This window comes from Myotis myotis, unplaced genomic scaffold (genome assembly GCF_014108235.1).
Source record: "Myotis myotis isolate mMyoMyo1 unplaced genomic scaffold, mMyoMyo1.p scaffold_m19_p_26, whole genome shotgun sequence".
In the NCBI taxonomy this organism is placed as follows: Eukaryota; Metazoa; Chordata; class Mammalia; order Chiroptera; family Vespertilionidae; genus Myotis; species Myotis myotis.
The window spans coordinates 1447129-1585453 of NW_023416331.1; the positions used below are offsets into that span (position 1 = coordinate 1447129).

At 53.7% G+C, this 138325-nt stretch overlaps 5 protein-coding genes across 23 annotated transcripts; 1 reads left to right on the forward strand and 4 right to left on the reverse strand.

Moving 5' to 3' along the window:
• Positions 1-23180: 23180 nt before the first annotated feature.
• MUCL3 (mucin like 3) lies at positions 23181-28153 on the reverse strand. Its single transcript, XM_036356265.1, has 3 exons — positions 28147-28153; positions 24258-27811; positions 23181-23802 (listed from the first exon to the last, which is right to left on the reverse strand). The coding sequence occupies exons 1-3, from the start codon at positions 28151-28153 to the stop codon at positions 23656-23658; spliced, it is 3708 nt and encodes a 1235-aa protein (XP_036212158.1). The 3' UTR covers positions 23181-23655.
• Positions 28154-40601: 12448 nt separating this feature from the next.
• Positions 40602-41268, forward strand: SFTA2 (surfactant associated 2). Its single transcript, XM_036356602.1, has 3 exons — positions 40602-40714; positions 40922-41010; positions 41123-41268. The coding sequence occupies exons 1-3, from the start codon at positions 40654-40656 to the stop codon at positions 41207-41209; spliced, it is 237 nt and encodes a 78-aa protein (XP_036212495.1). The 5' UTR covers positions 40602-40653; the 3' UTR covers positions 41210-41268.
• A 7677-nt stretch (positions 41269-48945) lies between these two features.
• Positions 48946-59464, reverse strand: VARS2 (valyl-tRNA synthetase 2, mitochondrial). Of its 10 annotated transcripts, none has more exons than XM_036356494.1 (30): positions 59245-59464; positions 58840-59054; positions 58635-58716; positions 58455-58555; positions 58115-58236; positions 57943-58009; positions 57772-57869; positions 56904-56985; positions 56627-56746; positions 56109-56220; positions 55502-55590; positions 54987-55077; positions 54667-54794; positions 54469-54572; positions 54247-54328; positions 53987-54063; positions 53819-53894; positions 53507-53612; positions 52915-52985; positions 52675-52800; positions 52397-52501; positions 52207-52275; positions 52006-52084; positions 51775-51902; positions 51498-51650; positions 50608-50814; positions 49908-50019; positions 49626-49801; positions 49367-49495; positions 48946-49259 (listed from the first exon to the last, which is right to left on the reverse strand). In XM_036356494.1, the coding sequence occupies exons 2-30, from the start codon at positions 59032-59034 to the stop codon at positions 49164-49166; spliced, it is 3183 nt and encodes a 1060-aa protein (XP_036212387.1). In that variant the 5' UTR covers positions 59035-59054; positions 59245-59464; the 3' UTR covers positions 48946-49163. The 10 variants fall into 10 exon arrangements, with proteins under 10 accessions (XP_036212387.1, XP_036212386.1, XP_036212385.1 ...); XM_036356493.1 differs by having other exon boundaries at positions 53816-53894; XM_036356492.1 differs by having other exon boundaries at positions 53816-53894; positions 56649-56746; positions 56904-57100.
• A 126-nt stretch (positions 59465-59590) lies between these two features.
• Positions 59591-64910, reverse strand: GTF2H4 (general transcription factor IIH subunit 4). 3 transcript variants are annotated; one of them, XM_036356499.1, is made up of 14 exons: positions 64697-64910; positions 63978-64120; positions 63639-63743; positions 63181-63312; positions 62871-62967; positions 62700-62788; positions 62382-62493; positions 62219-62287; positions 61968-62051; positions 61605-61737; positions 61279-61409; positions 60399-60446; positions 60182-60260; positions 59591-59844 (listed from the first exon to the last, which is right to left on the reverse strand). In XM_036356499.1, the coding sequence occupies exons 2-14, from the start codon at positions 64115-64117 to the stop codon at positions 59672-59674; spliced, it is 1392 nt and encodes a 463-aa protein (XP_036212392.1). In that variant the 5' UTR covers positions 64118-64120; positions 64697-64910; the 3' UTR covers positions 59591-59671. The 3 variants fall into 3 exon arrangements, with proteins under 3 accessions (XP_036212392.1, XP_036212394.1, XP_036212393.1); XM_036356501.1 differs by lacking the exon at positions 63978-64120; XM_036356500.1 differs by lacking the exon at positions 61968-62051.
• An 8215-nt stretch (positions 64911-73125) lies between these two features.
• On the reverse strand, positions 73126-89511 carry DDR1 (discoidin domain receptor tyrosine kinase 1). 8 transcript variants are annotated; one of them, XM_036356432.1, is made up of 18 exons: positions 89423-89511; positions 83402-83531; positions 83212-83314; positions 82783-83011; positions 80994-81141; positions 80693-80810; positions 80099-80285; positions 79748-79994; positions 79141-79236; positions 78884-79035; positions 77926-78091; positions 77163-77273; positions 75916-76160; positions 75626-75753; positions 75197-75415; positions 74571-74805; positions 74078-74227; positions 73126-73967 (listed from the first exon to the last, which is right to left on the reverse strand). In XM_036356432.1, the coding sequence occupies exons 2-18, from the start codon at positions 83487-83489 to the stop codon at positions 73827-73829; spliced, it is 2763 nt and encodes a 920-aa protein (XP_036212325.1). In that variant the 5' UTR covers positions 83490-83531; positions 89423-89511; the 3' UTR covers positions 73126-73826. The 8 variants fall into 8 exon arrangements, with proteins under 8 accessions (XP_036212325.1, XP_036212329.1, XP_036212324.1 ...); XM_036356436.1 differs by lacking the exon at positions 89423-89511 and adding an exon at positions 87817-87936; XM_036356431.1 differs by lacking the exon at positions 89423-89511 and adding an exon at positions 87733-87865.
• Between the last annotated feature and the right edge of the window lie 48814 nt (positions 89512-138325).

Sequence of the window (138325 nt, forward strand, 5' to 3'; positions counted from 1 at the left end):
TTTCTTTCTGACTGGTCCTTTTTCATGTCTTTGACATTCTCACTAAGATCCTTGAAAGTCTTATGAAGATCCTTGAGTAACCTTATAACCATGGTTTTTAACTCTGTATTCAGTAGTTTGCTTCCTTCCATTTATTTCATTTGTGATATATTTATTTGTCTCCACATTCTGGCTACTTCCCTGTGTTTGTTTCTGTGTTCTAGGTAGAGCTGCTATGTCTCCTGGAATTGATAGAATGGCCATGTGTAGTAGGTGTCCTGTGGGGCCTAGTGGCTCCACTCCCACAGTGACTTAAGCTGGGCCCTCAAGGTGCACCCCTATGTGGGCTGAGTGCACAATCTTGTAGTTGGGCCTTGATTGTTATTGGTGTCACTGGGAGGCGTTGACCTCCAGGCCAATTGGCTGTGAGGACCAGCTATGACTACAGTGGAAGAGCTGCTGTGCAGGAAACACCCTATGGAGCAGGACGTGCTTCAGTGAGGCTTTGCTGCTCACTGAGTCTGCCTCTTAAGTGTGTTGCTTGTGGATGTGTAGAGTTGTAATTTGCTATGGTCTGAAGCTGACCACTGGGTGCACTGGCTCTAGGGCCTGGGGCCACCCTGCAGGAGCTACAGAAGGATCTGCAGATGGCTGCTACTTGCTATTTGTATTGGACTTGGAAGTGCCCAGGTGAGGCCCAGCTGTGAAGCAAGGAAGGCTGGTGCTGGTGCCAGGTCTTGGGCCTTTTATTGATAGGTTCGGGGCATGCTGTCACCAGCTGATTCTTGTTTGAGAGATTTTAGCAAAGTCGGAAGCCTGAGCCAAGGACAGGCCATTCTTATGGAAAAGCTGCTGCAAACAGCTTGGGTAGGGCTGCAAATTGGATGGGGTGGGGTCTCAGGGAATCCCCAGGGTGTAGCAAACAGTGTGCTCCAGGCTGATGGAGACTCATATATAGCTGCCAATCAGCCCTGAGACAGGGGAGATCCCAACACAGCAACAATAACCCCTGCAAACACCCCAGTCTGAGAGAAAGCCATCCCTGCATTTTTGCCCTGATGCCAGACCATCCAGCTCCTCCTGAATGTTCCTGGTTCCTTTCCAGCTGCCACCCTGTTGTAAATGTTTCCCTCCATGTCCCACATGATTCAGGGTTCAGGATCTGGAAGAGGAGCTGCACACAAATGAAAGAGAAAAGACACGAGATAATTTGGGAATATTGGGGGACCAGGCGGGCAAGTCCAACTCAAGAGGAAGGACTTCTGTTGGTGCTCAGGCCGCATCAACCTTTTATAGTCAGAGGTAAACAAGGTAGTGGTTACCATAGTTACACAGTTCTTGTGAGTTTCACTTGTTTTGACCATAGTTACACTTCCTGCACTTCCCTCAGCCCATTAGCTTCCCAGATAAGATCTGGGAGTGTTATAAGGTCAAGCCTAATTATGCTAAGAGGACCGTGCCCTCTAAGCTGGGACTTGTTTGTGACTTTGCCAACAGGTCAGTCCAAGGCTTAACCCTATATCAGTTTCCCACACCACCCCAGTGCTGGAGCTCAGGGGATCAAGTCGAGTAACTTCATGCACCGGCCCTTTAAGAAGAACACCTGGGCCTCCAGTAGCCTCTCTGTCATTCAGCCACAATCCTTGCTGGTTTTTACAGACTGAAGTTATGGGGACTTCTCTTCCCAGTCTGGAAGTCTGGGCTGGGGGCCTGGTGTGGGGTTGGGACTCCTTGCTCCTCATTGGGGGGGGGGGGGGGGTCTACAGCCTAGATACCCCTCCTGATTAAAAAAAAATGGCACACATGGGTGTTGGGCCAAGCTGGTCTGTGCTCCACCCCTCCTACCAGTCTCAATGTGCTTTCTTCTTTACTTCTCTAGTTGTAGGACTTCCATTCAGCCAGCTTTCAGGTGGTTCTGAATGATGGTTGTTCCATATTTTAGTTGTAATTTTGATGTGGTTGTGGGAGGCGGTGAGTACCATGTTTACCTACACAGCCATCTTGGTTCACTGTGTCTCATTCATTCTTCTTATTGCTGCTTCTCTCCTTCTCGTTTGTGCAGTCACTTCTGTGAGCAAACTGCCATCCTCCCTCCTGCACTTGCACTCTCCCCAGGAGGCCCTGCTCAATGCCTGGAGAGTATGTGCCTAGGCTTTCAGGACAAGGATGAATCCAGTATGGGTTTGAGTCTTTTGTCATGTTAACCATCCAACCTGTCTGTGAGGACGGGTAAAATTAATGAGAGTTCACTCACGGACAGAGGTTAGAACAGTAGTTCCCTGGGTGGGGCGGGTATTGACAGGGAGGGGCACAGAAGAAACCACTCAGATGATTGAAATGTTCGAGAGTTTGAACTGGGTGGTGGTGGTACAGGTGTGACCACATTTTTACACTAATGAAGCTCTACACTTGAGATTCATGCACTTCCTATAAGTTAGACTTCAATTTTTAGAAAAGGCAAGGGAACGCCCACAGAGCTAAGGCTTGGTGAGCTGCCCAAGCACTGGGCGGTGAGCACAAACTCCTGTGCAGATGGTCTGAGCCTGGCCCCGCCCGTGTCCTCAGAAAGTCACCCAGTCCCTTCAGAATAATGGGTGTGCGCCCCAGGTGGGTGAGCAGAGGTAAGGGCAGATGTGCTCTCCTGCCCTCTTGGCTCTGGACCTCACACCTAGTAAACAGTTAATAAAATGCTACTTATTATCACACCTTCATCTTAAACAGGCAGGGGCTTGGTCATGGCTGGGGAGCTTCATTTTGTTCCTACCATAGAAAGGGATAAGAGATCTATCTATATATAAAAGCCGAAGCGACCGTTACGACTGAACTACTGGAACGGCCGGTCGGCTAGTAGCTATGATGCACATTGGTAGTCAGTATGCTCCCACGCAGGAGCACCGCTCAGCCAGAAGCCAGGCTCACAGCTGGTGAGCGCAGCTGCAGCAGGCGCAGGGGGGGCCTCCCCGCTCACCTGCTGCTGAGTACACTGCTACATCCCTCGTACCCCATAAGCCTGCAGTTACAATCTTTGAAGAACAGTTGAAGCATGGACCAGCCTGATATCGCTGAGGGCTCCTGGAGCTTTGCCTCGGGCATCGAGATCAAATCTCATCCCTTACCGTTTGCCCCGGAGCTATAGAGGGAGGCAGCAATACAACAGTGGCCACAAGGTGGCGACTGATAATCGGGGTAAAAGTCAGAGAGATGGATCTGAAGGGTGGGGGTGTGGGCAACAGAGCACCCCTGCCCCTCAAGATCCCCAACTTTGTATTGTTCACCTCGGAGTGTCTCTTATCCAGCTCCGAGTGGTGGAAAGTGACCAGCATGTCCTAAGGTGTCCACTGGGGACCTCCCGGCTGGCAAGGCGCGACCCTGGCCACAGAAGGGACATTTGAGGAAGCTGCAGGGAGGAGGACAGACTCCCTACTCGACTTCCTTAGGCTCATGGGAACATGGAAATGCCCTGGGCACATGGGCATGGGCTCCCAATTTCCTTTCAATGTGCACGAATCCATGCACCAGGCCACTAGTTCTGAAATAAGAAACTCAAGTAAATTAATTGTAAATTATGCCAATGATTTGTTGGTTGGTGTGTGGAATTTTCATTCATGTATTGAGTATTTACTCTGACTCATCCTACACATGTGGAAGACCATTACAGGAATATGTACAACCAAAATGAGAAAACAGAAAAGTATTTTTTAAAATAGAACAAGAAAAAATATATTAGAATAGAAGATGGAGAGCGGGGTGGAGAATAGAATGCAGAAATGCAGGCAGTGGCTGGCGGCTGGCACGCCCACCACAGGCCACTGCAGGGCTCCGGCTGGGCGCCTGCCGGCTGGGCGCACTTTGCTGTGGTTTCCGTCCTGTTAGGCTGTTTCCTTGTTACCCACGCTTAGCCTCTAATGAAGTGGTTTGAAATTTTCAAACTACCTGAACTGTACTAAGGGATCCCTAGAAAAGTGGATTTCTTTTCACTTGGGTAAAATCCAAAAAGGCAGGAAAGAGCCTCCCCCCGCCTCCCCCAGGAGTAGCAGGTGGTGGCATCTGTAACCAAACGGAAAGGCCTGGTGGGAGCCCTTCTGGCGCTTTGTCCCAGCTGCTTGGTCACAGACCTCCTGCCCTCGCCACGCCCTCTCCGCCGCTCCTGGCCACTCCACCGCCCTCTCTTTTTTCCTACTCGCCCCATCTACCAGGTTCATCTTCTGTCTCTCTCCTTCTCGTGGGCTTTATACTATCCTCTGAGAGAAAGTGAAAACCAGACTGAGAGCGGAACAGCCTCCCTGCCACTCCTCGGCTGGGAGGGAGCTGGGACCGCCAGGCTCCAGGTTGGCTGCGAAGGCGTCCCAGGCACACGCCCCCAAGCGCGTGGCGGGGGTGGCGGGGCGGCTCTCTGAACCAAGAGCTCACTCTCACGGATTCAGTCGGTGGGAAATGTGGTTCTCTAAGCTCACAGCTCACACAAATTTGCTGTTTGAAATCTCAGTAAGAAGGAAACGGCCCAATCTTGTGTAAGAATCTGTTACTTTGACAGAGGAGCAGCCTCGCTTCCCAGCCCAGGCGCGGAGGAGCGGCTTTGAACACCTATGTCTATTGTGCATTGTCGCTTCCAAAGGGACCAAGTCCGCTACCCAGCCCAGGGGGCACACCTGCCCCCAGCCGCTTCCCCGGAGCTTCCTGAACGCTGCCCCCTCCCCTGCACTCCCCCCCCCCCACCTGCCCTAGCTCTGGGAGCAGCTCCTTGCTGCCCCTGCTGCAGTCTCTGCTGTGGCCTGAGCCACTAAATGGGTTGGGAGACCACCGCTTGCTCAGCTGCGCGTGGGCAGTGCGCGTGGGTAAGGCGACTCTGCCCACTGCCCTCTCCTTCTGACATCCTCCGCCTGTCATTCCACGCCCATTCGTCACCCATCTGCCAGGTGGGTCACCACTCCACGCACAGTGACTCAGCAGGCAAACACTCACTCCTACTGACACTCCGATGGCAACCACCACTCAGAGATGAGGACCACGGCCCAGCGCTGCAAACGCCCCCCGGGGCTCCAGGGCCCTGTGCTTGTGCGCCGGCGGCGGGGGGGGGGGGGGGGGGGGCGGGGGGGCGGGGGGGGCGGGGGGGCGGGGGGGGCGGGGAGACACGACACTGAGTGGGTCCCTGGGAAGGCGGTGCCGGCTCCGAGCGCGCTGGCCGGCTCAGGCTCAGCGGAGGGCCCTGTGCTGCTTGGCCTGGGGCCTGGGGCTGGGGGGGTGGCCGCTCCCGCGGTGGGTGAGCCCAGGCCGGCCTTCCTCGGGCCTGTCCCAGGGACAGCACTGCCCGCAGCCGTGGTCAGGGCCTCCGTGCCCGCGGTGACAGAGATGGGGGTCGTGGGTCTGGCCCCGGCGGTCCCGGTGCCTAGGAAACAGGTGACACAACTCTCTGGGTTGGCGGTGGAGACCATGAAAGGGAGGGGGACGGGGGAGCGGAGTGAGCCCAGCACCCGATGGTGGCCATGGTGGGCGCAGGAGGGCTGTGTGGGGAGATGGCAGAACGTGGCGCGCGGAGGCGGGGCCCAGAGTAGGTGAGTGTGAGAGGAGAGGAGGCAGGATGTGTGCCCTGGTGGCGCTGGCGCTGGAGGCAGAGGATGGAGGAAATGCGACCCGATTGGTGCAGAAGCCGCAGCACCGGCAGAAGCGGCAGCCAGCGAGACAGCGGTGACTCTGTGCCGGGCCCTGGGTGCACGGAGGGTGCTGGAGGGACAGACGGGGAAGGAGGTCTATGCGTGGGTGAGGCGGCGCCGGCTGCGGGCCGAGGTGAGGTGACCTCACACCCGGAGGCCCGCGAGGCCAGGTGAGGCCTGAGCAGGTGGAGCACGCGGTGCGGAGCGGGGAGGCGGCCTCCGCGCAGCGGCTGGGCTCGGTGGGCAGAGGCCACGGGGCGGAGAGGAGTCGCTGCCTGGCGCTGGGCGGCCCAGAGCAAATGGGGGGGCTGGGGGGGAGCCTGTCCCACAGGAGCGCTGGTGGCATGTGCCACATGGGTTTGCTCAGAGCGCGAACAAACACAAGAGTCGCTGAGGTCTAAGACCGGACGAGGGCCGGCACTTTCCCTGTGAAGGGTCAGAGGGCGCATTTTAAAGGTGTTTGGGTGGCAGAGTCTGTCACAAGCAGGCCAGGAGCCTGCGAGCAGCTGAGATGGGAAGAAACAGGCGGCTGGGCCCCCGAAGCCCGCATGTGGAGGAAGGGACAGCAGGTGAGGGCCGGGCGCTGAGCCAGGGCCAGTGGATGGGAGGCGGGGTGGGGTTGTGGGTGCGGAGGTGAAAGGGCGAGTCGTTGTGGGGCCTCAGGCACCGACTCCCCAGCCCACAGCGGGAGCCTGGCGCAGGCTGCCACCCGCCCACCGCCCCCGGGGGCAGCAGCAGCAGCGTGTGTCCTCGCCCGAGGAGATGGAGGAGGAGGCGATCGCCGGGGCCCCCGGGAGGAGATGGAGGACATGGACTTCCTGTCTGGGCTGGAACTGGTTGATCTGCTGGACCCCCAGCAACCGGACTGGCCCCTGGAGCCCGGGCTCAGCTCGCCCTGGGGGGGGGGGGGGGCTAGGACTGCGCCCTCCATCTTGCCCTGGGTCCTCCAGTTTTGGGGCAGTGCCATGTGCTCAGGAGAGTGCCTTCTTCCCGGAAGCCCAAGCCCCTACTGGCCACGCCCAGGATTTCCGACTTGGCCTGGCCGATCAGCGGGGCCCACAGTCCCCTCCCCTGCCCTTACTATAAAACCCACAATCCCATCAGGCCTTGCTCTCTTTTGGCCACTGGGCTTACCGTTGTTGTATCGGTGAGTGTGGTCGGGAGCCGAACTAGTTCGAAATGAAGGACTCTTTGCTTTTGCATCGGACTGACGGGCTCCCTGGGGGTCCTGGGAACCTTGAAATCTGGGCACAACATTTTGGGGGCTCACCCGGGATTCCCAAGACCATCGAGGGACCCCCGATCCGAAGAGTCTGACTGACGTGTTCTGTTCTGTTTGAGCTCGTTTCTGGAATCTGTAATTGCCTGAGGGGTCTAGGCGGACACGCCGTGAAGGACCACAGGCGGGGGAGAGTTGGAAGACGTTCCGCTCCCCAGGAGGGATGGATATGCCCCTCACCCCGGGAGGGATGGATATGCTCCTCACGAGGGATGGATATGCCCCTTGCGGATTTGAGATGAGGCGGGTCGCTCCTGCCGGTTTGGCGTGAGGCCAACCTCTAGCTTTCAGGTTTGGCTTCCATGGAATTGGAAGCCTGTATTTTCGGGCCCTGTTTAGTGTTCTGTGTTTGTACTGGATGGATGTTATGGGACGGACTCAGACTGCACCTTTGGGTATTGTGATTGATCATTTCAAGGAGACTGGGGGAGGCTTTAGAGCTCCCTCAGGGGTTGGGAAGTTGTTAGGAATTGAATGGATTGTTTAAACTCTGAATGAATGTCTGATGAAAGTGTGCGAGTGTGGAGGGAGGGGGACTGCCCTCCCCCCTCCTTTGTGTGGCGGTCGGGCTGCCGCCTGAGTGAGGGTCTGTGGAAACAGGTCACCCCCTCCCCAAGTAAATGCGTCTGGGATTTCTGTGCACGTGTAAGGAGAAAAGCTGGCTTAAAACTAATGTGCGCACCGTCCCATTTTGGATAGGGTTTTAAGCTAGCGTCTCCTTTCAAATGTGCAGGATAAATCTCAAGACTAATCCATAATAAAGAACAGTTTTTCCAAAGGGAAAAAACAAAACAAAAAAACTGGTCCTTTGTTAATTAAGAAAGCTTTTCTTAATGGAGGGAGGAGATAGTCGCCTCCTGCCTACAGCAAAATCTTAAAGAATGTGGTCAATTTACATCTAAAAAGACCAGGGAGGCCAAAAACCTGTCGTGCAAGGCTCGAATGTGGTTCTCCAGAGCCGCTTGAAAGTAAAAAGTAATTTGCCTCATAAAAAATCTAGAAGACAGAATTAAATCTGTTGGTTAAGTATTGAGAAATGAAGTCTAGAAAACCCTGCTTTCCTTAAACTAAGGACAATTAAAGGTTATGTCAAGGTCTTTAAAAGGATTTCAGGTAGAAACTGTGGTTTCATACTGATCTTAAAGGGCTCCAGTTACCTTGCCAACTCAGTGTTTGGGAGACCCAGGATATGCCTAAGTTTAACCTAGGTTCTAGATAATGTGTTTACTTAAATATGTATCTTTGTTGTTTAAAATTGTTTAACTAGTGCTAATTACCTAAAAATTAAGGCTAAAAGTTCTAGCTACCTGGAAAGCATGGTCTTGGTGTGATAGAAGGAAAAAAAAATGTTAAATGGATGGTAGACCAGTGAGCTGGGACTGGTCACTAATGGTGGATTGTGAGAAGGGCTGGACGTGGCCTAACTTCTCCTTCCTTGGTACCCCTGAAACGTCAGAGGGTACTTCTGGCCTTGGTTTTCCAATGTGTTTAATCTGTCAGTTTTGTTGTTTAGCCGAAATCCTCTTGAATGCCTTCCTCTTTAACTTTTGGGGGATTGTGTGAATGGATTAATGGCTTCTAGATGGTATTCACCATCTCTGAGACTTCCAGAGAGAAGTCAAAACTCGGACTGGCTACACAACTGAAACTGATTTGTTGGTATTTTGTGGTATAAATGTGGACCATTTCTATCTGGATGAGACATAGGTCAAAAGTCCTGTCCTAGGATGTGAGAAAGGGAGGCCTCCACATCTGTTTCTGTCTGCTCAAGATCCCAAGACTATAAAGGTACTTGTTCACTAAAAGGGTGTAAGTGTAAATGTTTATTTGCATGTAAATGTGGAAGTATATTCTGTGCTAGGTTGGGATTTTGGAATTCTGGGGTAGATTTAAAAGGTATTTGTGGCTTTTCTAGTCTGATTGGGACATTTAAGGGTGGGGCTCACAGTTCCTCAGGGCAAAGATTCCATGGGCCCTTCCCCCTGCCTGTGCTGAATTAAATAATACAGGCCAGTGTCATTTAGCTTGCTGGTTAAAGGAAAACAATGGGCCTTAGAATCTGTAAAGGTGGTCGGGAATGAAGCTGGTCAAATGTACTGAAAGGGTTTGGTACCTGTTGCTGCTAGCAAAGGAGGGGCTGATACCCACTTCTAGCACACTCCCTTGAAAGAGGCCTGGTTGCTGCTCTGCCACAAAAGGAGCTGCTAGAAAGACAAGAAAGCAGAGCCCTGTAACTGATAAACAGGGTTCCATCAGGACTTTGAAGTTCTCCAAGAGAGGAGGACTCTTCCCTTGAGAGGGCTCCAGAGGGCACACGAGGACATTTGGGACATTTGGCCGTGCCTCCGCGCCATCTACAAGACCAGCCCAACCCCAATTCCTCATCAGCACAGACCAGGAGATTGGGTCTACATCAGAAGACACTACCGGGAGACCCTAGAGCCACGTTGGAAGGGCCCCTACACTGTGGTGCTGACGACACCCACCGCTCTCAACGTAGATGACGTCACAACCTGGGTCCATCACACGTCCAGTCAGCGGATCCATCCATGACCCGGAAAGACTTCATCACCAAATGGAGCATCGATCTATCGAGATCAACTCAACCCGCTCAAGCTCAAGCTACGGCGTCCTCAACCTGCCTGATGCCGGTAACATGACTCGCGATCACTCCTGTCACCAGGAGCCCCCACAATACTGTGTAATACACTTAGATAATGCCTGCATCCTCATGGACATGGCTCCAAAGAGACAAGGACCATTGCCAGGAGCCGGTCCATGCTTGCTGTTTCAAGGGACCTGGCATATATGGCATACTGTTCTTAATATGTTTGCTCACCTTCTTGGCACTATGTGTTTTAACCAAGGTCTCTGAGAAAGGTTGTTTCCCCAGGTAGGGATTTTCCCCTGAAGTTAGGGAGGGAATAAAACCTCTCAACTAAGTGCCAGGCGGGTAATTAATCACTTTAACTACGAACAATCATGCTTAAGCTACTTAATCTTTACTCCCTGGAATGGAGATAAGAAACGCCCTAACCTTTGTAATAGAGATTGATAGGATTGAATCAACTGGTATAAATACAGATGTAATAAGACAGCAAGACACAGAACTTAGAATACGGAACCAAGAGAGACAGAACCTAGGCACAGAACTTACACAGAACTAGAGACAGAAGAACTTCGCTGGAGAGAACATGGCAAAAGATCCTGGACTGAACCTGACTACAGAAATGGGCAAGAGAACCTGACTAGAACCTGGTGACTGAACCTGGCTGGAGAACCTGGACTGAACCTGGCTGGAGAACCTAGCAAGAGAACATGGACACAGAACCTGGCTGGAGATCTGAAGCAGAACCTCTCTGGAGATCCAGACCAGAACTTGGCTGGAGATCCTGGCTGGAGATCCTGGCTAGGCTGCTGATCAACTGAACGCTGTCTCCCTGTCATTCCTTCTTCGCCGACTCCATCCACACCTTTGGGGACTCCTGGACCTGCTGGGGTTGGACCCCGGCAGACCATTTATAGGATCACATGTTTAGTAGATGATGTTATATTAACCTTTGATTCTTTTGCAGGTTTGAATGTATCTTGGCTATTCTGGAAGAGAGCTGTATGGGGTGACCCCCAAAAGTAAAGGGTGCCTAGCTGCCAAGAGGGCAGGTTTCCAACTGGGCAGGGAACCGTGCCCATCAGGTTTTGGTCTCTGTTGAGAGACAGCTAACAGTTGACAGCCTGTAATACTGTCTTGTAGGCCTGAGTCACCATGCCCATGTCAGGGGTAGTAAAGTTGGAAAAAGCCTGTTTAGAATAGAAAGTCTGAGGCATAGTTATGCATAGAAAGAAGGTTTTATACCAACAGTTACTGTTTTGTTTTAAATCCATGAAAAGGAATTAGCAAGGAAAGTCAGAAAATCTTAGAGCAGATCAGTATGTTTTTCTCCTTATGTAATTCCTCCGAAATCTGGCAATGCTAAATAAGTCATGGCAAACATCAGGCTTTGCATAGATACAGTAAGACTGATTCCTAATAGTGGTTTTATTAACGGAAAACTTTGACTGGAGTATCATGTTTTAAAGAGCCCTGTCTGAGCTCTAAAGACTTGAAGCCACTAAGAATGCCACGAAGAAAGCCTGGTATCCTGCTTGGGAGCCCTGAAGATGGCTGGCGCTGGAGCGTCAGGCCCATGCCCTACCATCACTGGCGGTTGGTAAGAGTAGAAGGGGAGCAGTAAAGATGCCTCTGCATCCCTGCGGAATCCCCACACACTCTGGGCCGCAACGAGTAGGAGGGCTACTGAGATGGGCCTTAAAGCCTGGAGCATGGGCTCAGGTGGAGTTGCTACAGGTGAGGGATTCACCTAACTCAGCAGATACTTCAGGCAGGCCTGATGGCATCTGGATGGCTTGGCTTCCTGGCCCTACGGGGCACATTAAGATTCAACCATGAAATTCCAGCAAAGGTAGTCAGTTACCATTCTTGTTGTGTTTATGCAAACATCAGGACAGTAGATAAATTAATCTTGATTTGGCTTTTTGATAGCCATGGAGGAATTTTAAGAAGAAAAATCCTATTTCAATAAAAGTTGTTAAATCTAAAATGGTTTCTCTCCCTTCCACCGGACCATTTGTTAAGCTTATAGGGATAGTTCAGTTGATAGTTCTGTGTGCCCAGTATGGGCCTCTAGCAACGGTGGAATAGAAATGCAGTCTGTCTCATGATTGAGCCGGAAGTTCCAAGACAAGGGGGGGAATGAAAGGGCGAGTCGTCGCGGGGCCTGACCACGCTGCTGGCGGCCTCGGGCACCAACTCCCCAGCCCACGGCGGGAGCCTGGCGCAGGCTGCCACCCGCCCACCGCCCCCGGTGGCAGCAGCAGCGGCAGGGCGGGGCGTGTGCCCTCGCCCGAGGAGATGGAGGAGGAGGCGATCGCCGGCGCCCCCGGGAATGAGATGGAGGACATGGACTTCCTGTCTGGGCTGGAACTGGTTGATCTGCTGGACCCCCAGCAACCGGACTGGCCCCTGGAGCCCGGGCTCAGCTCGCCCTGGGGGGGGCTAGGACTGCGCCCTCCATCTTGCCCTGGGTCCTCCAGTTTTGGGGCGGCCGCCATGTGCTCAGGAGAGTGCCTTCTTCCCGGAAGCCCAGGCCCCTGCTGGCCACGCCCAGGATTTCCGACTCGCGCCTTGCCGATCGGCGGGGCCCACAGTCCCCTCCCCTGCCCTTACTATAAAACCCACAATCCCATCAGGCCTTGCTCTCTTTCGGCCACTGGGCTTACCGTTGTTGTATCGGTGAGTGTGGTCGGGGAGCTGAACTAGTTCGAAATGAAGGACTCTTTGCTTTTGCATCGGACTGACGGGCTCCCTGGGGGTCCTGGGAACCTTGAAATCTGGGCACAACAGAGGAATCAGCTGGTTGTACTGGGCACAGAAGTGAGAGGAGCTGACGGGTGGGGGTGGGGGTCAGTAGAGGTGAGGTGAGGCCACTGTAGGCAGAAGTGCTGGATGTAACCACCTGGTGGGGGACGTTCGCACAGAAGAGCTGCTGACTGGGTGGAAGTGATGGACTCTAACCACAGGAGGGGAGGCCAGAGTAGAAACAAGCAGGAATGGAGAGGAGGGGGTAGCATTGGAGCTCATAGTGGTGAGACTGGACCAGAGTCTAGACCAGAGATCATAGGGGCAGCTGAGAGGTGCTTAGAGCAGAGGAGACCACGGTGCTGGCAATGCCACTCCCCACAGAGCAGCCCTGGGGCCTGGGCTGGGAATGAGCCGGGATGCTTCTAGAGGACTGGATCCAGAAAAGGCTCTACAACTGTCAGCAGCTCCCAGTGGCCAGCCGCTGGAGGGACACTCCCACAGGAGGTGAGTGCTGGTATGAGAATAAACAAGTTGTTGTGCCCAGATTTCAAGATTCTCAAGGGCCCACCAGGGAGCCAGCCAGTCCGATGCAAAAGCAAAGAGTCCTTCATTTCAAACTAGTTCGCCTCCCTGACCACACTCACCGATGCAACGGTAAGCCCAGTGGCCGAGAGAGAGAGAAGCCTGATGGGATTGTGGGTTTTATAGTAAGGACAGGGGAGGGGACTGTGGGCCCCGCCGATTGGCCAGGCGTGAGTCGGGTCTTGTTACACAGGATGTGGTCATCTCTATGGCTCGCACGTCCCTTGATTGTCATTGGTTAGTTTAAAGAAATCCCAGGCATGGCCAGCAGGGGCCTGGGCTTCCGGGAAGAAGGTACTCTCCTGAGCACATGGCGGCTGCCCCAAAAATGGAGGACCCAGGGCAAGATGGAGGGCGCAGTCCTCGCCCCCCCAAGGGCAAGCTGAGCCCGGGCTCCAGGGGCCAGTCCGGTTGCCGGGGGTCCAGCAGATCGACCAGTTCCAGCCCAGACAGGAAGTCCACGTCCTCCGTCTTGTCCCCGGGGGCGCTGGCGAACGCCTCCTCCTCCATCTCCTCAGGCGAGGGCACGCGCCCTGCCCCGCCGCCGCCGCTGCCGCGTGGGTCCGGTCCGGGGGCGGCGGGCGGGTGGCGGCCTGCGCCGGGCTCCCGCTGTGGGCTGGGGAGTCGGTGCCCGAGGCCGCCAGCAGCGTGGTCAGGCTGTGCCTCATGGGGCCCGGCGGCTGGCCCACGTAGGCCCCGCGACGACTCGCCCTTTCAAAGTCACCTTTTCTGTCAAAGAACAGTTTAGACAGCTGCTATGTTGGCTGCATGGCTTCCAGCAGAAGTAAGTTTGTGGAGGTTGCAACCCAGGGAAGTTTAAAACAAAAACCAGCTAATTCCAAGCCTAACAAACCATTATCTTCCCCACCTGAGGCAAAGCAGGCGGGGAAAGGAAAAAACCCCAAGGTTTCCAAGTGGCAGAATGGAAGGCGGTACTTGGGTGCTTGCCGAACTGGGAAGGGCTGAGAAATTTGCAAAACCCCGCCCAGCATCATGTCCATTAAACATCCAGTTGTCAGTGTTGGTATTAACTGGGATGGGACCGGGACAGGAAGCAAGTGCCTCGTGCCTGCTTGTGCCGTCACAAACCCTCGCAGGCCAGCCGAGGCAGAACTAAGGCTGACCTTCGGGCACGCAGCAAGAGAATGGGCGGTTCTTGAATGAGGATGGACCTCGTCCCAAGGGTGGTCCTGGAGGCATGGGACTCCCAGCCAGATTAGCGTGTCCTTTCTTTGAACAGAAAGGACAATCATAGTTAACAGCATAATTCAAATCCCTGTTACAAAATTAGTCAAGAAAATGCTTTAGGTAATAGTTGGCTTTAAAAATCTCAAAGTTGTTAAGATATAAAGCTTTTCAGTAAAAATCTAAAAGAGAACAAGAGCAGACAAGTGGGATCCCTTGAATTGCCTCGCCCCTCCCCAAGCCACCGGGGGAACCTGAGGAAACATCCAAGGTGGCGATTTACAATCCCAGCCTGCCCCTCAGGCGCCAACTGGCCCTTTGGCCGCCAGGCCACCAGAAACCAGCTTTCCTAGGCTGTGAAAGAGTTCAAGCCTCTACTGGAAGACCCACCTAGTGTAGCTGGCCAATTAGATCAATTTCTAGGCCCACAAGTATATACGTGGACCGAATTAATGTCCATTTTAGGAATCCTATTCTCGGAAGAAGAGAGAGCAATGATCCGAAGGTCAGCTATGGCTGTCTGGGAGCGAGAGCACCCGACTGGTCCTGGGGCACTTCCAGCAGAAGTAACATTTCCAAACCAGGAGCCCCAGTGGGACCATAACAATATGGACCATAGAGGGCACATGAGAGACCTCAGGGAGCCGATCATTAAAGGGATTAGGGAAGCAGTTCCCAGTCTCAGAACCTAAATAAACCCTTTAACATTCAACAAGGCAAAGAAGGGTCTTCCGAATTTACCAAGACTAAGAAATCAAATGAGAAAGTGCTATGGGCCAGAACCTGAGGACCTGTTGGGCCAAGAAATATTATAAGTTACATTTTGTCACCAATAGTTGGCCTGACATCTCAAGAAAGTGGCCTAGGGAAGGGCTGGCCCGGAGCACTTGTATCCCTAAGGAAGAATGTAGCAGTTTACACATATTTCCAAAGTCTTAGGTAACTTAAACCTTTGGAGTTTACTGAATTACATAATAAAAATTATTAAATAGCTAGGTATTGAAAAATGAAATATATGTGTGGTAAAATTTCGTCTAGTTTATAATATTTTATTGGCCTGATTTTTTTAAAAAGAGGATTAATTGGTCTGAACCAAATTTTTAATATTAAAACTGGTTTAAATTTAATTAATGTCTTTTATTTATTTTTTAATTAGATCTTTATTGTTCAGATTATTACATTTGTTCCTCTTTTTTCCCCCCATAACTCCCCTCCACCCAGTTCCCACCCACTGTCCTCATCCATAGGTGCATGATTTTTGTCCAGTCTCTTCCCGCATCCCCCTCACCCCTTTCCCCCCCAAGAATAGTCAGTCCACTCCCTTTCTATGCCCCTGATTCTATTATAATCACCAGTTCATTCTGTTCATCAGATTATTCACTTGATTTTTAGATTCACTTATTAATAAATGTGTATTTGTTGTTCATAATTTGTATCTTTACCTTTTTCTTCTTCTTCCTCTTCTTAAAGGATACGTTTCAGCATTTCATATAATACTGGTTTGGTGGTGATGAACTCCTTTAGCTTTTCCTTATCTGTGAAGCTCTTTATCTGACCTTCAGTTCCGAATGATAGCTTTGCTGGATAAAGTAATCTTGGTTGTAGGTTCTTGGCATTCATCACTTTGAATATTTCTTGCCACTCCCTTCTGGCCTGCAAAGTTTCTGTTGAGAAATCAGCTAACAGTCGTATGGATACTCCCTTGTAGGTAACTGAGTTTCTTTCTCTTGCTGCTTTTAAGATTCTCCCTTTGTCTTTTGCTCTTGGCATTTTAATTATGGTGTGTCTTGGTGTGGTCCTCTTTGGATTCCTTTTGCTTGGGGTTCTCTGCACTTCCAGGACTTGTAAGTCTATTTCTTTCACCAGGTAGGGGAAGTTTTCTGTCATTATTTCTTCAAATAGGTTTTCAATGTCTTGCTCTCTCTCTTCTCCTGGCACCCCCATAATTCTGATGTTGGTACACTTGAAGCTGTCCCAGAGGCTCCTTACACTATCTTCGTATTTTTGGATTCTTTCTTCATTTTGCTTTTCCGGTTGGGTGTTTTTTGCTTCCTCATATTTCAAATCTTTGACTTGATTCTTGCGATCCTCTAGTCTGCTCTTGGAACTCTGTATAATATCCTCCATTTCAGTCAGTGTATGCTTAATTTCCAGTTGGTCCTTTATCATAACCTCGAGGGTCTGACTAGATTTCTTGAAGATCTCACTACATTTATTGGCGGTCTCACCGGTCTTTTTGAGGGTCTTACTAAATTTATCGGCGGCTTCTAGAAAGTTCTTGAAAAACCTTAAAAGTGTGGTTTTGAACTCTATATCCAGTCGTTTGCTTTCTTCCATTTCTGTCATTTGTGTCCTATTTCTTTGTCTCCACATTTTTTGTGCTTGCCTGTGTTGATGGAGTGGCTTTCTGTGCTAGGTGTCCTATAGGGCCCAGTGGCTCAGCCTCCCCAATTACCTGAGGTGGACACTCTTGGTGCACCCCCTTGTGGTCTTTGTGCACAGTCTTGTTGTAGTTAAGTCTTGATTGTTGTAGGTATCACTGGGAGGAATTGACCTCCAGGCCAATTGGCAGTGAGAATCAGCTGTGTCTGCAGTGGGAGAACTTCTGTGCTGGAGACACCCCTCCAGGGCAAGACTTGCTTCAGTGGGGCTTTGGTGCTCACTGAGTCTGCCCCCTGAGTGTGTCCCTTATGGGCCCGAGGGGCTGCAATCTGGATGGTCCCACTCTGACCAACGGGTACACTGGCTCCTGGATCTTTCAGGAGGTGCTTATCTAGCCTTCTCCTGAGGCTACTCAGCAGGAGCTCAGCTGTGAAGGAATGCAAGTTGCCCTGGGGCCTTGGGCCAGCTGCAAATTTGTTAGGTAATTTTCAGATTGCAAAAGCCTCCATGCACAGCTTGGGCGGGGCGGGGTCCCAGGGGATCAATAGGGCAGAGCAAACAGCTATGGCTGATCGTCAGTCCTTCCCTAAGAGGCCCCGAGTCTCAGTGTCCGGGTAATCACTGCAAGCACCTCTGAGAGAAAGCCGCCCTCGAGATGCGAATGATGCCAGACAGTCTAGCCCAGGGGTGGGCAAACTTTTTGACTTGAGGGCCACAATGGGTTCTTAAACTGGACCGGAGGGCCGGAACAAAAGCGTGGATGGAGTGTTTGTGTGAATTAATACATGTTAACACTGCTGCTGGTGAAGGAGCGGAGGGGAGAGCAAGAGAACCCTCTGCTCTTTCGGCTCCGCGGGCCAGATAGAACAGCCAAACGGGCCGGATCCGGCCCGGGGGCTGTAGTTTGCCCACGGCTGGTCTAGCCTCTCCCCATATCAGTCAGGGTCCCCAGAGACTCGCCCAGAACTGGAGTTCAGAGCAGTCGGAAGCTTGAGACTCCCTCCTGATTGAAAAAGCCAACCATATCCTCAGCCGCCAGCCCTTTCCACGTCCGCCTCCATACCTGTGCACTTAACTTTTGCACCGCAGCTCCTCTGAGTCTCGGTATGCTTTTCTCTTTCCTTATAGTTGTAGTATTTCCACTCAGCCAGCCTTCCTGTGGTTCTGGAAGATGCCCATTCTGTCTTTTAGTTGTATTCTTGAAGTGGTTGTGTGAGGCAGCAATCTCCGGTGTTTACCTATGCCACCATCTTGGTTTCTCTCTAATTAATGTCTTTTAGAATAATTACAAAAAATGTGTTGATAAATGTTAATCTAAGAAATGCTGGCTGTTTATTTTTTGGTAAATCATTGAAAAATTAAGGTTTCTAAGTGAAGAATTCCAATACATTAAAAAAAAAGAAGAAGAAAGAAAGAAAAGGTCTGTACAAGTTGTAGAAATACTTAATGGAAGGACGGGCATGGTTATGCATTTTGAAGGAAAGATAAGGTGGTTTCTATAAGTGGTTATTTCTGGAAATTGTAAAAATGTTTTTGAAAGTTGTAAGACTGTCCGTGGAAATTATAAGAAGTTTATAAAAAAAGAAATGTTAAAAAGAAATTGATGTAATGATACAGGCCAGTAAGCCAGGACAGAGCAGGGAAACTGAAATATTAAAACAGCAGTTGCAACCACCTAGAAAACTCCATCTTCCCTAAACCAAGGACACTTAAGAGTCAATGATTTGCATTTTGCCTCCCTAAACAGAGGGTAAATAGCTTATGCCAAAGTTCTCAGGAAGACTGACGGGAGAAATCCAATTAGTGTAATTTGCTGCCCACAACCAAGGACAAATGAAGTTAGAAAATGAGCCTTATTTTGATCAGTTCTTTTCTAGTAAAATAATTATGTTATATTAATCAGGTATTTAATAAAAAGACCATCTTTTAATCATAGGAACTGAAGTTTGCTGGCCTATGTTCCTGTCAAATACACTTCAATATATAATCTTTTGGTAAAATCAAGTTTGACAACCTTCCTAGGGTTTGAATTTTAAGAAAAGTTTTTTTTAACCTGGAGTTGGCTGTAGGTGATTCCAATAGGCCCTGGAATGCCTCAAGATCTTCCTACAATGGAAACCAGGGACCAATTTCTTAAGAACTGTGTACTGGGAATCTCTTCTACTTTAATCTCTCTCAGGTTAGAAGGCCTCCTGACCCAAGGCCATCGTGAGTTTCCAGTGCATCGCCATCGACCCGAGGACTACGTTTGTTCTAATCACGACTTGGAAGGGAAGCAAGTTGGATCCCTCCTGGGAAGGACCCTACCTGTCTTGCTTACCACAGAGACTGCTGTTCGGACTGCAGAGCGAGGTTGGACCCATCACACACGGGTTAAGGGTGGACACACCTCAACTTGGACAGCCATACCAGGACATGTCCCCTTGAAACTGACGCTAAAAACTGTGAGCTGTCTTAATAACCATGGTGTACTGGGCTCTATTTGCTTTAGGAATCTGGCAAATTGCAGGGGCTTATAATGCGGGCTGGAGAAATATGTACAATCTGGATCATGCTTACCCAGTTAAGTTACTGGTTATAGATCACTTGAATGACTTGGATATTTCAGCCTTTAGGTCAAAAGATTGGCTAGGACTAGATTTAGGAGTAGATGTCCCAGGACAAGATCCCTTAGTCCCATGGTTGGCAAACTGCAGCTCTCGAGCCACATTCGGCTTTTTGGCCCCTTGAGTGTCTCTCTTCCTAAGCCTTAGGAGTACCCTAATTAAGTTAATAACAATGTACCTACCTATATAGCTTACGTTTAAAAAATTTGGCTCTTAAAAGAAATTTCAATCATTGTACTGTTGATATTTGGCTCTGTTGACTAATGAGTTTGCCGACTACTGGCCTAAGGCATTGGCAGCTTTAGTGAAAAGTGAGCTGGAGCCTGGGATCGAGGTCCTTTCTCCGATGCACTACAGCATGGTGTCCACCCTCACCCCTTTGATTAGGAGCTGCAGTGATGGGTGTCACATCCTCCCATGTGTGTATGGGGGATCTTACCCAAGGGTTAATTGGAACCGCATTGACCAAACAGCAAGTTAGTCTCCTCCTGGACACTGCAGAGCATGAAAGTCAGTGAATGTCAGCCGTGTTTGAAGAAAAGTGTTTAAATAAAGAAAAGGGGGGAAATGTGAGAATAAACAAGTCATCCCTTTTCTGTCAAAGACCAGTTTAGACAGCCGCCATTTGGGGCTGTGTGACTTGGCAGCCGCCATGTTGGCCGCATGGCGTGCCGCTCCCCTGGGGGCCGCCATCTTGAGACAGCAAAGGCTAACCCCTCCCTCTGAATTAGCCAATCACGAAAGCCTGTGCACCTGAGCTCCAATCAAGAGCAAAGGACAGGTCACGTGGGTCAGGGGTTATAAGCCCGCCTGCTCGGTGCCTGCGCTTCCAGACTATGTGCGCACCCTTCTGCGTAGAAGTGAAGATGTCTGCCTGCGGCCTGGCTCCCGGGTGTGTTTATGCTTCGTGTTCCGCCAGGACCCCTGACTTGGGGGCTCACCTTATTTCTGACACTGGGCCACCTCCCAGCACTGCTACAAGGTGCAGGGTTGACCAGCCAGCACTCTATTCAGAAAAAAAAAAGATGTTTGGAATGAAATTAAGAATTATCCAACCTGTGGGAAGAACAGTTGCTCCAGTCCCTCGCTCATCTGCCTGGCTCCTGGCTGCAGAGCCGTCAGGGAGGGCCCTGCGCACCGCCCAGCTGTGCCCTCAGTGCCACCCACTGAGCAGCACACTCCTCATTGAAGCACAGGGACAGGGCCATGCTGAATCAGCCTGAGCGCCTGCTCTGGGAGGCTCAGGAAGAACTCTCCAGACGTGGTGCAGCACCGGACGCCTGGCTGATGCTGCTGGATTATACACTTCAGAGTGGTTAAAAAGCTAAAATGTACGTTACACATTTTGTTATTGATTTTAGAGAGCAGAAGGGAGAGAGAGAGAGAAACAGATGTGTGAGAGAAACATCGGTTGGTTGCCTCCCGCAGGAGCCCCAGCACATAAGGAACCTGCAACCTGGGTCTGTGCCCTGACCTGGAACCAAACCGCCCACCTTCCCATGTATGGGATGACGCTCCAACCAACTGAGCCACCGGCAGGGGCACATGCAAATGTTACACATATTTTACCACAAGAAAATCTTTAAGAAAAAGGAGGAAGAGGAGGAGGAACATTAGGAGAGAGAGGGAGCGGGGGAGGAGGGGAGGAGGACAGGGAGGAGGAGGGGAGGAGGACGGGGAGGAGGAGGGGAGGAAGACGAGGAGGAAGAAGCCAGCAGTTTCACCACAGAGCGGACAGAATGAGTATCAGGCTGTGCTAGTATTTTTCCTTGCAAAACAGAAAAGAAAACATGTGACCTTCACTAAGTGGAACCTGTTTGAGAGTGTGGCCCTGCACGGCAGCCGTGGTGCCGAGTGCTGACTCTCAGTCCCAGGGCCCAGGCGGCCGTCGCCGCGGCACAGGCTCTCCACAGGAGCGCTCCTGCGACGCAGCAGAGCTAGCTGCAACGTGCTGTCAGTTTCAATGCAGTGGGCTTTAAAACCTGGGAGCCAATTTAGATAAATTACATTCTGAACAAATGGGCAACAAGCATGAATATTCTCTCTTGGGTTTGTGCAATTTACTATGAGACTCTCCTTTTCATTTTATTTAATGATTGCTGCTAAAAGTGACAGGTACTGGCAAGAAAGTTAATTAGAATTTTAAAATTTGTTTTGTGCCCTAACCGGTTTGGCTCAGTGGATAGAGCAGTGGTTCTCAACCTGTGGGTCGCGACCCCTTTGGCGGTCGAACGACCCTTTCACAGGGGTCACCTAAAACCATCCTGCATATCAGATATTTACATTACGATTCATAACAGTAGCAACATTACAGTTATGAAGTAGCAACGAAAATAATTTTATGGTTGGGTCACAACATGAGGAACTGTATTTAAAGGGCCAGAAGGTTGATAACCACTGTGATAGAGTGTTGGCCTGGGGACTGAAGGGTCCTGGGTTTGATCAATTATTCTCTCTCATCACTGATGTTTCTTTCTCTTCCTCTCTGAAATCAATAAAAATATATTTTAAAATCCTATATAATAAAGAGGTAACATGCAAATTAACCCTCACGCCATCACAAGATGGCTGCGCCCACAGCGGAGGCGGGGTTCCTGTAACAAACTGTAACGAGCAATCAGCAGGGACCCAAGGCTGCACCCGGGGGCCCTGAGGCTGTGCCCCCACCTGGCGGGGCTTGACGGGGGTGGGACCAGCCGGGTCTGGATCTTGCATGATTTTGAGGCTTGAGCGGGTGGGCGGGGACTTGACGCTGGGCCCCACCATGTGCCCCAGACTCTGATGGGAGGAAGATCTTCATATACATTTTACTAATTTTCTTTCATCTCTGACACTTCTATTACAGAGAAAGGGCAAATAGCAATATGAAAATAGTTCCTCTAATTAACTCACGTTTAATGTGTATGAAATACTGGGCCACTAGTAAATAAATAAAATTAAAATGTGTTTTCTTTTGAAAAAGACATTTAATCCCTCATCATATCAGATACATCTAAATTATTACATCTTTTTAGGTGCGAAATTGAGACAGGAGCCTTACAATATTATGTGGCCCAATAAAAGATGCAGTTAAGGTCGTTTAAAATCTATGAATAGCAATGTAATATGGTGTAATGTTTAAATCTGTAGGTGCAAACGGCAGGAGGAAAAGGTAAAAATGGCCAGCCCTCGCCTCTGGAGAACAGGACGCAGACATGAACAGGAGCGGGCGCATGGGAGGTGTGGAGGGCGGGATGGCTTGCTGCAGGGGGGCTGGGGGGAGGACCCCCTGGAACTGTTTGCTGCCATGCCTGAGGGACCCCCTGCCTCCCCAGCAGGCGGCGCTGGGGCATCATCGCTGCTCTCCCTGCGCGCCCTCAGAGCTGGGTTCCCAGGCGCCCAGCGGACCTGAACTCTGAGCCCTATTCCCAGTGAAGCCAGCCTGGGGGGGAGGGGGGGACGGCCAGGGGCGGCGAGGCGGCTGGGGGCCGGGCTCTGTGCGGGCGCCGGGGGCGAGGGCAGTGATGGAGGGCGGTGACGGGGCCGGGCGCTCAGGCGGCACATGAAGGGCTTCCTTAAGGAGATGCTAGCGGGCTCCCCGGGAGGCAAAGTGACAGCCGGGAGAGGAGGGGGAAGCGGGAAGGAAGAACCTCGGAATGACGCTCCCCGCCACCACCCACGCCCATCGCACACCCTTCGACCCCAGTGCTCCCAGAGCTTTAATAAGTTGGAGAAAAAAATCCAGAAAACATACAGATGAAATACTCGTTGGGGAGGATGTCCAGAATCTGGGGTGAAGTGGGGGGCAGTAGAGAAGATGAGTGAGTGGCTTTCAGTGGAAGAGACAGGAAAATGAACGCTGGGTGGAGAACACCATCAAGGACGGTCTGGGGTGGGTGTCAGTGGATGAGAGTGCAGGCCCAAGTCAATCCCTGTGTCCACCACAGCCCAGCAAGCCAGGCCTGCAGGTGCCCACACAGACACTTAGAAAAACTAAGGGGATTGGGAGGAAGAGGGAAGAACCATCTCAGTGAGAGATGTTTATGATCTTTTTGTAATTTTTATTTCTGCTGGGAATGGAGAGAGTGGAGAAGAAAATAAACCATCCTTTCCTCTTAGATCCTTTTTTATTTCTACATTTAAAAAAGAAAAGAAAAGGGTAAGACCCTGGAAACAAAGACAAGCCTGTTCACACACTCTAAGTGGCAGTAAGTGGAAATGATATAGATGGGTCCTGAAACCCAGGGCTCTGTCTCAGGCTCCCCTCTCATCTGACAAGACAGATCTGGGCATTGCCCTCGGAGGCTCCCAAACTTCCTCACCTGCCCTGCCCCTCCTAGCACCCAATGCCCTGTATTGGCTCCCACCCCAAGCGTCCATCAAACACTTTCATTCTCAGACCATCATCTTCCACAGAGAACACTTGCTGCTATTACTGGTTCTTTCTTTTCTGTCTCCCAAACTCACATCCTTCTTGCTCATCACCCACTCCCTTGACCATTCTCAATAAGAACACAGCAGATGAAGGGTTGATGCTGTTAACTGTCAGGACTTTGCCCTTCTGGTGTCCAGGAAATAGGAACTGTGAGTCCAATTCCTCCTCCAGGAAGGGGTAGGGCATGGAAGAACTGGGGGTGGGCGCTTTCTAGAAGATCATCGCGGGGAAGGGATCTGGCCCACACCAAGCGTCTGCTGCTCCATCAGGTAGACAGGGTAAGAATTGGGGCCCCCATCCTCCTCTGGGTCATTGTCCTCATGGTTGTGGACCAGTGCACCCCGTGTTCGAGTCATGTAGGAGACCTGGGATTGGGGGGAGAGAGGAGTGAGTATCATCTGCCATGCCATTTGCTTCCTCAACACCCTGCTCAGCCCTTTTCTATTCCCTGATCCTGACCTTCTGCTTGTTTCTTTTCCAAGATTCCATCCAAACTTGATCCTTATTGCAGCCTCTGATCCAATAGAGTCCCACATCTCTTCTCTAATTCCTTCTTCTGTCCTATTTCCCTTGTTCTATCAAATTTTGCCTCCTGTACACCCTTTTTGCTTATCCACAGCCTTCCCCCCATTTCTATATTTTATGTCCCATGCATCTATTTTCTTTCCTCATAATTTTCACCACCACTGCCCCTCTATTGCCACCCTCCCCCACCATGATTCTTCTGCTAGACTCGTTGCCCCCTCTAGTTCTGATCCATAACCTCTCCTCAGTTCCCTCGCCCATGGGTCCATCCCACTGGAGCATCCCTGTTCCTTACCAGGAAGATCAGGCCAAGGAACACCAAGAGGAGAATCACAGCCACCAGGACCACAATAACTATGGCCCATGCGGGGAATGAAGTACTGTCCCCCGTCTCTCCTGCATGAAGACCTCCCTGGGCACCGTCTTTGTTCTGGTAGGCTTGGCTCTGGTCGACTGGGGCTTCTGACATGATAGAACTCAGTTTCATGCTGGAAGTGGGCAGGGTAGACGAGCCAGTGGGCACCTGACCAGTTTTATTTGGACCAGAAGTGGAAGAACTGATAGATTTGTCTCCTGTGACCTTGACTGGAGGCCATGTAGTCTCTATGGAAGCTGTGGTTCTTCCTGGGTTTTCTGTACGCTCTGCTGGGATTGGTGTGGCCCTCCCTTTGGCAGATGTGGTCTTCTTTGTGTGTACTACAGCCTGTCCTGAGGCTCCTGTGGTTGGCTCTGTGGCTGCTGTACTGTGTTGCCCATGGTCTGTAGGCATTGCTGGGGCTTTTGTGATCTTCCCATGGGCCAATGTGCTCTGTTGAACAAGGGTCGATATGCTGTGTTGATCATGGGCTGATGTGCTGTGTTGAACACGGGCTGATGTGCTGTGTTGATCATGGTCTGTAGGCATTACTGAGGCTCTTGTGATCTTCTCATGGGCCGATGTGCTGTGTTGAACTTGATGTGATGTGCTGTGTTGATCATGGTCTGTAGGCATTTCTGGAGCTCTTGTGATCTTATGAGCTGATGTGCTGTGTTGAACATGGGCCGATATGCTGTGTTGATCATGGTCTGTAGGCATTGCTGCGGCTCTTGTGATCGTCTCATGAGCTGATGTGCTGTGTTGAACATAGGCTGATGTGCTGTGTTGCTCGTGGTTTGTAGGCATTGCTGGGGCTCTTGTGATCTTCTCATGAACTGATGTGCTGTGTTGATCATAGGCCAAGGTGCTCTGTTGAACATGGGCTGATGTGCTGTGTTGATCATGGTCTGTAGGCATTTCTGGGGCTCTTGTGATCTTCTCATGAGCTGATGTGCTGTGTTGATCATAGGCCAAGGTGCTCTGTTGAACATGGGCTGATGTGCTGTGTTGCCTGTGGTTTGTAGGCATTTCTGGGGCTCTTGTGATCGTCTCATGAGCTGATGTGCTCTGTTGAACATGGGCTGATGTGCTGTGTTGATCATGGTCGGTAGGCATTACTGAGGCTCTTGTGATCTTCTCATGAGCTGATGTGCTGTGTTGATCATAGGCCAAGGTGCTCTGTTGAACATGGGCTGATGTGCTGTGTTGATCATGGTCTGTAAGCATTCCTGAGGCTCTTGTGATCTTCTCATGAGCTGATGTGCTCTGTTGAACATGGGCTGATGTGCTGTGTTGATCATGATCTGTAGGCATTGCTGGGGCTCTTGTGATCATCTCATGAGCTGATGTGCTCTGTTGAACATGGGCTGATGTGCTGTGTTGATCATGGTCTGTAGGCATTGCTGGGGCTCTTGTGATCTTCTCATGAGCTGATGTGCTGTGCTGAACATGGGCTGATGTGCTGTGTTGCCTGTGGTCTGTAGACATTTCTGGGGCTCTTGTGATCTTCTCATGAGCTGATGTGCTGTGTTGATCATAGACTAAAGTGCTCTGTTGAACATGGGCTGATGTGCTGTGTTGCCTGTGGTTTGTAGGCATTTCTGGGGCTCTTGTGATCTTCTCATGAGCTGATGTGCTCTGTTGAACATGGGCTGATGTGCTGTGTTGATCATGGTCGGTAGGCATTACTGAGGCTCTTGTGATCTTCTCATGAGCTGATGTGCTGTGTTGATCATAGGCCAAGGTGCTCTGTTGAACATGGGCTGATGTGCTGTGTTGATCATGGTCTGTAGGCATTGCTGAGGCTCTTGTGATCTTCTCATGAGCTGATGTGCTCTGTTGAACATGGGCTGATGTGCTATGTTGATCATGGTCTGTAGGCATTGCTGGGGCTCTTGTGATCTTCTCATGAGCTGATGTGCTGTGTTGATCATAGACTAAAGTGCTCTGTTGAACATGGGCTGATGTGCTGTGTTGCTTGTGGTTTGTAGGCATTTCTGGGGCTCTTGTGATCGTCTCATGAGCTGATGTGCTCTGTTGAACATGGGCTGATGTGCTGTGTTGATCATGGTCGGTAGGCATTACTGAGGCTCTTGTGATCTTCTCATGAGCTGATGTGCTGTGTTGATCATAGGCAAAGGTGCTCTGTTGAACATGGGCTGATGTGCTGTGTTGATCATGGTCTGTAGGCATTGCTGAGGCTCTTGTGATCTTCTCATGAGCTGATGTGCTCTGTTGAACATGGGCTGATGTGCTATGTTGATCATGGTCTGTAGGCATTGCTGGGGCTCTTGTGATCTTCTCATGAGCTGATGGGCTGTGTTGATCATGGTCTGTAGGCATTGCTGAGGCTCTTGTGATCTTCTCATGAGCTGATGTGCTGTGTTGATCATGGTCTGTAGGCATTGCTGAGGCTCTTGTGATCTTCTCATGAGCTGATGTGCTCTGTTGAACATGGGCTGATGTGCTGTGTTGATCATGGTCTTTAGGCATTTCTGGGGCTCTTGTGATCTTCTCATGAGCTGATGGACTGTGTTGATCATGGTCTGTAGGCATTGCTGAGGCTCTTGTGATCTTCTCATGAGCTGCTGTTCTGTGTTGATCATAGGCCAAGGTGCTCTGTTGAACATGGGCCGATGTGCTGTGTTGATCATGGTCTGTAGGCATTGCTAGGGCTCTTGTGATAGTCTCATGAGCTGATGTGCTGTGTTGAACATGGGCTGATGTGCTGTGTTGTCTGTGGTCTGTAGGCATCTGTAGGGCTCTTGTAGTCTTCACATGGGTTGAAATTGTGTCTTTTGCTTGTTCTGTAGTCTTTATCAGAGTCTTATCTGAGGCAACTATAGTTGTGTAATTAGCTACTGTATGATCCTCAACACTTTCTTTTCCTTCTGTGGTACCTGTTGCCTTAAATGATGCCTTATATGTTGTGCTTTTTTCTGAGGAAGATGTGGGTTTTTTGTCGATCTCTGAATTGACTGAATGGTAGGTAAGAGTTATGGTACTTTTACTGTCTAAGGTACTGATGGTATTTTCCAAAGGTGTAGTTTGGGGGTGATTTCTTGTTCCTGTTGCTGTGCTGGTTTTGGAGGTAGAACATGTTGTTTTGCTCTTGGGTTTTGGGGTTGGATAGTTTGCATTGGACAATTTTTTATGAGTGATATCGGATTTAGCAGAGCGTCCATTCCGGACAATTGGGTCTTTTCCTTGATTGCTAGGGTTTTGTTCAGAAGTGGGAGGAGGTTCGTGATGCTTTGTAGAGTTTTTGGAGTTATCTATTGGTTTGTGAATTGGCCTGAAATTGTGTGTGGCATTGCAATGGTGTTTGGGCTGATGGGTTTCTGTAGATTTAGGGTGGTCTGGACTACTATGTCTTAAATGAAGAGCAGTGTGGTGAGAGGGAATACTGTAAACAAGGTTTGGAGCAGGAGGGGATAAATGGTCAGATGTTGGGGATTCACCAGTGTTCTGAAGTTCTTGAAGTGTGGTAGCACCTGTAAAGGGAGAGAGTCAAGTAAGAAACTTCCTCCACGTTCTTCCCTGTTTCGCTGCCCACCTCCGTCTCTAGGGGTCCATTTATTACCCCAGATATATCTCCCCATCCAGTCACCTCAGAAAACTATGATATCTAATCCCCATCCTCACCTCCAGTCTCTGAACCTGTTTTCAGGTTGTGCCTTCAGCAAGGACGTTACCTCCCCACTTCTCCACCTCTACTCCCCAATTCTGAAGTTTAGATCTTTCTAGCTTTATAGCATTTTTCCTGATCCTTTCAAGCAGATAAGATCTAGCTTCACCTCAGTGCTAACACTTTGTGTGAATTACTCACCTGCCATGCTAGTTGTGTGTGCCTATCCACCTCTCCCATGCCCTGCCTATCAAACCATAAATCTGAGAACAGATACTGATGGGCATTTTGCTGCACACATGCTCCTTGGGGGTTTATATGGTACTTATGGAATGGAGTTCCCTTTCCATGACAGAGCTGAGAAGAAAGGAAATAAATATCAGAATCTTAGTTTTTCCATAACATTCCACGTCCATCCCAAATGTAACAGCATGAGAGGCTGAGGTCAGACTCTGGCAGAAATTCCCACAAGTATTAGTAAGTAAGCACAGGTGATGAGTGAGAGAAGGATTAAAAAAGGAATGGAAGGAACTTTCATCTTGATGACAGAGTTTGGTCTGGGTGAAGGGAAGTAGAAGAGATGGCTCAACCTCTAGTTCCTTCACTGGAGGCTCCTCTTAGAAGCTCACAGTGGAAGCCTCTGGGAAGATGAAGGTAGCACTCTTTAAGGAAAAGATATCTGCTCAGGGTCCTGAGAGGAGTGAGAGAGGCGGCTGGATTCTGGGAGAAGCTGACTATGTTTAAGGACAGGGTGTGAGGGAAAACACCCTATCAATGAACAGATATGGGCCTTAATTCCATGAAAAGCAACCATGGGGACAGAGGAGATGTCTCTGAGTGAGAGCCAGGAGATCGCCAAGGAATGAGAGATAGTGTTGTTACATAACCAAGATTTCCAGCTCTGTTAGCTCAAGGCGGCAACCAGAACCTGGACCCATTCCCAGTCAGGGGAAGCCACAGTCCACCCAGCTCCCCGCTGACAAGGACAGTTGGGGGCTAGGGAACTCAGTCCTTGAAAGAAATGTGGGTGGGAGGAGAAGGGGGAGGTAGAGAAGCCCAAGTCCCTGAAGGGACTGGAGGCTGGGGCGCGAGAGGGCTGGACAGTCAGGCCATCCCCTCACTGTGCCGGCCCTTCTCCCACTCCCTCGGCTGCCATGGCCCTCATTCGCTGGACACCTTCTCGGGGCCAGGCCTCCGCGCTTGCCTCACAGACATTCTCTGTCTGGATTCTCCTCCGATTTCCCAGCTCCCCTCAAGGCACCTTAGGAGCTGTCTACTTCCCTATTCACAGCCAAGAAACTTGAATGTCGTGGAGAAATGGTGACTTTCACACGATCCCCGACAACAGCAACGGACAATCTTTCTTTTTTTAAATCCTCACCCAAGGATATATTTTCATTGATTTGAGAGGGAGTGAAAAGGAGAGAGAGAGAGAGAGAGAGAGAGAGAGAGAGAGAGAGAGAGAGAGAGAGAGATTGATCTGCTGCCTCCCATACGCACCCCAACTTGAGAACAAACCCACCTAGGAATCAGACCCACAACCTTTTGGTGTCCGGGATGACGTGCAAGAAACTGAGCCACCTGGCCGGGCACCAACCTTTACTTGACCATCGACTGTGAAACAGGCAGGCCCTACACATGAGTACATGTACTAACTCATTTACTTTTCACAACAACCCTTTGTTACTCTCCCCTTTTATATATGAGTAAACAAGGAGGTTAAGTAATCCCTCCAAGAACCCTCAGCAAGTAAGAGGCTGAGCCAGAATGGAATCCATTCTGGGCTCCTGGTGCCCAGGCCACGCTCGCACCTGTAGGTCAGCCTAGTCCCGGGACGCAGGACGAGTGCAGCCCTCAGCGGGAACCTGAAGGATGCTGTTCTATTTGCTTATTTCATCTTCACCACAACCCTGTGAGGCAGGCGCGTGACCTTGTGGTCTGGCAGCGAAGGAAGGAGCTTCAAAGAGATTAAGTAATTGGCAAAGTCAGGCTGCTCCCTACACCCCAGGTGCTTCCAAAGGAGATGAGGTGGATAAATGCCCGAGCAGTGGGTGAACAAGTGGGCGCGGCACAGCGCGGCAGCCCCACCGCCACCCCCCACGCCGGAGCCCAGGCTGGGTCCCGCCCCGGCCCGCTTGGTGTCCTTGCTCAGGTTGCCGGATGCTCTGAAGCGCCGAGTCCCCAGCTGCCTGCACCAGATGCCGCTGCCGCAGCTGCAGCTCCGTGTGAGGACGAGGGCGTGTGCAGTGCAGCAGCTCTTTACAGTTTGTTGAATCTGAATTTCAGTCTTTGAAACAGTCTCACACTGTTTCCCGCCTGGCGCGGGCCGAGCTCTCAGCCCTGCACCCTGGGTCTCTCTGGCACCGCTCTGTGCGCCTGAGCCGGTGCGGGGCCGCCCGGGTTTGATCAAGAGGCGTTCACCACTTCCTGACAGACGCCGCGCCGTGTAATTCCCACAGTGGCGGGCGTTTTGTTTGTTTGTTCACCGGCGTCCCCAGCCTAGAGCAATGCTGATCCTCAGAGTCCCTTCATAAATACTTGTTGGATGGATGAACGAGAGGATATTCTGCGACTGATGGGCTCTCCAGAAGCCTTGTCAGAACCCTTTCCTTTGCACAGCGAGGGAAAAACAAACAGCTGTGGGCCCAGCGGCTGTGCTGTGCGGCCCTGAGCCGGAGCGGAGTGGCGGAGGCCGCCGGGGCCACGGAGCCGCGGCGCCGCAGTGCGGGACTGGCCTCGGACAACCACATCATGGACGCGGTCCGTGTCCCACAGCAGTGGAGCCAGCGGCCGACACTCGGGCCCTCAAACGGCGGCTCCATTTACAGCGGTGGAAGCCCCGGGGCTCCTTTGCCCTGGGCCCACCACGGGGCAAATCAGACTGAACCCCGGACAGGCTGACCTCTCTTCCCCCACCACTGGGCAACTGCTTCCCTGGGAAGCGCGCAGGGTGTGGTGCTCGGTTCGCTGGCAGCACAGAGGCCGGAGAGGGCTGCTCCGTTATGTGGCTTTTCTTTTTAACATTTTTATTGATCAGAGAGGAAGGGAGAGAAAGAGAGAGCTAGAAACATCAGTGATGAGAGAGAATCATTGATCGGCTGCCTCCTGCACATCCCACACTGGGAATCGAGCTCACAACCCAGGCATGTGCCCTTGGCTGGAATCGAACTTGGGACCCTTCAGTCTGCAGACCGACGCTCTATCCACTGAGCCAAACCAGCCAGGGCTGTTCACGAGTTTGACAGGAAGGTGGGCGGCGCCCGATAGCGCACACCCAGGCAGCGTTTCCGCTGCTTCTTGCTGTCCTGCCCTCCGTTTGCAGTCATGCGGGGGAGTGCGTGTTCAGGTGTCTACATGGCCCCACTACGTGACCTAAAACATAGACACACTAACACGGCGCTGAAGGGAAGTACACCCGAATGGTTGCCCGGTGCATTTCCTGTGACTAGAAAGTATTAGGAGAGATGTTCTTTCTAACCTTTTCTATTTCTTGGTTGCTAGGCAGCACATATTGTTTTTGTCGTAGAAATGAAATCAGATAGTGTCCTGTTGGAGTCTCCCAGGACGCCAGCCCCGCTAGTCTCCCCTCAGAGGTGGCGCCTCTCCGCTCTCATGGAAGGTCTGTGGCTGCACCCCGCAGGCTCTGGGGCCCTGGGGTCCAGCTACCTGTGTGGGCAGTGACTGGTCCCGTGGATAAATGGCTCCAGCCACCCCCCTCCCCCCTCTGCTGGACCTCATTGCTCACATGCATTTCACCCGGCGGGGCCTCGAGCCCCCGCTGCTCACCACCCTCGCTCTGTCTGCAGGTCCAGCCGCCCTTGCCTTGCCCACCGCCAGCCATCGCCAGGCCCACCACCCACCGGGTGCCCCACTTTGGAATTCGGATAGCGAGTCTGCCCTGTGCCTGTCCTGTGCCCCAGAGTAAATGTCCCTCAGAAGTGACCGGGCTGGAGTTGATTCCCGATTCGTCCCCTTCTGCCCCTCCAGGCACAGCAGGAGGGGGAGCAGAGCAGGTGGCAGCCCCACGGGAAAGGGACAGGGACATGGAGATTGGGGCTGACAGTGGCTCTGTCCCTGACCCTCGGAGCAGGAGGAAGCCATCAAGCCAGGACACAGGCGAAGGCACTGCCGAGACCTGGCAGAGGACCCCGTCCCCGCTCCCGCCCTGGCCTCCCGGCCCCAGCCTCATATCACCTGGGTCACACTGGGAAGAAGTAGTTGCTGCCTGCTCTGCCCAGATCCTGCCCCAGCAGCCGGGCAGCCAGACTCAGTTTCCCCGCCCTGGGGAACAGCAGCGGGACCACCCCTCTGCTAAGGGGAGTCTCAGTTATTATGGCAGATCGGCCTGTGGAGGCCCCAGGGACCGCCCCGTCCAGCCGCCCCGTGTCTGGCATCCCCTCCCTGGGTTCAGTCACAGAGCTGTTTCCCACCTGAGTGAAATGGGGGTGGCCACTCTGTCTCACAGGGTCTGCTAAGCTCGTCCAGGCTCCTGTCCTGATGGGAGCCCTGGGTGCTTCCCAGCGCTAAAGTGGGGACAAAACCCAGCCCCTGCCGATGCCGTGAGGGCTCCATGACGCACGGCCAGGCAGCTGCTCCCCCATGGATGTGGGGCTGAGCACACGCGCCCGGGTCGGGACGGAACCAGGTCAGCACAGAACGGGACTCTCGGGACAAGTGCAGCCTGTGCCCAGGCGGCGGGCAGTGCAGCCTCACTGCGCAACGTGCTGCCATCACCCACCTCCGGGTTTGGGGGGGATGACGGGAGAGGAAGCTCCCGGGCGCCCGTGAGCTCCTTGCACAGCGCGGGGCAGGCCAGGTGCCCGCAGCCCACAGACTGGCAGAAGCCCTCCGGTGGCTGCGGGGAGCAGGGGGCCGGTGGGTTCATGGCCAGTGCGCCCTCGGCCGCCAAGGCGCGCAGCCTGGACGACGGGCCGTGGCCCAGCCCTCCCACTGCACGTTCACCGGCTGCTGGTTTCTCTGATTGCTCATTCGGCCCCAAAACACAAGCAACCCGTCTCCACCTCTGCCCTGTGCGATGGCGGCGCCTGTGCCTCTGAGGGCGTCTTACCTGCCTCCTGAGCAGCGAGGAGGAAGAGGAGGCAGCTGCCGAGGCCGAAGCCAAAGCGGACACCGTGGGCCGGGCGGGCCATGTCGCAGAGGGTGGGCTGCTTGAGGCCGAGGGCTGGGATCCCCTCACCTTATACAGGGCCAGGTTTGACGTCATGGGGGCAGGGGCCCCTCAGGCCTAAACCTTAAACAAACAGAGCCGCCCCACCCCACAGGGCTGCCTGATAAGGAGACCGCAGCTACTGGTGAGGGAGCCAGGAGCCTGGGCCCCTGCCCCAGGCCTGGATCTGGGGAAGGAAAAGGAACTGGGAGGGAGATGGCTGGCCTCACCCCCTGCAGGGATCTGGGGAGGGGGAGCAGGTGACAGGGTCCAGGACTGGGTTCTGGCTGGGACGGGGCAGGGAGATTCAAATTCTGGTTCTTTGCCACCTTTGCCTTCTGTCCCCGGCGGGCGCCAGCCCAGCTCCCCACGCCCCTTGCTCACATAGACCACTCTCGGCCTGGGTGGAGTTGCCCGAGCAGTCAGGGAAAAGAGCAAAGGCGGGGCGCCCCACACAGGCCAGTGTGAGGCAAGGTGCCTGCAGGTGCCCTGAGAGGACAGCATGTGGAGACAGCGGGGCAGCGACAGGGAAGAGCAGACACAGACTGGGACCAGGACAGGGCCAGGCCACCCAGAGGCCCCTCTCCCACCTCATCCACCCCACAGAAACGCAGACCCTCAGGCAAGGGCCCCCCAGTGTCCCCCTTCTCTCCCTCCTGGTCCTGTGCCTGAAGCAAGCGTTAGCTCAGAGACTGGCCAAACTCATCCACTGGCCCCCAAGTGGCAGGGCCCGGGGCTGGGGTGGGGCTGGAAGAGAGGCGCAGCGGCGTCCGGGATCTCAGCCCCCGCTCCCTGTGCTCCCTGTGCTCCCTGTGGGTCTCCTCTCATGGAAGCAGCACCAGCTTGCCCAGTGCCAGGCACGGTGCCTGGCTCACAGCAATCAGTAAGTGTTCAGTGGGCGGAACGGAGCAGAAGCCGGGGCTGGGCACTGCCCTTGTTGGGAAGGAGCACAGGCACACGGAGCTGAGAGGACCAGGCCCGAGAGGGCAAGAGGCAGGGCCTGGCAGCACGGCTCACGGGGCCTGAGGATCGACCATGTGAATTCCTCCCATTACGTGGCGTGACTAGTCCCTAAGCCCTGGGCAGGGCTGGAATGGGTGGGAAGAGGAGAGCAGGCCAATTGCTCATTAATGTGATTAGTGGGAGATTAATGAGGCTCCATGGCATCCGGCCAAGACTGGCTCCTCAGAACCGGCCATGCCCGCAGCAGGAGGGGGCCCTGGGGCAGACACAGGGCCCTGGGCTCCGCTGCCCTGCAGCAGCCCTCCCCAGGGGCCCAGGACGGCAGCTTGGCCCCCCCACCCCACCCCAGGGACATTAGGCAGCCTCGTCATGCCTGCGGGGGCTGCTGCCGGCCGCGAGTGGGCAGTCAGATGCTGCTAAACGTCCCATAATGCGCCCCCATCTCCACACCAAAGAACTCTCCAGTCCCCGCGTCAGCAGTGCCAGGGGGGTCTCGTTGTGTAAATAAACATCCCCCCTTTTTAACCACAATCTCCCCGAGGACCCAGGCACTGGGGCAGAGGAGCCAGGATGGAGGGGCTGTGTCTGAGCTAGGCTGAGGCGCTGGCCCAAGACAGCCCTGCCGGCCTGAGCGCTCCGTGCACTGAGTTAGGCGCTGAGCTCTGAGGTCAGCAGCACCAGCCCATTTTACAGGTGAAACACCCTCCGACCTGCCAAAGGCCACTCAGCTGGTCAGCGGCAGAGGCCGGACGTGGCTGGTACCTGCCAGGCGGCAAAGCCACGTACTCGGGCAAAGGTACAGAGGCTGGGACCGCTGGAGGGACGCCCCTTCCCTCAGCAGAAACGGGTCCAGCACCCACCCCACTCATCCAGGGGTCACCACAGGCGGGATCCTCACTGCCCAGAGAAGAGAATCGGGGGCTTGGGACAGCCAGGAGCCAGGCCCAGGGGCTCCATATGGAAGGAGATATGAAGGGAACCCCCTCGTGTGTCTTGGGGACCCAAGTGAGGTGCCCTCAGCTGCAGCAGCTCTGGTAGTTGGGGGAGAGGGTGGGCTGGGGAGAAAGGTGCGCAATGACTCAGCGAGACTGTCTCGTGCTGGTCCTTCCCTCCTGGGGAGAGCCCTGCGACGGAGGCGGGCGGTGGGTTGGGGACCTGGGAGCCCGCCCACAGGAACAGGCCCACTTGGCGTGCATGGAAGCGAGGTACTGTTTAAAAACATTTTCTCAATTATCCCCCAAATGTCTTTTTTATTGAGAATACATAGGTTTATGACATTATATTAGTTTCAGTTGTACAGCATCACAATTCCACTTCCGTTAATGCTGCATCACGCCCCACCAGAAGTCGTTTCCATCCTCCACCCGAGAGACCCCCTTCCCGGGACCTCCCCTCTGGAAACCGCCAGCCTGTGGTCTGCCCCCAGGAGGCTGTTTCTGTCTTATCTGTTTGTTCACTGGCTTTGGTGTGTTTTCTCTATGAGTCTGTCTCGGAGAGGAAGACGGGAGGCCAGGGGAGGGCTGCTTGCTCTCCCAGCCCCTCCCTTCACTTGACCGAGAAGCGCTGGCCGGCGACCTCGTGGTGGCCGCCGTACGGGGTCACAGAGCCACAGCCACACCCCACACTCATCTCTTTCCGGAACTGGCAGGCCTGCGAGGTGAGGCGATAGGGTGGGTTAGCCGAGGGCCCAGGAGCGTGACTGCTGCCTCCCTCCACAGCCCTGGCCCTCAGGGCTGCCCTTCCAGCAACAATAGGAATGCTAAGAAGCAGGCTCCCATGGAGCCACTTGTGCCCAGCACCTAGCGCTTTCTGTGCGTGAGCCATGTCATCCTGCACAGCCCTTTGTTGTAGCCCTTAAGTATTACCCAGCAGTAATGTGAACCTGGAGCACAGAGAGGTTAAGTAACTTGCACCAGGTCACCCAGCTATAATGTCAGAGCAGGATTCAAACTGTGGTTCACACAGCTGATTCTTCACGGCCAAGAGCTGAGTTCAGCGCCTTTGTGAGCTGGTCAGCCTCTACCACTCCCCCGCCTTCTGTCAGTGGTCCCCAGCCCCTGCCTGCCTGGCCAGTGTTTCCTCCCAGCCACCAGCCGGGCTTTCTTTTCTCCTTGCTCTGCCCTCCTCCTTGCTCCTCCCTCCTCCCTCCTCAATCCTCCCTCCTTACTCCTCCCTGCATGTGGCTGCCGTCACCCTTCTCTCCAAAGCCCTTGCTCCTGTCAGGGTCCTGGGCACCAGGTCCAGTCCCGCTGCATTCGGACCACAGTGTCACTCACCTTCTTGATACCGTACAGTGCGCTGACGATCGCTGCCACCACGGTGATGGTGATCAGCACGATGGCCCAGTCTGGAAGCACGGGGCCTGAGGAGCAGAGCGGGTCAGTGACCGAGGCAGGTGGGCCGCACGCCCCGCCTCCCACTGCGACCCTAAGAGCACATTTCTCAGTGGAGTTCCCTCCTATCCTCTTGGGAACAGAACCTGGGTGGGGGGTGGGGGGAGGGCCTTGATCCAAGCTCTGGTAGAAATAGGTGGACAGTCAGTCACCTGACCTTCGATAGAGGCACCCACACAGCACAGCGGTGGGGCGGCCGAGGGTCCGGGAAATCAATGGTTTTGGGGCAACAGGCTACCAGTGAGGGGAAAACTTGAACTTGACCCCCTCCGTATCCAGGAATTAATCCGAGATGGCTCATAGGCTTAAATTTGAAAACTAATAATAAAGCTTCTGGAAGAACATGGTCGAGAATATTTTCATGACCTTGAAGTAGGCAAGAGGATGTTAGGCGGCTACAAAAGGCACCAACCACAAGGAAAAGGTTAAGAAACTGAAAAGCAAAAAAGGCTCCACTTCATGAGATTCTGGGAACTGCCGTCTATACGGCCGCACATGGAAGCCCACCCAGAGCTCCAGGCCAAGACGGATTGAGCAGCAGAACTGTCACCTGGCGACGCTGAGCCGGGGCCTGAAGTGCTCCCGGACACGGTCGGGGCTGAAGTCGGAGGGCGACTGGGGAGATTCTCAGATGATGGAGACACGGAGACAGTGGAGACAGTCGCAGACACCCCCCCAGGGACAGTGGGGAGACCCCCAGGGACAGTGGGGAGACCCTCAGAGATAGAGGGGAGACCCCCAGGGACAGTGGGGAGACCCCCAGAGATAGAGGGGAGACCCCCAGGGACAGTGGGGAGACCCCCAGAGATAGAGGGGAGACCCCCAGGGACAGTGGGGAGACCCCCAGGGACAGAAGGGAGACCCCCAGGGACAGAGGGGAGACCCCCAGGGACAGTGGGGAGACCCCCAGGGACAGAGGGGAGACCCCCAGGGACAGAGGGGAGACCCCCAGAGACAGTGGGGAGACCCCCAGGGACAGAGGGGAGACCCCCAGGGACAGTGGGGAGACCTCCAGGGACAGAGGGGAGACCCCCAGGGACAGTGGGGAGACCCCCAGAGATAGAGGGGAGACCTCCAGAGATAGAGGGGAGACCCCCAGGGAGAGTGGGGAGACCCCCAGAGATAGAGGGGAGACCTCCAGAGATAGAGGGGAGACCCCCAGGGACAGTGGGGAGACCCCCAGAGATAGAGGGGAGACCCCCAGGGACAGTGGGGAGACCCCCAGAGATAGAGGGGAGACCTCCAGAGATAGAGGGGAGACCCCCAGAGATAGAGGGGAGACCCCCAGGGACAGTGGGGAGACCCCCAGGGACAGAGGGGAGACCCCCAGGGACAGAGGGGAGACCCCCAGGGACAGTGGGGAGACCCCCAGGGACAGAGGGGAGACCCCCAGGGACAGTGGGGAGACCCCCAGGGACAGAGGGGAGACCCCCAGGGACAGTGGGGAGACCTCCAGGGACAGAGGGGAGACCCCCAGGGACAGAGGGGAGACCCCCAGAGATAGAGGGGAGACCACCAGAGAGAGAGGGGAGACCCCCAGGGACAGAGGGGAGACCCCCAGAGATAGAGGGGAGACCTCCAGAGATAGAGGGGAGACCCCCAGGGACAGTGGGGAGACCCCCAGAGATAGAGGGGAGACCCCCAGGGACAGAGGGGAGACCCCCAGAGAAAGAGGGGAGACCCCCAGGGACAGTGGGGAGACCCCCAGAGATAGAGGGGAGACCCCCAGGGACAGAGGGGAGACCCCCAGGGACAGTGGGGAGACCCCCAGAGATAGAAGGGAGACCTCCAGAGATAGAGGGGAGACCCCCAGAGATAGAGGGGAGACCCCCAGGGACAGAGGGGAGGCCCCCAGAGATAGAGGGGAGACTCCCAGAGGCAGAGGGGAGACCCCCAGACACAGAGGGGAGACCCCCAGAGACAGTGGGCAGACCCCCAGGGACAGAGGGGAGACCCCCAGAGGCAGAGGGGAGACCCCCAGAGGCAGAGGGGAGACCCTCTGGGAGAGTAGGGAGACCCCCAGAGGCAGAGGGGAGGCCCCCAGAGATAGAGGGGAGGCCCCCAGAGATAGAGGGGAGACCCGCAGAGGGGAGACCCCCAGAGGCAGAGGGGAGGCCCCCAGGGACAGTGGGGAGGCCCCCTGGGATGTCCCCGGAGAGAGAGAGACTGTCAGAGACAGCGTGGATGCCTCCAGATGTTGTCTTCCATGGGTTCAGCTGAGCTATTGGAAAGAACAGCATCTGTGAGAAGAGGAGACCACGTCCCTGGGTCTTCACCCCAACACCCAGCACCACTTTCCAGCCTGCTCACCAAGTGTGGCGAAGGCCTGCAGGCCCAGGAGCAGCACCCGCATGGTGTCCATGGTGCCAGACAGGTGCCTTTGCAGGCCCACGGCCCTGGCTTTTAAAGGTTCTGGGACCTATTCGTGCTTCTGGAGAGCCAGGTGTGCCAGGACCTCCATCAACACCAGGATCTCCGTCCCCAGGGAGAGGTCACCAAGCTGTCCCCAGAGGATTAGCCCGTCCCAGCCTGATCCCAGGAAGCACTGGGCGAGGGGGAGTGTGAGTAAGAGCCTGAGGACTCCCCTACCTGGCCCTCGGGCTCTTCCCAGACCGGGGACCTAGCCCCCAGCCTGAGTCAGCCTCCCACCCAGACCCTCCTGGAAGGGAGGGGCCGGTGTCCTGCCCCAGGGCCTCCATTTGCCGCTGGAAGTACAACTATTGGGGTGAGGATACACGGATCTCTGGGCGAAGCAGGAATTGGGAGCTGGGTGGGGGTGAAGGACGTCCTGGCCTGGGGATCGCATCTGACCCTCAGGAGACCCAGGGCAGGGCGGGTGGACACCTGAGTCCTCCCGCATCCGACGCTGCAGCCCAGAGCGCCCGTTCCTCTGGTGGAGAGGAGCAGCAGGGAGGACGCCACCATGCTGAGGGCGAGTGCACTGTGGAGGTTCAGGGCCCAGCTCTGGGCTGACTGCCCGGAACCCATGGCCTCCCAGCTGTGCGCTCGGGCAAGTCACAGATGTATCTTCACTCCTCAGAGGAGGTGCTCTAGCCCCAGTTTAAAGGGCCCTGAAGAACGTTACAGGGAACGTGTCGTGCCCGGCACAGCGTCCGCCTCGGACACAGGGGCTCCCGCTCCTCTGAGGAAGCTCGGCCGCCCCAAGCGTCTCTCCAGGCGCCGGCCGCGGCCGCTGCACCTGCTGCCCTTCCTGCATGTCTTCTTCTAGCGCACATCTGGGGTCCCCTCCGCACGTCTGGGGTCCCGCGATGTGTGGCAGCGTCCCCTCCGTCTCTGCTCCAGTCTCCTGTGCTGGGCCCTCTGGTTTTCGGGGGCGGGGGGGGGGGGCGCAGGGAGAGGTTACATACAGAGGCAAACAGGAAGACGAAGAGGCTTCGTGACTGGTGTGTCAATCCTGTCCGTCATAATGAGGGATGAGTTCGAAGCCCTCTGCTGCTGTCTTGCTGTGTGACCTGAGTAAGTTATTCACCCCCTCTGGGCCTGATTTCCTGGTTGTTGTTCTTTTTCCTGGTTTTAAAAGAAAGATGGTGAATTGGATGGGCTCCGAACCTCCCTCTACACATCTGCGCTGGGTCTGCCATGCTGAGCGCCTGTGCTGGGAGGATGAGGGGGCCCTTTTGCCTGAACCGCAGGGGGAGGGGTTTGATGAACCCAGGCCTCCACCTGAGTATCTGGGATGTTTGGAGCCACTGAAATCACTCAACGAGGGAGCGACTTCTCACCTAGAAAGTCGCTGCACCTGGCAGAGTGGGACACCTGGTTTGGGAAGAATCCACCCCTCCCTTTGGGGCCCACATTCCTGAGCCCTTCGTGGCATGAATGACGGAAATTAATTGTAGTTAATAATTAATCCCTAACGAGTGATGAGAGCCCAGGCCTGGGTGAGGCCCAGACAACCTGCAGGACCGGCATCCATGAAGGAGGGTGAGGAGGGACCAGCCACTCTTCCCCAGCAGCCCAGCGAATGGCTCTCTCCTGGGTCCTCAAAACCATGTTGGGAGAACTGGAAAATCCAGTCACCCACCTTCCCCCTCTGGTCTCCCCCCCCCCCCCCCCCCCCCCCCAGCACCTGTGCTGAGGATTGGCTGTAGGAGGCAGGCCAGCAAGGAGAGGCCAGCGGGCTCAGGCGCCTCTGCTATCCATCTGAGGAGTGCCGTGGCCACCATGGGGGCCAGACTGCCCCTCTTCCTCCTCCTGACCCTCCTGGGCAGCTCACAAGGAGCAGGTGAGGCCACAGGGCTGGACACGGGGGCCTTGTGGCAGGAGGTCGAGAAGGGGAGCTGGAGAGACAGAGGCACCGGGTCCTGAGCCCGAGTTCAGGGCAAACCGCTGCCGGAGGGGCTGGAGGGCCTGGTGCGGAGGGAGAGGGAGCAGGGGTGCCCGCACCTCGGCCCTGGTGGCTGGGTCCTAAGCTGTACTCCTGGGTCCCCAGGGCCGGGGATGACCCTGCGGCTGAAGCTGAAGGATTCCTTTGTGGCAAATTCATCCTATGGCTCCAGCTTCCTGGAACTGCTCCAGAAGGTAGCTCTTCGGGAGGGAGAGGGTGGGGCTGTGGGAACTCCAGTGTGTTCTGAGTGGGTTTGGGGCTCTCTGCTGGCTCCTGTGTGAGAGCCATTAACCCTTCTCTCCGCAGCTCTGCCTCCTGCTCCACCTCCCGCCAGGGACCCGCGTGACCCCCCGTCAGGCAGGATCCCCACACCACGTCACCTGCGCAGGCTGAGAGCAGTGGGAGCTGCCCTGGGGGGCAGGGGTGGCCCAGCTTCAGCAGGCCCCCTGCTGCATGGCAGTAAATATGCTGAATCCCTGGCTGAGTGCGGCTGTGGGTTCCGAGTAGAAGGCGGCTGAGTGCGGCTGTGGGTTCCGAGTAGAAGGCGGCGGCTGTGGGGCGGCTGTGGGTTCCGAGTAGAAGGCGGCTGTGGGGCGGCTGTGGGTTCCGAGTAGAAGGCGGCTGTGGGGTGGCTGTGGGTTCCGAGTAGAGGGAGGCAGAGGGTCCGGGAAGGACACCCTCTCCCTCAGTGCCCTGTCCACACTGGCCGGGTTCCTTAGCTCCTCTCCCAGAGGGGTGGACTTCCCAGAGCGGGAAGTTGGGTGAAAGGCCTAACACCCAGACCTGGATCACCATCAGCTCACAGGCTGCCTTCTACCCCGTGGGGAGGGTGGCAAGCGGGGACCCCCAGCCCTCCTTTAAGACAGCCATGGGGGTCCATCTGCCTCGGGACTCCCCATCATACCCACCATGGGGTCATCTCACACGGGAGTGGCCTGCGACCCAGACAGCCCTGCCTGTGGGCTTTGCAATCGGGACAGAGCTGTGTTAAGCCCCTGAAAACCCTCTCCATTCTGGGAGCACTGTCCTGGCCCCTCAGAGTCACTGACTGGTGGCCGGGCCCTGAGAGCCAGCTTTCTGCCTCGTTCCCGGGGATCGCGGACAGGGACCTTCTTGCTGCCACCCAGAGTCTGGACCACAGGGAGGTGGGGCGTTGGCGTCCTTTGTGACCCTCCTCCGCATTCACGCGGCCCCACCAGCCTACCCACTGGACCACTCTCAGCTGCTGACCTGGCGCCAAGCCCTTGATCACCTGACCCATTCCGGGTGTTCACCTGGGCCCAGCCCACACCCTCAGTGCCTGGTTATGTCACCACTTCCGGCTGTCCACCTGGCCACGCCCCTGATGACGTAACCACTTCCAGCTGGTCACGGGGCCCCACCACCCCTCGCTCACCTGGCCTCTTCAGGGTGTTCACCTGGGTCCATCCCACCCCCTCAGTGCCTGGTTATGTCACCACTTCCGGTTTTCCACATGGCCTCGCCCCCTTGATGATGTAACAACTTCCACCTGGTCACCGGGCCCCCCCATCGCTCACCTGACCATTTCCGGCTGTCCATCTGGCCCCGCCCCCTTGATGAAGTAACACTTCTCGCTGGTCACCAGGCCCCACCCCCCCTCGTTCAACTGACCACTCTGGGTGTTCACCTGGGCTCAGCCCACCCCTTCGGTCTCGGGCCATGTCACCACTTCTGGAAGTCTTCCTGATCCCGCCCCCTTGATGACGTAACCACTTCCAGCTGGTCACCGGGCCCCACCCCCCTCGCACACCTGACCACTTCCGACTGTCCACCTGCCCCCCCCCCCCCGTAATGATGTGACCACTTCCAGCTGGTCACCGGGCCCCAACCGCCATCGCTCACCTGACCACTTCCGGGTATTCACCTGGGTCCGGCACAACCACTCGGTACCGGGTCATGTCACCACTTCCGGCTGTCCACCTGGCCCCGCCCCCCTGAAGACGTAACTACTTCCAGGTGGTCACGCCCCCCCTCTCTCACCTGACCACTTCCGGCTGTCCACCTGGCCCGCCCCCTTGATGACATAACCACTTCCAGCTGGTCACCGGGCCACACCCCCCCCATTCCCTCTCCTGACCACTTCCGGGTGTTCCCCTGGGCCCAGCCCACCCCCTCAGTCCCATGTCATGTCACCACTTCCGGCTATCCACCTGGCTCCGCCCCCTTGATGACATAACCACTTCCAGCTGGTCACGGGGCACCACCCCCCCCCACCCCCCTCCCTCACCTGACCACTTACAGGTGTTCCCAGGCCCTGGTTCACCTGACCAGTTCAGGCTGGTCACCTGGGCCCTCCCCCTTGTTTTTGAGACACCGCCCCTTGTTCACCTGACCACTGAGCCACACTGGCCGGGTTCCTTAGTTCCTCACCCAGATGGCTGGATTTCCGGATCACTGGAAGTTGGGTGAAAGGCCTAACACCCACAGCCCCGGATCACCTTCTGCTCACAGGCTGCCTCCTACCCAGCCGGCAGGGCGGCAGGAAGGGGGACACAATCCCCCCTTTAAGACAGCCATGGTGGTGTATGAACCTAGGCCCCTACATCGCCCTCACCATGGGGGCTTCTCATACACCCATCCACTCACCCACTCCATGAACTCAATTGAGAGAAGCGTATGGATTTCAGTTAGATCAAGCAAAATAGTTCAGAATAGAGATGGGAGATGTTGGGAATTTTGCTAATGATTCAGTGGGAGTTTGAGAGGCCCTGTGGCAGGTTTGGAGTCACTAAGTCCAGGGTTCGAATCCTGCCTTCCATGTTATGGACCGTGTAGATTTTTGGATGCTTCTTGACCTCCACGGTGACCCAGTTTCCTCGCCTATGGCTGTTATGGAAGCTTTAGAAAATGAGGCATGCGAAGTGCAGGCAGATGATGACTGCCAGGCCCAATTCTTTTCCATCCTTTTTTTCTGACACCTAAAGTTTCAGCTACCTCATCTGAGGATCAAACACATGTCAATGACCATCTTATCAGCTGTTCTCAAAGCGAGCGCTGTGTCTCCTGACTGCCCTCCCTCTCTCAGGGCCCTCCTCCCCACCCCACATCGGTTAAACAATTCTAGCACGTTCCATTCCTCCCAAGGAAGGAACCCAAGTACATATTATCCCGAGGCCACGAGGCACCTGGCAGTTTCTGATCTTGAGTATTTCCTTCTTTAAGCTTCTATCCTTGTCACAGCCCAACAGAACCTAATGTCCACTCTTAAGACAACTATTGAATATGCTAGGGGTGAGTCCTAGTGATCAAAGTGGGGACAGCAATGCCTGCCTCCGTGGGAGAGCTTACTTGAGCCAGCGTGGCCCAAGTCTCTCTCTGCGCCTGGAAGATGATCCAAATGCTTCCTTTCTCCTTGTCTTCTTGCTCTTGTAGGGAGAGAGAGAGAGAGAGAGAGAGAGAGAGAGAGAGAGAGAGAGAGCGCAGAGATGAAAGGGAAACATGTTAATCTGTCAACAGGCCCTGCCACTTCCATGGGATGCAGAGGGGGCCCCGTGCCTTTGGGGACAGACCTGTGAGGCAAACATACACACAAATGCAAAGGGAAACTCATTCCAGCCACGAGAGCAGCCTGCCTTGTCCTTCACTGGTCAAGCAAGGACTGCCAGGCACCCGGACTCACCAATAACGTAAAGAAAAAAGTAACAGAGCAACCACCTCGGGAGAAAGGGGAGCTGTAGGATAAAGATGAAGAAAATGCTTTTAACATTATAATTAGCATCACCAGAGAGATTTCAAAGTAAGTTTCATTCGAAGACTATTTTCATTGAAAAAATTAATATTGCATTGATCAACATCACAAATGCAGAACCATGATTTCAGCTCAGCTTAAAAATCTCATTATTCTGATTATAAATGTACCAAATTTCAAGAAATCATTCTAGGAGGCTTTTATCACTTCACAAAACTCCCTTTCATATTTGAAATTGTTGCATTAATAAATTTATCATACTTGATTTCCTTCATAAGGATTGAAATATTTTTCTGACTCAAAAAACCTTCCAATTACTTAACTAACTCCTTATTTACCCAAGTGGGTAAATTTAACCAATTCAACTTATAAGTAACATGTATCCTAAATATTCCAATATTGTTTCTAAACAATAAACGTTCAGTTTAAAATCACAAATCTAAATCGATTCTTCAACCATAATTTTAAAAAATGAATCCACTAAAAAAACAACAAAAAAACCAAAGAAAGTCTCCAAGGTAGAGCTGCCTGAACCTGAGCCTTGGCCTCTCACCTTCCTCCGCAAACAACATGAGCTTCAGCACCCACTGCAGCTTCTCCAGCACCCAACTCCCGGGCCTGGGCTCCGGGCAGTCACACAGCCACCGGCCCGGCCCCGATGGCCAGCAGCGTGGCCAACATCTATCCACGCAGGCGCCAGGGACTCGGGCTCCCGGATCTCCGTGTCCCACTCCAGGGAAGCTGGGGGTCCAGGGCCTTGGCTGTGGGGGTGGTCTGGGGTCTAGCAGGCATCAGGGGCATCTGGATCAAGAAGGAGGCGAGGCAAATCCTGAATGACTACCTGGCCTCCTGCCTGGAGAAGATGAGGAGCCTGGAGGCTGGTAATGAGAGATTGGAGAGCAAAACCCGGACACCTGGATGAGACGGGACCCGGACCAGAGGCACTCATAGTTGTGATGGCAAACAGGTTGTGAACTCAAGTGATCGGCAGGGGCTGCGGAGTCCTGAGGTGAGTTGTTTGCGTGAAGGGCTCTGCCTGTTCACTCTCTCGGTGAATTCGCAGCCTGAGGGCGTGACTTATTGAAGTCCCCTATTGAGAGATGGCGTGAGTCTCCCCAGCCCCGAGTCCTGAGTTTGGCCCAGGTTCTGACCTAAGCAGAGTGCTTGCAGGGGGCCCTTTCTGCCCTGGCATCTGTACTGTCACCACGAGAACACGACCAGCCAGCCTGCTGGGAGGAGGACCTAGACACGGGCAGCCGAGCCCCAAGCCGAAGGCCTGCCAAACCCAGGTCATGGGAGGGAGCCTCACTGAGGCCTGAATCGCTGACCCACCGACGCTCTTGAGCTGAAGAGATGTGTGTTTGAAGCCGCTGCGTTCTGGGTGGTTTGTTACACAGCGTGACTATGGCCATAGATGGCTGAGACAAGTGCTGAGAGTTGCATTTGCCATGGTGCAGACTTCCGGTGAGGTCTTCAGAACACCAGGGACGAGGGCGCAACTGAGTCCATTTTGAGTCCGTCTGGTCCCAGGCGCGTGCCCGAGTCAGTGCCTGCAGCCGCATGGACTTCATTAACCGACCTCACAGACAGGACATTGAGGCTTAGCGCTCAGGCTGCACCCCTGTGGCCCATTAGCGGTGGCGAGGTCACGCCAGATACCTGGGCTTCAGAGCATCTCCCTCTGCTTTAGCTTTGAGGCTGGGGGCTCAGAGCCTGACAGGGATGTGGACAGACACCCCCAGGACATGAGCTCCCTGACCCAGGGGTCCACCCAGGTCCATCGGGTGGAGGGTGGAGGGAGGCAGCTCAGGTGAGAGGCGAGGGATTCCACTGACGACAGGGTGGCCACTGGCCCCGGGGCGGGGGGGCAGCCACACAGACCACACTTGAGTCCTGGGTGTTTCTCACCCGCATGGAGCCTGCCTGTCTCCACCTGCAAATGGGACTCCGCCAGCACCTGCCTCGCAGGATTGCTGAGGGCCACACGGACCCGCCACCTGGGCACATGCCGCGTGCCTGCCAGAGAAGGGCCAGCGGCGGGGGTGGTTATTAGGGTGGAAAGCCGGTCCCATCAGGCTGCAGGCGTCCCCCTCGTTTCCTCGAGGAAGGCTCACCTGACTCCCCACTTGAGACCGTCTTGACTTCTATTTTTTTAATCCTCACCCGAGGATATTTTTCCATTAATTTTTAGAGTGGAAGAGAAAGGGAAAGACAGAAATATCTAAGTGAGAGAAACACATCAATTGGTTGCCTTCTGCATGTGCCACAACCAGGGCCCAGGTCGGGAAGGAGCCTGCAACCAAGGTACGTGCCCGGGATTGATCAGAATTGAACCCGGGATCCTTGGGTCCGCAGAAGACCGTCTTGACTTCTTACCAGCTGTCTCAAACTGCAAGCAGGCCGCCAAGCCCTGCCCGCTTGGGGTGTGGACAGGATTGCTTCCTGCTCTCACAGTGCCCGCCTGCCTCCTGTCCACCCACCCAACACCGTCAGCACCTAGGAAATGAGCGCCGGCTGCTCTGGAGTGAGGAGCCCCTGAAGCGAGGGGAGCATAGGAAGTGGGAGAGTGAAGACAAACTCAATCCCCCACGTTCCCGCTGCACCTGTCCTGGGAGTTAGCCCAGAGGAGCGGTGGCTGAGGGCCCGAAGGACCCCTATGTCATGACTCGCCCCCGACCTGCCTGCACGGTGGGCAGTGGCACCTCTGTGTTGGCCCAAACAAGCTGGGGAACTAGCAGTCTGGATCCCCAAGTGCCTGGAGCAGACTGACTGCTTCAGAGCCTGGTTCTTAGATCTCAGGACCTGAGACTACGGGGCTATGACTTCCAGATGCTTTTCTCTAAAAATTCTCTCCCCAAACTCACGACATCAGTGCAAAGAATGCTTTGGGGTTCATTAGCCCTGGGGTGGTAAGCACGCTCCTCCTTTTGGACAGCCAATGTGAACTTCAGCTGGGCACCTGGCTTGGCCGTCTCCGGCCTCCCTCGCAGCTAGGAATGGCTGTGGTTGGGGTCCAACAGGATGCAAGCGGAAAGGAAGTAGGCAACTTCCAAGGCAGCAAAGCCCTTACAACGGCCAACAAGCTCCTGGACCAGCACTTCCAATAGGACTTCCTGATGGAAATGCTTTGGAGCCTGTGCTGAGCGACACGGTAGCCACCAGCCACAGGTGGCTGTCAGGCCTGATGTAAGACCTGAACGCTGAACTTTGTAAATTACTTCAGACAGCCAAATGGCTACCATTTTGAACAGCACCACCCTACAGAACCCTCCTGAGCCTTCCTCCCCTCCGCACCCAGCACTCCGCACTGCACTCAGCCCCGGCACTCAGAGTTCCCCAGACATGCTCTACCCACTCTCCTTCCCCGAGCTCGCAGCTCCCCGACACCCACTCCCAGACGTCCTCGCCTCCTGCAATGACTCCCACCTGACCCATCTTAGTACTACAACCTGCTCTCCAGGCCCCTACCCCCTTCCTTCCCCCAGCTTTCACGACCTTCAGACACACTACATATTACGTACTTATGCCATTTCTGACTTTCCCTGTTAGAACCAAAGTACTACCGGGCAGAGATCTTGGTTTCATTCATTCACTGGTGAATCCAAGGGTGCAGAACAGGGCCCAGCACAGAGCAGGTGCTGAAGCAATACCTGGTGCCGCTGGGGAAGAGACAAGGAAGCTGCCCGCCGCTTCCTCTCGCTCTGGGCGGGCATGTGGAGGTGCTGGTGGGGCCGGGCAGATGTTAGATCTAGTTAGAAAGTGTAGAGCGGAGGAGGAGCGGCCGCCAGCGCAGGGCCGCCACACACGTGAAGCTCGGCTACAGCACCAGAAAGAACTGCATGTAAGTCACTGGGCTAAATCCCAGGTGATACTTTTTACACAAACTACTTTTAATCTCTGAGCACATTCCTTCATCTCAGAAATGGAGAGAACGCCCCCACCTCTGAGGTCTCAGGGTTCAGCAGCACCAGGGCGGGCCCAGCTGCGAGTGGCCACCATGGAATTGGGCCTGGAAGGGCCAGGCCCTGAACTCCACTGCCACGAGGCAGCAGCTGGGGTGGGCGGTGGGCGTCTGCGTATCTGTGCGCCTGTCAGGGCCGGGCAGCGTCCATGCACGCATTTCAGCAGAGTGGGGCGCGCTCCCGGCAGCCCCTCCGGCCTGGAAGAAGTCCCTGCTCCTCTCAGCCCCCACCAGAGGGGCAAGGACGTGGGGAAGGGCAGGCAGGAGCAGCGGCACTGTCAGCAGCCCGGGCAGCAGTGGACTGTGTCACTGTGCCCACACGAGAAAGCTCCGCTTCCCCCCAGCCAGGCGGCCCGAGCCGAGGCAGAGGCACCCTCCTGTCCCGGCAAGAACCTCGGGGACAAGTGAGAGACAAGAGTCACCACTGGGGGAAAGAGGGACAAAAGAACCACAGGCAGACGCGTTTGAGACTAAGTTTATCTGCCTTCCTCGTGCCCAAGCTCCCAGGTGGGGCTGCACGGGGCAGCGGCAGGAGTGCGAGCGTCGAGTGGCCACGCTGGTCTGCTCCCGGGAGCCAGGGGCACCACATGGGTTCCGAGGCCCCCTTGCCGGGGGCTGCAGGATCAGTCTGTCCTCACAGGCAGGTCTGGCGGCGGAGAAGCGCCAGGTGCGAGAGCTCACGGTTCCCTGGGGCTGGGAGACGCCGCCATTAGCTGCCTGAGGTGAGAGGCCGCCTGGTCCAGTTTCGACAATTCCAGGTGGAGGGAAGAAAGCTGGACGGGCGAGAAGCAGTAAGGATCCGCAGGAGGCCCACCCTCCCTCCACCCTCCTTCCACCCTCCCTCGGGAGGCGGGCTCCCTGGGCAGCCTCCCAGCCTCACCCTCTGCTGCCGCCGAGCCTCGGCCTCCCCCTCTGACGGGGTCCGGGCCACGAGGCCGTCCAGCTGCTTCTGCAACTTGTGCCTTCGGGCAGCCAGCAGAGGCAGATGGGCCTGCGGGTCCACCAGGCCCTGCAGAGGACAGAGGCGTTGCGGCCGCCCTGCGCCTCCCACACGAAGACCCTCCTCACTGACAGAACTTGCCCTGCCCTCCGCCCCACAGCCTTTCTGACCCTCCCCTGCTCCCCGCTCCTCTGGGCACCTGCAGCTCCATGTAGACCTGAACGCTGTCACTGAGCGGGGCCTGGGCCCAGCCGGAGGGGGCGGCTGCACCTGCGGGCAAGAGGCCCACAGCCCCGCAGCGGCCCAGGGTGCCCAGTGGCTCCAGGAAGGCCTCGAAGACACCCTGCTCTCCAGGCTCGGAGCTCTGCAGCAGCACTGGGGGAAAGGGGCCGGTCAGGGTCAAGGCCTGCCCCAAGCGCTCCCCCTGCCTCGCCAGCTGCTGCTTCTCCCGCAGGCACTGGGAGCCCACACCACGCCTCACCTCGGGGCCGGGCCTTGGTGAGCTGGTACGTGGCCCGGAGAGCCCTCAGCGCCTGCACGGCCTCCTGGACCCGGGAAAAGCGCTGCTCCAGCTGGGGGCGGTGCCAGCGCTCCTGCAGGCGGGACCAGACTGGGGCTGAGCAGCAGGCTCCTGGGACCCGCCAACTCTCCTGGCTCTGCCCCGCCCACCCGCGCCTCTGCACCACCTCAGGGATGTCACCCGCAAAACCTGGGCACCATCTACGATCTTAGATGATCAGTGGCTATTGTCTGTTCAGTCGCTCCGACTGACGATACCAAACAACCAAAAATAAAACATTTAAAACGTATTATTCAAAACTCACAAAAGCACATAACTCATAAAACACATCATTTAAAAACTCTATTAAGCTTGAAAATGATTTTTGGGTAAGTTTGCGGCATTCATCCTTTGCAGGTTATTAAAGCTTAAAATTGCACAGAGACTTTGGGACATCCTGTTACTAGCATCCACCCTCATCACAGCATGGCACTGCCTGCTACCATCCCGGTTTAACAGGGGAAACTGAGGCACGGTCGCTCTTGCCCACGGTGCTAACAGGGCTCCCCGAGGCGCTGTAGAACTCCAAAGCCTCCGCAGTGAAGTGTCAGCTGTTAGTGACCCACAGCTAACCCTTTCGGAAGACCCCCGCCCCGGGCCACCCCGGGGATGTGTGACTCACCAGGCTTTGGGCACTGGGATAGGGGGCAACAGAGATGCTGGGGGCGCGGGGGCCGCCCGGCCCGGGGGGCAGCCTCTGCCAGAGCTCCTCGGCCAGGAAGGGCATGAACGGGGCCAGCAGGCGGAGACCGACGTCCGCACAGCAGAACAGCACCTGAGGCGGCCCAGGCGGGCGGGGGCCGTGCGACAGCCCCGGCTTCACGGCCTCCTGGGGAGGAAGCCTGCGGGTCACGCCACACCCTGGCCGCCCACAGCCAGGACTGCGGGCACCGCATCGGATGTCCCATGAGAAGGGGAACCCCAGGCAGGATTCTCAGAGGTAGGTGGGTAATCAAAACGTAGGAAGGTTGTTTAACTTAGGAAGAAAACTACTGAGTTTTCTGCTCGTCAAAAAGACAGAGTTTTTAAGACGGAGAAGCAGTGGGCTCGGGCAGCGTCCTGAGCTAGCAGCATCCCCGGGACAAGCAGCGCCCGTTTCCACCGCCCACCGCCTGGGGCCACGCTGGGGCAGGGGACACGCGTGCACCTGCTGGCCCTCCCGCGGCCTTAGCTGAGAACCCGGGTGCAGACCATGGTGCTTCCTCCCCGGCCAGCCCAGTGCCCAGCTGCCCGGCCTGAACCGAGTCAGAGGCTGAGGAAGAAGCTCCCTCCACCTCCGGGCCTACCTGTCCGACTGCTTCAGAAGCCTCCCCACCTCCCGCCTCCTCTCGCCCAGGCGGCAGGCAGGGCAGGCGCTCCCCGGGAAGGGGAGTCAGGGTTCCCTGGCTCGTCATCTTCGTCCTCACCAAAGGGACCATGGGGAACCCAGCTGAGAGCTCTGCCGGGGACCACTCGCGCTCAGGGCACGAGGGGCAGGCCTGCAGGAGAGCGCGCCGGCCCAGCCCCACTCACCACGTAGACGTCACAGAGGCTGTGGAGCCAGAAGTGGTGCAGGGCATGGGTGGCAAGGGGCAGCTCCCGGGTGAGGAAGCCTCGCTCGCACTCCCGGGCGGTGCGGGCCAGGCGGCTCAGGATCCAGGCGTCCATGGGGGACGCGGGGCACAGCTGCAGGCAGAGAGGCTGCAGGTCACGGGAGGGCGACTCCGACTCCACGCCCCTCCCTTTCCTTCCAGAGGCTGCCTTCCGCCTCAGACGGCAGACAAGCCCACGCCAGGCACCTCTCTCCCACCTCCTCTGCAGGCTGCGGTGTGAAGTTCTCCCCTAGGGCGCTGAAGATAAAGCGCAGGGCGTTCCAGACCTTGTTGCAGAAATGTCGGGAGCTCAGGACCTCAGAGACAGACAGGTGCAGGTCCCCCGCTGGGAGGGAGAGAGGAGAGCGCATGCAGGCGGACGCGCTGGCACCGGGCGTCCTCAGCCCTGCCAGCCCCTCTTTGCGACCCCAACACCTTGCCTGGCTTACCCAGGGCCCCATGGGAGCACAGGGCGAAGCGCAGGGCATCTGTCCCACACTCGGGGATCCCATGAGGGAAGTCCTTTCTCTGCAACCAGAGGGAGGAGGGGTGGCAGACGCCCATGAGGCTGCAGGGCCAGGAGCCTGGGTCGCAGAGAAAGCCAGCGGCTGTGAGCTAGAGGCCGGATGGGGCAGACACCAGGGACACACCTGCGCTGCAGCTGCGATCGCCAGCTCTGCGGGGTCCAAGTTCCCATCCCTCAGCTTCTCCTGCAGCACCTGGGACAGGTGAGTATTCGCTTGCCTCAGTCCAAGACCCACCCCTACAAGGGTCCCACCTCTGTACCCCCAGCTGGCTCCTCCCCCCACAAACCCCAGCCCTGCCCAGCTCTCATCCTACCTGCAGCTCCGCCCCTCGGATGATGTCCCGTGGGTCCAGCACGTTCCCCAGGGACTTGCTCATCTTCCGGCCCTGCCTGTCCCGAACCATGGAGTGCAGAAGCACCTGGGGCGGGAAGGTGGCAGAAGGCGGCCTGGAGAGCCTTCCCGAGGCCCCGTGGGCTTTAGGGCTGAGGGTGGGGAGGGAATCGGGAGGTGGAGACCACCAAGGCAGGGGTCAGGGCGAGGACAAGGTTGGGGACACGAGCTACCGAGGGACAGGGCACGACAAGGCGTTACCTTGCTGAAGGGGAGCTGCCCCGTGAGCTGGGTCCCCAGCATGACCATGCGGCCCACCCAGAACAGCAGGAGGTCGCTGCCGGTCTCCAGAAGTGACAGGGGGTAGAAGCGAGTGAGGTCTGGGGTCTGGGAGGAAAAGACAAGCAGGAAGAGGCCCTGGCGCCATCTCCTCAAGACTCGGGCCCACCGTGTCCTTCACCTCCACCCTCCCTCTGCTGACAGGCCCCCCAGGGGCCTCACCTGCTGGGGCCAGCCCAGGGAAGAAAAGGGGAAAAGAGCTGAAGAGAACCACGTGTCCAGGACATCGGGGTCTGCCAAACAGAACCGGAACCTCAGCTTTAGGCCCTTAGCCTGCGCTCAGCCCCGCCCTCCCCGCCAGTTCCCCCCGCCCCACCCCTCCAGGCCCCGCCCCCTCCGCCAGCTCCCCCACCCCTCCAGGCCCCGCCCTCACCGCCAGCCCCCCCACCCCTCCAGGCCCCGCCCCCTCCGCCAGCTCCCCCCACCCCTCCAGGCCCCGCCCCCTCCGCCAGCTCCCCCCACCCCTCCAGGCCCCGCCCTCACCGCCAGCCCCCCCACCCCTCCAGGCCCCGCCCCCTCCGCCAGCTCCCCCCACCCCTCCAGGCCCCACCCTCACCGCCAGCCCCCCCACCCCTCCAGGCCCCGCCCCCTCCGCCAGCTCCCCCCACCCCTCCAGGCCCCGCCCTCACCGCCAGCCCCCCCACCCCTCCAGGCCCCGCCCTCACCGCCAGCCCCCCCACCCCTCCAGGCCCCGCCCCCTCCGCCAGCTCCCTCCACCCCTCCAGGCCCCGCCCCCTCCAGGCCCCGCCCTCACCGCGCTCCAGGGTCAGCTCCGCGCCCGGCCGCCCCGTCAGCGCTGCCGCTGCCTCCCTGGCCTCAGCCTCCGTCCGCCCGACCACCCAGCGGTCCTCCCCGTGGCCCTGCGGAACGAGGCGCGTGAGGAGCCGCCGCAGGCGGGAAGCCTGTCCCTGGGTCTCCCAGGGCCTCCGCAGGGAGATACAGGCCGGGAGCCAGGGCAGGGAGGTCACAGGACTGAGGCTGGACCACCGGAGAGACGGCCTGAGCCCCGGCAGGCCTGGGACTCGGGCTCAGCCCCGCCCCGCCCGCCCGCTCTGCCTCCTACCACCTTCCCGGGCTCCCCCACGAGCAGGTAGGCTGGAATCCGATGGCCCCACCACAGCTGCCGGGAGACGCACCAGTCCCTGCCACAGAGCCAGAGCGGAGTGGCTTCTCAGCCGGAGCAGCGCCACCCCCGCCCCGCCCCGCCCCGCCCCGCCCCCAGAGCCCCTCTTACTCAGGGCGGGAGAACCAGAGCCGCCAGGTCTTCCGGTGGAAGGATGGGCTCAGCTCCAGGGCCCCCGACTCCACAGCCTGCGGGAGACGCTTCACAGTGCTCCCGCCCGGCCCACCCTCTGCTTCTCCAGCTCCAAGGGACCTCCCAAACCTCCTGAGAAGACGCTGGGCTTGAGTGAGGACACGAGCCGGCCCTCTGGGCCACGGCGCCTCCCTGCCCACAGCGTCCTGATTCTGCATCTGCCCAGCGTCCCTCCTCACCTGCGCAGCGCGGGCCGCCATCTCCCGGCAGCGGACGAACCACTGGCTCTTCAGCAGGTACTCCACCACGTCCCCCGAGCGGCTGAAAGGGAGAGGGTTGAGCCCGGCCCAGCCCTGGCCTCGCGCCAGGCCCGCCCTGAGGACACAGCAGCCAGTGACACTGACGCAGGCCTGCGTTCCAGCCCGAGGGGTGCAGCCCCCACGCCCTCCCGGGAGGCTCACCTGCAAATGGGCAGCACCATGGGGTGGCTCTGGAGGCCCCGGAGCAGGCCCCGCTCCCTCAGCGCGGACAGGATCTTCTCCCGGGCCACGAAGCGGTGCAGACCCTGGAAAAGGGGCAGCAAAGCTTCAAGGCCTCCCTGGAAAGGAGAACGGGGCGGGGGGTGCCCCCACAGGGTGGGGAACAGTAGCCGGTCCCACCTGCAGCCAGTCCCCACAGGCGGGGGCCATGGTCCCATCCTCCGCAATGACACTCAGGGGGCGCAGGCCGTGGCGGGCCCCCAGCTCGGCGTCAGCAGGGCTGTGCGCTGGAGTCACCTTCACTGCCCCTGGGGAGCAGAGCCCGTGAGCACGGAGGCCGACCAGGCGTAGGCTGTCCATCGTGGCCCATGCCTCCCAGCCCTCCCTCCTCTGTGCCTCCCCTTTGTGACGCCACCACCCAGACAACTCCATATGGGTTCCCGCCTTTCCTCCTCCTCCCGGTCCCCATCCCCAGCTCCCGGCTTCCCTGTGGCACTCACCCGTGCCCACGTGCGGCTGGACAGCAGAGTCTGTGACGAGCGGGAGAAGCTGCCCTGTCAAGGGGTGACGAAGGTGTCGCCCATGTAGATGCTGAAGGGAAGGAGGGGCAAGGACAGGCACATGTGAGCAGAAAGGCCTGGGCAGGGCGGGAGAGCCCTGAGAATAAGGGGGGAGGACCAAGTCAAGAGCCAGAGGGGTCAGCCACCGTTTCTCAAGGGGTTGGGAGGGGGGTGACTACTGTAGGCTCTGCCGGCCAAGGGGCCAACGCAGCCTCTGGCTCCTCCACCTGCCTCAAGGTAGGCGCACGGACAGGCAGCGCGGATCTGCCCCCGCCAGACCTGGTCAACCCCAGCGAGAGGAAAAGTGCGACATCGAGAAGAGACCGGGCAGCCTCAGAGCCCCTGGAGGGCTGAGCCGGTGGAAGCTGGAGAGAAGGCGCCGCCATGGGGACGGAGGGGAGAGGAAGCTGTGGGCAGGATGGCCAGGGGCAGGGCAGGGCAGGGCAGGGCATTACTGTGTATCGGGCGTCATCGGGATGAACAGCCACTGCCACGTCTCCAGGCAATGTCTCTGGTCTCGTGGTCCCTACCACGACCTCTGCGTCTGAGGGTAAAATTCAAGCACGTCCAGCTAGTGGCCATTCTCACCCTCACCCCAGACATAGCTGAAGGCAGGAGGACTGGAAAAGGGAGGGGCAGGAGCAGTCAAGGTTGAAATAACGAGACATGAGGAGCCTGGGACAGAGGCAGTGCCTGGAATTCCTGGCAGAAATGGGGATGGACATTCGGAAAGGCACGGGGCCCAGGGGACCCGGGGACAGTCGGCCCCAATCACAAACGCTGTGCGCCTCCCACCACAAACACCCTCTGACACTCCAGCTCATCTACCAGCCCCGCAGGAACAGCGCACCTCCTGTCCGCACCCCACTCCAGAACCGACCTGTCTCCCCCGGGCCAGCCTCCTGCAGAATTACTCTGAGCTCCCAGGGCCCAGGAGCCAGGCTAAATGCCCACAGAACACGAACACGACCAGGTTCCTCACGCCCCTCCCACCAGGCCCACATGGGCTCGAAAAAACAGGGAGGCAGAGGTGAGTGGGTGGCCCTTCTCAGACTGCCTCACCAGGCTCTCCATCCACGGGGAAGGCCACAGAGACCAGGATGCCGAAAGACACAGGGGTGGGGCAGCCAGGCAGCCGAAGCTCTGTGGGGCCAGGCAGGGACCGGCTCTCCACCTAGCGGGTGGATGAAGCAGGGTCTGAGAGCAGCCCCGTGCAAGGCTCCCACCCTGGCCTCCCACCCCCACTCCCCACCCGCCCAGCCTCCCTGCAGCGCATCTACGGGAGCCTTCAGAGGGCGGGGTGCCACCTCCGGGCCCTCACCTAGCACTGCGCAGTGCAGCTGCCGTGGACAGTCACTGAGCACAGCCACACAGGTGCTGTGCTGACACCTCCCAGGAGGCCTCACTCCATCCTCACAACACCCCAGCGCTTTCCCATCAGCCCTGATGTTCAGATTGCGAAAACTGAGGCTCAGAGCCGCTGACGGCAGGACTTGGACTGAGTCGGGCAGGCTGGCTCCAGACTCTGGGCTTCCACCCGCCACGCGCTCCCCCGCGGCCCCTTCTCTTCCCCGCCTCACCTCAACATCCGAGATGGCTGACCTCAAAGCGCACGACCAATTGACAAGCTGCCGGCTGCGGTACAACAACCCTGCCTTGTGGAGTCGCACGAAAGCTTCCGTCACAGCCACTGAGGAGCCCTAGGATGGTCGAGTGTCCACACCCAACAGCCCCTTCTCAGCCCGCCGCCCTGTTCGGGGCCCTGCCCTCCCACCCTGCTACCCCGACACACCGCCACCCGCCACCCTCGCAATCTCTAAACCCCTCTCACCCCACAGGGCCTGAGGGCACACTCACTGCGTCCATAGTGAAGCACTCTCGGTCCCAGTCCAGGGAGGCCCCCAGAGCTCGCAGCTGCCCACAGATCTCTCCCCCTTTCCTGTGCCCAGAGAGGTTTGTCAGCAAACATGTCCCGAGCACCAACGACCAGGCCCAGGGACACCCAGCCACGCTGGGGGCTGGGAGGAGTGCAGCATTGGTCCAGCCTCTGGAAGCTAATGTAGACAGTATGGAGACTTCTAGAACATCAAAAAAGCACAGCCTAGCCGGTGTGGCTCAGTGGTTGAGCATCGACCTATGAACCAGGAGGTCACGGTTCGATCCCTAGTCAGGGCATGTGCCCAGGTTGCAGTCTTGATCCCCAGTGTGGGGTGTGCAAGAGGCAGCCGATCCATGGTTCTCTCTCCATTTATGTTTTTACCTCTCTCTTCCTCTCTGAAATTAATAAAAATATACTTTAAAAGCATAAAGCTCTATAAGAGGGCAGCCGAATTGTGGGAAACCCAGAGCAGCTTTGCAGAGGAGACGGCATGTGCTAGCCGACCTGGGGACACAAGGGCAGGTCAAGCAGAGGGAAGGTGGCAGTGGGTGAGTGGGAGATGATAAAGTCTAGGCCAGGAAAATGGGACCAGTGGGAGCGTGTGAGTGTATATACATACACATACATCAATAAGCACATCTTACTGTATCACACAAACACACACACACACACACAGACGCACAGGTGCAGAGCTTGGAGACCCCACCAAACACTAAGAGGCTCCAGAGCTCAAGTCTCTGGAAGTTAGGGGAATGAGGGGGATGGGAAGAGCAACCACAAGCCGGGAGAGAGGCTGGGAAGCAAGGTCCCAAACCCATGATCTCGACCCCTGCGCCTGGCACTCACTCCTCCTTCCACTTCCACACCTCCCGGAGGAAGTCTTCCCGGCCCATCTCGTGTCTCCTCAGCCCCCGCTCCTTCCACAGCTGCTTCTCCACCACAGCCTAGGAGATGAGGGGCAGACAGTGAATCGGGTGTCTTGCACCTGAGCAAAGGAAACAGTGGCAAGAGACATACTTGGGTAGCAATCCCTGCATGATCTGAGCCAGGGACCCACAGCACGCAATCCCCGCGCATCCGGTGCCTGCAACAGAAACACGCACACGCGAAGCCCTGAGCTTACACATTTATCCTCCCTCCTCCCCTTCCCGTCCCCCTCCCGAAACTCAAGCAGCCCCCTTCCCCTCACCAGCGCACAAGCGCGTCCTGGATGGCCACAGTCAGTGCGTGCCCGACGTGCAGGGACCCGGTGACGTTGGGCGGGGGGATGCACATGGAAAAGGTCTCCCCGGTGCTCTGGGGCAGCCTGGTCTAGGAGCCAAGGCAAAGGGCAAGAGAGGGCTGGCCCTTACCTGGGTGAACAGCTCCCTCTGCTGTCCCCAGGGCATAAAGGACTGCAAGTAACAGGGCCAGGGCAGGGGACCTGCCCAGAGGATGTGTGGGGACACTGGAGCAGGAGACAAGCTCTCCCATGAGTTGGCCTTGGGGACTCAGCCTGCCCACCTCGGGGACTCCCCGCCAGTACAGACCTGATACTCGGGTTTGAAGAAGCCCTCTCGCACCCACCAAGGGTACCAGGCCGCCTCCACGTAGCGGGGGCTGTAGGCAGCCGGCAGGGGCCGGGAGACATCTGTGGAGGCGGCAGAGCTCCTAAGTCCCCTGCATTTCAGCAGACCGGATGGGCGACGGGAGAGCAAGCTTCTAGCTACCTTTCTTTTCGCCGGGTTCCGTGGGGAGTTCATACAACACTATTTCTTTAGGAGTCCAGGCCTTACTGGATTCTGCAGGTGCCTGAGGGGAGGGAGGGAGGGAGGGGCTGCAGTTCCCGGTGCAACCAGGCACCTGGGGTCCAGTCTCCCCGCCAGCCCCGCCCACGTCTCTCGGGCACCCAAGGACAAGCAGGGCGACCCCAACCTTGCTCTTCCCGGCTAGCCCGGCCTCCAGCGCCGCCTGCTTCTCTCGCAGGCGTTTCTGTTTGGCTTCGCGGTTCCTCCGGGAGGTGGGGGACCCGTAGGGCTCGGACTGGGTAGAAAGGGCATGGGACCCGGGGAGGCCCCGCGAGGGCCTCAGCCCCCAGGGCCGGAAAGAGGCCCGAGGCAGGTGCGGCATCAGCAGGGCTTGGACAGGCACTGAGGACAGGGCGCGCGGCGGGTCACACCCCTGGTCCGCCTTACTCCCGCCTCCTCCCAGCCTGCGTTACTCCCTCCCACCCCGCACAGCGCCCGCCAGCACCAGGGGGCCCGTCCCGGCAACCGGACGCGGAGCCACGAGGAGCGCTCTCCCGGGGGAGGGTCAGTTTCTGGCCCCCGATCTACGCACGTGCGAAGAGGGGGTGACCGCTGACACGCGGGAAGGTGAAGGGCTCGGGGATTCGGGGAGATGGCCGCCCCGGCGCGCCGAGCCAGCAGGAATCCGGCCAGCCACCGCGACCTCGGCCTGCCCAGCGCCGCCGCGCGCCCCAGCCCCGCGCGCCCACCCGGCCCCAGGGCGCCCCGCAGCGGCGACGCCGAGGACTGGGCTACCGGAACTGGACCCGCGGCCGCGCGGCGCAGGGGGCAGAGCTCGGCGGGCGCATGCGCGGCAGCCGCGGCCCCGCCCCTCCTCTCCCCTCCCGGCCAATGGGCGCGCGCGGGGGCGGGGAGGCGAGAGGGAGGGGCCGGGCCGCTAGGAGCGCTTTCCGACTTTATTGAACAGTAGCGTCCCCACGTGCAGTTCCCCCAAGTCCTCGGGGCGTCGGGCGCCCGCGTCAGGAGCTGTGCTTCTGCCGCTTCCAGAAGCGCTTGACGTCGCCGTGCCCCGCAGGCGTCACCACCATGAGCCGCTTGGCCGCGTTCTCGAACACCAGCACGCCCAGCTCCCGCGCGTGGGCCAGCAGCAGCTCAAAGTCCACTTGCGACAGGAACTGGTTGTACAGGACGCCTGGGGGAGAGGAGGCAGCCCTGAGCCCCCGCCCCAGGCCGCCCACCATATCAATGTAGCCCTCTAAGTCTCTTCCTTGGCTCCCCCAACCGTATTCAGGGAGGTAACACAGTGCAGTAAGAAAACCCATAATGCTCACCAAAACCAGAGAGGTGACCCCTCCCAAGTTCCCTCTTCTAATTAAACCCAAATTGCACAGATTTGAGACTCGCCCGGAAATAAAGTGTCTTGTCAGCAAGACAAAACAAAAAATGCATCAATAGCTTTTTCAGGTCATCAAGACGGAACTGTCCTTCCTCTGGCCAAAGGCTAAGGATCAGCCACCAAAGCCACTCACCCTCGGTGAAGCGGAGTCTGTCCCTTTCCAGCTCCCACAGCCGAATCTGGTCTGTGATGGTGGGCGGCAGCACAGGTGTCTGCAGGGCCAGGGGGTGACTGTGAGATTCTGGAACACTGCCCCAGAGGACCCAGCCCTCCACGCGTCCCCCAGATTTTCCTGCGCTTCGTCACCAGTGCAGGGCTGTCAGCCTCCAGCACGTGGTACCTGTCTGTACCTGTTTAAGCATCACTGGGTGGGCCCTTGTCCTTAGGAAATGGATGATCTAAAACAACAGAGAAGAATGAAATCAAGGGCTTGAATAAGAGGGCAGGAAAACTCCCTCGGCCATCACCTATGTCAACGGAACATCAACTCACTGCTTACAAACTCTCAGCCAGCGGGCTGTCATCAGCCCGTTCCCTGCTCAGCTGTTGTCCCAAGTTGCTGTTCCCACGGGCCATGTCTGCCATTTCATCTGCCCTTTGCACAGTCTTATTTTGTTTTTCTTTAAAATAGCAGCACTTATTGTGTGGCAGGCTCTGAGCTCAATGTTTCACTGCTGCTCTCTCACTGAATCCTCCCCACCATCCAGCGAGCTGAAAACTCAGGATTCCCATTTCCCACATAAGGAAACTGAGGCTCAGAAACGAAGCACCTAGCCTGTTTATGCAGCTAGGACAGCTGTGGGCAAACTACGGCCCGCGGGCCCGATCCAGCCCGTTTGAAATGAATAAAACTAAAAAAAAAAAAAAGACTGTACCCTTTTATGTAATGATGCTTACTTTGAATTTATATTAGTTCACACAAACACTCCATCCATGCTTTTGTTCCGGCCCTTCGGTCCAGTTTAAGAACCCATTGTGGCCCTCGAGTCAAAAAGTTTGCCCATCCCTGAGCTAGGAAGTAGTGGTGCCAAGACACAGATCCAGAGCTATCCCTCGTCCCTCCAGTCTTTCCCACGCCTAGAGCCTCAACTTCTCCTCATGTGCCTGCTCTATGCTCAAGCAGGCAAGCCACACCACCCACTGCACCAGACCTGGTGCTGGCCTTCTCTAAGGGGACCACACAGTCCACGCGCATCCCATCTTCCCGCCACACCCCCCAAGCGGGGCTACCTGCTGGGCTGTAATGCCGCTGGCGATGGCCTGCTGCACGCTCTCCCGGGTGACCTGCGCCACCACCATGTTGGGGAAGCGATAGAGCATCTCAGAGAAGAGGGCAATGAGGGCAATCTGCAGCTCCGACTCTGACCGGGGATGGGAAGAGAGGATGAGGAGGCTGCCCTGCACCCAGGCTCCCTCAGCCCTGCCCTCATGTGTGATCGGAAGTGTCGGAAAACTGTACACTGCTGGGTAAACTGAAAAAAACTGACATTTCCTCCAGCCTCCTTCCCTCCCCACTCCCATCCCAACCTGCTCTCCCAGGGCCTCTGTCGCCTCACCTGTGTAGGCGTACAGCCGGTAATTGGTTTCCACGACAATGAAGCCTGGCTGATGCACAGTGCCCCCCGCCCCAGAAACACCCGATGAGAGATTGATGGCCAGGCGCGTGGGGTAGTACCGCCGAGACTTCCTCTGGGAAGGGTGGAGGGAAAGGCAGAGGGCCCTCAGGTGTCATGCCTTCCTTCTTGAGACACCCGATCCCTCCCAGTGCACAGAGCCCCACCCAACTTCTCTCTCAAGGGACCCAAGTATTCAGTCTGGCAACTGCTTTCTGCTGCCTCGCGAAGGCCCTCTCCTTTCTAAAGGCCCTGGCAACATGGACCCATCTCTTCCCTAGAAGCCCTGTGTCTGGGTGCTCATACCTTCCTCTGGAAAACAAGCCCAAACTCACGCAGATGCTGCAGGAAGTTCAACAGAGAATCACTCATACCTTCCACAGAGTAATCCTGGGGAAGAGGTAGCCAGCTGGGGTCCGAAACACCTCCCCTTCTCTCCCTGCCAAGCCCACCCACTCGCTCTCTTTTCCCATCTCTGGCCGCACAGCCTCACTTCCCCGTCCCATCTCACCCCTTCAGTTCGCCCACCCAGACCCCCGGCCCCAGCCCCTGCATACCTTGCCCAGAGTAGAGAAGCTGAGCTGGAAGAGGAAGGAGAGGATCTCCACTAGGTCCATGCCCCGACTCTGAGGAGGGTGGGCAGAGACAAGGAGCGGAGGGTCAGGGAGCTGTCTGTTGGCAGCAGCCTCGGAGGGGGCCTTGGGAAGAGCCGCCCCTCACCTGGGCCGTCTGCAGGTACTGCAGCATGAAGTACCAGAGCTGGGCGGGGGTGTCCAGCAACAGGAACTGGAAGCCAGCAGAGGTGATGCACGGCGGCTCTCCAGGCTCAGCACTGGGGGCGGGAGAGGGATGGGAGAGGCGTGCAGAGAAAGGCCACAATCCCCACTGGTCCTCTCACGCCTTCTGGTTCATCTCTGGCCGCACTCCATTCAACTCTCCTTTTTCAGTCAAGCCCCTCCACTCCTGACCTCCCAGACACTCCGTTCAGCAGGCAAAGGCAGGCGAAGCAGGGCACTGTCGTGCCTTTGGCTTCCTCACCTCTTCATCAGCCCCGCCTGGCTGAGGAGCTGAGCCAAGTCCTGGCTGACGGCGGCACTGGGGGAGCCCACCATGAAGTGCAGGACCACCTGAGGGAGGGGAGAGAGCAGATGCCTCGAGGGCCCACAGGAAGGAGCACGAGCAGAGACACACAGAGCCCCCAGGCCTCACCTCCCATCGCTCCTCGGCGTACTTATCCAGCGCGGGGACGTCCCGGGCATGCTTGTCTGGTCCCAGCTGACTTGTGTCATCAGACCAGGCCTTGCCCCTACGCCCGGACAGGCCAAGAGTAAGGAGCCCTGCCTGTGTCCCATGCCCACCCTCTGCCCTCCTTCCACCCTCGTCCCCAGGGGCCATGAGTGGGAGGTCTTCCCCATGCTGTGAGCCACACCCGGCCCGACTCATTCCTAAAGGGACTCCCGAAGGAGGCCCTCAGGTCCGGAGGCCCTGGCCCGGCTCAGGAAGATCAGGAAGGACATACCCACCCAGAAGCGCAGTGCGGAGGTTCTGGCGGAAGACGGGGTTGAGGATGAGGCCCTGGAGACCACCAGGAAGCAGCTGCGTGTGCCAGATCCGGAGGCCGCTCAGCAGCCCTGTACTTTCCTCCTGAGCTCTGACACAGAAACAGAGAGTGAGGGGGTGTCTGGAGAACAAAAAAAGGAGGCTCAGAATGGCCTCCATTCCTACCTTTTCTGAACTGGCGTTCCTTGGGTCACTGTTTCTGGGTGAATCAGTGTCTTCTTAAGGCAAATTTCTGTGCTGCAGCACTTACCAGAGCCTCGTTACAGACATCACAACTCTCCCCGAGGGAAATCAGCATGCCAAGCTTCCCAGACTCATTCAGTTACAAGTTTTGTGCTGTACCCATTACTATTCCTGAAAATGTCCCCGGGAACAGCAGTTTGGGAAATCTAGCTGTTGAGAATGCAGCAGACTCACTTGCTGAATTCCTTCTTCACCCACAGGGCCACAGCAGCTTGCGGCAAAGGCTGCTCCAGAAAGAGCATCCGCATCACCCAGTTCTTAGCCAACGACGGGAGCTCCCTGCAGGGGGCAGAGACAAAATGTTAGTGTCAGCAACTGCTCTCCACCCGCACCTCAGCCTCTCACCCCCACAGCCTTACCCGTCTCGCCGTCCCACAAACACCATCTGTTTTGACCTGATACACTTTAATCTCCAAGCCCCTTAGAATTATGCTCCTACCCATGATGACTTGCCCCAGTCTGCAGGCCCATTGCAATGCCCACCATGGTGCCTGTCAGGACGGGCAGCCTCACCTGAACACAGCCAGACAGGTGGCAGGGTGCCCGTAGAGTCGGTCCAGCACCCCAGGGCTCAGGCCCCCAAGGAACTCCTGCAGGTTCCTGCACTGTAGGTGTGCTCGGTTCAGTCCACCCCGCGACGGGGTGCTCTCCATCACCTGAGATGCAAGTGTTGGAAACGCTGCCCACAATGTGTGCCAACGTCACCCCTCGCCTTTCTCATCCAGGTCCCAGACCCACTGGCCCCCGCCATGACCCATCTTTTCTCCGGTTTCCCTTTCCATGTCGTTCATCTCTTGTTCCTCCCAAACCCGACTGACTTCTTCCTCTCCTGCCTCCTCACCCCACTTCTGGCCTCACCTCCAGTCTTCTCTTAATTTCCAAGCAACAGACTGTTAATTGTCCCATATTTTCAAAATCATTTTGTATTTCGGTAATTTGTCTCGTCTTTACTAAGCAGTGACCTCTCCTGGTCAGAGCAGCCCCTACGCTCCACGTCTGTCAGGCCTTCCCACCTACTTGGCCCACGTCTCTTGCTGGCCACGGCAATAAGCTGCCTCTCCCTCCATGTCTCCCCAGTCTAAGTCTACCTCTTGCCTCTTCCTCCCCCCAAGACTACGGCTTCACCCCATTCAACCTGATCCACCACGTCGGATCTAACTTCCACTTTCCTCCCACTCCTCCCTCGCACTCCCCGCTCCTGCCCTCCGCCATCCCCTCTCCCGGCCCCTTACCACTCTGTCGACCCCAACTCGTGTACGTCGCTTAATCGGAATCAATGTCTCGCACTGGCTCCAGGAAATAGGGGAAAGGACGGTTAAAAATTATAGAAAAGGGTAGGAGAGCGACGAAGGCTTTCACAGACAGGGGTCCCGAGCGGAGGATTCAGAAGAGAAGGGAAGGAGTGGAAAAGTAGGGAGGATCAGAGCAGGCGCTGCACCCGACCGCCGCGGGGCGTACTGGGATTTGGAGTTTTGCTCTTGTCCACCCAACAAGCTGGCTGAAGCGCGTCTGACTACAACTCCCAAAAGGCACCGCGGAGAAACAGCAAGGAAAGAGAGCCCGGGACACCCGAGCCCGGGACACTTGGTTCCGCGTCGCTCTCCACTCTCGCCGCCCCTCGGCATGTCTAACCCACCGGTAGGCTAGGCGGCCCGAGGGCTTCCTGGCGGAGGCGCGCAGACAGCTCGGTGGTGAGGCTCTTAGTTTTAAAGACCCAGGAACGTGGTTCCTTGGACTCCGTGCTCCCGGTAAAATTGTGATACTGCGCTCCCCAGAGCGGTTAGGAGTTGTCAATGCCCACATCCGCCATGCCGTCCCCCCTCCCCGTCCTGTAGTTAGAAGATCCTAGTAAATACAGTGTTTAACACAATTGCTCTGATTTGATTGATGAACCTATTCAGGAAAAGGGAACGGGCGTCTTCAGCCAAGATGAAAGCTACACACTTCCCTAAATTCGTAAGAGGCCAGTTTTATTCCCGTTTTACAGACTACAAGGCCGAAGGCCAGTGAGATCTAGTATTTTCCCAGGACCGGACAGCTGGAAAGCACCGAAGCAGGGACCTAAAGGGCATGTGCCCTGGACCAGGGACTAACTGTGTAACCGTCCTGTTTGCTTTGTTGTTTCTTTCTTTAGCAATTAATGTTTAAAGTCCTCAAAGAAGGCCACAAAATTAACAAAGCTTCTCTATGAAAATGTTAAGTAAAGTTAAAAGACAAACTACAATCTGGGAAGAAGTATTTGATAAAATGGACAAAATACAAAGAGCCCTTATAAAGCAATAAGAAAAAGAAACAGCATAGTGGAAAGACTGATAAGAGAAATAACAGGCAGAAACAAGAAATACAAGGGAAAACCTCTCAACTTCACTGGTAATTCAGAAAAAAGTAAACTAAAGAAACAATCACATCCCATTTAAAAAGAATTAAGAACTGTCCCCCTCGATGTTAGTTTAGCCTTGGTACGTGAGCATGTGAGCATACTCACACACTTTACCTGATAAGCATGCTTTTTTAAGGGCAATTTAGCAACTCCCCCTTTAAGAATGTTTCATACTAAAATTCTACCACCTAGGTACAGAGATATACATGCAAAGATGTTTCTGTAAGTGTGTTTGTCGTGTTAGGAAAACAATGGAAACAGCCCAAGCGTCCATCACTAGGAGGTGGTTAGGTAAGATGTGGATCTTTGCAACATAAAGAATACTGGGCAACACTTAGGAGAGGAGGTACAGTGGTGACCTGGAGCTCCGCACTACCTGTCACGAGGGAAGAAAAGCAGATTACAAAATGGCACGCCTACCCTAGGCCATCTTTTTTTCTTTTAATATATTTTATTGATTTTTTACAGAGAGGAAGGGAGAGGGACAGAGAGCTAGGAACACCGATGAGAGAGAAACATCGATCAGCTGCCTCCTGCACACTCCCTACTGGGGATGTGCCCACAACCAAGGTACATGCCCTTGACCAGAATCAAATCTGGGACCCCTCAGTCCGCAGGCCGATGCTCTATCTACTGAGCCAAACCGGTTAGGGCCCTAGGCCATCTTTGTACAAGCTTTCACGTGTGTGTAAAACTCAACTAGGGCATATGCTTCATGTTAATGGAAGAGAGAAGGTGGGGCTGGCAGACCAGGCCACATGTAAGGAAAGCTCTGAGGCTACTGAGCTGCTAGCCACCTGTAGCTATTTCAATTCAAATTAAAACATTTACAATGTAGTTCTCAGTCACACAGCCCGTTTCAAGTACTCAGCAGTGGCTACCTATTGCCCAGTGCAGGTATAGCCGTCTCCTCGTCACAGAGTTCTCTTGGAGTTTCCTGCTCGAAGGGATGCAGTAGGCGAGGGCACATGTTCCTGGCAGGAACTGAGCAGGCTGATTCCTGGAACTGGCCTTCAGGAAGAAATCAGCCTGGGCTCCTAGGAGCTGACTTGTAGAAAGCTCCCTGATTTAGGGCCATCCAATCTGTGCTCCAAACTTGCTGTTGAAATAGGAATTTTGGGAGGTGAAGAATGCAGGTATAGGGAATTTTTAAAATTAAGGGGGTCCATGAAAGAAACACAGGGCTTCAGAGTTGCAAAAGAGTACATTTCCATAAGACAAGGGAGCAGGGAGCCAGCAGAAGTTACGTGTCCATAAGACAAGGGAACTGGGAATAGCCAAAGGTCTATATTTACAAAATAAAGGAGGGCCTCACATGTCCCATGTGAGGTTTAACCTTTGAGCTCAGTAGTTGCTATAGTGACCAAATCAAAGCGGAATAGTGGCCAATCAGAGGGGATATCAAGGCACAAAAACTGCAGCCTTTATAAACGGGGGGTGGGGTGGGGGGGAGGAACTCTGTGGGACTCTTTCCCCCTCCCCACATGGGAGTCTGTGCTGTGAGATTCTTTCCCCTTCCCATGTGAGAGTCTGTACTTGTTCTTCAATAAATTTCCACCTTTGCTATACCACCTTCCATCCGTGGATTCATTCTTCGACTCCTACGGACAAAGAATCTGGGGAAGCCATCCTGCCCAGGGGAATACCGTGTGTTCCAGTCCAAAAATCCCCTATCACTGTGATGTAGAGTGAGCGGCGTCCCCTCAGGCAGCATTCTGGAGAATGAGCAGAGATCCAGGAGCCCACAGGCTGCTTCTCAGCAGCACTGCCCTCTGCAACTATGTCCTCTGCAGCTGTGTCCCCCTCTGCAGCTGTGTCCCCCTCTGCAGCTGTGCTCCCCTCTGCAGCTGTGTCCCCCTCTGCAGCTGTGCCCCCTCTGCAGCTGTGTCCCCCTCTGCAGCTGTGTCCCCCTCTGCAGCTGTGCTCCCCTCTGCAGCTGTGTCCCCCTCTGCAGCTGTGCTCCCCTCTGCAGCTGTTTCCCCCTCTGCAGCTGTGTCCCCCTCTGCAGCTGTGCCCCCTCTGCAGCTGTGTCCCCCTCTGCAGCTGTGTCCCCCTCTGCAGCTGTGCCCCCTCTGCAGCTGTGTCCCCCTCTGCAGCTGTGCCCCCCTCTGCAGCTGTGTCCCCCTCTGCAGCTGTGCCCCCTCTGCAGCTGTGCCCCCCTCTACAGCTGTGCTCCCCTCTGCAGCTGTGTCCCCCTCTGCAGCTTTGTCCTCTGCAGCTGTGCCCCCGCTGCAGCTGTGCCCCCTCTGCAACTATGTCCTCTGCAGCTGTGTCCCCCTCTGCAGCTGTGTCCCCCTCTGCAGCTGTGCTCCCCTCTGCAGCTGTGTCCCCCTCTGCAGCTGTGTCCCCCTCTGCAGCTGTGCCCCCCTCTGCAGCTGTGCTCCCCTCTGCAGCTGTGCCCCCCTCTGCAGCTGTGTCCCCCTCTGCAGCTGTGCTCCCCTCTGCAGCTGTGCCCTCTCTGCAGCTGTGTCCCCCTCTGCAGCTGTGTCCCCCTCTGCAGCTGTGCCCCCTCTACAGCTGTGTCCCCCTCTGCAGCTGTGCTCCCCTCTGCAGCTGTGCCCCCCTCTGCAGCTGTGTCCCCCTCTGCAGCTGTGCTCCCCTCTGCAGCTGTGCCCTCTCTGCAGCTGTGTCCCCCTCTGCAGCTGTGTCCCCCTCTGCAGCTGTGCTCCCCTCTGCAGCTGTGTCCCCCTCTGCAGCTGTGTCCCCCTCTGCAGCTGTGCCCCCCTCTGCAGCTGTGTCCCCCTCTGCAGCTGTGCCCCCCTCTGCAGCTGTGCCCTCTGCAGCTGTGCCCCCCTCTGCAGCTGTGCCTCTGCAGCTGTGTCCCCCTCTGCAGCTGTGCCCTCTACAGCCGTGTCCCCCACTGCAGCTGTGCCCCCCTCTGTACCCGTGTCCTCCTCTGCAGCTGTGCCCTCTACAGCCGTGTCCCCCTCTGCAGCCGTGTCCCCCTCTGCAGCTATGCTCTCTGCAGTTGTGTCCCCCTCTGCTGCTGTGTCTCCCTCTGCAGCTGCACCACCCTCTGCAGCTGTGCCACCTTGGGCAGGTGGCTTCACCTGGCAGCGTTTTCTTCCCTGTGAAGTGGCAGTATTTTTAGCTAGTTCATATGTTGGGAGTATTAAGTCAGATGTAATATGTAAGAAGTGTGGCACATGGCACATAGTAGATGGACATATTCTTTTTAGAAACCACACATTTAAAACCACACCTCTAGTCAGTGCTGCAGAGAAGGGAGCGGTGCTCTGCACGTCAAGAGGGAGCGTGGCCGCGGCAGGTCAGGGCACCCGCTGAGGGACACGCAGACACCCCCAGGCAGGCGGCAGGGAGCTGTGTTCCAGCTGGGGGACAGCGTGCTGCAAAGGCCACGGGGCAGGAGGGCACGAGGCCCAGGGGGGCCGAGAGGCCGGTGCCTAAAGGAGAGGGCGGGGAAGGACCCAGCCTGCAGGTGGGAGCCCAAAATTGGCCAGGAAGGTTTTGTTCTTTTTTTTTATTTCTTAAAGTATTACAAAGAGTATTACACATGTCTCCTTTCCCCCTCCCCTTGACATTCCCCCGCCTTCCCCCACCCCCGGGTGTCTTGTGTCCTTTAGTTATTCTCATATGCATGCATACAAGTCCTTCGGTTGATCTCCTACCCTGCCCCCAACCCTCCCCAGGGTTCCCACTGTAGTTTGACAGTCTGCTCAATGCTGCTCTGCCTCTGTATCCATTTTTGTTCATCAGTCTATAATGGTCCTTATTATCCATAAATGAGTGAGTTCATGTGGTATTTTTCTCAGCTTCCCAGGGGCCGTCTCAGTCTCACAGGGGCCATCTTAGCCTCACAGGGGCCGTCCCAGCTTCACAGGGGCCACCTCAGCCTTACAGGGGCCATTTCAACCTCACCGGGGCCGTTGCAAGCTCACCGGGGCCATCTCAACCTCACCAGGTCCGATTCAACCTCACCGGGCCGTTTCAACCTCATTGGGCCGTTTCAACCTCACTGGGGCCGTCTCAGCCTCACCGGGGCCGTCCCAGCCTCAACGGGGCCGTCTCAGCCTCACATGGGCCAATTCAACCTCACCAGGGTCGTTTTGACCTCACCGGGGTTGTCTTGACCTCACCATGGCCGTCTCGACCTCACTGGTGCTGTCTCGACCTCACTGGGGCCATCTCAGCCTCACCAGGGCTGTCCCAGCCTCACCGGGGCCATCTCAGCCTCACAGAGGCTGTCTCAACCTCACATGGGCCGTTTCAACCTCACCGGGGCCGTCTCAACCCCATCGGGGCCATCCCAGCCCCACCAGTGCCATCGTAGCTTCACCAGGGCCACCTCAGCCTCACTGGGGCCATCCCAGCCTCTCGGGGGCCGTCCCAGCCCCAAGGGGGCCATCCCAGCCCCACAGGGGCCGCCTCAGCCCCACAGGGGCCACCTCGGCCCCACAGGGGCCGCCTCAGCAACACAAGTTTGGCATTTCATCCTTTGTTGGGCGGTTCCTTGGTGGACAAAATCTCCAGGCGTTCTTGGTGGCTGAATATCTGGTATGCTTGCTTGGATTTCGTTTTCTACCAAGTGCATAGACTGTTTGTCTGCCGTCTCCCAGCGTCCCATGTGAGACTGGATCTGGTGGACCTGCCTGTGCGTTTGCTGGTACAGTGGTTCCACGTCACCCGCCCAGCCGGGTCCGGCTCTGGCTTCCTCCGAACCTGATTCTGCTTCTTGAGTGTGTCCCTTATGGATGTGAGGAGTTGAAATCTGCATTCTGCTGGGCTGGGCTGCAAAAGCACCAGTGGTTCTCTTTGTGCCACTAGCACAGCTTGGGTGGGGATGTAAATTGAGTAGGGCAGGGTCCCGGGGAATCACCAGGGCAGAGCAGACAGCAATGGCGTCTCCGCGGCTTCTCGCCTCTCCGGACTCCGCGACTCCACGTCCCCGAGTGCCGGCGCACAGCTCCGCGAGAGAGCCACCCTCGCTTTTGCCCTGCTGCATGGCCGTCCCGCCTCTCCCTGTAGGGGTTTGGGACCTCAGAATCCCACCCCTGACAAGCTCAGTGGATTCGAGAGTTTGTAACCCCTTCCAATTGAAAAAACCGCACATCCAGTTGCAGCCCGCCTGGTGCGCAACTCCGTACCTCTGTTCTTGGCGCCTCTGCACATCCTACTCAGTCTCAATGCGCTTCTTTCTTTCCTTCCAGTTGTAGAGCTTCCACTGGGCCAGCCTTCCCATGGTTCCGAATGACAGCTGTTTGTCTTATAGTTGGTAGTTTCAATGTTGTTGTGGGAGGCAGCACGCACAGGTCTGTACCTTACGCCGCCATCTTGGCTCTCCCGGGAAGGTGTTGTTCTTATTCCAAAGTCCATGGGAAGCCATTAAAGGGTTTGAAACCATGGAGCAGATTTATGTGTTTTCAAGTTCAGTCTGGCTGCAGGGCTGAAAACAACCCTGAGAGGAGCAGGCACGGGCCCTGCGGGACACTGTCTGAGTCCAGGCAAGAGGACTGAGGCGTGCTGGTGCCGGAGAGGAAGGACGGGCTTAAGGGAAGTTTGGGAAGCAATGTCAACAGAGCTTCGTGATAGGCTGGATTTGTGAGGGAGAGCAGGGGAGCCCAGGTTTGTGGCTTGTGCGCTGGGTGGATTCCACTGCCATTCAGTCAGGGAACAAGGGGCGAGGACACACCGAGACTGACATGCACCTGAACTTCTGGTGGTTGTGTCTAGGGTAGCGATTATCAACTGTGTGCCGCAAGAATTGTTAAAACATGAGATACCTGACTATTTAGTCAGGGCACTGGCCTCTTTTTCCTTAGATTAAAAAATGGCAACGTCCTGGCCCTGGCCTGGTAGCTCAGCTGGTTAGAGCATCGTCCGTTATGTTAAGGTTGCAGATTCAGTCCCGGGTCAGGGCACATACAAGAACCAACCAGTGAATGCGCAAATAAGTGGAACCACAAATCAGTCTCTCTTTCTCTCACTCTCAAAAAAATAAATAACATGACATCCAACACAATAGCCGTCCAGTGTGAATGAATCAAAATTATACCTATTTTGGTCAGATTAGCAAAAAATACATATTTTTTTAGTGTGCCACAGAATTTTAGCAATTAGTTTGTGTGCCACGAGATGAAAAGGGTAGGAAATCTGAGCGCAGAGGCTTGGGTCCCCGCTTGCTGCAGGGCCTCCAGCCCTCACCACCGGGGCTCTGGCTCCTGAGCCCTGGCCCTGCTATCACCGTCTCCCCTTACAGTGCGGTTTGCACTCAGACCTGCGGCTCAGCGGGCTCCTCCACCGTCCTGGGCCCCGAGGGCCCATGAATTCAACGGAAGCTGAAAGTGGTCTCTACTGCTATCCTCACCACCCCCCACCCCCCCACCCCCCCGCCCCTGCCCTGCCGCTGGCTCATTGTGTGAACATCGACCATGTCCCCTTGTCTTTATTTCACAAGAACTACCACCAAGGTGGGTCTGCCTTTGCTAGTACTTGCAACTGATTTTTTTCCCTTTCCAACCAATTTTGAACTTTCTATGTTCTCTTGGTGGTTATAGATCATCCTTCCAAGCCTGAAACAATTTAGGCTCTTGTTTTTGGCTCCAGCAAGACTCCCACTGGGTGACCTGCACACTTGACCAGCATAATCCAAGTAAGTATTCTCCAGCTGGGACTTCCAGAACCTTGGGGGGGGGGGGGGGGGGCTGGAATATGGGCTAGAAAAGAAGGACAGGTCTATTTTTATTAACCTCTAGCTGAAATTCAGCATCTCCTCCAAGTGTGAGTATGAGCAAAACCCCCGCATGTGCCTGTCACTAACAGACCACAGCCATTTTCATATCCCGCCACAGAAATGTCAGGTACCAATTTCTGTTTGAACATGTCAGTACTTATTACAACTGCTGCTAGATGTTATTAAATATATTTAAAAGGACATGGGCATAGCATAATTTTTAACATTTTTACAAACACTGTATCATCCTATATATTCACACCCCACTGTAAACCGGTTTCACAGCATAGTTCTGAGGAGGAACCAGAGGCCCCTCCCTGCTGCCAGAGCCACCAGTCAAACGAGGTCCAGACGCAGCCCCCCCCTCCCTGCACCCCCCCCCCCCCCCCCCCCCGGCCCGCAGAGCTCTTGCTGAAGCTGCTGAGGCTCAGACATCCTGGGTCCCAGCAGCAGGGCCTGGCTTATGGACACAAAGCACTGTGCTGGGCCGGGAGCACAGCAGGGAAGGGAACAGGGAGGAGGGAAAAGGAGAAAGAAAGAAAACGGAGCGGCAGTAGATTTTACCAAAACCCAAGAAACCTACCCATAGCTGTGGAAAACTCACCTTTATTGTACCTGCCTAGTGCAGGGAATTAAAATTACACGGAGCTTGATCCATATATTAGTGTAAAAATCTGTGTCTCTTCCGCCAAAAATGTACAAACCCCAAGTGATCATAGAAAAACCAATGTGGCAGCTACGACAGAGATGCCTGGCCCCAGGGCCATGGGCGTGTTCCCCTCTGTCCCCTAATTCCAATATTTATTCCACAGAAACGTCGGTTTAGAGGAGTTCTAGCTCTAACGGGCAGGAGAGTGGGCGTGATGGGCCGGGCAGGGCCACGCAGGTCCAGTGTTTCTGCGGATGGCGGGAGGGAGCCAAGTGGAGGACAAGTCCTTCTGCGCCCTCCTCGCCTCCCAGGCCCTCAGCCAGTGGGGTCCAGTGTGTGACGGAGAGAGAGGCTGTGGGCCACACCTTCCCTCCAAGAACCAGTGTTGTCCAGGGGCCCAGGGGCTCCAGAGGCCAAGTCCAGTGTCTGCCCTGTGTCTGCCCCAGGCTCCCCAAGGGACGGCCAGAAGAGGCCTGAGAGGGTCTGGCCACAGGCCCGCTGGGTGGGCGGGGGCGCTGCTAGGAGGGGAGCAGCGAGGGGTCACACTGCCCCTCAGAGGTAACGGGCAGGGGCGGGGCCATGGGCTCCTCTGGATGGCGCCTGGCTCCTCTGAGCCCGAGGGAGGCGGCTGGGCGTCAGGATTCACACTGTGTTGAGTGCATCTTCTGCCAGGAACCGGTGCAGCTGGGAAAAGGGCGGCCGCTGCTCTGGCTCCCGGCTCCAGCACCGAAGCATCAGCTCATATAGGCCCAGGGGGCAGGCAGGTGGCCGGGACAGGTACACCTACATTTCGGGAGCAGGTGGAGGAAGGCAAGGGACAGAAGTGCCTTAGTTTCCCTGACGGCAGGCCCCGCCCGCCCCGCCCCGCCCGTCCGTCTGGGGCCTGCTCTCACCTGGCGGCCTTGGTCCCGGAAGAACTCCCCTGCGTTCTCGATGACCTGCTCGTCTGTCAGCTGCCCGAAGGGCTGGGCCCGGCAGAGCATCAGCACCTCCCACAGGGTCACGCCGAAGGCCCACACGTCGCTGGCCGTGGTGAACTTCCCCTGTGCACAGATGAGGCCTCAGGCAGCAGACCTCCCTTCCCCCAGCACTTCCCAGGCCTGGGGCCACTCCCCCGGGGCTCTCCCCAGGAGCTGCCCCCCTCGGCCTTGCTTCTCCTGCTCATCCTCTCCCTCCACTCGCATTTTCTGGTCTCTACTAACTCCCAACTCATCCTCCTCTGGCTCTAGCCCCCGCTCCTACCACTTGGTCTCTCTCGCTCTCTGCCCACTCTTGTCTCCTGGGCGCCCCCATCACGCCCTCCCTCCCTCCCCGTGCTTGCTCCAGCCCCTGCGCCACACCTCACTTTATAAATGAGACTGGGTGGCCGCCCTGCAGGCATCTCACCATGAGGATGCACTCCCAGGCCATCCAGCGGATGGGCAGCACTGCCCGGCCCTGCACCCGGTAGTAGTCCCCGGCGTAGAGGTTCCTGCTCATGCCGAAGTCGGCGATTTTGATGGTGAAATTTTCCCCGACCAGGCAGTTCCTGGTGGCCAGGTCGCGGTGCACGAAGTTGAGTGTGGCCAGGTAGCGCATGCCCGAGGCGATCTGGGTTGCCACATGCAACAGCATCGGGTAGCTGGGTGGGGGGCACGGACAGAGGGTCACTGGGTGGCCCCAGCGCTCCCCCCTCACAGATCCCCAGGAGGAAGGGCAGCCACAATGCCAAGATGGAAGTACCAGGGGGAGGCTGTGGTAAGTGCCCGCCCAACCCTTCTTTGGTCGTGCGACCCCAGGGAGCCGCTGCTTTTATTATGCTCCAGGACCTAGCCTCCGGCAGTGAAGGTGAAGAGGGCACAGGGAAACTCCGCCAGGTCCAAGTCCCTTCCGCCCTTGCGGCAGGTAGGCCCAGCCTTCCTGCCCCTCTTGGTCCTCGTCCCAGGCCCTCCTGCAACCTGTGCGCCCCACCCAGTGCTCTCTGCCCGCAGGCTGGTGCTCTCAGGGCGGGGCCTGCCTGGGCAGCTGCTGACCTGATAGTGGGCCCCTGGGCGGGTTCCCCACCCTCAGGGGCCCCTGCGGCCGCCTTGTCCTCCAGCTGGTGCGCACTAAGGAACTGGTTCAGGTCGCCGTTCTCCATGTAGTCTGTGATCATGCAGAGAGGGTCGTCCTGCACACACACGCCCAGCAGCCGGATGATGTTTGGGTCCTTCAGCCTCGCCATGATCTTCACCTCCTTCAGGAAGTCGTTCCTGGGGCGGCAAGGGTGGCGGCGAGGGCATGTGGGCTGACCTGCACATGCATAGCCCCTGCTCCACGGGCCAGCCGCCCCGCGACACACGCTGGCTCACGGGGGCCGTGGGCACCTTCCCCAGACACCCCTCAGCTGTCTCTACCACATTTCTCTCTAGATCACTCTCTGTGGTCTCACCTCCACTCCCAGATGCCATCCTGGTGCTCACCTGGCATTCTTGGTGGCATCCGGCCGCAGGATCTTGACAGCTACCAGCAGGGGGTGCCCCTTGCGCACACTAAGGGGGAAATCGAGACTGACCAGCTCCTGAGGGCGCTCCACCTCACACAGGTGCACCTGCAGAAACAGGATCACGTGTCAGAGGGTCAAAGGGTCACCAAGGTCACAGGGTCCACTGGGGTAACAGTCAGATGACAGGTTCCTGCTCCAGGGTGTTCTGTGGGCACGTGCCAGCCCCCGACAGTCAGGCACCCTGATGGCTGGCAGGGTCCTCCTTACCTCCCCAAACTGGCCCTCGCCAAGCTTCTCTTTGAAGCAGAGCCGTGACCGAGGAAAATCCACTCTGGGGGGCCCGTCCCCAGCTCCCCCGGGGGGCAGCGCGGGCACGGCGTAGGTGTTGCCCCCCGTGACGCCCTGCAGGGTGACAATGTCAGCCTCCGCATAGTGGGGGACGCTGTTCTGAGGAGGTGGGGGCAAAAGCGGGGCACCTGGCTTCTCAGGCTCCATGTAGTCCCCACTGCAGGCTGGAGGGTAAAGGAGAGAAGACCGGGGAGGCATCAGGAGCCGCCCGGGAGCCACACCCCCCGCACCTCAGCCTCCCCGGCTCCTGTTGGATTAGAGACTGGGTCTGCCCTCCCTCCATGTCCTCAAACAGAGAAGCTGCTGGCGTGGATGAGGCTAGTTGGCCAGAGCTTTCAAGGCACCGGCGATGGCGTACGGCGTACCCTCTGGGCATCTCAGCGCAGCCCGGAGCCCGGTGAGTCTCTCTGGAAGAGGGACTCCTCTCCGCACCCTCACAAGGAGGGCGGTGCCAGCCATCCGGTCGCCCTCCGCTTTCCCACCTTTCCGCCACTGCCAGCTCCTCGCTCTCACTTAACTGTTCCCTTCCCCCCCACCCCCCACCACCTTCAGCCTCGGTTTCTCCCTGCCCTCCTCACCCCACCCCCTGACCCACACACCGAGCTCAAAGACAAGCAGAGACAGGGGCACACAGAGGGGAGGGACGTCCCTCGGGCCCGCACAACAGGGTCTACAGACAGGAGGGAGGCAGAGCCGCCCCTCAGCCTGGAGGAGGGCAACAGTGAGAAGGCAACACCAGGAGAGGAGGGCAGACAGAAGGAGGGGCGGGCCTTCACCTCGGGGACCGCGGAGAGAGGACACATGGGGGGACAGGGCCAGCACCCAGGGTGAGAGGCCCTCCTCCTCGAAGCTCTGGAGAGGGGAGAACAAAGGAGTCACAGGAGAGCCGGGCAGCACCGCAGCCTCCTCTCGCTCTGGAGAGCTGGAGAGATGAGGTGGGGAGGAGGAGGGCAGAGCTGGGGCCAGTGGGCTTCCCGCTCCTCGGCTCAAGGGCAGGCCGCGAAAGGAGCGAGCAGCAGCGGAGAGCTAAGGGCACAAGAGAGGCCTCCGTGGGAACTCGGAGCAGAGGCCGCAGTGGGGCGAGGAGGCAGTGCGAGGTGTGAGGACCTTCCCTGTCCCCGTAGAGGCGTGGGGAGCCTGGCGGAGTCCAGGGCAGAGGGGCTTACCCTGGGTGTTGGTGGGTTTGGCCCAGGCGGGTGTGGGGGGGCCCGGGCCTCGAGGGGGACGGGCGTAAGTGGCCAGAAGGAGGCGGTAGGCCGGATTGGAGAGCAGCAACGCTGTCGGGAGAAGGAGGGGTGGGGGACACGGGGAAGGGGTGAGACTCAAGGCTGGACAGACAAGGCGACCCGGAATAGGGCAAGGCCAATGTACTAAGAGAAACAGGATAAAACCAAGATGTGGAGAGTGCTGGTTAGCTGGAAGGATAATGAATGGATGAACAGATGGCTGGCTGCATGGATGGACGAATAGATGGATGGTTGGATGAATGCATGGATGGAGGATGGATGGATGACTGGATGGGTGGATGGGTGATGGATAAATGGTTGGATGGATGGAATGAATGATAGATACATGATGAATGATGTATGCATATAGATAGGTGGGTAGATGATGAATAATGGACGGGTGAGTCTAGGAGAAAGGAGAGGGCCAGGAAGACACAATGAGAGAGCCCAACTGAGAAGAGAGGGAGGCGTGTATGGACATAGGGCCAGGAGGAGACCGCTGGGACCATGGGTGGCAGGCACGCAGCAAGCTCCTGAGATTATAAGGTCGGGACATGGACTGCTAGAGTGGGCAGCGACCAGAGACACAGAATAAGAAAATGAGTTGAAACTGGGGGCGACATAAAAGCAAGGGGACGGGAAAGGAACACAATCAGAAAACAGGCGGAGGACGGAGGCAGACCCAGAGCGAGGCAGGTCTTACCAGAGCCGTTGGGGACACTGGGGGCAGGGTGGGCTGGGTTCCCACGAGGCCGGGGCTCCTGGTAGGGGGGCGGCTCTCGAGGGCCCGGGCGGTTGTTGATGAGGATGGTGTCCCCAGGGACTGAGAGATGAACTGTCAGCTCCTCTTCTAAGACCCGCCGCTCGGCCTTGTCCGGAGAAGGCGAGATGTGAGCTGCGCTGCTGCTCGGCTCTGATATGCTGCACCCACGCTCCCTCCCCGTCCTCACACGGCCCCCCAGTGGCGACAATGAACCCCATCCACAGGTGGCGAAACCCAGCTGGAGAGCCTCTGAGCCCACAGATGGGACCCCCAAGTCTGACCAGCCCACTATTATCAACTTTACCGGAGCCGCCACCGACTCGCTCCGGAAGACATGGGTGTGGGGTTTCCACACTTTCCCGGGGCCCCTCCAGCTCCATCTTTTCCCACCACCCGTGCCCAGGAGTCCGGAGGCCCTGGACAGTGCGGTCAGCGCTTTTCCTCACAGCCTGCCCTCCAGGCCTGCCCTCCTCTCAGCAAGCAGCCAGGAGGCTGTGGCGACGGCCCCGCAGGCCCCACCACCCCTTGATTTCCATGCACCCCACCCACACTTCTCTAAGTGTCGCTTTACCGGCCCCTGGCCCCTCTCTAATTATCCCCTTAGCCAGCCTGCGCCGAGGCCCTGAGGGGCCCTGACTGGCAGACGCGGGGCCCAGGCCCGGAGCCCCGCCCACCTCGCTGAGGAGCCGGAGCCCCGCCCACCTTACTGAAGAGCCGGAGCCCCGCCCACCTTACTGAAGAGCCGGAGCTCCGCCCACCTCGCTGAGGAGCCGGAGCCCCGCCCACCTTACTGAAGAGCCGGAGCCCCGCCCACCTCGCTGAGGAGCCGGAGCCCCGCCCACCTTACTGAAGAGCCGGAGCCCCGCCCACCTCGCTGAGGAGCCGGAGCCCCGCCCACCTTGCTGAGGAGCCGACGCCAGTGCAGCCGCCAGAGCATGAGGGCGATGATGAGCAGCAGTAGCAGGATGATGGCCACCAGGCAGCCGATGAGGATGGCCGTCGGGCTGCCCTCTGCCTTGGCCACGGGCTGCTGGCCCCGGGGCTCCAGCTCTGGGGGGGCATGAGGGTCAGAGCGGCAGGAGGCTCCCCACCCACGCTGGGGTGCCCGGGGGAGCGGAGCACAGGACCCACCCCGAGGAGGCCGAGGCTGCTCACCCAAGCCGCTGAAGTTGGTGGGAGGTGGGCCAGGTGGCCACCAGGGGGCTGGTGGGAAGGTGCCCCCCAGAGCCAGGGAGGACTCATTCACAACATCTGGGGAGAAGGAAGACAAGAAAGGGAGGCAGACGGGGCAGCCCAGGGCAGGGCCGGGACTGCAGAACCAGGGAGGAGGCCAGTGGGAACAGGCTGACACCCAACACATGTCCCAACCAACCAGAACCGGAGGTGGGATGGGGCCAGAGGTGGGATGGGGCCAGAGGTGGGATGGGGCCGGGGTCTGGAGGCCTGGCTGTGGTGGACGTTAACCTTTTAGGTGCTGGGTTGTGGGAAGATGCAGGGCTCCAGGGGAGCACCAGGGGCTCGGAGAAGAGGCTAGTTCCCAACCAGCAGTGTTTCCGTGTTTAGCAGCCAGCATCATACTGGCTCAACATCAGTCCTGGGGGTCTCACCAAAGACAGGCAGACAGGTGGGAGGGGGAGGGTTGCAATCACTTGGGAGACCCCCTGCTTGGGAAGTCTCCTGGGTGGCGGGTGCCAGGGGTGGGCATCTTGGGGCCTGCGGCTTGGCAGCCGGAGCTGGGGATGAGGCCGACAGCAGGGCTTACCAGAGATGAAGGAGACCTCACTGAAGAGCAGCCACGGCCCAGCAAAGAGGAAGCGGCACTGCAAGAAGCGGGCTACGCGGCCGCCCAGGGGCACCGACACAGTCCGGGCTCTGGGGTCCCCCAGGCTGCCCCCCAGGACGTGACGCACAGGCTCCCCCTCCCAGGCCATGGCTGGGCCTCGCTTGAAGCGACACTCCACCCCGCCAGGCAGGCGGGCTCCCAGGGTGTGCATGTTGTTGCAGTGAACCTGGGGGAAGGGAAAGAGATGTAGGGCCAAGGCCAGGGGAGCAGGCGAGCTCCCAGGGGCACCGCCTGGCCTCAGCGCCCTCCCTGGGAGCCGGACACACTCACTTGCATGGCCTGGAAGGCCCTGAGCTGGTCAAACTCAAACTCCATCTCCACGTAGCCGCTGGGGAAGCTATGGTTGCTCCATCCCACGTAGTCATAGCCCGGCCAGACCCGCAGCTCCTGGCTCTTCCGAAAGTCGTCCAGCCCCAGCACACCGTCCGCCAGCTGGCCCAGCCCTCCATACTGCAGCCTGGGGAAGAGGGCCGGGGACCCGGTTGGAAGAAAGTGTCCTATCCAGGTGCGTGGCAACCCCAGCCCCTTATCCCAGCCTCCCCGGCTCTCCCGCCACCAGGACTAGGACAGATACTCTGAGTCACGTGCTGCACAAAGCACCCTACGACGTATGTGTTTATTGTGACAATTCCCGGAAGATGTGTTAGCAAAGGGGTGCCTTTTTCTAATTCACACAAAGTGGCACATGAGCTACCAGTCGCCTTGCTGCCCTTCAATCCTGGTCCTGTCCCTTTTGCCCACCTAACCCATCCCCATCCCCATTCTTCTATCTCACTGCGACTACTTACCACCCCCACCCCCACCCATTTTCCTCCCTCCGCCCCTCCCCCCCCCAGGCCCGTCCAGCAGGGCTTGCTTCTTCACCCGCCAACGGTGTGCGTGGTGTGTCCATCATAGGTGGAATCGTTGAGGTGCACGGCCTCAGCCAAGTTCATCAAGTTCATTGTCTGCCCCACAGGGGCCGTGTACGATAGCAGTCCATCTGGGCAGAGCGGGAGGGGGCATGAGGGCAGGCTTGGAGAAGGCCATGCTGGCCAGTCCTCTCCTCACTCAGAATGAGGCTCCCCAAGGGAGAGGCCCTGGATGCCCCTCCCCCTGCACACCCCCCCCCCCCAGGATAGGGAAACAGTTGGGAGGGGGGAGGAAGAGCCTCTGAACAACTCACCTTTCCAGACGCAGCCGTAGAGCTCCACCCGCAGACAGACGCTCATGACCCGGTCAGCCCGGGGGTAGAAGCGAACCAGTCGGGCCACCATGGGGGGCCCCAGGTCCTTCAGCACCACTCCCCCCGGGTCCTCATTTCCCAAGATCACCTGCAGGCCAGGGAACAGGGTGGATGGGTGGGAAAGGCAGGTCTGCCATCCCATCACCTGCTCCCACCCTAGCCCCCCAGCCCCTCTGCAGGTGCCCAGCGCCCACCATGGGCAGGCAAACCCTCGCTGGTTAGCGCCAGTCCCTCCCCTGCGGACGGAGCCCACAGGGAGACAGCTGTGAAGAATGAGGCAGCAGTGGGGCTGGAGCAGTGGGAGGGAGGTGGCCAGAAAAGGCTGGCTGAGGCGACATCTGGGGGGAGAGGGGGGGAGGGCGAGCCTTGGGCAAGGGGGTGGACATGGGGCGGGAGGAGCTTCCCAGGCAGAGAATAGCCAGTGAAAATGCTGAAGGTGTGGGATGAGCCCTAGCTGGTTCACAAACAGCCAGAAAACCAGGGTGGCCAGCGGGCAAGGACAGGGTAACGGGCGCGGCCAGGGCCAGGCAGGCCAAGTGTTGTTTCTGGCGAGCGGGAGCCGACCGCGGCCTGCAGCCACTGTGCCCCATCGGACGTGCGTCTCCTTTTTAATTTTTTTTTAATTTTGAGTTTATTAAAGTTGGAAACAGTGAAACACAGGAGAGCCTAGGGTAGAAGACACAACAGGGAGGGACTAGGCAGGGAAGGGCGCCAGGGCTGGGCTGCTGGCTCACTAAGAAGTCAGAGAAGCCCTGGCCGGTGCTCAGTGGTTAGAGATTCTGCCTGTGCAGCAGAGAGCCACAGGTTCGATTCCTGGTCGAGGGTGCGTGCCTTGGTTGCGGGTTTGATCCCCACCCCAGGGCCAGGTGGACTCCGTGTGGGAGGCAACCAGTGGATGTGTCTCTCACAGCATATCTCACTCTCTCTCTCCCCTTCCACTCTCATTAAAAATCAAAGGAAAAAATATCCTCATTCCCTGGGCAAGGATTGATTAAATGAATGAATGGATGAATGAATGAATGGATGAAATAAGTCAGAGAAAAGGAGGCCTTGGGGACAGGGTCAGGGTTGCCCAGGATGAGCTACCACTGCCCGGTGGTGCCCTGGTCGCCAATTGTGCGGGTCCCTTCGGGTCCAAGAGAGACATGCCTGTGCGGGCCTGACGGCCTCGTCTGAAAAACACTAATGTCGCCTCAAAGGCAAGATCTGACTCAGGCAGGATGGGCGGGAGCAGGAAGAACAGCTAAGAGATCCCTCAGGCCCGCACCTGAGTGGGATGGGGTGGGGATGGTGGGGCTCGCCCAGGGCAGGTGGAAGAGGGCGGTGGGGAGTGGTGGAGGCAGGAAACAGCAGGAGGTAGCACAGACTGGTCTTGCTGATGCGTCGGAAGCAGGAGGTGAGAGAACAGAGTTGGGGATATCATCTTAGCTCCTGACCTGAGCCCTGGGCACATGGTGGTGCCACTTCCTGAGCTGGAGACATGGGGCAGGCTGGGGAGGGGGAGGGCCCCCCGACGGGCTGGGGCGGGCGTGGGACTCAAGCTCAGCTTGGGAAGCTGATGGTAAGTTCGAGGCCCCCTTGGACGCCCAGTTGAGCACCGCTTGATGGAGCTCAGGTGAGAGGTTTGGGCTGGAGAGGGTGTGGACTGAGGATGGTCAGTGGACAGGAGGATGGTCAGTGGAGGAGAGAAGAGAGCCACCCCTCCTGGCTGTCGCCCTGCCAGCCTCACCTCCTGACCCCAGCGGTCCCTCCAGTCCATCCAGCGGTGGCCGTCCCGGGAGTAGCGCAGCCGGTAGCTGGGTGAGAACTCTTTGCCCAGGCCTCCAGCGTGCCGCCCCTGGGTGCCCACCAGAGCCACCAGGTGCAGCCGCCGAAGATCCACCTGCAGGTACTCCTCCTCCTTGGGAAAGACCGGCCCTGCTGGGCACCAGGCCCCGTCCCCATCGCTGCTCTCCAGCCTGGGAGGGGGCAGGAGGTCACAGGGAACGTCTGGCCCTGGGTCTGCCTCTGGCTCTAGTATTTAAAGCCCCCAGGACTGTGGGGTTGCATTGGCATTGGCCCTCTCAGAAGCCTCTTGGCTTGCGCAGAGGGGTTGGAGGGGCAAGTAGAGACCCCAGGAGCTAAGCTCCAGGGCCGCCCTGCCCGGTGTGCCAGGTACCTGCTGTGGCGAGCAGCCGTGGAGTCTGACCAGGAGCTAGAGGCAGAGATGTCCCCGTCTGGGATGGTCCGGTCCTGCATGCCCAGGGCATAGCGGCACTTGGCTGGGTGAGGACAGGCAGTGAGGGCCTGCCTCTGATTCTCTGTCTCCCAAGTCCCTCCCTCAGGGACCCAAGAGCCAGCCTCCTCACCAGGGTTGAAATGTCCTGTCATGTCAGCACCTCCAGTTGCCACCGAGAACAGCAGCAGCAGTAGAGATGAGAGGGCCCCCGGCCCCATAGCTCCTGATCCCTTGGGCCTAAGGGGGTGGGGGCAGCATCTCTGCAAGGGACACAATGGGGGGAGGGTAAGTTAAAGGGCAACCAAGGAGAAGGGCCGCAGCCAGCAACAGACAGGCAGAACAGGCTGCTTTGGGGAAAATGGCAGGAAGGGACACCCGCGTTGTTGGACAGCATCTGCTGTTTCTAGAATGCTTCCCGGGAACCAGACGCTGGGCTGATCTCTGGTCCCCTCCCCATCTAGGAGCCCAGATTTTTAAGACAAGTGGGGGACCCCAGCAGCTTCCAATCTCACAGCTCCCGGTAGCCTACTGGCCCAGTGTGGTCCTGGGGCCAGGCCTCGGCAACACCGGGAAACGTGGGAGAAGCGCAGGCCTCAGGCCTCACCCTGGCCCTCCCGGGATCTGTGCCAGGAACGCCTGAGAACCCCGCTCTTCACCCCGGGTCCAGGCAGCTCGTCCCAACGGAACCCATTCCAACGGCGCCTCCTAATGAACCCTGGGACTACCCCTCCAGCCCTGCAGGTGGGACTACCCCTCCAGCCCTGCAGGTGGGACTACCTCCCCAGCCCTGCAGGTGGGACTATCTCCCCAGCCCTGCAGGTGGGACTACCCCTCCAGCCCTGCCAGTGGGACTTACCTCCCCAGCCCTGCAGGTGGGACTACCTCCCCAGCCCTGTAGGTGGGACTACCCCTCCAGCCCTGCAGGTGGGACTACCTCCCCAGCCCTGCAGGTGGGACTACCCCTCCAGCCCTGCAGGTGGGACTACCCCTCCAGCCCTGCAGGTGGGACTACCCCTCCAGCCCTGCAGGTGGGACTACCCCTCCAGCCCTGCAGGTGGGACTACCCCTCCAGCCCTGTAGGTGGGACTACTTCCCCAGCCCTGCAGGTGGGACTACTTCCCCAGCCCTGCAGGTGGGACTACTTCCCCAGCCCTGCAGGTGGGACTACTTCCCCAGCCCTGCAGGTGGGACTATCTCCCCAGCCCTGCACGTGGGACTACCCCTCCAGCCTGTGCAAGAAAAGCAGCCTGGCCTGTCCTCTTCCCCGGGCCACTCTGAGCCCCCAGCCCTGGAACCCTGAGGGACCCCAGGACCACCCTTCACGCTGCAGCTCTTCCTGCTGTGCCTTCCCTCCTGAGCCCAGACCACCTGTGCCCCCAGCCCCCGCTTTCTGAAGGGGGAAGGGCCCAGGGCTGAGGTCACCCCAGGGTGTAGGAGGAGTGGGGCACACTCCCCCATCCTTTTGTCCTCCTCCAGCTGCTCCCACAATGATCTAGGCAGGAATGTAAGAGGCAGCTGAGACCCCGCAGTTCTGAAGCAGCAGCTGAGGGCTGAGTTACGGAGGGCACCCTGCATCTAGTCAGAGCTAGAACCAGAGCATCATACCTAGTCCCCAGGAGCCACCCATAGGGGCCTGGAACCCTGGGTGCCGCTCTCCACCACCAACCCGCCCCCCCCCCCCGCCCCCCACTGTCAGAACAGCAGGCCCTTGTTCCCTGAGTAACCTTCCTGCCAATCCCAGATGAGTCATCAGAGCCAGACGGGCAGAGGAGCCTGGCAGAGACACAGACCCGCAGAGGATGGGCGGTGGGAGGCGGGGGGCAAGAGGTAAATAGGGCAGGCGCCCGCCCGGGGCCACCCTTCTCCGCCTCCCATCCCCCATTCTCTCCACTAGGCCAGACCCAGAGAGGCAGGCCCACAATCCTGCCAACACCACCCGCCCTGCCCATCACAGCCAATGACAACCTGGGGGCTGGACACCCTCCCCCACCCCCATGCCAGACAACACCCACACCACTGTGTGTGTACAGACACACTCAGATACACACACACACTCACAACACAGACACTCTCACACACAGATACACTCTCACAGACACAGACACTCTCACACAGACACACACACAGACACTCACACAGACACACTGACACACAGACACACAGACACTCACACAGACACACACTCACGCACAGACACTCACACACACACTCACGCACACACACAGACACACACTCACACACAGACACACACAGACACTCACACAGACACACATAGACACTCACACAGACACACACTCACACAGACACACACTCACACACACTCTCACACAGACACACTCAACGCAGACACACACAGACACACAGACACTGACATTCTCACACACACCCACTGACACACAGACACACTCACAGACACACATAGACACTCACACAGACACACAGACACTCACACAGACACACAGACACTCACACAGACACACACTCACACTCTCACACAGACACACTCACGCAGACACACACAGACACACAGACACACAGACACTGACATTCTCACACACACCCACTGACACACAGACACACTCACAGACACACATAGACACTCACACAGACACTCTCTACACAGACACACACTCAGACACCCACACCTGGAGCCCGCTGTGTGCAAGGCCGGATTAGCTCAGCGCACACCTCTGTGCGCACAGCAACCGTCAGACTCAGTGGCGGACACGTGACATCCACACACTCGTACACAGGTTGACAGACTCCCAGCGGGGCAAACACAGCGGCTCACACACCCCATCCACACCTCGGCCTTTGCCGAGCAAGCCCATCCCTGGGGAGAGCCAGCTTCAGGCACCTGTGGGCCCGAAATGGGCCAGGCCCCTGCCCACACGCGCGCCCGCCCTCAGGGGGCAGCGCCAGACACACACCCAGGCCCTGGGCAGGACCCCAGCGAACTGGGGCGCAGGCCACCACCTAACCCCCCCGGGCCAGGGAGCGGGGAGTCCGGGGCGCGGAACCGGGGCGGCGGGCGGCGGAGGGAGAGCTCGCACCCTGCGCACCGGCTAGCGGTTCCGCCCAGCTCTGCCCTGCGGGGCCCTCGCCCGGGGCCTGAGCGCCGCCCCGGCTGGACCGGCGGGACGGAGGTGCGGGCGGCGCGGGCCGCTTCGGGGGACCTGCGGGCGGGGCGGGCGCTGAGGCGGGGGCTTCCTCTCCGGGCAGAACCAACTCACCGCCCAGCGCGGGTGGCGGCGGCCCGGGCAGGTCCGGGCGCCAGTGCCTGTGCAGGGCTGCGGCCAGGCCGCCCGACTGGGAGCTGGCCGGGCGGAGGCCCGGGGACCGGCGGGCAGGGGGGCGCCCACCTCCCGGGGGCCGAGGAGGAGCGTCCAGCCGGGCGAGGGGCCCACCGCTGCCGGGCACTTGCCCGAGGCCGGGCTCCGCGCCCACCGCCAGCCCGGAGGCGGCAGGCAGACCTCGGGCCGCGCCAGCAAGTGCAGCTCCGCACGGGCGCCGCCCCGCCCCGCCGGGCCCCGCCGCCCCTACCTCTCCTCGCGCGGCCCGCCCGGCGGCCGGGGAGCGGGGCCTCGGGAGCGGCGGCCGGCGCGGGGCGGGGCGGCGCCTGGCCGAGCGGAGGCGCCGGCGGGGCTCGGTGGCGGCGGCTCGGAGCAGCTGTCGGGGGCCTGCGGGGCCGCAGCCAGGGCCTCCGCTCGGCCAGGCGCCGCCTCCCGCGAGCCCCGCGGTCCCCAGCGTCACCGCCCCCTCCGCTCGGCGTCCGCGTCGCCCTTCACCCCCCGCGCCCCGGGTCCCCACGGAGAGAGCCGCCGAGCCCAGGCCGGGCTCCGGGCCTCCGCGCCCGGCCCCTCCCCGCCCCCTTTCTGGGCTCGGTTCCCGGAGAGGGAGGTGGCGAGGGGCAGCCCCAGGCGAGGCGGGAGCAGGTTCCCACAGGCCCGGCCCGAGCAGCGGCGTCCGCGGGGGCAGGAGGCAGCTCACCTGACACCCCGCCCGGACCCACTCCTCGCGCCGCCGCCGGCCTCCCCCCGCCGCGCCGGCCCCCACTGCCCCCTCCCCCCCGGCGCCGGCCCCTCTCCGGCCCCTCGCTCCTCCCTGACCCGGGTCCGTCCTCCAGCGCCGGAGTTCTCCGGGGCCTCGCCACCAGCGGGGCGGCGGGCGGGAGGGGCCGGCCACTGGCAAGGACAGGCCTGGACCAGGGGGCCGAGCCGAGAGGAGCCGGACCCGCGGAGCCGGGCGCGCCCCCGGGGACCGCGAGCGGCGGGCAAGGTGGCAGCGCGCGCTCCCGCCCACCCACTCCGTCGCCGCCGCGAGGTCTCCGCCGCCGGCCGCCCGCCGCCCGCCCGGAGGACACAGATCCCGCCGACAAGTGCCCACGGCGCTGCGGGGAGGGCTGGCCCTGGGGCCCGGCGAGGGCGCTCCGGCCCACACCGCACCGACGCCGGCGCCCACCTGCTAGGGCTCGCCAGCCGCAGCCAGCGCCGAGGCCGGCCCTCCCCTCGTCCGCTCCGGCCCACCCGAGGGCCCCGCACCTACCCCTCGGGAGCCGGTCTCGGGGAGTCTGGGCGGGAGAGGCGGGCCGAGGGCGGAGCCAGGCCGGGCGGGGCCGGGGTGCCCGCGCACCTCACCTGGCGGCTCAGCCTCCGCTTCCAGGCGGCGCCGGGAGACCAGCCCGGCCGGCGAGCCGCGCCCCCGCCTCGGAGAGGAGCAGCCTCGCACGCGGGTGGGACATTCCACAGCCCGGCCCACGCCGGCCCGGCCAGGTGGCGTGGCGGGGCCAGACGGGGGGTGCGCGGCGGAGGGTAGGGCTGGCCATGAAGTCCTGAGACCCTTGCCCCCCCCCCCCCGGGAAATTCCTAACTGGTGATGCCCACCTCGCCCGGCCCAGGCCGGGGAGCGGCAGGACGCAGGGCTGGGGCCCCGCGGAGTCGAGTGACAGCAGAAGCGGCTGGAGCCGGCTGGAATGCGGGGCTCGCAGCCCAGATTCCCAGGGCGCGAGGGAAACCCCAGCCATCCCGGGCCCAGCGCGGGGCCAAGCCTGAGCGTCCACTACCTGCCAGGGCCCACCCCACGTCCCCTGCCGCACCCCCACTCCGGGCGCCCTTTGTCCTCCGGGGCCCCCACAGGTCTCCCCTCCCCCACCGTGCCCTCCCGTCCACGCTTCCCTCCCTTCCAACCCACGGCCTCGGCTGCCCTGCCCAGGAGAGGAGGGAAACAGCGGGGAGAACGTGCGGGGGAGCACCCAGGAGAGGGGCTTCGGGGCCGCGGGCACCGGGCAGGAGGGGGGGGAGGCCGGCAGGACCGGTGCCGGGAGGCCCAGCTGGCCCCGGAGCTGCAGTCCTCTTCCCGGGACCAGCAGGCTGGCTCAGCCCCGGGCGAGGGAGAGTGGCTGGTGGGGGCGGGGTGAGGGCAGGCGAGGCCCTGGGCGCGAGTCGGGCGCTGACACCACTGGGTACAAGTGGGAAACCGAGGCTCCGGAGTGGGAGGAGCGGGGTGCAGGGGGTCGGGCAGCTCCGCGTGGATAGCCCGGAGCACGAGGAGAGGCGGTCCTGGTGGTGGAGACCGACAGGCAGAAGACACACGGAAGCCAGGGGCGAGGGCGCTGGGGCCGCGAGAGGACAGGGCGGGGAGAGGGCACAGCACCGCCGGGAAGCTGGGGAGCCTGAGGTCTGGGGAGGAAGCAGGGACGCAGTGGGTGCCCTGTGTGGGGCGGAGCGGGCAGGGAAGCCAGGCCCGAGCGGGCGGCAGACGGAGGGGACAGGGAACAAAGACAAAGAGAGGAGAGGGCTCCAAACGCTGGGGGAGGAGAAGGGAGACTGAGGCACGGGGCTGAAACACTGGGGCGTGGAGCGACGAGGAGAGTCAGAGGCTCCAAAGGGCGGGCAACCGGGGACAGGCCAGGGGAGACGGCGAAGACGGAATCAAACCTGGTTCTGGGCTCAGGCCACAGAGGCCGCAGACCTCCCCCTGGGGCAGCCCAGCCCTCAGCCCACAGTCTCCATCCTTCCCCTCCTCCCGCCAGGCAGGCGAGCTCCCTCCACCCCCGCCTCCAGCCTCCAGCCTGGACCGCTGGTCCCTCCCTCCAGGGGAGGCCCGCTCAGTCCCGCTCCGGCCTCCCAGTCCAGCTCTGGCTTCCTCTCACCTCCAGTTCAGTCCTGGGTCCCAGTCCCCCCAGTCTCAGGCCTTTGGGGTCCCAGGTCTGAAGCTGCCAATGCTGCCGGGCTTTGTCCGCCCTTCAGGGCGGGAGCAGCTGCCCCAGCCAGCTGCCTCGGCTTCAACGTGACCATGGCAACCCAGCCGGCGGCCCCCGCAGAGGGGGAGGGAACAGCCTGGCCCGGGAGAAAGGGAGGGAGAGGCCAGAACTGAGAAACTGAAGCAAAGGGAGACCACAGACAAAGAGCCCCCAAACAAAGGGGGGTGGGGGGAGGCAGGTTGGAGAAAGCTGCGGCGCGGCGGGGCGCTGGGGCCTGCTGAGGGGGAGGGTCCAGGCGGGGGACTGTCCGCCAGGAGGTGGGAGAAGGGAGAGTGGGATTGACTGGCGGGTCCTTTGGAGGTCTCCTGAGTCCCCTCCAGTCCACATTCTTCTCTGTTTTGCACCCTGGGGAGAACCAAAGTTCCAGTTCCTTTTTTTCTTTTTTAAATATATTTGTATTGATTTCAGAGAGGAAGGGAGACGGGGAGAGAGACAGAAACATCAATGATGAGAATCATGGATCAGCTGCCTCCTGCAGGCCCCACACTGGGGATGCAGAGCGGGCAACCCAGGCATGTGTCTTGACTGGGAATCCCACGGTGACCTCCTGGTTCATAGGTCGGCGCTCAACCACGGGGCCATACTGCTGGGCAAGGGTACCAGTTTCCTAGTTGGTTGCCCCCAGTTGTACCAGTGTCCATAAGTCACCCTTAGTTTCCAAGAATAACCCCAATTTTAAACATAGTCTGGCCTGTCCCTCTGAAGTACAAATGTCCTTGTCAGACAATGTTGTCCAATTCTTGGTTCAGAAACTAGGTCCCCAAAGCCAAAGGTGGCTGGTTGGACTGGAGGGGCAGGGAGGGAGGAGGAAGCACGGATGCCTCTCACAACACCATGGCGGGAGGAGGGGGTTAGGGGGGGCTGAGCGAGCATGGCCCTGTCTGAGAGGCCAGCAGGGAGCTCGCCACTCGCATCTGCATCCCAGACCCCTGCCCTCAGGACGGAGAGGTAATGGGCCCTGCCCCAGGAGCCTGCTGCTATGGTCTTGTGCGATGCGATGCGGCTGCAAGGGGCCGGCCCTCTGATGGAAGCAACAACCCAAACCCCACCAACCTGAGTGCCTCCCTCTGTGGTTTCTCATGTGTCACTTGGGTCTGAGTTCCACCTCCCAATTCATTCCTCAGTTAGTGAGGGTTTGTCAGCACAGGGGTCTGACAGTAAGAGCTATGAAACATGCACTCCCCGTCTTCCCAGCACTTACAGTCAGAGGCGGAGCCAGGCATGTACGTGTGTGTGCACACGTGTATGTGTGCATGCACATCTGTATGTATATACTAATATGTATGTGTGTTGTGTGTGTGTGTGAGTTGATAAAGACTCACTGGAACTTTCAGCAGCCTGGAGGGCCTCTGGGAAGAGCTAGGGCTTATGGAAGTTCTCCCCCCTAAGAAATCGTGAGAACCCTGCAGGAGAGCCCTCAGGAAGAGCTCTATGTTGGCAATAAAGCTCCCTGGTTCTCAGTTCCCTCCCTTAGCTTCCTTTCCCTTTGTAAACAGCCCTCCATCTTGGCACGAAGGCAGAGGCGCCCTGGCTGCCATGCCAGCATCACTGGGTGGCAGCCGGTTCTTTTCCTGAATAAATCCTTTCTGGTGATGGAACACTAATTGACATTGTTTTCAGTCGCCGCGCGTGTGTGTGTGTGTGTGTGTGTGTGTGTGTGTGTGTGTGTGTGTGATCACAGAATGCAGCGTGGCCGTGCGTCCTCGGGGCTGCAACGCCGTCCTCCTGAGGGGAGAGGAAGGCTGGAGAGTGCAGAGATGAGGGTGGACAGGGTGTGTGGCTGGCAGACAGGGTCTGTCCAGGTGAGGAAACCGAGAGGCAAAGTGAGCTTCTCCTGAAGGCGGGAGGAAGAGCCTTGAGGTTTGAGCCGGAAACCGCGTGATTAGGTTTGTGTTATTTTACAAGCGGTTTCTGTCAGCAGAGTGCTGGGTGCACAGTGCAGAGCAAGGCTGCGGGGGAGGGAGGCTTACCCCACTCAGTCCCTCCACACACCTGGCACTGCCCCCAGCCCCACCCCCCACCCCCGACTGGAATGCCAGGAGGAAGTGGGAGCTCCTCTTGACCCTGGAAGTCAAGGTCAGTGCTAAGATAGTGTTTCTCAAACTGAGGTCCCTGGACTCCTTAGGACCTGTGAGTGCCCTGTGGAAATGCTAGGCATTTTCCTGGTGTTTTCTCTTATCATCTAATGGCCTCTTTGGGGCCTCTGAGGTGGGTGGGCAGGGCTCTTCGTAAGAAGGGAACTGCGTCCAGAGAGGCTGCACCTTGCCTGGGTCTGTGGCAAGCTGCTGCTTCCCACGCAGCACTTGGCCTGGATGCTCCACCTTATGCCTCCGGAGCTGGCGGGCCTCTGTGAGGCTGGGTGCTCACCTGAGCCTCTTAGGTCTGCCCCCCCACTCTCCCCAACACCACCACCTTTCCTCCGTCTTTTGCTGGCCTTGAGGTCCCTGCAATGAACAGGAGAGACACTGGGGCGCTCACTGCACAGGTGACCTACACCGCTGCAGGGAAAGAAGTCAGTCTGTGGGCAGAGCCGCTGGGAGCTGGGGGAGGGCACAGCTGAGAGGCTGTGGGGACCTTAGGGCAGCTGCAGGGCTCCTCAGGGTGAAACATCTGACAGTCACCCATCAGAAATGTGGCTTACAGACAGCATTTAGACTCTTCACTTTGTCTTCTATTGTCGTTGGCCAAGCGCCTGTGGCATTCTCAGCAGCCCCTGGCCACTTCCTATGATGATCACTGGCCTTGCTGGTTGCCAGGCTCTGCCCGTGGCACTTTCCCGTTTGGCCTTCACCGTGGCTCTGTGAAGTGGCATTTTAAAATATGCCCACTTTACAGGCACAGAAACTGAAGGTAGAGAAGTCAAGTCACTTGCCCACAGACACACACAGCAACATGCAGATCTAGAATTCAAACCCGAGTTCTTTTGACTCCAAAGCCGAAACTAGACTGGAGAGCCTCCGTCATCATTATTGTTAGGGTCGCCGAAGGAGAAACGTACAAAGCCAAAAGGCGTAAAGAATTATAAATGTACTAGAGGCCCGGTGCACGAAATTTGTGCATGGGGGGGGGGTGTCCCTCAGCCCAGCCTGCACCCTCTCTAATCTGGGACCCCTCGGGGGATGTCTGACTGCTGGTTTAGGCCTAAACCAGCAGTTGGACATCCCTCTCACAATCCAGGACTGCTGGCTTCCAACCGCTTGCCTGCCTGCATACCTGATTGCCCCTAACTGCTTCTGCCTGCCAGCCTGATTGCCCCTTAACCACTCCCCTGCCAGCCTGATCGACACCTAACTGCTCCCCTGCTGGCCCGATTGCCCCCAACTACCCTCCCCTGCAGGCCTGATCCCCCCCAACGGCCCACCCCTGATGGCCCTGTCACCCCCAACTGCCCTCCCCTGCTGGCCATATTGTGGCGGCCATCTTTTGACCACATGGGGGTGGCCATCTTGTGCGAGGATGTGACGGTCAGTTTACATATCACTTCTTTATTATATAGGATTGTTACATCTGCCAGCAGAAGGGCTGAGACCAAGTTGGCATCAGCGGGGCAGAGTAGGGGGAGTGTGATATTTATGTCCCTTGTAAGAGTAACGGGTGGGACCAGGTGCAGGTGGGGGCCACGTGTAGGCCGGTTTACTGGAAGCTGAACAGGACAATCACTGGGAGGGGGTTGAGCCTAACAGTTATTTTCCCAACTCAAGGGTCTGTAACAAACCCTATCCCTTCCTTTACAGTCCTTGAAAGTCTTCTAACTTTCCTCATCTCCCAGAATAGCAGTGGCCGGAATCATTCTTGTGTGTGTACAAGGCATGAACAGAGACCCAACAATGGCAAAAGATCAGTTCAAGGTCACCCTGGAAGTCAAAGTCAGTGCTATGATAGTGTTTCTCAAACTGAGGTCCCTGGACTCCTTAGGACCCATGAGTGCCCTGTGGAAATTATTCGAGTCCATGTTTTCATTTCATTGGTAGTTTTTAAAAAGCATCATAAGCATGCTCCGGCTCACATGTAACCAACCTTGGCTGCACGGGGGGGCCTGCATTCGGTTCTGTCACCTTCTCAAGGTCGAGTTAGCACTTCTTAATGGTCTGGATTGCATTTGTACCAAGTGAAGTCCAGCAAACATGTACTGACAAAGATTTCTTATGACCTCTGGGTACATTGGCTCCTGGATCTCTAGGGAGGTGCTAATCTACCCTCTGCCTTAGGCTATCCAGCAAAAGCCTCCCTGCAGGGCTTGGGCGGGGCAGGTCCCATGGGATCAACAGGGCGGGGCTAGCAGTTATGGCTGCTCTCAGAGGCTCCACTTCTCAATGTCCCGGTAATGACTCCATGCCCCTCAGAGAGAAAGCTGCCCTCAAGTTCCGACCAATGCTAGACAGTTCCGCTTCTCCCGTATGAGTCTGGGTCCCCAGAGACTCGCCCGGAACTGGAACTCAGAGCCTGAGACTCCCTCCTGATTGAAAACGACAACCGCGCTCTCAGCCGCCAGCCCGCTCCGTGTGTGCCTCTGCACCTTAGTATTTTACTTACACACTGTGCCTCCTCTGAGTCTCGATATGCTTTTCTCTTTCCTTCTACTTGTAGAATTTCCACTCAGCCAGCCTTCCTGTGGTTCTGGATGATGTCCATTCCGTCTTTTAGTTGTATTTTTGAAGTGATTGTTTGAGGCAGGAAACTCCGGTGTTTACCTATGCCACCATCTTGGTTTCTCTTGATTCTTTTTTCTTTTTGTTTTTCCAGTTGGGTGATTTTTGCTTCTTCATATTTTAAATCTTTGACTTGATTTTTGCGATCCTCTAGTCTGCTGTTGGAACTCTGTATAATATTCTTCATTTCAGTCAGTGTATGCTTAATTTCTAGTTGATCCTTTTTCATAACCTCGAGGGTCTCACTAGATTTCTTGAGGGTCTCACTAAATTTATCAGCAGTTTCTAGAAAATTCTTGAAAAACCTAAAATGTGTGGTTTTGAACTCGATATCCAGTAGTTTGCTGTCCTCCATTTCTGTCATTTGTGACCTGTTTCTTTGTCTCCGCATTTTTTATGCTTCCCTGTGTTGATAGAGTGGCTTTCTGTGTTAGGTGTCCTATAGGGCCCAGTGGCTCAGCCTCCCCAATTACCTGAGGTGGACACTCTTGGTGTACCCCCTGTGGTCTTTGTGCACAGTCTTGTTGTAGTTAAGTCTTGATTGTTGTAGGTATCACTGTGAGGAATTGACCTCCAGGCCAATTGACTGTGAGAGTCAGCTGTGTCTGCAGTGGGAGAACTTCTGTGCTGGAGACACCCTTCTGGGGCAAGACTTGCTTCAGTGGGGCTTTGGTGCTCACTGAGTCTGCCCCCTGAGTGTGTCCCTTATGGATGTGAGGAGTTGTAATCTGGATGGTCCCACTCTGACCACTGGGTACACTGGCTCTTGGATCTCTAAGGAGGTGCTAAGTTAGCCTCTGCCTGAGGCTACCGAGCAGGAGCTATGGAGAGATTCCTCTCCTTTGTTTGGGGTTTGGAGGTGCCCAGATGAGGCCCAGCTGTGAAGCAATGCAAACTGCTGTGGGGCCTTGGACCTTCTTTTGGAAGCTCTGGGTCTCTCTGATTCAGCTGCAGTTTGTTAGGTAATTTTCAGGTTGCAAAGGGCCAGGCCTTTCATATGCAAAAGCCTCTGTGCATAGCTTGGATGGGGCAGGGCCTCAGGGGATCAACAGGGCAGCGCAAGCAGCTATGGCTGCTCCTCAGTCCTACCTTAAGAGGCCCCGCTTCTCAGTGTCCTGGTAATCGCTGCAAGGACCTCTGAAAGAAAGCTGCTCTTGAGTTCCGACTGATGCCAGACAGTCCAGTTTCTCCCCCTATGACTCTGGGTCCCCAGAGACTCGCCTGGAACTGGAGGTCAGAGCTGTCGGGAGCTTGAGACTCCCTCCCGATTGAAAAATACAACCGTGTCCTCAGTTTCCAGCCCTCTACATGTGCACCGCGTCCTCAGCTGCCAGACCTCTTGGCATGCGCCTCTGCACCTCTGCACTTTACTTCCGCACCTCCTCTGAGTCTCAGTGTGCTCCTCTCTTTCCCTCCAGCTGCAGAATTTCCACTCAGCCAGCCTTCCTGTGGTTCTGGATGATGTCCATTTTGTCTTTTAGTTGTATTTTTGAAGTGGTTGTGCGAGGCAGCAATTTCCGGTGTTTACCTATGCCACCATCTTGGTTTCTCTCTGCTTTCATACTTTTGTTTGATTTATTATTACTCTGTTTTAGCTTTCTAACTGTTTGAGTTCTGAAGCATAGGAGTTCATAGTTAGCCGTGGTTGCACATGGTTTGCACACATTAAGTAATAAAAATAATTTGAGCCCGGCCGGCATGGCTCAGGGGTTGAACATGGACCTATGAACCAGGAGGTCACAGTTGGATTTTGGTCAGGGCACATGCCCTGGTTGTGGGCTTGATCCTCACGGGGGGGGGGGGGGGAAGTGAGGGGGGGGGCCATGTGGGAGGCAGCCGATCAATGAATGATTCTCTCTCATTATTGATGTTTCTATCTCTCTCTCTCCCTCTTTCTTCCTCTCTGAAATCAATTTAAAATAATAATAATTTAAGTCCATAAGAATTAAATTTCTTCCAAAAAGGTCAGGGCTAAATTAAACCTGGCCTTCGGGAGTCTCCACCACAAACCTGTGGGTGATTGAGTCCTCCCAACCTTGAGACCAGTGCTGAGAGTTAGCCTGGGACTCTGGGCTGCTGTGTGTGTGTGGGGGGGGGGGGGCGGCGGGTAGATGTTCACAAAGTCAGGAGGGCACAGGGCAGGCACCTGGGGACATGTTTAAGAATTTACATGACAGACCAGGGATTGAGGTGAGAACGTGTAGAATTTTTCCCAAATAAGTATATACAACTTTTTGAAGAAAATGGCAGTGTCTATGAAAATATTAAATGTGCATAATATTTTACCCAACAGTTCTAACCCCAAGGAATTGATGCTACAGATGGGTATTGTTAGGCACACTCTTGCACTCCATTATGCCCTGCTGGGGGCTCTCGCCCATCCCTGCGATTTTCCTGTTGTTCTCATTGTAGGTTTCATGATTAACGGTCTGTGGCTTGCAGTAAACCGCCTCACCCAGGTTCCAGTGACCCCCACACCTGGCCCCACCTGCACCTGGTCCCACCAGTTACTCTGACTGACCCTGACAAGAGACATATATATCCCGCTCCCCCTACTCTGCCCCACTGATGCCATTTTGGTCTCAGCCCTTCTGCCAGCAGATATAATAATCTATATATATAAAAACCTAATATGCTAAGTGCCTGCCTGACCTTTTGACCATTTGACAGTCACCTATGACACACACTGACCACCAGGGAGCAGACGCTCTGACCGGTAGGTTAGCTTGCTGCTGGGGTCTGGCATGTTAGGACTGGGTGAGACAGGCTGGACACGCCCTGGAGCCAATGTCCCGCGGTCCCTCCCAGGCCTCTAAAATATTTCTTCTAATTAATTTCCTTTCAATGTGCATGAATTCATGCACCAGGCCTCTAATAAATTTATAATTCTTTACCCCTTTTGGCCTCGTGTGTTCCTCCTTCAGCAACACCTTTGTACAGGTGTGCAAAGATGTGTACAAAGTTTTCATTACCTTGTTTAAGAAGGAAGAAAAGAAGGAAGGAAGGAAGGAAGGAAGGAAGGAAGGAAGGAAGGAAGGGAGGAAGGAAGGAAGGAAGGAGAAGAAGAAGAGAAAGGAAAGGAAGTTAAACGTCTATTAAGGGGGGGTGAATAGCCATGAAAATTATTGTTGTGTTAGTTTAGGTTTCTCCAATAATATACCTTGGCACAAGGAATTTATAAAAATAGCTTATTTGGTCAGAGAGCCCAGGAACCACAAGTGAAGAGCTGGTAGGAGTGAGATGGGGAAGGAAAATAAACAGTAAAGTGTGTGTTGATAGTGGATGCCTGTGGGGCCCGTCTAAGACACTATGTAGAATGCTCCTGTGTTCTAAGGGATGAAGAAAGTATTAGCCACCATCTTAGTCATTTAGATTGCTGTAACAAAGTATCACAGACTGGTGGGTTACCCCACAAACACTTATTTCTCTCATTTCTGGAGACTGAAGTTCAAGGCCAAGCAGCAGGCAGGCCTGGTGTCTGATGAGAAGGCTCTTCCTGGTTCCCAGAGGGCTGCCTACTCACAGTCCTCCATTGTGGAGATAGATAGAGAGAGAGCTCTGGCCTCTTCCTCTTCCTCTCTGAGCCCAGTCCACCCTCATGACCTCATCTAAACCTAATCACCTCCCAACAGTCCCACCTCCAAATCCTATCACATTTGGGATTAGAGCTTCAACATATGAATGGGGGGTGGGGTGGGGTGGGGTGGGGAGGGGAGAGTAGATACAAATATTCAGTCCATAGCACTCACCAAGTCTTGTCCCTTGTAGGTGGGGGCTCATGGCACTGGGGAAAGGCACGAAGCATAGATGCTGAGAGACTTGGGCACTTGTGGGGTAGGTAGTTGACAGACATGAGCAGAGCAAGGACGACAGGCCAGGTCCAGAAGGTCACCTGGGCTTTCCGCCTAGCGATGGACAGTCAGTTGTGGGGGGACCTCGCCCCAGGGTGACCTCCTCCCCTAGCATACGCTGGTCCTGTGGTGTGGACCCCTGACCTGTCCTCCCCAGAGATGACATTGAGGCCTCAGTTGTATTTCAGCTTGAGTCCCAGAAAAGCAGCAAAACCAGACAAGTGACACCACAGCTGACATCAGGACCAGCTGCACTGGGTACTGATCTGCCCTGGCGCTGACCAATCAGTGGAGACCTAGACCCTGAAAGGACACCCCTGGAAAGTGCTGAATATTCGATTGAGCTCTTCCCCGGGACCTCCCCCAACACCTCCCCCCTCACAGGCCTTAGGGCAGAGGGCCCAGGGTGCTCTCCCTCCAGGACAAGCCCTGCCTTTCCCTTCTCTTCCCTTCCTCCTCCTCCCCCAGGTGAGTCACCATTAGCTTCCTCCCTCCCAAGCTCCAAGGGCCCTTCCTTTGCCTCTAGAACTTGTTTCCTAAGCCCATTTCTTCTAAAAATTACTTCTTCTGTCCCTGGGATTTACCACATAAATACTCTCTTACAGTTTGGGTCGTGGCTGTGAATTCTTTCCCGGCCGGAAACCCAGCACCGAGGGTGCTGAGCCCAGGTCTGGTCTGACCCCAGGGATCTAACACCTGGTGCCACTTGTGCTGCCTACACCACTTGCGTAGTGCATACGTGTCCACAAATACATGTGTGTGCAGGTGTGTGGACCTGTGTGAATGCTCTAGAGTGATCCCTGTACGGAATCACTGAGGCCTATTAATCAGGAAGGAAAGGAAGTTTAACCCCTTTGGACGCCAAGAATTGGAAGAACACAGGAGTGGCCACCAGAAGGTGGGTCATGCTTTACTGCAAACAAAGCAGCCAACGATGGGCTGGTCAGTGGCACCTTATATACTCACTCAAACAAAGGAGGCCTCCTGCCAATTAGTGACATCTGTGCTACATTAACATAAGCAGCTTACATAGGGTGCGCCTGCGCAGTCACAGTGCGAAGGCCTTCGGGCATCTGGGTGGCGAATGGGCCTTTAACCTCCGGCCTACCCTGGTCAGGACCCCAACATAAGGCCACCCTCAGGGCGTGGGGTAGACATGTCCAGAGGTCAAACACTTTCTCATGGTATTTCTCTGCTGGTGTGTAGTTGAGCTTCTGCCTGAGTCAGGTAAATTCATCCTCAAGGCATCGAATGCCTGATCATTGGTCAGGACACAGGGAAGATACACGTTCAGGCTACTCATACCCCTCTATCCGGAGCAGGTATGTCAGTGCGGTTGATTTTATGTCGCCAGGTTTCTGACCTTTCAGTGAGTCAGAGCAGCCCCACCAGGCTCTCGCCAGAGGCTTCCAGAAACCAATAGGTACCAGATAGTAATTGGAATGGGTTAGAACAGCCAGGATCACAGGTTCTAACAGTTAAACCCATCAGGATCGTGGAGAACATAGGCACAATTGCTGGTTCCTTTTCTCCAAAGGGAGCTGTTAGAATTTCTATTCTCACTCTCCCTCAACTCAGAAGAGAGTGGCAATGAGGAGCTAGAAAGAGAGGAGGGTAAATCCCTACAAGGAAGCTCAGAGAGCAAAGGACAGAGTGAAGGAGGGGGAGGAATGGGCATATATTAGCTTCTGAAGAGTTCAGAGACAGAGTCTAAAATTTCTAATTTTCTTTTTTTGTAAAAGAATTTATCTGTGCTCCTCCTAGAATCCTCTAATTTCTTTTTTTTTAAAAATATATTTTATTGATTTTTCACAGAGAGGAAGGGAGAGGGAAAGAGAGTTAGAAATATCGATGAGAGAGAAACATCGACCAGCTGCCTCCTGCACACCCACTACTGGGGATGTGCCTGCAACCAAGGTAATGCCCTTGACCGGAATCAAACCTGGGACCCTGGAGTCCACAGGCCAACGCTCTATCCACTGAGCCAAACCGGTTAGGGTGAATCTTCTAATTTCTAATCAAGATGTACTTTCCATTCATTCAGTTGAATTTGAGAGCTGGCATTTTGCTAATTTTGCAAGCAAAATATTAATTTAGGCACCCCAAGAAAATTGCATTTTGGCCTTTCCCCCGTCACCTGAGGGATATGTTTATTGATGAGGAAGGGGGGGGGGGAGAGAGATAGAGGGAGAGAGAGAGAGAGAGAGAGAGAGAGAGAGAGAGAGAGAGAGATAAAAGAGAAACTTCAAATATGCCTCCTATATGCCCCCTTCTGGGGATTGAAACCACAACCTAGGTATGTGCCCTGACAGGGAATTGAACCTGTAGCCTTTTGGTGTATGGGACATCTCTCCAACCAATTAAGCCACCCGTCAAGGCACATTTTGGCCATTTTACGTTGATATCATTTCTAGTTAAATCTTTCTACTTCTGTAAAGTACTTGCAAGTAAAGGCTGGAGCTAGGGCAGTGATGGCGAACCTTTTGAGCTCGGCGTGTCAGCATTTTGAAAAACCCTAACTTAACTCTGGTGCCATGTCACATATAGAAATTTTTTTATATTTGCAACCTTAGTAAAACAAAGACTTATATTTTTGGTATTTATTTTATATATTTAAATGCCATTTAACAAAGAAAAATCAACCAAAAAAGTGAGTTCACATGTCACCTCTGACACATGTGTCATAGGTTTGCCATCACTGAGCTAGGGAGTTGCTCGCCCATGTTAATTTTAGTTTTGTTTTGGGATCTGTAGAGTCTGCACTTCATACTCTCAGAAAGCAATTGCTGAGAGCGGGATAATGATTAAAGAACCAGCTCTGGACAGGGGACTTCCCCAAACCAGTTTTAAGTGCAATAGAGAAAATACGCCCTAACTACTGGGTAGAGAGGCTGTATAGCCTTGGAGGTCAATCCAGAAACACTGCCACCCAGAGGCTGAGCCACAAACTGACTCTTAGGTAAATACAAATTAAAGCAGTCTGGGAAACAAATACGGTCTGCTTTAAAATCAGGACTGTGGTTTACAACACAGAGGAGCAGTGTATCACAGGGAAATTCAACATTCTCCTGAATACCTGGCAGGACTAAGGCGTGCCAGACTGAAGAGAAGAACCGAAGGACCTTCACTACTGCAAATTTTTATTTATTTATTTTTTATTCTTTTTTCACCTTTTAACTAAGAAACCATTTTTTTTCTTTCTTTTTCCATCACCTGATTTTACCCTTTTAATTACTACATTTTTATTTTTAACCAGTATTATTACTGCTACCATTTTACCATTTTTTAAAGTGTCATTTTATTTTCTCTTTATTTTATTTTGGGATTAGTGTTCTACATTCTATTTTCGTTCCTTTAGCATCATTTTTCTCTACCTCAATTTTACCTCTATGCTAAAACCCTCTTCCTCACTTTTCCCCTTTTGTTGTCCTGTTTCTCTTACCCTATTCCTGCTTTAGATTTTCCCTACTCCTTCTTTTTACCCCTTGTCAAAATTTCACCCTACTTATATATCCTATTTCCAATCCCCTGCTCTAAATCCTTATACACCTCTCCCTTATCTTTCTTCACTATCCAAATTTGTTTTTCTTTTCTCTTTCTATTGTTTTGTTGTTGTTTGCTTGATTGTTGAATATATTGGGGTTTTTTTTAGGATTGTTTCTCTTTTTCTTTTTCTTTTTCTGCTGGTCCCCCCCCCCCCCCCCCGGTTATTTCTGTGCTTCTGTTTTCCCTCGCCTCGCTTGGTATTATTGGTTGTTTGTAGTTTGCATTCATCTCCAGGGATCTATTGCTGGAATTTGTTGGGATTAGTGGCGGTTCTATCAGAGTTTTCTCCTCATATAAATAGTCTCTTCCCCTCTTCTACTTCATTCTCTCTTTTCGGTCTTACTTTTTCTCCCTCCTTTTTCCCAATTTCATTTTTGCACTCCTTTTTTCTTTCTTTCTTTTTTCTCTTTTATCGTTTTCTCTTCTTTCTTCCTTATCCCCTAATTCTCTTAGCTCGGGTGGTCACCTTTATTTGGGGTTATTAATATCGTGAATACATTTGTGTTCAGTGCCTGGTACGTTGTGCCTTGTTGTGTTGTATTTTGTGCCTTTAAATAAACGCAGCAAATCCAAACAACAGCAGCCTCCTGATCACTACACCCTCTGCCTGCGGAACAGCAGCTGTACATGAAGCCTCCCCCCACAGGCCAGAAGAGCCACCACAGCTGTGAACAGCACCCACCAGAGGAGCTGCTGCCTGTCAGGGCCAGCCTGACAGGGTTGAGCCGGGCTGAGGCAGGGAGGTGGGAATTGAGAAAAGAAAGAAAGACAGGAAAGCGGGGTCGGGAGGACCCCAGTTCTCTTGATGAACTGAAGCGAATTTATTAGCTATACAATCCTATTTATATACAACACACTGAATAGGAGGTCTGTCAAGAGGAATGTATTCTTTGTTCCTCTTAATCTCTAAGGGAGAGACATAGCAGAAGGACAAGTTCTCAGTACAGCATATCTCAGTAAATAGTTACAGACTTCTGGGCAAGCTATGAAAGGCTGTTCTCATTCTACAAATGTTACTCCCATTCTACTGATAATCGCTATCCAAACAAGTCTGGGAAAACTGTGTGGGTAAGGGTCCCAGCCTTGCTAGCCCCTGCAGGTGCAAGGACCTTGCCAGCTTACATCTGGCCCCCAACAGATCCCCCTTCTTTGTTTTTTAGGCGAAGTTCATGTTTCAGTGTCCGACAGTTTTTTATGTGTACATGTCAGCAGTAATATTTCAGTTCTGGATGGTGGACAAATGGTGGCAATGCAGGTCCAACCCTCTCTGGTTTGGTCCCGGGCAACTTGCAGCGATGCACAGCTGCTGACTGCTAGCATGATAAGGCGTCTTCACCGTCTTTATTTCTGGACTGCTTCTCTTCTCGTTGTCTCATGAGGCCACTGCTATTCTGTGGCTGGAGCAGTCCTGATAATTCCTCTCTGTTGCAGGAATCCACATGGTCTTGGAGTTGTTTTCTGAAAATATACAAATGTATTCTCGACCAAAGGTTAATAAAGGAATCATATGTATAATTTAGACTTGGGATTCTTTTAATTTTTGTCCAAACGATTTTCCTTTGGCTTATTTTGACACCACGTATGTTTTTCATGGGCGTCTTGCTATTAGCATTATAAATGAAAAAATTAATTTTCAAGTAAAAATATTAAAGCAATTAAGGCATTTACTTAAAAGGTTATTATTCCACTATCCCCCCTTTTTTATTTTTTAATATTAGGAGGTTTTTAGAAATTTTTTAGTGTAGTCTTGATAACTTTTAATTTTAATTTTTGTATAAAAATATGACTGCTTTAGGTTTATAGTATGTTAAGCAATTTGTCCATGAAATGAAAATTTTGGCTAATACTTTATGAATAATTACTTATATTAATTAGTAAAATTTAATTAATCTGAAAACTTGACTACTATTTTACTGTTAAATTTAATACTTTAATAACAATCTTAGTTTATACTGTAAATATTAATGGAAAGGATTATTTTGCATCCTTGAGAAGGCCCTGAGCATTCCTGGTGTTAAGCTAGATTTATATATAGGGTAGCTGCTGTTAGCTAAGTCTCTGTTATCTGGGTATCAATCTCGGCTGGGCTAAGTCTCTTTCTGTTATCTGGGTCCCGATCTGAGCTGGGCATGGGAATCGAGAAGCAGCCATGGGGACAGGAGACCTCCCTCAGAAGGGGCAAGTGTTCAAGCCCCTGCATAGCTGGGGGGGGGGGTGAGGATCTGTGCCCCACCTCTGTTGACCCCCAAGTTCTCCCCTGAGGCCCCCTGCGACTGTGCCTGTCTTAGGTTGCCCCTCCCAGAGGGGTCTTACCCGTCGTTGACTAACCAGCCATCCTCCAGGGCCAAGCAGGGTGATGTGAGGTTTAGTTTTGTCTCCTTGGTAGCGTATGCCCCTGTGGCCTCCATGCCCATTAACTGCCTTGTGATCCCCTCGCCTGCTGGCGGGGCCCTGGCATTGATCATGGGGAACCCAGATTTCTTCTCCAGAGAGGGCCCAGCTTACGCCATTGGGCAAGAGACAGATCCATGGTACCAGCCACCATGAGGCTTCAACCTCAGTATGAACAGAGAGCTTAGGTAACAGCTGTGGGCAATTGGAAGACAGACCCCTTTGGTAAAAAGGGTCAAGAGAGGTCAATATAGAATGCTTAAGTGCCTTCCCAGGGGGCCTTCCACACAGTGGAAGGGATAAAATCCTTTTATGTTCTTATTAAATTGCTGCCAAACAATTAGTTTTTAAGCTTGTTTGGAATAAATGTTAATATGTTGTTGTAAAATATTAAAAATTATTAATGAGCTTTTGTTATTTTAAATTATATCTTAAAATTCTACTGCTGTATTTTAAAAAATATTAAATAAGATAACTTGTTTTGCCCTTTCTTAGAGGCAAAAACTTAAAATATATATTTATTAATATTTATCTGATAAAGCTTTCTATGTGATTTCAAGTATATTAAATTGGCTTTATTAAAAAATCTTTTAAGAAAAGAGAATAAACTTTTGAAAACATTTCAGGGCCCATGAAATGTCCTAAAGTCATTCCTTGATTATAGTTTTGAAATCTAACTTAAAAGACTATTAAATATATATGTATATATATAATTTAAAGATTATATGCCTTTTATAATTATTAAGAGATATCAATTAAATTAAAACTGATCTTTATACTTAAAAATTTTGGTTGGGATTATAGAATTTATCCTCTTTTTTCAATTAGATAAATGTTGAAATTTTATTATAATTATATGATTTCTCCCAATTTATGTAACCAGAACTTTAAACTCTTAGCTGGCAAGTTAAATATTTAGTATTTTTAAATCAGTAACATTTTTAAAAAACATACTTTAAAAATACAAGACATAATTAATAGATTTAATTCTGTCCTCTAGATTTTTTGTGAAGGAAATTTAGATTAATATTTTAGCATTTTGTTATTTCAGAATATCTAATATAATTTAGCAAATTCCTAAGCCTTGGGGTGCCATTGACTGAAAACAGGTAACCATTAAAATGTAAATTATATTCTTTCTACCAAGGATGGGAAACTGGGAAGCAAGCCTCTCTTTAAAAGTTGTCACTGGCAGGAAATTTTTTGCCTACTTGCTCTGTTGGGGGAAGGGAGGCTAGCCCTTCCTCTATTAGAAACTGCTTTGGGAAGCCAGCCTTAATTAAAGGGCGTAGCCATCTTTTACCTGGGCTACTTAGATTTTTATAATTAGTATATTTTAATAATTCTTGAGATTTAAATCCAATTTATTATTTTAAGGCATATTCTTTAGCAAATTTTTGTAACAGAGACAATTTTACTGAATTTCCTTTTCAGCCTTGAAATTAACTTTTTAATATTCTTTATTAGTATTTAAAAACTGTTCTATATTATGGAAATGCCAATTCTGCTGCTAGAATCTAGACAGCATCTTTTTTCCTTTAGGTCAAATTTTGCCATCTTTCTTAGGAAATAATCAGTCTTGGGTTTTATTTTGTATATTTGTAAAGAGATTTTAGCTTGAAACTCTATCTAAATGTCCAAAATCGGACAATGCGCGCCTTAGTTTCAAGCCAGTTTTCTCTTTACATGTGTACAGAAATCCCAGACGTATTTTTAAATTTCAGATCCGGTGGCATTTGCTGTAGCTGTATCGGAAATGCAAGGAAATCATCATTTCTTCTCTATGTGGGAGGTTTTAAATCTAATGATATTTTGTTTATTTCAGTAGGCAAGGGCAGCACCCAGGGCAGACAGAATGTCTTATTCCTATGGATCCAAGGTCCAGCCCGGCACTCCCGGGGGTTGCTCGGAATAGCTCTTGTATCTATTTTGCTCTCTGGAGTGGGCTGGGTGCTGTGCAGCCTGCTGGCCTTGAGACGGCATACGGACAGGAGGGTAAATAGACAATGCCCCTGTTATTTGCTGTGTCTGGGCTGGCCCCTTTTGGTAGTTTCTCAACTGGTGTTGAGGCAAAGAATTTCCCTGAATATCTGTCTTAGATTTACACTCATTTGCCCAATGTTTTCCTTTTTTACATTTAGGGCATAGTCCAGGTTGTTTGGGACCTCTGCCATTTCCTTTATTAATCCCTTTATTAGAAGGACACTGTTTTGCCATGTGTCCTGTTCCTCCACAAGTGTAACACTTGTATGTTTGACTTTTCCCTGTGCTAAATTGTTGCTGAAGAATTCCTTCAATGGTGGTTCCCTTTAATGCAGCCGCAATGGCAACTCCTTGTATATATGAGGGACCAATATCTGCGCAAATGCGGATATAATCTGAGAGAGTCCCCTGTCTTTGATAGGGCCGAAGTGCAGCTTGGCAGGCAGTGTTGGCGTTTTCATATGCCAACTGTTTAACTATTAGCATGCCAGCCTCTCCATCCACCACTACTCGGCCAACAGCCTGTAATAGCCGAGAGACAAAATCCTGATACTTTTCATCTGGCCCTTGAATAATTTTTGAGAGCTCCTCTGTTTTCTGACCAGAGGTGGGTAACTTTTTCCAGGCTCTGACCCCAGCTCCATTAATCTGTCCATAAGCTTCCTGGGGGTATTGAATTTGATTGTGGGTATCAGCATAGACTCCTTCACCTACCAGCATTTCATAAGAAATATTAACCTGGGCCGCTCGATTACGAGAAGCTTGTTCCTTAGCCTTTTCATCATATTCTGATTTCCACAAGAGATAATCCCCTCCTGATAAACAAGCCTTGGCAATAGCTCTCCAATCATTAGGTGGGAGAGCCTCTGAGGCCATAGCTTCCAAGATGGTTAAAGTATAAGGGGAAGTGGGCCCATACTGAGCACAGGCTGTTTTTAACTCTTTTAAGGTTTTAAAAGGAAGCAGGTCATAAGCACGCTCACGCTGTCCCGTGTGAGGATTCACCTGTTCCATAACAGGGAAGGCATGAATGCCCAATTCCTCACCACACTTTCGTGCCTCCTGCAAGGCCATCTGGAGAGGGGAAAGTGGAACTGGTGCTGCACAAGGCAGCGGAGAGCGGCGGGAACGGCCCCCGCGGCTTCTCTTTTTCTTGCCAAGAAGCTTTAATGTTTCTAAAAAGGATTCCAACACATCCTCTATATCACTGCCCTCTTCAGTTCCAGCAGAAAAACATTCTTCCTCCTCTTTTGCCTGAACAATACCTGTATTATCATCATGACAGAGAGCAGCAGTTTCCTCAAAATCCTCCTCATATTGAGGAGTTGAATTGTCTTTAAAAGTTACATTATTTCTTTTTAATATACTGTCTTTTTTAGACCCCTGTTTTGTGCTATCACGCTGCTTCTCCTTTTTTTCTGGCTTAAGAGACGGTTGATTATGGTCATGCGTGGGATCTAAATAATCCCGTATTAAATTCGATAAGGAAATGCAGACCTCCTGAATGAATTTTAAAAAATTTTCTACTTGCTTGTCATTAACCTTAGTTCCTCTACTATTGAACATAAACTTTAACATTTGCCCATAAAGGGCATTTTCTCTAGATTCTAATTGCCCCATGCTTTACTCCCGATTATCAAAAAATTGCTCCTCCCTTACCTTAACGAGTGCACTCTTTATCCGGAGGAGATCCTCACGTCGTCTCTCCAAGCCCAACGGAGTTCCTCACCGTCTTTTTCCCAGTTCCTCAGTCCCTTAGCTCGGGCGCCAGATCTGTCAGGGCCAGCCTGACAGGGTTGAGCCGGGCTGAGGCAGGGAGGTGGGAATTGAGAAAAGAAAGAAAGACAGGAAAGCGGGGTCGGGAGGACCCCAGTTCTCTTGATGAACTGAAGCGAATTTATTAGCTATACAATCCTATTTATATACAACACACTGAATAGGAGGTCTGTCAAGAGGAATGTATTCTTTGTTCCTCTTAATCTCTAAGGGAGAGACATAGCAGAAGGACAAGTTCTCAGTACAGCATATCTCAGTAAATAGTTACAGACTTCTGGGCAAGCTATGAAAGGCTGTTCTCATTCTACAAATGTTACTCCCATTCTACTGACAATCGCTATCCAAACAAGTCTGGGAAAACTGTGTGGGTAAGGGTCCCAGCCTTGCTAGCCCCTGCAGGTTCAAGGACCTTGCCAGCTTACATCTGGCCCCCAACAGCTGCCAACTGAGGAGCAGCTGCTACCACAACTGCCTGAGGAGCAACCACAGCCCGAGGAGCCACTGCCATCCAGGGAGCAGTCACTGAACGATGCAACAACTAGATATGTTGGTGAGATCAAACATGGGTAGACAAAGAAACCCCCAAAGGAAAGAAAAGGAGGACTCGCCAGAAAAGCAGCTAAGTGATACAGAGGCATGCAACATGACAGAAAAAGAATTCAGAATAAGGGTCCTAGAGTGCATAAACCGGATGGAGGAAAAAAATCAACAACTTATGCAAGAAGCAAGAAGAAATAGATGAAAAAATCAATAACTTATGTAAGAACCAAGAAGTAATGAAGAGCGATATAGCTGCAATAAAAAAACACCATTGAAAGTATCAACAGTAGACTAGGAGAAGGAGAGGACCGAATTAGTGAATTAGAAGACAAAGAAGCAAAACACACCCAAACTGAACTGCAATTGGAGAAAAAAATTAAAAGACAGGAGGAGAGCCTAAGGGAGCTTTGGGACAACATGAAACGAAACAACATATGAATAATAGGGGTGCCAGAACAACAGAAAGAAGAACAAGGATTAGAAAACCTATTTGAAGAAATAATATCAGAAACCTTCCCTGAGGTGGGAAAGAAAAAAGGCACACAAGCACAGAGAGTCCCAAACAAGGTGAACCCGAAAAGACCCACACCAAGACACATCATAATTACCATGGCAAATGTTCAGGACAAAGAGAGAATCTTACAGGCTGCAAGAGAGAGATGGAAAGTTACATACAAGGGATCTCCCATTAGATTATCAAATGATTTCTCAAGAGAAACACATCAGGCCAGAAAAGAACGGACGGAAATTTACAAAGTGATGCCAAGCAAAGGACTGAATCCAAGAATACTCTATCCAGCAAGGCTATCATTCAAAATTGAAGGGGAAATAAGAAGCTTCACAGACAAAAAAAGGCTAAGGGAGTTTATCACCACCAAGCCAGAAATGCAAGAAATGTTAAAGGGACTGGTGTAAAAAGAAGAAATAAAAAGCGCAGAAAGAAAACAGCCACACACAAAAAGAAATGGCTACAAACAAGTACCTTTCAATAATAACTTTAAACATAAACAGACTAAATGCTCCACCAAAAGACATCGAGTGGCTGAATGGATAAAAAAACATGACCCATACATTTGTTGTCTACAAGAGACCCACCTCAGAAGAAGGGACTCACACAGACTGAAAGTGAATGGATGGAAAAATATCTTTCAGGAAAATGGAAATGAAAAGAAAGCTGGGGTAGCAATACTTATATCGGACAAAATAGACCTCAAAGTGAAGGCCATAACAAGAGATAAGGAAGGCCACTTCATAATACTAAAGGGATCAATACAACAAGAAGATATAACCCTGATAAACATATATGCACCCAATGCAGAAGCACCCAAATACATAAAAAAATTCCTGGAAGATATCAAAGGAGAGATCGACATCAATACAACCATAGTAGGGGACTTTAATACACTACTGACAACACTGGATAAATCCTCTAGACAAACAATCAGCAAAGAAACAGCAATCCTAAATGACTCACTAGATCAGATGGACTTAATTGACATCTTCAGAACACTTCACCCCAAAGCCACGGAATATACATCCTACTCAAGTGCTTATAGGACATATTCAAAAATAGACCACATATTGGGTCACAAACAAAGTCTCCCCAATTTCAAGAAGATTGAAATCATACCAACCATCTTCTCAAACCACAATGGCATAATATTAGAAATAAACTACAATAAAAACACCCCAAAATACTCAAACACTTGGAAGCTGAATAGCATGCTATTAAATATTGATTGGGTTACCAATGAGATCAAAGAAGAAATTTAAAACATCCTGAAAACTAATGACAATGAAAACACAACAATCCAAAACCTATGGGACACAGTGAAAGCAGTCCTGAGAGGGAAGTTTATAGCTCTACAGGCCTATCTCAAAAAACAAGGAAAAAATGGTAGTAAATCATCTAACTCTACATCTCAAAGAATTAGAAAGAGAGCAACAAGAAAACCCCAGGGTGAGCAGAGGGAAGGAGATAATAAAGATTAGAGCAGAAATAAATGACATAGAGACAAAAAAAAAATACATAAAATCAACGAAACCAAGAGCTGGTTCTTTGAAAGGATAAACAAGATTGATGAACCGAGGAGAAACCAAGATGGCGGCATAGGTTAACGCCGGAGATTGCTGCCTCGAACAACCAATCAAAAATACACCTAATGACGGAACGGACATCATCCAGAACCACAGGAATGCTGGCTGAGTGGAAATTCTACAACTAGGAGGAAAGAGAATATCATAGCCAGAATCAGAGGAGGCGCAGTGCTGAAGGGAAATACTCAGGTGCGGAGTGCGTGCGGAGTGGGCTGGCGGCAGAGGGCGCGGTTGTTGTTTTCAATCGGGAGGGAGTTTCAGACTCTGAGCTCCAGATCCGGGCGAGTCTCTAGGGACCCAGACTCAAACAGGAGAAGGGAGACTGTCTGGCTTCGGTCGGAACTCAAAGGCAGCTTTCTCTCCGAGGTTTGCAGCGGTTGCTGGGACTCTGTGAGGCAGAGCCCCTAGGGACGGAACTGAGAGCAGCCATAACTGCTCGCTCCAGCCCGCCCTGTAGATCCCCGGGGACCCGCCCAAGCCCTGCACAGAGCCATTTGCCGGATAGCCTCAGGCAAACGCTAGATTAGCACCACCCTAGAGATCCAGCACAGAAGCTCTCCCACTGCAGACACAGCTGACTCTCATAGCCAGCTAGCCTGGAGGTCAAATCACCCCCGGTATTGCCAACAACAATCAAGGCTTAACTACAACAAGAGTGAGCACAAAGACCACTAGGGGGTACACCAAGAAAAGATAAAAAAAATGCGGAGACAAAGAAATAGGACGCAAATGTCAGAAATGGAAGATAAAGAGCTCAAAACCACACTTTTAAGGTCTCTCAAGAACTGTCTAGAAGCTGCCGATAAACTTAGTAAGGCCCTCGAAAAGACTGGTGAGACCTCCGATAAATGTAGTGAGATCCTCAAAAAATCTAATGAGACCCTCGAAGTTGTGATAAAGAACCAACGAGAAATTAAGCATACACTGACTGAAATAAAGAATACTATACAGACTCCCAACAGCACACCAGAGGAGCGCAAGAATCAAGTCAAAGATTCGAAATGTGAAGAAGCAAAAAACACCCAACTGGAAAAGCAAAATGAAAAAAGAATCCGAAAATACGAAGATAGTGTAAGGAGCCTCTGGGACAGCTTCAAGCATACCCACATCCGAATTATAGGGGTGCCAGAAGATGAGAGAGAGCAAGCTATTGAAAACCTATTTGAAGAAATAATGACAGAAAACTTCCCCCACCTGGTGAAAGAAATAGACTTACAGGTCCAGGAAGCACAGAGAACCCCAAACAAAAGGAATCCAAAGAGGATCACACCAAGACACATCATCATTAAAATGCCAAGAGCAAAAGACAAAGAGAGAACCTTAAAAGCAGCAAGAGAAAGAAACTCAGTTACCTACAAGGGAATACCCATACGATTGTCAGCTGATTTCTCAACAGAAACTTTGCAGGCCAGAAGGGAATGGCAAGAAATATTCAAAGGGATGAATACCAAGAACCTACAACCAAGATTACTTTATCCAGCAAAGCTATCATTCAGAACTGAAGGTCAGATAAAGAGCTTCACAGATAAGGAAAAGCTAAAGGAGTTCATCACCACCAAACCAGTATTATATGAAATGCTGAAAGGTATCCTTTAAGAAGAGGAGGAAGAAGAAAAAGGTAAAGATACAAATTATGAACAACAAACATGCATCTATCAACAAGTGAATCTAAGAATCAAGTGAATAAATAATCTGGTGATCATAATAGAATGAGGGACATAGAAAGGGAATGGACTGACTATTCTTTCGGGGGAAAGGGGTGTGGGAGATGCGGGAAGAGACTGGATAAAAATTGTGCACCTATGGATGAGGACAGTGGGTGGGGAGTGAGGGCGGAGGGTGGGGCGGGAACTGGGAGGAGGGCAGTTATGGGGGGGAAAAAAGAGGAACAAATGTAATAATCTGAACAATAAAGATTTAATAATAAATAAAAAAGATTGATGAACCTCTAGCCAGGCTCACCAAGAAGCAAAGAGAGAGGACCCAAATAAACAAAATCATAAACGATAGAAGCAAAATAACAACAGACCCCACAGAAATACAAATGATTGTTAAAAAATACTATGGACAACTCTACTCCAACAAACTAGACAACCTGGAGGAAATGGACAAATTCCTAGAAAAATACAACATTCCAAAACTCAATCAGGAAGAATCTAAAAATCTCAACAGGCCAATAACTATGGAAGAAATTGAAGCAGTCATCAAAAAGCTTCCATCAAACAAAAGCCCGGGACCAGACGGCTTCACAGGGGAGTTTTACCAAACATTCAAGGAAGAACTAAAACCTATACTCCTCAGACTACCACAAAAAATTCAAGAGGAAGGGACACTTCCAAGCTCATTCTATGAAGCCAGCATCACCCTAATACCAAAACCAGGTAAAGACAACACAATGAAAGAGAATTATAGGCCAATACCCCTCATGAACATAGATGCCAAAATCTTCAACAAAATCTTAGCAAATCGGATCCAGCAATACATCAGAAAGATCATACACCATGACCAAGTAGGATTTATCCCAGGGATGCAAGGATGGTACAATATCCGAAAATCAGTAAACGTGATATATCACATAAACAAATTGAAAGAAAAAAACCACATGGTCATATCAATTGATACAGAAAAAGCATTTGACAAAACCCAACACCCATTTTTGATAAAAACTCTCAGCAAGGTGGGAATAGAAGGATCATACCTCAACATAATAAAAGGCATATATGACAAGCCCATAGCCAACATCATACTCAATGGACAAAAACTAACACCATTTCCCCTAAGAACAGGATCAAGACAGGGATGCCCACCCTCACCACTCCTGTTCAACATAGTACTGGAAGTATTAGCCATTGTAAATAGACAAGAAGAAGAAATAAAAGGCATCCAAATTGGAAAAGAGGAAGTAAAACTGTCCTTATTTGCAAACAACATGATATTATACATACAAAACCCTAAAGACTCCATCAAAAAACTACTAGACTTAATAAATGAATTTGGCAATGTAGCAGGATACAAAATTAACCCCAAGAAATCTAAGGCATTTCTATATACCAATAGTGAACTTTCAGAAAGAGAGACTAAAAAAACAATCCCATTTACCATCCACCAAAAAAACTAAGATACCTAGGAATAAACTTAACTAAAGAGGTAAAAGACCTCTACTCAGAAAACTACAGGACGTTGAAAAAAGAGATAGAGGAAGACATAAACAGATGGAAGAACATACCGTGTTCATGGATTGGTCGAATCAACATCATCAAAATGTCCATACTACCCAAATCAATCTACAAATTCAACGCACTTCCCATTAAAATACCAATGGCACATTTCACAGATGGCACATCTCGAACGAACTCCCCCAAAATTCATCTGGAATAAAAAAAGACCCCGAATAGCTGCAGCGATCCTGAGAAAGAACAAAGTAGGTGGGATCTCAATACCAGATATCAAGCTGTATTACAAAGCTTGTTCTCAAAACTGCTTGGTACTGGCACAAGAACAGACATATAGATCAATGGAATAGAATAGAGAGCCCAGAAATCGACCCGAACCAATATGCTCAATTAATATTTGACAAAGGAGGCAAGAACATACAATGGAGTCAAGAAAGTCTCTTCAGTAAATGGTGTTGGGAAAATTGGACAGATACATGCAAAAAAATGAAACTAGACCACCAACTTATACCATACACAAAAATAAACTCAAAATGGATAAAGGACTTAAATGTATGACGGAAAACCATAACAATTTGAGAAGAATCCAAAGGCAACAAAATCTCAAACATATGCCAAAGCAATTTCTTCACTAATACTGCTCCTACGGCACTTGAAACTGAAGAGAAAATGAACAAATGGGACTACATCAAAATAAAAAGCTTCTGCACAGCAAAAGAAACCATTAACAAAACAACAAGAAAGCCCACTGCATGGGAAAACATATTTGCCAATGTTATATCTGACAAGGGCCTAATCTCCAAAATTTATAGGGAACTCATACGACTTAACAAAAGGAAGATAAACAATCCAATCAAAAAATGGGCAAAGGATCTAAATAGACACCTTTCAAAAGAGGACTTTCAGAAAGCCAAGAGACATATGAAAACATGCTCAAAGTCACTAATCATCTGAGAGATGCAAATCAAAACAACAATGAGGTACCATCTCACACCTGTCAGACTGGCTATCATCAACAAATCAACAAACGACAAGTGCTGGAGAGGATGTGGAGAAAAAGGAACAGTCGTGCACTGCTGGTGGGAATGCAGACTGGTGCAGCCACTATGGAAGACAGTATGGAATTTCCTCAAAAAACTAAAAATGGAACTCCCATTTGACCCTGTGATCCCACTTCTAGGAATATATCCCAAGAAACCAGAAACACCAATCAGAAAGGATATATGCACCCATATGTTCATAGCAGCACAATTCACCATAACTAAGATCTGGAAACAGCCTAAGTGCCCATCTGTAGATGAATGGATTAGAAAACAGTGGTACATCTACACGATGGAATACTATGCTGCTGTAAAAAGGAAGGAACTCTTACCATTTGCAACAGCATGGATGGAACTGTAGAGCATTATGTTAAGTGAAATAAGCCAACCAATGAAGGAAAAATACCACATGACCTCACTCATTCATGGATAATAAAGACCATTATAAACTTATGAACAAAAATAGATACAGAGGCAGAGCTGCCTCAAACAGATTGTCAAACTGCAGCGGGAAGGCCGGGGAGGGTTAAGGGGTGGGGGTCGGGGGGGTAAGAGATCAACCGAAGGACTTATATGCATGCATATAAGCATAACCAATGGACATAAGACACTGGGGGGGTAGGGAAAGCCAGGGGATTGTCAAGGGCGGGGGGAAAAAAGGAGACATATGTAATACCCTTTGTAATACTTTAAGAAATAAAACAATTAAAAAAAAATGACCTCGAATAGCTGTAGCAATCCTGAGAAAGAAGAACAAAGTTGGTGGGATCTCAATACCAGATATCAAACTGTATTACAAAGCCACTGTTCTTAAAACAGCTTGGTATTGGCACAAGAACAGACATATAGATCAATGGAATAGAATAGAGAAGCCAGAAATCGACCCAAACCACTATGCCCAATTAATATTCGACAAAGGAGGCAAGACAGTCTCTTCAATAAATGGTGTTGAGAAAATTGGACAAATACATGCAAAAAGATAAAAGTAGACCACCAACTCACACCATACACAAAAATAAACTCAAAATGGATAAAAGACTTAAACCTAAGACGGGAAATCATAAAAATACTAGAGGAATCCACAGGCAGCGAAATCACAAACATATGCCAAAGGAATTTCTTCTCTGATACTGTTCCTAGGGCAATGGAAACTAAAGAGAAAATAAACAAATGGGACTATATCAAAATTAAAAGCTTTTGCACAGCAAAGGAAACCATCAACAAAACAACAAGAAGACCACTACATGGGAGAACATATTTGCCAATGATATCACTGATAAGGGTTTAATCTCCAACATTTACAGGGAAATCATGAAACTTAACAATAGGAAGATAAACAATCCAATCAAAAAATGGGCAAGCACCGAAACCGGTTTGGCTCAGTGGATAGAGTGTTGGCCTGCGGACTGAAGGGTCCCAGGTTCGATTCCAGTCAAGGGCATATGCCTGGGTTGCAGGCACATCCCTAGTAGGAGATGTGCAGGCGGCAGCTGATCAATGTTTCTCTCTCATCAATTTTTCTAACTCTCTATCTCTCTCCCTTCCTCTCTGTAAAAAGTCAATAAAATATATTTTTTTTAAAAAATGGCCAAGGGACCTAGATAGACACTTTTCAAAAGAGGACACACAGAAGGCCGAAAGACATTTGAAAACATGCTCAAAGTCACTAATTATACGAGAGATGCAAATCAAAACGACTATGCGGTACCATCTCACACCTGTCAGACTGGCTATCATCAACAAATCAACAAACAACAAGTGTTGGAGAGGATGTGGAGAAAAAGGAACCCTTCTGCACTGCTGGTGGGAATGCAGACTGGTGCAGCCACTATGGAAAACAGTATGGAGTTTCCTCAAAAAGTTAAAAATGGAACTCCCATTTGACTCAGTGATCCCACTTCTAGGAATATATCCCAAGAAACCAGAAACACCAGTCAGAAAGTATACATACACCCCTATGTTCATGATCTCACTCATTTGCGGATTATAGAGAACAACATAGGCTGATGAACAGGGACAGATCCAAAGACAGAGGAACAGCGATCAGACTGTCACTCCCCAGAGGGAGCGTAGGGGAGGGAGGGGGTAAGGGGAAGATATCAACCAAAGGACTTGTATGCAGGCATATAAGCCAAACCAATGGACATGGACAACAGGGGGATGAGAGCATGAGTGGGGGCGGGGGAAGGATGGGGGTTAATGGGGGGATAAGGACACATTTGTAATACCTTAACTAATAAAGAATTTTTTAAAAAGAAAGAAAGCAATTGCTATTGAAAAGCCAGAGTTAAAAACCAACTCCCCATTTTTTCCTCCAGTCCCACCCTCGAGTGGGTTCTGTCACCCTTAACCTCAGTTCCCCCGTGAGGATTTAAAAATACAGCTCAAATAAAGTCAGGGCCTTTTACCTTAAAATGGGGATGTCTAGAACTGCAAGGGAAACTCACCCAGTGCAAAATGAGGAGCTAGTGGGGCACAGTGGGCCCCGGGCTGGATCCTGGCACCAGGCGCAGGTCCGTGGGATGGTCCTGGGGGAGTTCTTCAGAATCCTGCCGCGCTACACTAAGTACGTGTCAACGTAAGAAGCATTCAAAACTGTAGAGAATTGTTGAGTTTATTTGAGCCAAACTGTGAACAATTGCTCAGAAGCAACACCTCAGTGGATTGAGATTATCTACCAGAGAAGGCAGTTTTGCAACTTGTTTATGCATATGTGGGCGACATGAAATCCACGGCTGCTAGGTTAGGGAGGAGGGAGGAAGCAAAGTGGGGAAACCTCTGGGACTGGATAAAAAGTAAAATGGTAGATACTTACTTCTTTTTTTAAAATATATTTTTATTGATTTCAGAGAGGAAGGGAGAGGGAGAGATAGAAACATCAATGATGAGAGAGAACCATCAATCAGCTGTCTCCTGCACGCCCCACACTAGGGATCAAGCCTGCAACCCAGGCATGTGCCCCGACCAGGAATCAAACCATGACCTCCTGGTTTATAGGTCGACACACAACCACTGAGCCACGCCAGCCGGACAGACACATACCCCTTTTACATAGGTGGGTATATGAGAGTTACCAGGCAACAATTAGCAAGATAACAGTAACAGTGAGGGAGCTTGGAGGGGCCCATAAAAAGGGAAATTACTTGGACGTTCCAAAGGTATGTTATCACAGATGCAAAAACACAACAGGCAGGCTCAATTTAGCTACGTATTGACTTTTGTGAGGGAAAAATACTGCCTTCGGACATGACTACCCTCCATGAACTGCCCTTAGTTAAAAAGTTTTAATTTTACACCATCTTATGTGATTACTGAAAGGTTAACATAGTGGCTGGTACGTGCAGGCAGGCTAAATAGCCATCCAGGCAGTGGATAGAGAAACATTGGGTTTTTTTAGGGAAAGGGGCCGGGGTGGGCTACCTGAAGGGAAGGGCTGCACAGCACCCGGCCGGGGGCGATGCTGGCAGCCCTGGGGCTGGAGTGTCATCCTCATACGCAGTCACTGGTGGGAACTGTCAGCAGGTCTGGGGCTGAGTCTGTGAGCTGAGTCGGTGGGGCTGAGTCTGTGGGCTGAGTCGGTGGGCTGAGTCTGTGGGCTGAGTCTGTGGGCTGAGTCTGTGGGGCTGAGTCAGTGGGGCTGAGTCAGTGGGCTGAGTCTGTGGGCTGAGTCAGTGGGCTGAGTCTGTGGGCTGAGTCAGTGGGCTGAGTCTGTGGGCTGAGTCTGTGGGCTGAGTCTGTGGGCTGAGTCAGTGGGCTGAGTCTGTGGGCTGAGTCTGTGGGCTGAGTCGGTGGGCTGAGTCGGTGGGCTGAGTCTGTGGGGCTGAGTCTGTGGGGCTGAGTCTGTGGGCTGAGTCTGTGGGGCTGAGTCTGTGGGGCTGAGTCTGTGGGGCTGAGTCTGTGGGCTGAGTCTGTGGGGCTGAGTCAGTGGGCTGAGTCAGTGGGCTGATTCTGTGGGCTGAGTCTGTGGGGCTGAGTCTGTGGGCTGAGTCTGTGGGCTGAGTCGGTGGGCTGAGTCAGTGGGGCTGAGTCTGTGGGCTGAGTCGGGGGGCTGTGTCAGTGGGCTGAGTCTGTGGGCTGTGTCAGTGGGTGTGGAATGTGGGTGGAATGCAGGTGTCAAGCAGGTGTCTCTGGGACAATTTCGTTTCTTTATGTGGTCTGACTCCTGGTGTCCAAGAAGCTTTTTTTCTGGTCTTTTGTTCTCCTGGGCAGGAAGCTGACAAATGGCTGGTCAGGATTATATTGCCCTCTAGTCCTAGCATCCCCTCCTCTTTCTATTTGTTAGTAATTATTCTTAATCGGGGTGAAGGTCCCCATCTGCTGTCAGTCATCCTAAGGACCAGGCATCCCAGTGTTGCTGGCAGGGATATGTGAATAAACAGTCACCGCCACATGTCAGAAACCAACCAGCCAGCAGCTCAGTATGCCCATTGCTATAGGGAAGGTGAAATTATCAGAACAATTCATATTGTAGTTGTTAGATATTGAAAGACAATAACTAGCCAAAACCGGTTTGGCTCGGTGGATAGAGCGTCGGCCTGCGGACTGAAAGGTCCCAGGTTCGATTCTGGTCAAGGGCATATCCCCAGTGGGAGATATGCGGGAGGCAGCTGATCAATGTTTCTCTCTCATCGATGTTTCTAACTCTCTATCTCTCTCCCTTCCTCTCTGTAAAAAAAAAATCAATAAAATATATTTTTTTAAAAAAAGAAAGAAAGAAAGAAAGACAATAACTAGAACAAGCAGTAAAAGTCAGACATTCACCACAGGAAGCTACTGCAGCAACCGTTAGAGAAAACATCCCTGCATCCTTTTCCCAGACAGTGAGTCCCAACACATAAAGGTCCTGGTATGTGACTTTCTTCCCAAAATGAATAGAATGAGTATAATCCTATATAATAAAAGGCTAATATGCAAATCGACCAAACAGTGGAACGACCAGTCACTATGATACACTGACCACCAGGGGGCAGACACTCAATGCAGGAACTGCCACCTGGTGGTCAGTGTGCTCCCATAGCACCACTCAGCCAGAAGCTGGGCTCATGAGTGGTGAGGCAGTAGCCGTGGTGAGAGCCCCTCCTGCCTCTGTGGCAGTGCTAGGGATGTCTGCCTGCCGGCTTAGGCCCACTCCCTGAGAGCTCAGGCCAGGCTGAGGGACCACCCCCTCCCCACCAGAGTGCACAAATTCCGTGCACCGGGCCTCTAGTTCTGTATATTAGCAATAGGTGTCCCAACTCCTAATAGGCAAGATGTAAAGGTCTGTTCTATATAGGTTCCTCCAAATCATTAAATACCAAAAGCTGATGAAACCTGAGTGACTTGGGAAGTAAAAGCTGATCCTGAGACAGCCACAGAGTCACTTGGCTGGTTTTGCTGCTTTTCTGAGCTTAGAGCTGAAATATAACTGAGTTCTAGGTGTTATCTTTAGGGAGGAAAAGGTCAGGGGTCTAAACCACATGACTAATGATATGTTAGGGGAGGAGAGGTTACCCTAGGGCAGTGATGGTGAACCTCTGACACCCGAACTCATTTTTTTGGTTGATTTTTCTTTGTTAAATGGCATTTAAACATATAAAATAAATATCAAAAATATAAGTCTTTGTTTTACTATGGTTGCAAATATCAAAAAATTTCTATATGTGACACGGCACCAGAGTTAAGTTAGGGTTTTTCAAAATACTGACACGCCAAGCTCAAAAGGTTTGCCATCACTGCCCTAGGGCAAGCATGTCAAACTCAAAGACTAACATGGGACAAATAAACAAGGTTTAAGTTTATGTGGGCCGCAAAAAAGCAAAAGCTTCAATTTTCATAGAAATGGAGGTTTATTTCGATAAGGATATGCTGAATACAAAGGGCTGAAATAAGTGAGTCATCATTAACATAAAATAATAGAACATGTTAATAAAAATTATTATTTTTCTTGAATATTAACTTACCAAATGCTGAATAACTGCACAGATTAATAAGCGTAAAGCAAATAAACCATTTTTCTTGTTCTCCGAAAGGGAAATATTTCCTATTGCGCACACCAAACAAGTCAGTCCAAGACAATGACATGGCCATCGGCTGCTAAAATATTCACTGCTAGGATTAGCGGAGAGAAATGGTGCGTCTGTGCGTAAGCGCGTAAGGGGAAATGAATGCAACACGATTATAGTAACCAGTCATTAGCGAACATTGTAGTTTGTTATAATAATTATGTATAACAGGATATTGTAACAATTAAGTTATGAAAATTTTATTAAAACGTTTCTTACATACCGCTATATTGGCTGGGCCACAAAAATATTCGTTGTGGGCTGTGAGTTTGACGTGCTTGCCCTGAGGGTAAGGTTCTTGTTTTCCCAGTTTTGCTCCTTGCTAGGCATCCAGGCTTTCTGCCCTAGTGATTTTCTGTACCCAGTCCATCATCCTTGCTCTAGGGGTCTACAGTCCCCATTCAAGGATTGGGGCACTGAATTCTTTCAGAGAAAAGGGGCACAAGGTCTCTTCTATAGCTACTTCCTGCTGAAAGGGGGTAATGTTTTTCTTCAGAGCCAAAAATCCTTGCTCTGTCAGAGGGATGAGGAGGCCTGGGCACAAAAAGAGGTTGTAATGGTGTCTAGGGATGGTATTTCCAGAGCACAAGTAGGGCTTGTAACCTGGTGGAGACAAACTGTGTTATAAATTTTAGTATTATTAGTGCAAAAGCTAGAATGACAAGAATTATGACAAATGATCTGGTGGAAGAAAAAAATGTTTTAGTTCTAATAATTCCAAGTAAAAGGATGGGAGGAAAATGAAACATTAGTTTGGAAGGGTAGTAGCCAAACATTTAAGAAAACTAGGTAAGTTTAGGATTTAGTTTAGTTTAGCTCATGGGTGGAAAATAAAACTTTGAAGATAGTGAACTGAACTAGAGCCTAACATTTACAACTGTGTATATGGAGTCTATTGAAACACATCCCTCCCCCGCCTAAAATTACCCTTATTTGTATTAAAGAGCCAAATTAAGAACAATGTATTTACTATATTAAGTCTAGTTACAACTTGACTGGATTGCTTTGCATGAATACAATAAGAATAGCAATTGATCATATCGGCTTTTAAAAACCTGTTTTGCTGGAATCTCATGATTGAGCTTCTTTAAAAAAAAATCTTTATTATTAGAGTATTACAGATAAACCTCTTTTTTCCTCCCATTGCCCACCTCCACCTGACTCCTATTCCACCGTAGGCTATTTGGTGAATCTCTTCCTAACCTTCACTCTGAGATTATCAGTCTGTTCCATGTTTCCATGCCTCTGATTCTATTTTATTCATCAGTGTATTTTGTTCATTAGATTTCCTGTTAATTTATTTTTATTTTTAGATTAAATTGTTGATAGATATGGTATTTATTACCATTTTATTTTCATATTTCTTTTTCTTCTTCTTCTTCTTCATCATCTTCCTCCTCTTCTTAAAGAATACCCTTCAACATTTCATATAATACTGTTCTGTGGTAATGAACTCCTTTAGCTTTTACTTGTCTGTGAAACTCTTTATCTGACCTTCAATACTAAATGATAGCTTTGCTGGGTAGAGTAATCTTAGTTGTAGGTCCTTGCTATTCATCACTTTTAATATTTCTTGCCACTCTCTTCAGGCCTGCAAAGTTTCTGTTGAGAAATCAGCTGACAGTCATATGGGCAACCTCTTAGGTAACTAACTGCTTTTCTCGTGCTGCTTTTTTTTTTCAATACAAACTGTGTTAGTTTTTATTTTTAAAATATTTCATGATATTCCTACTAGGCCTGTGCAAATCTGTCTAAAGTTTTATAAGATTATTTTATTTATTTTATTGTTTAAAGCATTACATATGTCTCCTTTTTTCCTGATTGACTCCCCCCCACCCCCACCACTGCCCTCCCCAGGACAAGCCCCCACCGCCCCAGGGTCCATGTCCATTGGTTATGCTAATATGCATGCATACTAGTACAAGTCCTTTGGTTGATCTCTCAACACTCCCCCCTCCCCCCCGCCAATACAATGCAAAAAAAATGACATGCCTCTCTAAATAACTTATTTTTGGCTCAATTTGTCATCAATATTTCTAGGGCATACGTGGTTATTCCACTCCCTTCTTCCCATCATATCTTCCATTTCTTTCAGCTGGAGACCCATCGCCATGCCCCTGGATTCTCCGTAACATTGGTCTTGCCTCTCCAATTCTCATTCTCAGGGTTGGCCTCACAGGAAGTGTGATGGCACTGGATTTAACCACAGCAGGTGAACACAGCAGAAAAATAGGCCCATTACAGCAAAGCGCCCTAACCACCCTCCTCTCGTGCTGCTTTTACGATTCTCTCTCTGTCCTTAACCCTTGGCATTTTAATTATGATGTGTCTTGGTGTGGTCCTCTTTGGGTTCCTCTTGTTTGGGGATCTCTGTGCTTCCTGGACTTGTAAGTCTGTTGCTTCCACCAGGTAGGGGAAGTTTTCTGTCATTATTTCATCAAATAGGTTTTTAATATCCTGCTCTCTCTCTTCTTCTGGAACCTCCATAATGCAAATGTTGATGTGCTTGAAGTTGTCCCAGAGGCTCCTTACACTATCTTCATATTTTTTTATTCTATTTTCTTTTTGCTCTTCTTATTGGTTTTTTTTGCTTCCTATTATTCCAAATCATTGCTTTGATTCTTGGCATCCTCTTCTCTTCTTTGAATTCCTGTAAATTATTCTTTTTAAAAATTTTTTCTTGAATGCCATTATTTTATTTATTTTTAAAATATATTTTATTGATTTTTTTTTTTAGAGAGAGAGAAAGTGATAGAGATAGAAACATCAATGAGAGAGAAACATCATTAATCTGCTGCCTCCTGCACGCCCCCCACAGGGGACCAAGCTTGCAACCCAGGCACGTGCCCTGACCAGGAATTGAACCAGTGACCTCTTGGTTCTTGGTTCAATGCTCAACAGCTGAGCTACACCAGCTGGGCTGTAAATTATTCTTTATTTCAGTTAGTGTATGCCTAATTTCTGACTGGTCCTTTTTTATGTCATTGGCATTCTCACTAAGATCCTTGAAAGTCTCACTAAGTCCCTTGAAGCTCTCATGAAGATCCTTGAGTAACTTTATAACCATTGTTTTGAACTCTGTACCCAGTAGTTTGCTTGCTTTCATGTCTTTCATTTGTGACATGTTTCTTTGTCTCCACATTTTGGCTGCTTCCCTGTGTTTGTTTCTATATATTAGTGTGAGCTGTTATGTCTCCTAGAATTGATAGAGTGGCCTTGTGTAATTGGTGTTCTGTAGGGCCAGTGGCTCAGCCTCCCCAGTCACTTGAGTTGGCTGTGAGCACAATCTTGTGTGTGTGTGTGTGTGTGTGTGTGTGTGTGTGTGTGTTTAATATATTTTTATTGATTTCAGAGAAGAAGGAAGAGGGAGAGAGAGAGAGAAATATCAATGATGAGAGAGAATGATTGATTGGCTGCCTCCTGCACACCCCACACTGGGGATCGAGCCTGCAATCCAGCAACCGTGACCTCCTGGTTCATAGGTCAATGCTCAACCACTGAGCTATGCTGGCCAGGCTATGCACAATCTTGTTATAGTTGAGTCTTGATTGTTGTTTGCGTCACTAGGAGGAATTGATCTTCAGACCAATTGGCTGTGAGGACCAGCTGCGTTCTTCTTTACTTCTGTAGTTGTAGGTCTTCCATTCAGCCAGATTTTAAGTGGTTCTGGGTGATGGTTGTTCTGTATTTTAGTTGTAATTTGTTTTGGGGGGTTTTTTTTGTTTGTTAATCCTCACCCAAGGATATTTTCCCATTGATTTTTAGGGAGAGTGGAAGAGAGAGGGAAAGACAGAGAGAAACATCAATGTGAGAGAAATACATCAATTAGTTGCCTCCTGCAGGTGCCTTAGCCGGGGCCTGGGCATTTGAGGAGCCTGCAACCAAGGTATGTGCCCTTGATCAGAATCGAACCCAGGACCCTTTGGCCCACAGGCCAATGCTCTATCCACTGAGCCAAACCAGCTAGGTCTAGTTGTAACTTTGTAAAATATAATTATTGATTCCAAGAAGAAGGTAGATAGAAATATCAATGATGAGAGAGAATCATTAATTGGCTGCCTCCTTCACACCCACTACTGGGGATTGAGCCCACAACCTGGGCATGTGCCCTTGACCAGAACTGAACCCAGGACCCTTCAGTCTGCAGGCTGATGCTCTATCCACTGAGCCAAAACGGCTAGGGCTAGGGCTGGTGGTAATTTTGATGTGATTGTTGGAGGTGGCAAGTACTGGCATTTACCTCCACTGCCATGTTGGTTCCCAATCCTCATGACTGAGCTTTAATTAGCCCCTCAGGGGCTAGGGAAATAAAAACAAGTTTTCTTTATTTTAAAGAGATGACTTGCTTAGAAAGCTGTAATGTTAAGTAAGTCAGAGTTCTTGTTATGAAGTTTTTCAAAGACTTAGCTAACATATTTGCAAATGCACCAGAGCAAAACAATGGCGGTCTGTAAGTTACAAACTTAAATGACATGGTTATAGACTTGATCATAAAATAATTGAAAAAGATATAACATTTCTTTTAAACATTTTTATTGATTTTAGAGAGGTAGGGTGAGGGAGAGAGAGATAGAAGCATCAATGATGAGAGAGATTCATCGATTGTCTGCCTCCTGCACGCCCCCTACTAGGGATCGAGCCCACAACCCAGGCATGTGCCCTTTCCGGGAATCGAACTGTGATCTTCTGGTTCATAGGTCAGTGCTCAACCACTGAGCCATGTCGGCAAGGCAAAACATAACATTTTAAGATAACAATTTTTCGTAAATAATAATTATTATGAAATGACATAAAAGAACAATGTAAAGTTTATATTCTTAGATTCAATGTAGAGTTTTAAAATATATGTAAAAACAAATAATATGCAAGAATTTAAAACATTGCCCATGGCTCATTGGAAGTGAATAGTGAGCTCTGTTAATAACTCATAAACCCCAGTGTGTGGGTCACAGACACCTGGAGCGCTGCCGCGATGCCTTCCCTCGGGCATCGCTCTGGGCTGGTCCGGGTCACTGACAAGATGCCTGTGATTCAAGGGAAGTTCCTGTTTGAACTCGGCTCTGAATCTTTGCAAGTGCCTTCCTAGAGCTGAAATTTTTAGGGTATTTATCTTAATAGAAATATTTGTGTATTCTTATTTGGCAAAACTTTCCAAGTAAATTAAAAAGGCCTAATTAGTTTGAAAACGTAGGAGAGAGAATGAATCCTTGAGGGATTTCTACCCAAGTTGGAATAACTCAAAATAATTTCTCTGTTAAAAAAGTTTTTTGAAATTTAAACTTTGGGAAGGTTGTCAAATATATACTTAACTAAAAGATTATATTATAAATCCTTTGTAAATCTAGGTAAAACAAATGTATAGCTTTATGTTATTAACTTTAAAAAATATTAATTAAATTTAAACCGGTTTTTATATTAAATACTAGAGGCCCAGTGCACAAAAATTTGTGCACTAAGGGGGAAGGGGAGGTCCCTCAGCCTGGCCTGTGCCCTCTCGCAGTCTGGGACCCCTTGGGAGATAACGCCCTGCTGGCTTAGGCCTGCTCCCGGGTGGCAGAGGGCAGGCCCAATCCCTAGGTGCAGCCCCTGGTCGGGCTCAGAGCAGGGCCGATTGGGGAGTTGGGGCGCCGCCCCCTGTCATGCACAGAGCAGGGCGGATCGGGAGGTTGTGATGCCACCCTCAGTCATGCTCAGGGTAGGGTCGATTGGGGGGGTAGGGCACTGCCCCCTGTCACACTCAAGGCAGGGTCGATGGGGAGGTTGAGGCGCCACCCCCTGTCACGCACAGAGCAGGGCTCATCAGGGAGGTTGGGGCTCTGTACCCTGTCATGCACAGAGTAGGGCCGATAGGGGAGTTGGGGCACCACCCCCTGTCACACACAGAGCAGGGCAGATCGGGGGTTGGGGCGCCGCCCTCTGTCACCCACAGGGCAGGGCCGATCAGGGGGTTGGGGCACCGCCACTCTCACACTCAGGGCAGGGCCGATGGGAAGGTTATGGCTCTACCCTGTCACACACAGAGCAGGGCCCGTGGCGGGTGGGGGGGGGGTGTTGGGGCGCCGCACTCTGTCACACACAGAGCCGCAGGGCGATCAGGGGGTTTGGGCGCTGCCTCCTGTCACGCTGATCCCGGTGCCGGGAGGCCTCTTGGCTCCACTGATCACAGTGCTGGGAGGCATATTACCCTTTTACTATATAGGATAGAGGCCTGGTGCATGGGTGAGGCTGGATGGTTTGCCCTGAAGTGTGTCCTGGATCAGGGTGGGGGTCCCCACTGGGGTGCCTGGCCAGCCTGGATGAGGGGATGATGGCTGTGTGCAGCTGGTCACACACCCTTCAGGGTGGGGGTCCCCACTGGGGTGCCTGGCCAGTCTGGGTGAGGGGCTGAGGGCTGTTTTCAGGCTGGCGGGTGACTGAAGCTCCCAACTGCTCCTTTTTTTCTTTTTTCTTTTTATTCTGGGCCAGTTTTAGCTCTGGCTCCAGCTCTGAGGCCTCTGCTGCTGAAAGCAGGTATCTGGTTTGTTTGGGTTCTATAATTGAAACACTGTTTCAACTCCAGCTCTGAGATCCCGGCTGGCTGAAAGCAGGTTTCTGGGGTTTTGTTTAGCTTCTATATTTGTTACAATGTTTCAAACTGCAAGCTCAGAGGCCGGCAAGGCAGGCAGGGAACGTTGGAGTCCTCCGTCACTGAAGCAAGCAAGCCTCATGTTCGCTTCCAGCTGCCTGGCTGCCGGCCGCCATCATGGCTGGCAGTTAATTTGCATATCGCCCTGATTAGCCAATGGGAAGGGTAGCGGTCGTATGCTAATTACCATGTTTCTCTTTTATTAGATAGGATTTTGTCTCCAGTGGTCGGCAAACTGTGGCTCGTGAGCTACATGCGGCTCTTTGGCCACTTGAGTGTGGCTCTTCCACAAAATACCAACTTCTGCGCATGGGCCATGAAGTTTCAACCACACTGTACATGCGCACCCACACGTGTTATTTTGTGGCATTTTATGGAAGAGCCACACTCAAGGGGCCAAAGAGCCGCATGTGGCTCACAAGCTGCAGTTTGCTGACCATGGCTCTAGACCAGGGGTGGGCAAACTTTTTGACTTGAGGGCCACAATGGTTCTTAAACTGGACCGGAGGGCTGGAACAAAAGCATGGATGGAGTGTTTGTGTGAACTAATATAAATTCAAAGTAAACATCATTACAGGAGAAACCAAGATGGCGGCATAGGTAAACACCGGCGTTTGCTGCCTCAAACAACCACTTCAAAAATACAACTAAAAGATGGAACGGACATCATCCAGAACCACAGGAAGGCTGGCTGAGTGGAAGTTCTACAACTAGGAGGAAAGAGAAAAACATACCGAGACTCAGAGGAGGCGCAGTGCTGAAGTAAAATACTAAGGTGCGGAGTGCATGCGGAGCGGGCTGGCGGCTGAGGGCGCGGTTGTTGTTTTCAATCGGGAGGGAGTCTCAGACTCTGAGCTCCAGCTCCGGGCGAGTCTCTAGGGACTCAGACTCATACAGGAGAAGTGGGACTGTCTGGCATCGCTCAGAACCCTAGGGCAGCTTTCTCTCCGTGGGGCTTGCAGCGATTACTGGGACACTGAGAAGCAGAGCCTCTGAGGGCAAGACTGAGAGCAGCCATAATTGCTAAATCCGCCCTCTTGATCCCTTGGGACCCGCCCCGCCCAAGCCCTGCAGGGAGACTTTTGCTGGATAGCCTCAGGCAAAGGCTAGATTAGCACCTCCCTAGAGATCCAGGAGCCAGGAAGCCCAGAGGTTAGAGTGGGACCATCCAGTTTGCAGCTCCGTGGAACCATAAAAGAAACACTCAGGGAGCCGACTCAGTGAGCACCAAAGCCCCATCTAAGCAAGTCTAGCCCCAGAGGGGTGTCTCCAGCACAGAAGTTCTCCCACTGCAGACACAGCTGATTCTCACAGCCAATTGGCCTGGAGGTCAATTCCTCACAGGGATAACTACAACAATCAAGGCTTAACTACAACAAGACTGTGCACTAAGCCCACAAGAGGGTGCACCAAGAGTGTCTACCTCAGGTAATTGGGACAATTATTTTTTTTTAATTAAATCTTTATTGTTCAGATTATTACATTTGTTCCTCTTTCCCCCCCCCCATAACTCCCCTTCTCCCAGTTCCCACCCCACCCTCCGCCCTCATTCCCCACCCACTGTCCTCATCCATAGGTGCACGATTTTTGTCCAGTCTCTTCCCGCATCTCCCACACCCCTTTCCCCCCCAAGAATAGTCAGTCCATTCCCTTTCTATGTCCCTGATTCTATTATAATCACCAGTTCATTCTGTTCATCAGATTATTTATTCACTTGATTCTTAGATTCACTTGTTGATAGATGCATATTTGTTGTTCATAATTTGTATCTTTACCTTCTTCTTCCTCTTCCTCTTCTTAAAGGATACCTTTCAGCATTTCATATAATCCTGGTTTGGTGGTGATGAACTCCTTTAGCTTTTCCTTATCTGTGAAGCTCTTTATCTGACCTTCAATTCTGAATGATAGCTTTGCTGGATAAAGTAATCTTGGTTGTAGGTTCTTGGTATTCATCACTTTGAATATTTCTTGCCACTCCCTTCTGGCCTGCAAAGTTTCTGTTGAGAAATCAGCTGACAGTCGTATGGGTATTCCCTTGTAGGTAACTGAGTTTCTTTCTCTTGCTGTTTTTAAGATTCTCTCTTTATCTTTTGCTCTTGGCATTTTAATTATGATGTGTCTTGGTGTGGTCCTCTTTGGATTCCTTTTGTTTGGGGTTCTCCGTGCTTCTTGGACCTGTAAGTCCATTTCTTTCACCAGGTGGGGGAAGTTTTCTGTCATTATTTCTTCAAATAGGTTTTCAATATCTTGCTCTCTCTCTTCTTCTGGCACCCCTATAATTCTGATGTTGGTACGCTTGAAGTTGTCCCAGAGGCTCCTTACACTATCCTCGCATTTTTGGATTCTTTTTTCATTTTGCTTTTCCGGTTGGGTGTTTTTTGCTTCCTCGCATTTCAAATCATTGACTTGATTCTTGCGCTCCTCTGGTCTGCTGTCGGGAGTCTGTATAATATTCGTTATTTCAGTCCGTGTATGCTTAATTTCTAGTTGGTTCCCCAATATAAGATCGAGGGTCTCATTAGTTTTCTTGTAGATCTCATTAAGTTTATCGGCGGCTTCTAAACAGTTCTTGAGAGACCTTAAAAGTGTGGTTCTGAACTCTATATCTTCCATTGACAATTTTCTCCTGTTTCTTTGTCTCCGCATTTTGTTATGCTTCCTTGGTGCACCCCCTGGTGGTCTTTGTGCGCAGTCTTATAGTTAAACCTTGATTGTTGTAGCTAATACCAGGGAGGGTTTGACCTCCAGGCCAAGTGGCTATGAGAATCAGCTGTGTCTGCAGTGAGAGAACTTCTGTCCTCTAGGGAGGTGCTAATCTAGCCTTTGCCTGAGGCTATCCGGCAAATGCCTCTGTGCAGGGCTTGGGCAGGGCGGGTCGAACAGGATCAACAGGGTGGGCCGGAGAGAGCAGTTATGGCGGCTCTCAGTCCTGTCCCCAGGGGCTCTGCCTCTCTGAGTCCCAGCACCCACTGCAAACCTCGGAGAGAAAGCTGCACTCGCTCTGACCGAAGCCAGACAGTCCCGCTTCTCCCGTTTGAGTCTGGGTCCCTAAAGACTCGCCCGTATCTGGAGCTCAGATTCTGCGACTCCCTCCTGATTGAAAACGCCAACCGCACCCTCCCCCGCCAGCCCGCTCCGCGCACTCGGCACCTCAGACTTTGACTTCAGCACTGCGCCTCCTCTGAGTGTCTGTATGCGTTTCTCTTTCCTCCTAGTTGTAGGACTTCCACTCAGCCAGCGTTCCTGTGGTTCTGGGTGATGTCCGTTCCGTTTTTTAGTTTCACTTTTGAAGTAGTTGTTCAAGGCAGCAAACTCCGGCGTTAACCTATGCCGCCATCTTGGTTCCGTCTCTTACATCTCCATTGGTGCTTCTTGATGAAGGCTTACTCCGCAGCGGGTCAGGTAGGTTTCTCCACCGACAAGGGCAAGAGAAAGTGCTATGAGAGCAGCTCCAGGTCCACGAGAGAGAAATTAGGTGGAGGGGGGACAGGAGCCAGACTCGGGTCTTCCTTTAAACTTAAGCTTTTCACACATTTTTACAGTCTTCACAGTTTCTTTTACCCACTCGGAAATAACCATCATTAAAATACCTTAATTCCAATTCTTTTTCTGGAAACAAGTATCTTTATACGTCATGCCTTCTATTATTAAATTCCTATAATTTTCCAATTTAATTTAAATTTTTAATTCTTAGAAATCTTAATTTTCCCGTGATAACCAGAAAGTAAACCAGGATGTCTTAGATTGATACTCATGAACACACTTTAAACACACTCTCACTTTTGATAGGGAGACTTATAATCTAATAGATAGAGCACCTGAATTAATCTGAAAAGTAATCATATTATTTTAGATCTTAGAACACATATACTTATGTGCATAGAGGCTTAAGTTTCTTATGTGTGAATAGGGGGTTAAGTTTTTCTTAAAGTTTCCTTTTCAAGGCCTGTGCGAAGTGATTGAGGAGGTGACTCAGCTGTGAATCCATCAAGCCGACCTGATAAGCAGGGTCAGGCCAGCCCAGCAGGAGTCAAAACATCATCTCATCGCCTGATGACTAAGGACAAGAGCTGATGTCTGCGGACCCCCAGGCCTGCACGTAGCTGCATCCCTCACCCTGGCCCCTTCCTCTATATCAGCGGTTCTCAACCTTCTGGCCCTTTAAATACAGTTCCTCATGTTGTGACCCAACCATAAAATTATATTCGTTGCTACTTCAGAACTGTAATGTTGCTACTGTTATGAATCGTAATGTAAATATCTGATATGCAGGATGGTCTTAGGCGACCCCTGTGAAAGGGTCGTTCGACCGCCAAAGGGGTCGCGACCCACAGGTTGAGAACCGCTCGCTGCTCTATATAATCCTGTCCATGCACCTTGCTGGGGAGGCAGGATTTGATGCTTGTAAGGGCCCTGTCTTCTTGGTTGGCTGGCCTTCTCAGTAAACACCTAATGCGATTCAACCTGCCTTTGTTATTTGACACAGCAACAGGCAGCCCCAGCCCACTGGGGTTTTCCGGGTAACACTTTCAAGTAACACGCCTTCAACAAACCACGTGACATCAACAGCTACAAAAATTTACCTTATAGATTTTCTGCAACAAAAGCTAAAGGCAGGTAAATTTGTCTAGCAATCCATGTGTCGGTATTTCATGTCACTTTAGAATATCTAGCTGTTTATCCTTTACCCAGCCATGCTCCAAAGCCTTTACGTTACCAGAGACTTCGGAAAAATGTGTACAGGCTTATGAGTCTGGAGAAAAGGCAGCAGAGAGGGGAGGCCCCGCCTGTTCCCAGGACTGCAGCTCCCAGGCCTCCACCACTTGGGTTTAAACTGCCACATGCTTTCCTCTGAGATGACATGCTAACTGTGGGTGGTGATGAGTTCTGCTTCTGGTGGTAGCCGGACTGGTAAGTGCTTGCAGTTTTGTCATAAAGAGGGTTAAACAGCAGCTGCTCTTTGGAAAAGGGGGTGAGAAGGCAAAAGCAGGGGTTTCTCACCTGGCCAATGTGGCTCAGCAGTTGAGCATCAACCCAGGAGCCAAGAGATCACTGGTTAGATTCTCGGTCAGAGCACATGCCCAGGTTGTGGGCTTGATTCCCAGTAGGGGCCATGCAGGAGGCAGCTGATGGATGATGTTCCTCTTTCATCAATGTTTCTATCTCTCTATCCCTCTACCTTCCTCTCCCTCTAAAAATCAATAAAAACATATATATAGTAGAGGCCCAGTGCTTGAATTTGTGCACTGGTAGGATCCCTTGGCCTGGCTGGCGATCGGGGCTGATTGAGCTGGCCGGAGGGAGGAACCTCGGGAGGTTGGCCGGCTGTGGGAGGTTGGCTGTGGGAGCGCATTGACCACCAGGGGGCAGCTGCCCCCTGGTGGTCAATGTGCATCATAGCTACCTGCTAGTCATCTAGTTGTCTGGTCATAATGGTCAGTTAGGCTTTTATACTATCTAATAAAAGAGAAACATGGTAATTAGCCATACCTCTGCTACCCTTCTCATTGGCTAATCAGGGCGATATGCAAATTAACTGCCAGCCAAGATGGCGGCCGGCAGCCAGGCAGCTGGAAGCGATCATGAGGCTTGCTTGCTTCAGTGACGGAGGACTCCAACGTTCCCTGCCTGCCTTGCCGGCCTCTGAGCTTGCAGTTTGAAACATTGTTACAAATATAGAAGCTAAACAAAACCCCAGAAACCTGCTTTCAGCCAGCTGGGATCTCAGAGCTGGAGTTGAAACAGTGTTTCAATTATAGAACCCAAACAAACCAGATACCTGCTTTCAGCAGCAGAGGCCTCAGAGCTGGAGCCAGAGCTAAAGCTGGCCCAGAATAAAAAGAAAAAAGAAAAAAAGGAGCAGTTGGGAGCTTCAGTCACCCGCCAGCCTGAAAACAGCCCTCAGCCCCTCACCCAGACTGGCCAGGCACCCCAGTGGGGACCCCCACTCTGAAGGGTGTGTGACCAGCTGCAAACAGCCATCATCCCCTCATCCAGGCTGGCCAGGCACCCCAGTGGGGACCCCCACCCTGATCCAGGACACCCTTCAGGGCAAACCAGCTGGCCCCCACCCGTGCACCAGGCTTCTATCCTATATAGTAAAAGGGCAATATGCCTCCCAGCACCGGGATCAGCATGATAGGGGCAGCGCCCAAACCCCCTGATTGCCCTGCAGCTCTGTGTGTGACAGAGGGCGGGGCCACAACCTCCCTATCCGCCCTGCTCTTTTCATGACAGGGGAAGGCACCCCAACCTCCTGATCAGCCCTGCTCTGTGCCTGATAGGGGGGAGCTCCCCAACCCCCTGATCGCCCTGCAGCTCTGTGTGTGACAGGGTGCAGCGCCCCAACCCCCCCCCCCCCACGGTCCCTGCTCTGTGTGTGACAGGGGGCGGTGCCCCAACTCCCCTATCGGCCCTACTCTGTGAGTGACAGGGGGGAGCTCCCCAACCCCCTGATGGGCACTGCTCTGTGTGTGACAGGGGGGAGCTCCCCAACCCCCTGATCAACCCTGCTCTGTGCGTGACAGGGTACGGAGCCCCAACCCCCCAATCGGCCCTACCCTAAGCGTGACTGAGGGTGGCATCACAACCTCCCGATCCGCCCTGCTCTGTGCATGACAGGGGGCGGTGCCCCAACTACCCAATCAGCCCTGCTCTGAGCCCACCAGGGGCTGCACCTAGGGATTGGGCCTGCCCTCTGCCACCTGGGAGCAGGCCTAAGCCAGCAGGGCGTTATCTCCCGAGGGGTCCCAGACTGCGAGAGGGCAGAGGCTGGGCTGAGGGACCCCCCCTCCCCCCGAGTGCACAAATTTTTGTGCACCGGGCCTCTAGTATATATAGATAGATATAGATATAATATAGATATAGATATAGATATAGATATAGATATAGATATAGATATAGATATAGATATAGATATAGATATAGATATAGATATAGATATAGATATAGATATAGATACTAGAGGCCCAGTGCATGAGATTCATGCACAGGGGAGTGGAGGCAGGGGGGTCCCTCAGCCCGGCCTGCACCTTCTCGCAATCTGGGACCCCTCAGGGGATATCCGACTGCTGGGGATCTGGCCTAACCCGGCAGTCAGACATTCCTCTCACAATCTGGGACCACTCACTCCTAACCGCTCGCTTGCCTGCCTGCTCAGTGCATGTCTTAGCAACTGGTCCTTCCAGGCATTCCAGTCGTTCCAGTCATTCTACCATCCGGTCAACTTGCATATTACCCTTTTATTATATAGGAATTTTAATCAGGGGTTTCTCCTAGTTGTAGCGGCCTGAGGTGGAGGCTAAAGATGCAACAAGAGGAGCAGAGATCAGGGTAGCTGGGCAACCTGGGGGATCTCGGCACCGCCTGGGTGGCGGTGCATCCAGCTGGAGAATGGCTTGTAATGAAGGGAGCCATTCTGGGGCCAGATCTCCTGATCATCTAATTCATATTGTGGCCATGTTTGTTTTTTCTTGGGTTTTTTTTGGTTTTTTTTGTTTTGTTTTTTGTTGTTTTTTTATTGCTTAAAGTATTACAACGAGTATTATATATGTTTCCTCCCCACCCCCCTTGACGTTTCCCTGGCCTCCCCTACCCCCCAGTGTCTTGTGTCCATTGGTTATACTTATATGCATGCATACAAGTCCTTCGGTTGATCTCTTACCCCCCCTCCCGCACCCCAACCCTCCCCAGCCTTCCCGCTGTAGTTTGACAGTCTGTTCCATGCTGCTCTGCCTCTGTATCTATTTTTATTCATCAGTTTATAATGGTCTTTATTATCCATGAATGAGTGAGATCATGTGGTATTTTTCCTTCATTGACTGGCTTATTTCACTTAGCATAATGCTCTCCAGTTCCATCCATGCTGTTGCAAATGGTAAGAATTCCTTCTGTTTTATAGCAGCATAGTATTCCATTGTGTAGATGTACCACAGTTTTCTAATCCATTCATCTGCTGATGGGCACTTAGGCTGCTTCCAGATCTTCGCTATGGTAAATTGTGCTGCTATGAACATAGGGGTGCATATATCCTTTCTGGTTGGTGTTTCTGGTTTCTTGGGATATATTCCTAGAAGTGGGATCACAGGGTCAAATGGGAGTTCCATTTTTAGTTTTTTGAGGAAGCTCCATACTGTCTTTCATAGTGGCTACACAAGTCTGCATTCCCACCAGCAGTGCACAAGTGTTCCTTTTTCTCCACATCCTCTCCAGCACTTGTCGTTTGTTGATCTGTTGATGATAGCCAGTCTGACAGGTGTGAGATGATACCTCATTTTTGTTTTGATTTGCATCTCTTGGATGATTAGTGACTTTGAGCATGTTTTCATATGTCTCTTGGCTTTCTGAATGTCCTCTTTTGAAAAGTGTCTATTTAGGTCCTTTGCCCATTTTTTTGATTGGATTGTTTATCTTCCTTTTGTTAAGTTGTATGAGTTCCCTATAAATGTTGGAGATTAAACCCTTATCAGTGATAACATTGGCAAATATGTTCTCCCATGCAGTGGGCCTTCTTGTTGTTTAGTTGATGGTTTCTTTTGCTGTACAGAAGCTTTTTATTTTGATGTAGTCCCATTTGTTCATTTTCTCTTTAGTTTTCAATGCCCTAGGAGCAGTATCAGTGAAGAAATTGCTTTGGCATATGTCTGAGATTTTGTTGCCTTTGGATTCCTCTAGTATTTTTATGGTTTCCCATCTTACATTTAAGTCCTTTATCCATTTTGAGTTTATTTTTGTGTATGGTGTAAGTTGGTGGTATAGTTTCATTTTTTTGCATGTATCTGTCCAATTTTCCCAACACCATTTACTGAAGAGACTGTCTTGACTCCATTGTATGTTCTTGCCTCCTTTGTCAAGTATTAATTGAGCATATTGGTTCGGGTCGATTTCTGGGCTCTCTATTCTATTCCATTGATCTATATGTCTGTTCTTGTGCCAGTACCCGGCAGTTTTGAGAACAGTGGCTTTGTAATACAGCTTGATATCAGGTAATTGTGGCTATGTTTAACTGCAATAGAAAAGGAGGCATTTGGGTCTAAATTCATCTCAAAAATTGAAGGCCTTATAAGGGTCTTTAAAAGGCAGGCCAGAGGTGAGTCCTTGGGCGGGTCGAGCTTGAACAGCCCCGGGTGTTGCTACGCTAGGGCGATTGCAGGAGGGAGAGTTGCCTAGTGAGAGGGAGAAACTGGAGGCTCCCAGCCTGGCTGCTGCCCCTCGCCTGTGCTGAGGTCCATTCTAGGGGCCTCCCCCCAGCAAGCTTCAGTGTCGGGAGCCCGGCCCGGGGTTTCTAGGGATAAGTGGGAGTCTCCTCTCCTTACTCCCTGGTGTAGGTTGGTTGGACCTAGCGCTGGGATTTCCTCGTGAAATGTCTGACAACCAGCCTGACTCTCTCCCCCTGAAACGCCGGCATCGGCAATGCCGAGACTCACAGTCCCCCAAATAAACCCCTGCAGGTGTTTGGGGCCGGCTCTGGGCGTGTGGCATTTTCATCCTGTGCCTCGGGTGCTTGACTTGGGGCCAGTGGCTGCCGAGTGCAATCTTGCGGGTTCCAGCCGCTGTATCCTTCACAGGCGTCCTCTAGCGGCATCGCCCTGGCGGCTTTTGGGGGGTGACCTGTGCCGCAAGGGGTGGCCCCGTGGGAGGTGAGAGTCTCGCCCCTCGTGCCCTCTTCCAGACATGAAGTGAGTCGCTCGTCACAGGAGTCAGGTCTGACGATCTGGCAGGCCTGCCGCAGGAAGTGTGAGCCTTGGTGGGTGCGGGGGAAGGAGGGGGGCAGGTGAGGGGGAGAAGGAAGGAAGGGCGTCCCTTCTGGATGTCCCCACGGGCCACCAAGTGGAAGGTGAACATGATGGTGACACGGGCAGGCTAAACAGCCATCCGGACGGTGGGTAGGGAAACATTGGTTTTATTTAGGGAAAGGGGCCGGGGTGGGCTACCCGAAGGGAAGGGCTGCACTGCACCCGGCCAGGGGGACAGGGGGACACGGCGATCCGGCAGCCCCGGGGCTGGAGTGTCACCCTCACACGTGTTTAGCATTTGCTGTGCTCTTGAGACATTTAAAGTTGTGACAGTGAACTACTTTGCTTTTAAGTGTTTATGTACAGTTCATTCATATTTCTTCACACAAAGGAAAAAAATAAATATCAAAAATTAATGAAATAAAATAAAGGGTGACTATCAAAAAAAATCATAGCATCTTTGGGGAAAGTCATTTAATTCAGCGACCCACTCGCTATCTGGATACCGCTGCCTGAAGAAGCAACCCATAAAAATATGAGGCGGCGCACAGCCCGCAGGGGCGCCGCGTTCCGGCCAAGGGGCTCCGGGGGCCTCGCTCCACTTCTGTCTCCCGCGGGGGTCCTGCCGCCGCTGCCTACCCGGCCACCAGCATGTCTGGGGTGCCCGCTGTGTGGATCAGCATCGAGTCGGCCTGCGACAAGCAGGTCCAGGAGGTGGGCCTGGATGGCAGGGAGACCTGCCTGCAGCCGCTGTCCATGTCCCAGAACCTGGCGCGTCGGGCACAGCGGATCGACTTCAGCCAGGGCTCGGGCTCCAAAGAGGGGGAGGCCGGGGCGCCCAGGGCGATGCGCAGGACCGGGCGGGCGCCGGGTCCAGCACGGACCAGGACGACGAGGAAGGGTTGGTCACATGTCAGCCAGCCCTTTGGCCATGGGAATCAGTGGGGAACAGTGTGAGAAGTGCCCTGACGGGGACGTGCGTTCTCTGTGATGTTCTCAGTATCGTTAGGCACCAAAAATTCATGACTCTTGATCCCGTCTCTCAGGGTGGACTTCCTCCCAAGTAGAATCCTCAGACGGTACAGTTGCTATCTAAAAAGAAGTCACTTGCTGGAGCAGCACAAATCCTATTGAAGGGCACAGAAAGACTGGCCAAATCAGTTACCGAAAATCAAGAAAATAAGCTACAAAGGGACTTCAGCGGGTCTGGGCTGAGCTGGGCGGGATGCGGATGGAAGTGCCTTCAGGGCAGTGTCCAGTCCCTGACTCCGGTGACAGCGGGCTTTTCCCGGTCTGTGTCCCCGGGGGAAGCTTGCCAATGGCCGTTAAGGATTGATTGCCCTATA

What these genes read in the sequence shown, in the direction of transcription:
- SFTA2 (XM_036356602.1), top strand. Translation starts at nt 40,654, where the DNA reads ATGGGGGCCAGACTGCCCCTCTTCCTCCTCCTGACCCTCCTGGGCAGC. An exon ending in GGGCAGCTCACAAGGAGCAG is followed by an intron (nt 40,715 to 40,921) that starts GTGAGGCCACAG and finishes CTGGGTCCCCAG; the next exon opens with GGCCGGGGATGACCCTGCGG. An exon ending in TCCTGGAACTGCTCCAGAAG is followed by an intron (nt 41,011 to 41,122) that starts GTAGCTCTTCGG and finishes TTCTCTCCGCAG; the next exon opens with CTCTGCCTCCTGCTCCACCT.
- GTF2H4 (XM_036356499.1), bottom strand. Translation starts at nt 64,117, where the DNA reads ATGGAGAGCACCCCGTCGCGGGGTGGACTGAACCGAGCACACCTACAG. An exon ending in GCTTCTCTACTCTGGGCAAG is followed by an intron (nt 62,052 to 62,218) that starts GTATGCAGGGGC and finishes CCTCTTCCCCAG; the next exon opens with GATTACTCTGTGGAAGGTAT. An exon ending in GGCTTGTTTTCCAGAGGAAG is followed by an intron (nt 61,738 to 61,967) that starts GTATGAGCACCC and finishes CACCCTTCCCAG; the next exon opens with AGGAAGTCTCGGCGGTACTA.
- MUCL3 (XM_036356265.1), bottom strand. An exon ending in TCCTTGGCCTGATCTTCCTG is followed by an intron (nt 23,803 to 24,257) that starts GTAAGGAACAGG and finishes CCCCAATCCCAG; the next exon opens with GTCTCCTACATGACTCGAAC.
- DDR1 (XM_036356432.1), bottom strand. Translation starts at nt 83,489, where the DNA reads ATGGGGCCGGGGGCCCTCTCATCTCTACTGCTGCTGCTGTTCTCGGTG. An exon ending in GGGACCGCTGGGGTCAGGAG is followed by an intron (nt 81,142 to 82,782) that starts GTGAGGCTGGCA and finishes CCTGGCCTGCAG; the next exon opens with GTGATCTTGGGAAATGAGGA. An exon ending in GGCGTCGGCTCCTCAGCAAG is followed by an intron (nt 78,092 to 78,883) that starts GTGGGCGGGGCT and finishes TCTCCGGACAAG; the next exon opens with GCCGAGCGGCGGGTCTTAGA.
- VARS2 (XM_036356489.1), bottom strand. Translation starts at nt 59,034, where the DNA reads ATGCCGCACCTGCCTCGGGCCTCTTTCCGGCCCTGGGGGCTGAGGCCC. An exon ending in GGAACCCGGCGAAAAGAAAG is followed by an intron (nt 58,556 to 58,634) that starts GTAGCTAGAAGC and finishes CCGCCTCCACAG; the next exon opens with ATGTCTCCCGGCCCCTGCCG. An exon ending in AGTGCTTCACTATGGACGCA is followed by an intron (nt 56,747 to 56,903) that starts GTGAGTGTGCCC and finishes CGACCATCCTAG; the next exon opens with GGCTCCTCAGTGGCTGTGAC.